Here is a 144,133-nt window from a genome sequence, read left to right as displayed (position 1 = left end):
ATGCAAAGTACTGCATATGGGTAGAAGTAACCCCAGAGAAACGTACCAACTGTGTGGTACTACACTTAAGGTGGTAGAAAATGAAAAAGACCTGGGAGTAATTGTGCAGTCAGATATGAAGTTTTCTGAGCAGTGCAGACAGGCTGCCAGGGCAGGTCATGGGGTTTTGTCAATGATATATAGGAATTTTGCTAGCAGGGAAAAGGAGGTGATTATCCCTCTGTATAAGGCAATGGTCAGGCCAGCCTTGAGTACTGCGTACAGGTCTGGAGGCCTCATTTTAGGAAGGATGTAGATTTACTTGAGCGTGTACAGAGAAGGGCAACAAGATTGGTGAGGGGAGTGAAGGGATCCTCTTACCAAGAGAGGCTTAAGTTCTGCAAATTGCAGTGGCTAGAGACTAGGCACCTGCGCTGTTATCTGATTGAGGTATATAAGGCCCTGAATGGGTTGAGCATGCTGAATTCTGATGGGATCCTTCCACTTGTTCAGATTACAAACCTAAGGGGGCATAAATTCAAATTAAGAAAAGACATGTAGATTAGATGTGCGGAAATTTGCCTTTAGCCAGCGAGTAGTTAATTGCTGGAACAAACTTCCATCTGTCATTGTGGAAGTTGATAGGTTGAATAAATTTAAGGAGGAACTGGACAGGCATTTGGAGGGAAATGGTGTGATTTTTTTTTTTTTTTTGGCTGATGCTGCATAAGCTCATACACTTGCTTTCTTGCATCAAATGCCACTGCTACTACTACTACTACTACTTGTTTTCTACAGCATGACGATATCTGGATATCGCAGTTGCTGGAAAAATTTAGTAATTTTTCTTTGACAGAAATCTTTACTTTTTGTAGTGACATTTATGGCTTAATGCAGTGGTTCTAAAACTTTTTTAGCTGGCCCTAAAATTATGCTCTCTGATTCACAGTACTCTTTTAAGCAGGACCATAACTTGGGCAGAGTGGTGTATAATTTACAAACATGCTTTAAACCATTCTTACATTTTCTCTAAGAAGAGTATTTATCAATCTGGTATTACCATCCTCTCTATCAGGAAACAGTCTATATTGTTAATAAAATTAACCTTGTGCTTTTCTCTTTCCTGCAATAAATTTATCTATGGCAATTGGATCCAACATGGAAAAGCAATAAATATACCATAAAAAGAAAAAAAAGGCATAAAATGAAATACAAACGTATATCTGTTTAAGTATTGCCATTTGGGAGATGTAATGTTTTTAATTGATATAGCATCACAAAGTTTTATATATTGCTAGTATAGGTATTAAGATATAAACATGCAAAAAGAAATGTCTCTGTTACATATCTGAAGTCATGAATAGTTGAACTGATGTCTGTTTCCATCAACAGTCAAAAATAGACTTCCTTTTCAAGTCAGCTATCCCGATTCATGATTGAGGAAAGTATACCAACAAGACACCAATAATGTAAGCAATATTCATAGATAACTTGCATGTTTTAAAGGAGGAGTCACTGATATTTGTGACAAGCCAAGGAGTGAAATGCCAATGTGTGTGTGTGGATTGAAAAATCACCAAGATTTTGGATGTAATGATTCGAAAAGACAGGACAATAGACACTTAGGCAATGATGCAAGCTTTAGGATGTTCAAAGAGAAGTGTATTAACCATTTTAGACACATTATATTATACAAAAATAAGCTGCAAATGGGTGCTCGAGCTGTTAACGACAAGTGAAATTCTCCAGGCAGGTGATCAGTTAAGACCTATTGCAGGAGTACAATAACTTTCAAGGAATTTTTTTTAAAAGCCTGATAACAGGTAATGAAGCACAAGGATCTTTGATCATGACTGTTATTTTAAATGCCAGTTATGGAATGGACATATCTATATCTAGTGAATCAGAAAACCTTAAATTGCCATGTAATCAAAAAAATTATAGCTAGAGTGTTTTGGAACAGAGGAAGGCCCAATTTTTTTTTTTTTTAGGTCAGGATATGAATTAGTAAAAATATTGCCAAACACTTGATAGGCTTAATGTGGCTATAAAACAAAACAGGATGGCTCTAACAGAACACTAAATCACATTACACTATAAAATTGTCAAGACATGCACTGCCTAAATGACTTAGATGAAAATTGCAGACCTAAAATGGACCACTTTGCCTTATCTTTCATTTCTTCTTCTGTTTGGACATATCTTCATGGAAAACACTTTCTGAATGATGAACTGAAAAATACAGCTACAGGCTGGGCTTAAAGAGCCAAGTACATCCTCTTACCTGTGCATATATGAGTTGGAAAAAATAATTTCAAAAATATATTGCTAAACAAGGTGGATACATAGAGTAATGTATACATACTTCCATATATACATACTTTGTGTTTAATGAATGATATAAATGTCAACATATCTGTTGTCTTTATGCTTTTAAGAGTATAAGAGAAACATTAACACTTGTTGTCAAAGATCAGCAAATTACAGTTTGCTGATTTCTCCTGCAAGTTGCAAAAAATTGGGTTGTGGTCAAGTGCAGTCTGGATATGCTTACTAATTGCTGCTGGACACAAGGAGGGAACTGGAGGTAAATAATGTAAATAATGGCTAAAAACAATTTATATTATTGACAAAGCTTAGTTAAGTTTTGTAATGTTTGGTAAACAAATTGCTAATCAACTACAAAAAAATACTGTTAATTTTCTCAAAACCAAAGATTTAGCAGAATTTTAAGGTCATAGTATCAGCAAATTATGCAAGGAAGCAAGCTTCATGTGACATCAGCCAAGAATTAAAATAAACACTACCAGCATCATGTGTCCCTACCCATTTGTTTAGTTCTTGCTTAAGTTTATTCTAACTACACACTACCACAACAGCAGATGGAGGTTTGTTCATAAACTCCACTACCTGCTGGCTGAAAGAAAATTTGTGCACATGCATCATGTAGCCATCTTCCACAATTTTGAATTTATTTATCTTTTTGTTACCCTCACTAATCGTGTTGCTCTTCTCTATATCCATTCTGACATATCCACATCCATCCTAAAATGAGGTTTCTAGACCTGTATGTAATACCGAAGATGTTGCCTAACTGTCATCATACACAAAGGAAAAATCATCTTATCCTTGCTGGCGAAGTTTTTGTGCATCATTAACAAAGCATCATAAGCTGACTTAGCAGTTCATCTGCACTGCTCAAAGAACTTTGTGTTTCACTGCACAATTAAATCCAGGTTTTTTTTTTATTCTCCGCTACCGTGAGTGATGTACCACCTTTTGGTACATCATATTCTGTGTTTGCTGCTACCCACATGCATTTGTGAATGTTCAACTTTCACTTAGCCCATCTGCCCAATTTTTCTACTTGTTGCAGTAGCATACTCTGATTGCTGTCATTAAACATCCTGTTAACCTCTGATTATCCACAATCTTAGACATTAAGCCTAATTTGCCTTCAATAATAACATTAATAAATATTGAAAAGAACAATGGGCCCAATGGTGAACTCTGAGTGAACTGCTCTGTCTTCTCCCACTTAACCTCCCTTTATGTGGAATGGTATCAGAGCTTTTCTGAAATATGTCTTTTTTTTTTTTTTGCATTCAGTTTCTTTGTTACTGCGCCATAGTACTCAATCATATTGGTCAGACAAGATTTCCCCTTAACAAATCCATGTGATTGTCATGTAACTGCATTCCTGTCTAGATGGGCCTGCATTATTTCTTTAACCAGTAACTATATCCTGGAATAGAAATTAAGATGTCTGTAATTACTCACTTCATCCTTACAATTCCCTTTTGTGTGTGCCCTAATGGATTGTGTGCACTTCTACCAACTGTACCTCACAGTTGGTAGAAGTGCTCTTTTCCATACACCAGGTGGAAAAGAGCTGAGTTCAAATTCCATCAACAATGTGAGAAATTTTTGTGGGCCTTTTTCACAACGTGGCTGAGTTGGTCTCTGGCAAGGGTAGCACGGTTTTTTTTCTCCTCCCAAAAACTCTGGCAAACACTTTCAAATTTAATCCTGGGTGGAGGATCCAAAGCTAGAACGGACTTTTCCATAGCATCCCAAAGATGCTCCGCAGGTTTCGCATCTCGTGAACAGGGAGGCCATTCCATGGTGGTAAAATCTGCAGAATGCTCTTCATGGTGGTAAAATCTGCAGAATGCTCTTCAAATCATGTTCTAGTCACCACGGCTCTGTGGGAAGGTGCATTATCCTACAGGAAGAGTCCATTGCCCTGTGGGTGCAAAATCACCATGAAGAGATGCAGCTAGATGTACCAGAGGTCCCAACATGTGCCAGTTGAACACACCCCCAGACCATTACCGACCATCCAACTGCCTGAACAGTTCCTTGTTGACGTGATGGTGCATAGCTTTGTGCGGTTTCTGCCACATACGCACCCACCCGTCCACTCAAAATAACTGGAAAGAGGATTCATCGGACCAAGGACCACCTCCAATCATCCAAGGTCCACTGACAATGTTCTTTCATCCATTTGAGACATATTAGAGTCTTGTATTGTGCAATGGGACTCTGATGGGTCGGCGACTCCCATGACCTATTGCAACTAACGATCGCTTGATGGTATTTGTGGAGACGTTTCTGGCACTTCCTTCGAGGTCAGCGGTGATTTATGCCACTGTTGCTCTCTGGTTGGACAATGCGAGACAGATGTCGTTGGCCACATTCATCCACACCTTTCTCCACCCATAGCACCGTCCATGATGAGAGGTTATTCTGGAAATGGCTTGTTCCTGATACACTCTTGATACTGTCAAACAGGGATATTGCAATTTCTGTACCTCTGCAATAGAGTGACCCATGCTTCGGGCACCCACTATCATCCCTCTTTCAAAGGTGGTTAACTCATGACATCCATGCTAACATTGAATTACCATGAGAGGGGTGACAGTGTCACATTGCCCAGGAATCAGGTATCCCGTGAATTCTGTCCTTTCAGTATATACCTAGGAATTCAGTATGTTTTGCCCAGTGTATTCTGTTAGACTACAGAAAGTGATGTGCAAATCTAGGAATTTTTCCGGTGATTATGAAACCAGGTTTCGGCTGTATGAGTTATTAGTACGAACATGGGTGCTGCAAGATATTTTGGAATGTGTAAAAAAAAAAAAAAAACTAGTTAGAATGTTGATTATCCGAACTACCGCTGATCCAAAAAAAAATTACAGTATCTACTTTTAGTGCACTGGTTGTTATGCTGAAATATTACTCCTGCTGCTTGATGCATTTGTTCCTGATTATTTGAATATATTATATTCAAATATGAATGATATGAATACATATTCAAGGCATGGCCATGATCCCTCTCCTGAATGGACCGATCTGGTTGTGAAGTTCTCGACCTTGATGGTAGTGTTCCATTTCGCCATGACTGCTTCTAGCAACTCTCAGGTTGACACTGTAGATCTCCAGCATCTGTTGGCCAGCTGCGAGGCACGGAGTCGAAGTCCTTGCGGTAGTCGATTTGGCCGTGTACAGGTTGCGGTGCTTCTTGTAAGCTTGCTCTATAACTGTGACATCAATGGTGGTTAACTGCTCTTTGAATGATTTACATCCTTTCTGCAGCTTGGCTACGATGTTCTAGTATCCAAGTGGTGTGATATCTTTGTTATACAGCTATTCAGGATGTACATTATTGGGAGACAGTTGATCAGCCCCTATTTTGCACTGCTTCTTGTACCTTGGAACTTCATCTTCCCCACACTGCGTGGAAAAGACCAGGGTTCAAATCATGGCCTCTTTTAATGGACTTTTTTCACTTCGTGACTGAGTTAGTCAGTCTCATGTGTAGATAGCAAGGTCTTTTTGATCCAGAAACAGATTTCTTCATCGAGCAAAGCAGACAAATCGACTGACCAGAGAACACAGAATTATCATATGGGTAGATGTAATCATTTACGGGTGACCCTAACATAATTTGGTTTTGTACCTTGGAACTTAGCCCTCAGATGTATGATTCTTGAGTAATAAATTCTGGGTGGCTTATCACCTGGGTGAATTGCTCTTTTAAGTGTTTGTGTGTGCATATTAACTTGTACCAGTAGTGGATGTTATCTGTTCTTCAGGTTGGCCTGTTGTGTGACTTCCTGATTGCCTATTATATTCCTTCCTCGTGACTTCCATTTGGTAATCTTTCATACAACACTGGTTTCCTTCCGTTCTAGTTCTGTCCAGACAGCTCGACCGTTGTCTTACTTCAGTGTTCCATATGTTGCCCAAGAACTTGATCGTCTTCTGTACGGATCATCTGTTAGCTTCTTATCTCTGAAAGAAAGTGACGGATCACCCCACTGTCTTTCAGGGTTGAGTTTCTTTCCAATTAAACCCAAAGAGCATTCAAAAAAAGTTCTTTGGGTTTCATCAAAGATTTGGTTGTTTGTTTTCCTCTGGGTGCACTTTTTGTATCAGTACTGTGTTCTTCAGAGTCTAAATTCCCTAATTTTTGGTCTTGTGTTTGCTGCTGCTGCTTTCATTAGTAAGTTACCCAGCACAGGCACAGTCAGAAGAGCCCCCAAATTGAGCTCAAAAAGAATGCGACATCAACAAGCCATACCATGCCTGATTTCCTGCTGCTGCATAAAATGATAAGACTCCAGCCAAAAAAGGACTCAAACATGAAGGCAGATGAAGGTAGTGCAATAAACTGATGAAGTTAGGACGGAAGTACTAAAATTTCTTTGCCCACAATTTAACATCAGGGAAAGAAAATTAGAGATGGTGGCATCATCGTTGAAGCAACCTCCAAGGAAGATGTAGATGAAATCCGACAGCGTGAAAGCCTGAAGCATGGACCCGAGGACCAAGATATCCAAGTTATGGGTACCCAGCATCCTCATTTACGATGTTGATGCTTGGTGGCTAGCCATTTACTAGATATCTAGTAATTAGTAACTGACTAGGTGGCTAGCCACCAAGAAAATCGCTATAAATCTCGCTGGCTTTCTGGAGCCTGAGGAAGCGGAACACCAAGGCCAAGGTGTGATACTTCACAAGTGCAGGCAAAAACTAGCCTTAACTGGATTACAGTGGTCTCCTCAACTGTAACACTCCTCCATACATAGACAAGAATATTCATAGGGTGGTCTTTGTACTGCTTCCATGACTTCTGCCCATCGCTACAACTGCCGTGGATATTGGCACACATCCTCCGGATGCTTCAAGCTACAATTAGTCTACAGACAGTGCTGTGAAGAGGGCCACATGTTCAGATTTTTCGTCCGAGATCGGTCGCCAAGTGCTTCAACTGCTTTGAAGCACACATCTTCCAGCTGCACCAGACTACAACTACTTTGCAGATACTGCTGTGAAGAGGATCACAGCAGTGATCCTCTTCTGAGATTGACCGGCCAAGAATCTCACATCAAAATGTGCTAACTCTTAAGTATATCAAACAATCTTATGATCATTCCATCAGGGACGGTGCACGTCCTCTATCAACATGTAGTAGGGTATCTCAGATCCATTGTCCATTATGGGCCATAGCTTAAAAACTAATCATTCAGGCTTCGCTTCACAGAACAACGTCCACAAATCAATAGCTGTAGCTAGCCGATTGCACCAAATGCTTGAAGCATCATCAAAGTTCTGCTCCCTCGAGAGCCATACTGCTCACGGCAGAACAGCTGGATACCTATAGCCTACAGAAAAGTTCAGACATCTGATTAGGAAGTATTTTGCACCAATTGTAGTCAGGAACCCAGACATCGTCGACACCCAAATAGATTCTCTCAGCACATTATATTTAGCTGCAATAACCTAAAAGGAGACTTGTTGAATCAGTCCTCTCTTCATATTTTCAAGTCATGACATTGCATATCAGACTGAAGAAACTCCCAAAACCATCCCTTGGTGGACACAAGAATTGTCCACCTTGAGTAGTAGGGTTTTAGGAGCATCAGCAACTAAGCCATATTGCTCCATATATACTGTTAAAAATTGTGTTGGATAGATTTTCTGTTTTGCTGGACCCCAAGTTTCCAGGAGAAAAAACCATGTTACCCTTGCCTGAGACAGACTATCTCAGCCACATTGTGAAAAAGTCAATAATTCCTCACATCATTGACGTGACTCGAACTCAGGTCTTTTCTATCTGGTGTGAGGAGCACAGCGATTCTACCAACTGTGATACCCACAAGGGCGTTTACCTTGACATCTGACCTAAGAGCTGCAAGAAAGGAATAAATGCATGCATAGTGTGTTCTGTCAGCATCTGTTTGAAAGTTACAAAACATATATATACCGTTTATCACCAGAAGCAGGAAACGTGAAAGCACCGTGTTCACACCAAAGGAGCGATCCATGGGGCATAGTCCACAAGATCACCAGACGAAAGCTCTGTACCCCAGATATAAATTCCATAACAGAACAAGACATCCTGGAAATTAGCTACTGGTGGGACAGCATGGGAAAGACAATCGGTAAAATCGTTATAGATAATTCCCAGACAATTCTCACCAATGCTTCATCATTGCAGCAAATCTGCATGTCCCCATGGGCAGAGAGGAAGGTTTCCCAACAGTAGGTCTCCGATGCCATCCAAAAGATCAAGTTGTTAAGGATCTTGGACTTGTCCAGTTCAAAGGTGAAGCAATTCAATGGCTTTCCCAACAGGAGGTCTCTGATGCCATCCAAATAAGATGGCAGGAAGGAGGTGGAGACAGAATTCCGTCCACTACCAGGGGAGGGGGGATTAAAGTGAACCAAGTTAGGGTACCCGGTTCGGAATGCTAGTTGGCCAAGAAAAGCAGTTGACATCTAATGGCACGCCTGTGGCGTTGTCAGTCTTTATCTAGGAGATTGTTTTATTGGTCACATCCGTGAGAGTCAAGTCCGGTAGTATATGAACCTTTTGTCTTTCTTAGATTGTCTGAATTTGTGGGTTGTGTCTATTCGAAGGTTCTTCGCTTGGTAGTTATCTTTGGAGAATGTACGGTAATTCACACCAATGATGATAATGCTGGTCAAGTTTAGCTGCCTTGTTCCAGTACCATTAGGGTCCCTGGGTTCGTTTAGTAGAGGGTTAACACGTTGATGCGATTAGTTGTGTTCTCCTCAAGAAAAGCTGCTGTGCATAGTTGGTGAGAGCTCGATACTCTTCCTTAGTATCCAGTAGGTGGTTTTCTCTGCCTGTTGGTATAAGTCAGCTTTGTGATAAGCTGGCAGCGGAGGTCATCGTAGAGGGGGCACTCGTGCATGAGGTGATCCCAGTCCTTATTTCCTGCACAGGAGCATGTTGGGTCCTCTTCTAGGCCAAAGGTTGTTAGTTTTGCCTTTATTGCACCATGGCCAATAAGCAAATACGTGGCATACAGGCCTGGAGAAAACCATATTGGGGATTTTGGATATACTCTTCTAATATCTGGGATGAATGTCCTGGTGATTTCCCCCTTGCTTGAATTTGTCCAGCGGTCCTGCCACACCCACTGCATGTGTGCTTGAAGTCTCCTCTTCTCTATTTTTTGGTTGTTGGTAAGATTCAGCTCGAATCCCAAACAGGTCTGAGACATGCCCTTAGAAAGATGATACATCATTCCAGTTCTCACCACCTCCAAGTCGAGGGGGATAGCCCCCATCAGGACCTGGAGGGCATGAGTACTCAGTGCAGCAGCACGAGAGATGGAAAGCAGGACCGTGCGTTGAGTATAATCCAGGATTCGTCTGTTTACTGCAGTCGTAGCCTTGCCAAACCAAACTCCGGCTGCATACGTAATCACAGGGATGAAGATAGCCTTGTATAGTTGTCATCCTCCCAAGCGCAGTGACACAAGAGCACTCTCCCACCATACCGTGTCAAAAGCCCCTTCAAAGTCAATAAACACCGCCAACACGTACTTAGCTTGGGAGTTTTCTACATAGTTCTTGAGGGTGGCAATGGCATCTTCTGTTGAAGAACCTTTTTTAAACCCGAACTGATTAATTGAACATAGATGGTTATCCTGTAACGTTTTTTTGTATTCTTGGAGAGAGCAACCTTTCAAAAAGTTTCCCAATAAGGAGATTGGTCTGTATGCCCTGGGATTAGATGTCGACTTCCCAGGCTTATGCAAAACTTTAAGTAGGGCAATCTTGCACAGTCTTGGAAAGACTCCCTCGACATAACACTTGTTCATGAGATTAAGGAGGATATTGGGAAATAGGTCATAAAATTTGACTATTCTCTGGTTTTCTATCAGATCCATCCCTGGACATTTTTTTACTGTTTAGTTTGGAAACAGCTGTTCCTAGTTCAACAAGAGTAAAAGGATTGACGTCACATGTTCCAATATATTGTTGATTGTCTCTCCTAATTTCTGCTTGTTCGGGAGAATCATCCTCTGGATTGTCTTGAGGTAAAAGCTTATTTACAATAATATCAACAGTAGAGTACCAGTGTCGGTAGTTTCTTGTCCATCCACTGTAACAGTGTTATATGTCTAAAAACTATCAGAACAACCGAGACTGGCCTGCCCCAGATGTAGCCCAGCTCCATAGAGAGTATATAAATAAGAAAAAATATATACTAAGGAAATCGCCACCAAGAAAAGGGAAACTTGGACCAGTTTTGTGCTTGAAACGGGTAACTCAAATCCATGGGGACTACTTTATAAAATTGCACGGGATAAAACCTTTAGATCAAACGTCTTTGGAATTATACAGATGGATTAGATCGAAACTACAACCTGACTGAATCAGAAAACGCAACAATAAATAAGCTCTTCTCCGATTACAACCTCCCCCAGATGATCTCCCTGCACACAAAAACATTCGTAAAGAGAATGCCGCGTATGTAACCTCAACACATGCTAAACCATTTACACATCAACAGCTTGGTGCTACCCTTAAAAAAAGTTAAATATCAAAAAATGCCATGGATTGTATCTGATTGAGTATGCCTTTGTAATTAGATACCACAAGCTAAAGCCTGAACATCTCTCACAATACAACAAATGCCAACACCAATCGAGATTTCCTCAACCTTGGAAGGTAGCGCTCCTACGCCTCATTGCCAAGCCTAACAAACCAACAACTGATCCTAGATACTTCAGGCCTATTGCCCTGTTGGAAAACCTGGGGAAAACTTTGAAGCGACTTATGGCCCTTCGTATCACCAATCTATTTCTCTAATCTGATCTCTCCAGCTCAATACGGCTTTACCCAGGGCAGATCATGTGAAGATGTTCTCACCGATTTGATCCTGCACATGGAAACATCACAATCAAAGTATGAACTAGCCCTTTTCATCAACTTCGAGGGGTCTTGACAACGAAGTTTGGTGGGAAAGTGCCTTCATGCAGCTGAATGTCCATATTACCTCTACTGGCGCTTCAGGAGTTATTTTTCTGAACACTATACTAGTAAATTCGAAGCACTTCCAAGTCCAAGACCAATCCACTGGAGTTTCCCCCCACCAGATCTTAAGGGGCCCCTGGTTTGTAATATGGTATTGCAACGCTGGCTTAACAATGCCTTTGAAAAAACCAAAATCATCGCGCTGATGATCTTACTATCGTCGTCGCTGGACACTCCAGAGCAGCACTTGAATCAACAGCACAGCAGGTCCTCAATAACCTCACTTCCTGGACAGTGTTTAAAAAACTTCAGATAAATCATACTAAATCCGAAATGATGGATTTTAAAACCAGGCTTAATTGTTTAAAACCTTTTATTGACCAAACCAAAGTCCTTGGAGTGATAATTGACCACCGGCTTTCATTCCTCCCACATCTTCAGCACCTCTGTACAAAGACCAAGGAGTTCACAGCCTCCATTGTAAGAATATCTAGGAGAGAGGGGACTATCAAGGCGTACCCTGCTAAGGCCTTGAACGGGTTGAGCACGCTGAATTCTGATGTGATCCTTCCACTTTTTCAGATTACGAACCTAAGGGGGCATAAATTCAAATTGAGAAAGGACAGATGTAGAATAGATGTGCGGAAAAATGCCTTTAGCCAGCGGATGGTTAATTGCTGGAACTTCCATCTGTCATTGTGGAAGTTGATAGGTTGAATAAATTTAAGGAGGAACTGGACAGGCATTTGGAGGGAATGGTGTGTTTTTTTTTTTGTTTTTTTTTGGCTGATGCTGCCTAAGCTCATACACTTGCTTTCTTGCATCACATGCTACTACTACTACTACTACTACCCTACTACAAGGCCGTGTTTCTCCCAATTGTCTCCTTTGCAGCCGGGGCTTGGTTTCTATCGTTAAAATGAGAGAGAAACGATGTTGGCAACCCATCGGGTCTGCCGTACAATCTCCACAGCTGCAATCCAAGTAATGGCAGGCACCCTTCCTTTAGACTTTTACATAATCTGTAGAGATCTTTGCTGCCGACTCATGAATGGCACTCCTGCCTTTATCCTTGACATAAAACTCTCCTTAAAAACGAATGTTAAAATAGAGAGATCTCAATGCTTAAATGAGCTTATTTATGTGTGGCAGACCAGATGGAACACCTCAGCCGTGGAGGTGGTGACCAGAAATTTTCTCCCAGATATGACCTTTGTGATGTCCAAAAAGAATAGTGTCTAGTTTTCCCTCAGTCTTGAATCCTTGTTCTTTATAACTAGGCATGGATCAATTAATAAAAAACTTCATCAATTTGTGCTTATAAATACTAAAACTCTCTAGACAGAGCGAAAATTGGCACCATTTAATATTTGAATGCGTCCAGTATAAAGAATACAAAGACCACCAATACAGTGCAAGATCTCTGATTTCTCCCCAGACCAGGTCCATCAACTTATCAGTACATCAACTAACCTCGCTGCCTTCCAAGCCTTCGCCACAGACATCTTTGCCCAGCGGAAGTCACTCATTGCAAACCATCAACAAACTAACTCCAATTAAACCTCTTTTTCATTGTTTCTTTCTTTTTTATATATATAAATGAACCACAAGAACATTTTTTTCCCTATTCTTCTCTTTTTTATTAATTTATTTTTTTTATTATTATTTTAAATTTTATTTATTTATTTTTAACTATTTTTTTCCTCTCCTTTTTTTGTTTTTATGTGTTTTTTTCTCCTTTTCCCTTTTTTTGGTTTTTTTCTCTTTTTTTTAATACACCATGAGACCGTTTTTATTATAAATACACTACAGGAACTTTTATTTTATTTATTTATTTATTTTCTCCTCTGGAGTGGGCCACGGAGAAAACTGGCCCACCTTTTGGCAATATCAGGTGAGTCAGAGTCTCAAATTGAGACATTATGACCGCAATTGGGACTGGCCCACCTTCTCGTGGTGTGGGTGCCTCCGTAGCCAGGTGGGCAGGAGCAGCAGTGCATAGCACACGCTTCTTGATTAGACCAGGGTTCAAGCCCGTGATCCACCAAATACGGAGGAGGCGGAAAAGTCAGGGAATGACCACCGCATATCCCCGGAGCAATATGGCCTTAGTTGCTAATGCTCCTAAAAACCAAATAACAACAACCGTGGTGTGGACAAGACGCAGAACCATCTCTCCAGGTTATTGATGCTTCTGGGTAGCCAAGTGGCCAGACAACAACAGAACACACAAGCCTACGTCACACATAACTGGCCCATATGTAGTGATACTGTTCTTCACAGAGACATGAGGAGGAATTGAACTTACATTCTAGTAGTCACCCTTTACAAAAACATGTCCACACGAGGCTGTGTAAGCATCGTGTGGACATGTCACGGTGAAAATACCACTGCACGGTAGCACAGTGGCATTATCACCGTCCTCCACACACCACATGGAAACTGTCCCGGGTTTGAATCCTGTTGATGACACAAGGAACTTTAATGGGCTTTTTTAACTCTGTGGTGGAGTAAGCCAGTCTCATGCATAGATAGCAGGGTTTTTTCCCTAGAAACGGGTGTTTTCATCCAGCAAAACAGGCAAATCGACCAGAAAACACGCAATTTACAGGCAAATTAAATACATGTATATGTAGATGCAATAATTTGCAGGTGACCCTAATACCATAATAAATTGGGTCATCCATTCGTGGTATATATGTTCTATTGAGCAGAGCCCGCTCGAGATATTGGTTGACTTTTTTTTGGTTCCAGGGGTGTCACAATCCAAAATTTGTAGCCTTGTTAAATGTTCTAAGGAACAAACTAAAAAACAAACAGACAAATGCTTCGAAAACCATTGGCATCAAAATTATATTTCCACGGAGCGCTTTATTGCCTTCCACTAGTACTGCGTCTAGGTATGAAATTTTCTGAGGATGAAATTTTTTAATGCTATATATTAGTTTTTGGAATGCTTACTATGTTATATTATCGGTTTTTGTAATATTAATTTCTAAGACACTGTTCATGTGTCGTCTATGGAGAATTTCATTCCTAAATAACCTAACTTCTGTGAGAGCAACTGACTAATAAACTGTTTGCAAATCCCTAAAAAGCTTTATTTCTTCTCTGTTTAAATGAAATGTAATAATAATAATAACAATAAAAAGGGGGCACAGTCAGCCCAATGGTTGCGATGCTGGACCTCCAATAAAATATGTATCATTACCATTAGTAGTTAAGACTGTTGTATGAACAAGTGTGCTGATTGGCTGAGGAGTATGAACGGGCATTCTGATTGGCTGTTGATTTGGTGTGCATGGCCTGTTCTGATTGGCTGTTGAGTCGAGGTGGGGAAAAAATTTTTTAGTTTGCTTCCTAGATAACACTGCATATTTTTTTATTTGTTTTTTCCCAAGTTTGAACCCATGTCATTGTTACTGGCAGTCTGGTGCTTATCCCCACAGTTACCCTTTCGGTTATAAGAATATGTGTAAATGTACCTGTTATAGTTAAAAGTGTGTTAGTGTGAGGTCGAGGCTATGAACGAGCATCGCGCTGATTGGTTGAGGAGTATGAACGAGCGTGCTGATTGGCTGGGGGGTATGAACGAGCACTCTGCTTGGTGTTTTTGATGATTAAATATATATTTTTACCCATAGGGTGGAGCCATCTATCGGTCCTTTCTGTAAGCTGAAAAGTGAGAATTTGAAATTAAGGATATTTTTATTTTATTTAATTTTTATGTGTATGTTGGATCCATCTGCCTGTCCTTTCTGCAAGTTGAAATTGTCTCCTAATGTTTAGAGAGAAACTTTTGTCTTTGAAAACCTGAAAAGTAAAGTTTTTTTTTTTTATGTGTAAATTTTCCAATGTTTTTCCTTCTTATTCTAGAATGTAAAATTTTTATTTCCAATGTTTGACAATATTTGTATCCCAATGTTTAGAGATACACTTTGAAAACCTGAAAAGTAAAGATTTATTTATTTACCGACACTGAACGATGACTCCATCTATTGGTCCAATCTGCAACTTGAATTTTACTCTATATATTTGAAATTTAATACCTTTTACATTTCTAAAAGTAACTTCCCAAAGCTTAAGGTTATTGATTAATGGAAAAAATTAAAACTTTTTTTTCTAGTATCTAAGAAAAAAAAGGACACACACACACATTATTTTACCAATAGATATATTTTTATTGATAAAATTTTTACAGAACTAGCTACAAATCACAAAATTAACGCAAACACATGCATAGGTACAATGGTTTTTATCTGAACTGATATGTCATATATTTCAGAGTGTAGGCACGATTAAGTTCATCGATCATCGAAACTACCGCATTGAACAAACCATAAATGTTGAACTCTGTGGTTATCCCCTCTTTCAAACACTTGTATGTGGTTCAACAGTTCTTACGTAATAAGCATACACATCGTTAAACGTAACATCGAAAGAAGTTAAAAACACATTATTCTTTATACGTTCTCTAACACTGTCAAGGTGCTCCATTATAAGAGTTTGCATTAACAGAAATGTGGGCTTTTCGTTTTCTAGGCATTGAAGAAAAGTATCAATGTCTAGGATTCTAGCAGATAGAACTTCAGTTTCTGAAAGATGTAAAATTAAACGCACCTCGGGCTCTAGCGATGAGTGTTTCCAATAGAAGTCGTCTGTACTGCCCTCTGTATTGATCCAGAGTCGATGCAGTTGGATTTCATCTTTAGCTTTAGCTCTAATGAAAAGCAAGATATCAGACATTTTGTCTTTGAATTCAGTCCTTGTCTTCTCGATAACCCCATGCGTGCATTAGTTGTCTCGAATGTGACATACGGTTCGAATTCGTAACAAGAAACATGCACTGTATTACTATAACCCAAACGTCTATAGAAAATAACGTTCTGTTTTCTTACATCGTCAAACTTTTCAGACTGTGACATTTTGGAAAAATTACAACTGCCCAGAGAAAGTTTCAAACTGCAACTGAAGCCCAACTGCAACTGAAGCCCAAATGTTACCGGTTCATATGCGCAGAATCTAGTCACGCGGTTACAAACGCAATCACTCGTGATGTAGCGGAAGCAACAGAATGTGCACACCGTGCAAAAAAACAAAGGTTTGTTTTAACTTCAAAAGAAAGTGACCACTTTATGATCACAATTGTGTTTGAACTCGCTAACCGCGTGTTGTATCTCTCTCCTATTGTGGAAACAACTCGTTTCCTTTCTTATCCTGACCGTCTTTGATACCAACCACAGTTTCAATTGCAGCGACTTTGCTTTAACTGTAGAGGACAAAACTCATTTCCGTTCTCACGACTAACCGTCGCTGATGTCATCAGTAGCGTCAGCCCTGCGACTTTGTTTTACAAAGGGCTCATTTGCCATTGAGAATCTGATTAATTAATTATTTTATTTAATTTTTTGTGCTTTGATGATTTAATATATATATTTTTACTGTAACTAAGTATGGTGACACCATCAGCCAGTCCTTTCTGCAAGTTATTTTAACTTCAAAGAAGGTGACAAGTTTATGATCACGTGTGTTTGAATTCGCCGACCGTGTGTTGCACCTTGCATCTCTTTCTCTCTCCTGGAGAGGAAACAACTCATTTCCATTCTCACGACTAACTGTCGCTGATGTCATCAGTAGCGGCAATCCTACGACTTTGTGTTAAAAAGGACACATTTGCCGTTGAGAATCTGCAATTAATTATTTTATTTAATTTATGTGTTTTTGATGATTAAATTTATATATTTTTACTATAACTAAGTATGGTGGTTCCATATGCCTGTCCTTTCTGCAAGGTGTTTTAACTTCCAAGAAGGTGCCAAACTTATGATCACATGTGTGTGTTTGAGATCTCAAACACATGTGTGTGTTTGAGATCACCGATCATGTGATGTACCGAAAAGCTTGTTTCCTGTATGCTGTTTCATTGACACTGATTCACTCTCCTAGAGTGGAAATTTCCTATTGGCTGCGACATGAACAACCTCTTTATTCTAAACTCTGATTGGTTGTTGTCAACTGTCGTTTCAATCCGTGAGTTTGCTTTAAAAGAGGTCAATATGGCTACATGTGATGTACCGAAAAGCTTGTTTCCTGTATGTTGTTTCATTGACACTGATTCACTCTCCTAGAGTGGAAATTTCCTATTGGCTGCGACATGAACAACCTCTTTATTCTAAACGCTGATTGGTTGTTGTCAACTGTCGTTTCAATCCGTGAGTTTGCTTTAAAAGAGGTCAATATGGCTACAATTCTCACTTGCTTTTTTCACTGCATTATCAAAACATGTCGGACCAATTTGTTGATGATTCAGAGGCCTTAGATGTTGCAACCAAACTGGAGTTGGAATATATGGAAGCACGGCGGATAGAGGCAGAGATCGAATTCTGCAGAAGTTTGGAGTATTCAAGTGTGAGTATTTTATTTTTTTCATTACTGAAAAATTTTTAATATCGGTTTTAAAATTGCTTTATAGAGTTATTGTTTGGTAATTGTATTTCTAACCGTTACTCTTTCAGAATACGGAGTTCTTTGACCCCAAGCAGCTTGACATTTTCAGACCTGCATGTGACGAAAATCAGGCTGGTTGTTCAAGCGAGGTCAAGATTATGGAAGGTTCGGGGTTCCACGACAACAATTTGACTCCAAAGAGCCAGACTATTTTGGATGTTATTGAAGATGTTGATGATGAGGATGTAAGTATGTCTGTATTATTACTTTTTTTTATATTGGCCTTGAAAACAAATCCCCCAACTCTTACGCGATTTTTTTTTTAAATTTTAGATGGAAGAAAGACATGGAGACGCCGTACATGATGATGAAAATTTCGAGCGTTTTTACAGCATTCAGAATGGGGTTGAGCGCTATTCAAAAAAATACCGGGTTTAAAACTTTCGAGGTCCGGTTTAGAGATATAGTTGTACTAGCCGATGGTGATTTGCTTTTTTCGAACTTTCAACAGATGCTGGAAGAGATAATTTCCCTCTTAAGCAACCAGGGCGTTTATTCCCATGTTAGGTTATTAGACGCCCCCCAGTCTAAAAAACCCAATAAATCTGCCATTCATGCCACTGATGGACCTGATATTTGACTGCGTGGTGTCTGCATTCATAGCAATCGATCAATCAAACAGCAAGTTTATGCTTACGGATGACTTGAGTCTGGACGTCATTCTCATTAATATCAGCAATAGGGGGAAGGGGAGCAACCGTCCTGAGAACATAAAAAAAGGGCAATGTTGAATTTGAATGACTTTTTTAAAAAAAAAAAAAAAAGACGTTATTCAAATCAATAATACCGACAGTTTGTGTCTTGCCAGAGCTATATCTGTCGTTATTTCAGCCCATCAGGACGATGTTAAAACTTACAGACAGGTGCGAGAGGATGCATGTAATATGAAAACTATCAGGGCTACTAATTTACATGGAATCGCAGGGGTTGCTTTAGGAAGTTGTGGTTTGACTGAAGTTGAACTGTTCCAGCGTGCGATCCCCGATTTCCAAATAGTGGGCCATTACCGCAGAATGCGGTTTTGAAGTTGCATATCATTTCCCCGCTGCTGATAAACAGATATTTCTTCTCAGCCACGACGGGTATTATGATCTTGTGCGAACTTTGAAAGCTCTGTTTGACAGTGATTACTATTGTCCCTTCTGCCTTAAAGTTATACCTAATCGTGAGAAGTTGAACACACAATTGCTCTTTCAAGTGATATATATGCAGAGCGATCGCCGTTCATAATGAAGGCAACCTTCTTTTATGTAATTTTTCCAATCGTTTTTTCCAAGGCGAAAAATGCATTAACTCTCACAGGGCAAACAAAACTTGCTCTGAAGTGTATCGCTGTCGAGTTTGTTTGTGCACTTTTCTTACCAACACAGTGCACAAATGCATCGATCCCAAGTTCTGTAGCCACTGAAAGACTGCACAAAACACAACATTGTTTTGTTCAAAACCTGAGGACCCGAAGCATGATGTTTCTGTTGTTTACTTTGACTCAGAAACAATCTTGCTAAACGGTGAACACATGGCTGTGCTCTGCGTTGCTTCCTTTGGCGATCAGGAACGTGTTTAGTGGGGCCAAAATTGCATGGCAGAGTTTTTGGATGAGCTCTTAGGAGTCCGAGAGATCTTGAAACGAGGCAGGGATGGCCGAAAACTTCGACACTCCGAGCCAAAATATAAGAAAGTGCAAGTAGTCGCTCACAACCTTAGCGGTTTTGATGGCTACTTCGTGCTATCTTATATTTTCGCGAAACACATAGTTCCTCCTACGATCTATGATGGGTCAAAGATTTTGGGCCTCTTTCTGTCCACGTTAAACATAGTCTTCTTGGACTCTTATTCATTTCTAGCAGTTCCGCTCCAAAAACTGCCATCAATGTCCAAGCTGCCTGAGGTTCGTAAGGAATTCTTCCCTCACGAATTCCACAAGATAGATACTTTAGATTATGTGGGAGCTTTACCCGACCAAAAATATTTTAAACCGGAATTCATGAGTGAAGAAACTCGTGCGGAATTCGTGTTATAATACCAAGAGAAGTCACGAGAGAGCTACAACCTGAAGTGTGAACTTTTGGCTTATGCCCTGTATGACGTAAGGGTGGGTATTGCAAGATTCCTGCAATAAGTTTCGTTCTCTCTTAATAGCAGTCTCGCAAGTTGATTCTTTCTGTCAAGACATCACTATCGCCGGAGCATGTAGCAGGATCTTCGCCAGAAACTTTTTAGAACCAAACACCATGGCTATCCTGCCACCTGGCAGATACATAGGGAGCAAAACACAGAGGAGTAGGAAGGCGTTGGCTTGGCTTTCGTGGTTGGAACAACAGAACAACATTAAAATTCAACATGCTCAATCACAGGGTGGGGAAGTTAGAGTAGGTCCTTTTTTATTAGATGGGGTTTATGGTGGCACTGCCTACCAGTTTTACAGATGCTACTATCACGGGTACAAGATGTGTTTTCGGCCTAACACTACAGACACAAAGAAACAAAGCGATGGGGTTCCTATATGCTGAAACCATGGACCATATTAGGTCTCAAGGATATGATGTGGTTTCTGGATGGGAATGCCAATTTGACAGCCAACAGAAAAACGGCCCAGCCATGAAAGATTTTGTTACAGCGTTCATAACCCACAAATCGATTACTCCAAGTAGTGCTCTAAGAGGCAGTAGAGTTGATTGTTTTAAACTTTACCACCAGTTGGTATATAACGATGAGATTCACTGTGGATTTCTGTTTGTTGTAGCCGTGGGCTTGCAAATACGGCACATTTCCTCGCGGTCACCCTAAAGTCATTCTTAACGACTTTGACTATAGTCACAATGCATTCTGTATCATCCATGCAAAGGTGACAGCGCCCGAAAAGCAGTTCTTACCCGTCCTTCCAATAAGCTCCAATGGCAAGCTAGTGTTCCAATATGCGGTGCTTGTGCTGAGCAGATTTTGCCCACATGTAATCACGAGGATTGGAGCTTTTCGGGGATCTGGTGCACGCCTGACTTTTACCTGGCAGTTGAGAGCGATTATAAAATTAATAACATCTATGAAGTTTAGAATTTCAAAGAGAGCCATAAGTCGTTATTTGGCGGCTACATAGACACCTTGAAAATCAAACAGGAGGCATCGGGCTGGCCCGATGGGGTTGAACCTGACATGTACATCTCAGACTTCAAAAGTAAAGAAGGTATCGCTATGGATAGGCACAAAATAAAGGCGAACCCCGCTAAACAAGCTCTTGGAAAATTATGTTTTAATTCTTTGTGGGGGTGGCTCGCAATGAGAACCAATAAGGTGAGTACAAAAGTATGTAACACTTATGAAAGCATTGTAGAGCTTTTCATGGATGATACAAAAATCATACACGAGGCCACGTTAGTGTCAGAGATAATAATGCAAGTTGCATTCGCTCTGATCGAATGAACAGAGGAACCCTACCGTCAGGGGAATGCAGTCATTGGCTCTTTTGTCGCTTCCTATGGCCGAATGAATCTCTACAAGGCTATGGCCCCTCTACGCCATCACCTAATTTATTGCAACACGGATAGTATAGTGTTCACCCAGAAACCGGGCGACTCATTGGGATAGTTCACAGATGAATTCTCTGGAGATCATATTGTCGAGTTCACTTCGACGGGTCCCAAATCTTACTCCTTCCGGACCCACTTCATGTTCAAAGGGAGTAAAATGGTGACCAAATGCAAGGGCATTTGGCACCATTTTACTCCCCTTTACAAGGGCAAGACCTTAATGCCAAAAATGCGAAGGTAGTCAACCAGGACATTATGACAGCTCCAGCAAAAGGCCAACATATTGATGTTTCTGTCGAAGTACCATTTTCTATCCAGAAGAGACAAACATACTTCTTGTCTCTTTGAGTGCTCAGTCACAAAAAGGTTTGGCTTTACTTTTGCTAAACGTGTGGTTGGAGACAACACACACACTTACACTTATGGATATTTCCAAGACACATAGTTAAAGCTAACCACCTAGACGTCAAACTGTCAACATTAAAAAATCCCCATGTTTTGATACTAAGCAGTTTTCAGTGGCTACCCTTTGTGACGTCTCCTTTTTTTCCCGGATGTTGGCGAGGGTGACCGGGCACGCACCTCCGCAGCCTCTTTTCCACGACGTCATGTTTGTGATGCCGCTCGGGGGGATTGCGGCACCCCCACCACCCGTCACATAGTGACAGGCATGCTTAGATGTTGGGGGAAATGCACACAACCCTTTTCGTGTTGTCACGATAGGTTCAAGGAAAAACAGTTTACAAAAAAAACATCTTTTTTCAGAGTGAAATTCTCGTAAGTTTTTTTTTTTAAAAAGGGAACAATGCATCTTTTTTCTGGAGACGTCACCTTCTATCTTTACCGTTGCTAGTCCTGCGTCTCGCATCTGTACAATCGCGTGAACACACACACATAAATACAAGGTCCAGACTCGCGCATGATCACTTACACAATGACGAACCACCCCTTTACAGCTATAGTCTCCGGAGCAACACAGAGTGGGAAGATAACGTTTGTATTTTCTCTGTCAGAAAATAGTGAAAATTTAATTTTGCCACCACCTCAAAGAATCGTCTATTGCTATTCAGAGACTCAAGATAAGTTTCGACGATACCCACAAATCGAGTTCATAGAGGGCTTAAACATCCCCGAATTCGATCCTAGAGTAAACAATTTACTCGTTTTAGATGATCTCATTAGCCAACCATTGTGCTCTTGTTGGGTTAACCATTAAGGTATTTAATAGTGATGGGTATAATCGAGTGATTTCCATAATCGAATGAATAGTAATTAAGAGATTTAAATAATCAAAATAATAGTAATTAACAGATTTCAATAACCAAAATATTCAAACATTAATATCTTCCGAAATTCGAATAACAGTGAAAGTTCAGTTCAATTTAACAAGAAAACAAAATCACTTGAAATAAAGGGATCACAGCACAGAAATCTGAGTGTTATTTTATTAACACAAAACTTATTCTCTCAAGGTACTCAGATCTGCACTATTAGCTTCAATTCGCACTATCTGGTTGTTTTTAAAAACCCCGCGACTCGAGACAAATCTCACATATAGCAAGTCAGGTGTTCCCTGGTAGGTCCCATGTTCTCATTGACATATATAAAGATGCCACGCATGATCCACATTCATATCTGCTGTTTGATTTTTGTCAGGATACTAACGATAGACCTAGACAGTGCACACACACACGTGCTGCCAAACGAAGGGTCTACAGTCGTTTATGTACCCAAATGGCTGGACGTCTAAAACACAACGCTAACTTTATAAAGTATCTGTCGAAAGCTCAACCAAAACAGGCCACTGCAATTTTGAAAGCCTCAAACCCCACTCAAATTAATTCACTCTGTGAGATTTGCAAAAACGTAATTAGAGGCAGCATTCCTTTGACAGAGTGTAAACCAGGTTACAAGACGGAAATTAATCCATCATCAAGGAGGCACTTTGTTCCCTCTGTTAGCAAGCATCATCGCACCACTCATCATAAGTTTGATCAAAAGATGTGTGAATCTTTCCGCAAATTCCTGCTTGTAGCTACACCACCAGAACAAAAACAACTGATATCTTCAGACGAGCAAATGTCGGCTATCTTAAAAAGGCAAGAATTGCCGCCGGAGTCTAAAGTTAAAAGTATCTTCAGATTCTACAGTCTTATTTAGGTTTGAAAACCAATGCGGCAAAACAGGCGATTTCTACGGCAGCAACCGACAGCAAAGCCACCATATCGACACCAAACTTCGCATCGTTACCCAGCATTCCCTCTGAAGTGCAACAACAACAGCCTGAGGGTAGAGCAGCGAAGTAACGTAAGTTAGCCACACAGAATTATACGGCACTGATTTCTCCTCGAAGCTTGAGGATCAAACACAAATGGATATCGTTATGGTATTTTTTTTTCAATAAAAAACTGTTTTTTATTGAAAAAAAAAACAAAGTTTTTTATTGAAACACTTTTTTTAAAAAAAAAAATTATTTTGGAGGTAAATGTTGAATTACAACTAATGTGGCTATTACATCATTTGCCCACAAATCTTTACAATAATATTTGTTTACAATCTTTTGCATAGAAATGCCTCTACATCTATGAGTTAGGAAAAAAATACAGTGTAGTCCGCACGCTATAGATTCTGGATGTTGAATTAACACTTTGTTATAAGTCCATTTCTTTCTCTTATTGCTAAGGAACTCTGCAATGTCCGGTGGTTGCGGTCTTGTGAAGCTGTCGAAATATTGACTTTCATTTTTTCCCAGGTAAATACACACCCAGTGGCTGCCTGGCATGTGTGCAAAGTCAGTATTGACAACGAGTAGGGCTGGTTTTCTCTGTATTCTTGACAGTAATTCGTCTTGTGCACAGACGCCGATCAGAAGTTTTCCCAATTTGCTGTCAGCTTCTAAAACTTTCAGGATCTGTTCAGTGTTCATAGTCTATGAGAACTGCACTGTCTTTAGTCACAGAAAGAATGTTTTTGAATTCGGCATACCAGATCACTGTTATGTTATCAGGAAGGGCTACTGCAAATTTCATTTCAAGACTAACACCACCTCGACGTGTTGAGGTGGTGTTAGCAACTGCATTTTGATCGGGGGTTAAATCGAAGACGTAAAGCACGTTGCCTTCTGTATAATTCAAGAGGGATATGTCATTTCCACAGTCCGAACTCCACTTGTTTACGGATGTAAAAAGCGACAGGTAGAATCTAGTATAATGTCCCTTCTTATAATCGGTATGGAAGGATACTGGACCCTGTCAGCCGTCAGAAGTAAATGGCACAGGTTGTAGTGGGTAAAATTAAATGGGTTGGTTTTGAAGGAGCTGTTGAAATGAAACTATCACTGGACACAATACCAACGATTAGACCAGTGGGGATTTGGCATAGATATATATTGTCTCTGGTAGAATTGGACATGCCTTTGGGAACTGAGAAGTAACGTTAACTCTGTTAATGGGGTAAACAAGTGGGTGCTTTTCAAGAACACTCATGTGGGCTAACTGTATGTTGGGATTAAGTTTAACTTTATGCACAAAAAGACAGGCTTCTCGTATGTGCACCTTTACCGTAGTGTCGAGAGATAATAGACAGAACTAGGGCAAGCTGTGAATTATTCTCAGACAGAGTGATATGTTGTTAATAATATATTTGGCCTGGTGGCACAAATCTAGTCTGAGACATCCTAGAAGTTCCACCGTCTTGGTTTTCGAAAAGTACTTCGTATGCTGATTCATACCGCTGTCGGGTTGAGAAAATATCTGTAACACATCGCAAACATTGTCTTTTACAAACAGTTCTGTACTGAGTTGGGAGCTTTTAGCTCCTCGGCCAAAGTTCAAAAGCATTTCTAAATAAGCTCTGTAGGCGTAGGTGTCACTGCTGGGATTGATGAGTTTATCCTGAACGAAAAGATCGACATGATTAAACATTGCATGGGAAAAGATTTTGACAACACCCACACCCGATTGCAGTTCTTTACCATCGCTTTGGGTTAACTGTACTTTGAGTCGCAAATAAGTTTTTCCCATCCCAGGTCCAGATATTCTTCCGACCTTCCCGGAACAGAAAACTCTATCGGCCCCGGTGTGTCCACAGATGCTAAAGACAAGAAAGTGACATAGGAAGACCGTTCGATGCACAGATTAGTAGCTGGCTGGGAGAACAAATCTAATTCTGACATCATCATCTGCATCATTGAAAGATGTCGTCATATTTTTTTCGGCATTTGCCTCCGTTCTGACTGCAGACTTTTTGCTTTATGGCTTGTCCCACTTCGGAAGCTCGATTTATAAATTATCGTTTCACAGGTTCTCCTGAAATGACATCATCGAGCATATTACGACCTGACAGCACTTGGCGACCAATGAACTTAGCTGCAGGCTTCAGAAGAGGAGAGAGAAATGTAAATGCAGGACGGAATATGCTGCCTAATCCTTGACCTCTCTAGATCGCTGTTCCGGCAAAATAGGGACTTCCCCCTGCCTGCAAGGTGTAGTATTCCACATAAGCGTTCATTGGGGGCGAAAATGTAGCTTAATTAGAGTTTTCCCCCCTCTGAATGGAAATATCTGACCGTTGTCTGTGCAAATGTGAATAGTCATGGAATGAATGCTTGAGAGAAGCACGGGGTAATATTCCAAATGCGAGAATTCGCCTGTTTCCGAACGGTACTACTCGCAAAAGAAGTGCTTTGGTATCACCCACGATCTGATCTTCGATCACGTTACTATAAACGAAGTAAGAACTGACACCTCTATTTATATCACATGGAAATCTCGATCTCGCAGTTCCTTAGAAATCACTGTGCAGACAGTCAAAACCGAGCAGCTTGCCTAGTCCAGTCTCAGGGAAACGAAGACACACCCCACTTTCTATTTCGAAAGAAACAAAGCCATGAGTACTTACACTTCCCTTAATTTCGTGGGCAATTTCGGTCATAGCTTGTAGGATTTCGGAGAAGCTACTGTAATTACCATAAGGAATTTTATACTTGCGAACATCACAAGTTGAAGGTCCTATGAACACAAGCCTCCTATCAATGCTGTTAGTCGTTATTGGGGGTAAATTTTACCTTTATGTATCCACTTTCCGGTGTGTTCACCTTTGAAAGTTCTATATTTGTCAACAACATCGCTCCTTGCTTTAGGTTTAGGGACCAGTCCTAGAATTTCGGCAGTTCGGAAAGCCATACGCAACTCACTACCGTTCTTAACGTGAATCTCACCCTGAATTCTGTCTCTACTACTTTATGTTCTAAATCAGCATTAAGACTACACATATGGTCAATCAATTTAGTATTTATTTCAATCAATTTAATTTTCGTACTCGGCATCCAGTATGTAAACCTCTGTGTTCCTGGGTGTCGGTTCTTTCTGCAAAGTTGCTAACTCAGCCCAGCCTTCGGAAATATTGTTCCAGGAATTAGGAACGTGGATTTCTGCCAACGCAACTTCCCACTTGCCATTGAGAACTATAGCATTGGGCAAGACGATAGTAAAATTAGACTGTGTATTCTGGTGGTGGAAATCCATGCACGCGTTACTTCTTAGGGTTAAGAAGAACATCTTTAGCCGGAACCCAGCTGTTTTAGGATGCTGGATATCCTAACCACTTAAGAAGCAATTGACGTTCTTCACCCACATGTCGCTCCTTAAGTACTTTTTCAATAAGATAGACATCGGCAGGCAATGTGTCATGGAGGTGAACAAGTTGTAGTTGTTGCTCAAAAAAGGTGCCTTCGACCGTTTCACCTGCCTTGTCTTTGACTCTGTACACAACTGATTGCCTTCGTTTCAATACTTGGGATACAATAAAAAATTCACGACTCAAACTACCCCAGAATTCTTTGCGGAAAAGATGAGAACCTGTGCTTAGAACGACAGGATCCCCTAGTTTAAATTTAGGAATCTGTTCTTTGGGTTTTTTATAAGTACAGTTTCATGTAGACGTATTCTTCATTATGCAATGTGACATCGGCTGGTGGCATCCCTGTGGTTCGATGCGGTGTTCGATTATAAGTAGCTAAAATGTCGGGACGAACGTGCACATGTTTCTTACTTTCAGAATAAGTTATCCATTTAAATATTTTTTCTTTCAGAGTTCGGATGCCTTTTTTTCCAACCTAGTAGTATAGAAATTAATGTTAAGAGACTTAAATAATGCTCTTACATCTTTATTTGTAAATGCTTTGCCTTGATCGCTGTTAAGACTGAATGGTGTTTCTTCCTTGAAAATTGATTTCAATGCCTTTACCATTTGCTTTTATGTTTTATTTATAAGTGTTCTCACCCAGGCGTATCTTGACAATGCATCTATACAAACGAGCAAATAACATACACCTCCATTATCTTTAGACAGATTGGAAACTTCTGATAAGTCACACTGAAACATGTTGTTGTAGCCCTGGACCTATTATCTGGTTTCTAGGAAAATTAACTCTTTGAGGTTTATGTATCAAATTAGCAGGCTGAGATGCCAAGTACTCTTTCACGACATGCCTAGGTAGTTTTGTATGTTTTTGTAATGCATTAACACCACTGAAACTTCCCACAACACAACACAAGGATCATTGTAATCTTCTAACATTTTTTTGTTCTTTTCCAGACGGAGATGCCTTACTTACAAGACGCTCAGGAATACTATGGCATTTATAATGATTTTTCTCTGTGCCCTATGTGAGCTGCTGGTGCTACTGTTAGAAAATGTGGTGGGGTGGGGTTGACAACTGATGTTTTTGTTGCTGGGGAAAACAACACAGTAACCCTCACATTTTAATTTTGTGTGTATATATCTATACAGGGTGATTCACTACCAGTGCGACAAACTTGCAAGAGGTGGAGGGGGCACAAAGACGAATCGGAATCACATAGCATTGCAGGGTCTGAAATGCCTTCGTCATGCGGTAGAGGATGTTGAACAGGAGGTTGTGTGAACAGCGATCCCGCTGGAAGTCAGCATTTTTGAACTGGTTCCTGAGGCAGTAGGATGGACGAGTATTCAAATGTTGAACTGGCCGACATGCACCTTGCGTATGGAGCTGCGGACTGTAATGGGCGCGCCGCTCTGCGCTTGTACCAGGAACGTTTCTTGCACAGGCGTGCTCCTCATCATACGATTTTTGCACGTGTGCACAGAAGGTTACGTGAAACTGGTTGTTTCACGAGAGGTACCATGAATCGAGAGTGAACGACGAGGACACCAGACAATGAGGAGAATGTCCTACATCTTGCAGAAGGCAATCCGAGTACGAGTACTCGAGCGATAGGCCAACGATTGGGTATTTCCCAATCCGCTGTATGGAGGATACTGTCAACAAACCAAAACAAATGAGTTCATACCATCTGCAACGCATGAAATCATTGGAGCCTGTGGATTATCCACTCCGGAGGACTTTTGCTACTTTGTTTCTTTAACAGAGTGCAGCAGACAGCGCATTTGCTGTGTCCGTATTGTTCACGGATGAGGCAAGTTTCACAAGAGAGGGAACCTTCAATCAACATAACGCCCATTTGTGGGCTTTGAAGAACCCTCATGGTATGCGAACACGTGCAACTCAATGCCATTTCTCTGTCAATGTTTGGACCGGCATTGTTGGAGACCACCTCATTGGACCGTACCTTCTGCCCTCGTCTGGACAGTAGGGCATACTTGATCTTTCTACAGAAAGTCTTGCCCGAACTTATTGAAGAAGCACATGTTCCTCAGTTGTTGCACCGCTCAATGTGGTTCCAGCATGATGGAGCTCCCTCACATTACACCAATGATGTCCACCAACACCTAAACGTTATATTTGGACAGCATTGGATAGGTTGGGGTGGTCCGGTTCATTGGCTTGCTAGATCGGCGGACCTGTCATGCCTGGACTTCTGCTGGGATCAAATGAAGACATTGGTGTACGAGACCCCCGTTGATTCAGTTGAAGACCTTGTTGCTCACATCTCTGTAGCTGCTGGGGAGATTTGAGACACACCAGGAATCTTCCAGAACGTTAGGGATTCCATGCGGCGGCGTTGTGAAGCCTGTGTGACTGCTTCTGGTCGAACTTCCGAACACCTTCTGTATCATGTGAAACTTTTCATTAAAATGATTTCTGTTACACTAACGAGTTTCTGTTTCTGTTCTTTTTCTTTGCTTCTTTGTTCATGCGACCTCCCGCATGATGAAGGCATTTCGGACCCTGCAATGCTATGTGATTCCGATTCGTCTTTGTGCCCCCTACACCTCTTGCAAGTTTGTCGCACTGGTAGTGAATCACCCTTTATATATATATATATTATTTTTTTTTGTCAATAAAAATATATCTATTTGTAAAATAATGTGTCTGTGTCTTTTTTTTTTCTTAGATACTTGAAAAATAAGTTTTAATTTTTCCATAAATCGATAACCTTAAACTTTGGGAAGCTACTTTTAGAAATGTAAAAGGTATTAAATTTCAAATATATAGAATAAAATTCAAGTTGCAGATTGGACCAATAGATGGAGTCATCGTTCAGTGTCAGTAAATAAATAAATCTTTACTTTTCAGGTTTTCAAAGTGTATCTCTAAACATTGGGATACAAATATTGTCAAACATTGGAATTAAAAACTTTACATTCTAGAATAAGGAAAAACGTTGGAAAATTTACACATCAAAAAGAAAATTTAAAAAAACTCTTTACTTTTCAGGTTTTCAAAGACAAAAATGTCTCTCTAAACATCGGGAGACAATTTCAACTTGCAGAAGGGACAGGCAGATGGATCCAACATAGCTATGTGTAAAAAAATATATATATTTAAACACCAAAAACACAAATTAAATAAAATTTAAAAAAATCATTAATTACTGAGTCTCACTTTTCAACTTGCAGAAAGGACCGGTAGATGGAGCTGCCATACATATGTTTAAAAATATATATATTTAATCATCAAAACACATAAAATTAAATAAAAAAAATCATTAATTTCAGATTCTCACTTTTCAGCTTGCAGAAAGGATCGATAGATGGAGCCACCATACTTAGTTATTGTAAAAAATATATATATATATACATTAACCATCAAAACAGATGGTTGCATCCTATGGGTAAAAATATATATTTAATCATCAAAAACACATAAAATTAAAAACGCCAAGCAGAGCGCTTGTTCATACCCCCCCCCCCAGCCAATCAGCACGCTCGTTCATGCTCCTCAACCAATCATCACAGTGCTTGTTCATATCCCCATCCTCACACTAACACACTTTTAACTATAACAGGTGTATTTATACATATTCTTATAAATGAAAGGGTAAACATGGGGAGAAGCACCAGACCACCAGTAACGATGACATGGGTTCAAACCTCGGGGAAAATAAAACGGATACGCAGCGCCATCTAGGGAGCGAAATAACTAAAATTTTTTTTCAACCTGGACTTAACAGCTAATCAGAACAGGCCACGTCCACCAAATCAACAGCCAATGAGAATACTCGTTCATACTCCTCAGCCAATCAGCATGCTCGTTCATACACCAGTCTTAACTACCATTCATGGACCTGGATTCAAATCCCACCGGGAAGGGAAAAAAGGAGGGCGAAAAAAACAGCCAAATTTATTTCATCAGACTTGCCTTCCCCAAAGTCGAATTGACTGAGGCATAGAGCAGCGCCATCTCGTGTTGCCCCATAACTACCACCCACAACTGGATACCGAAGCTAAAACAGGTTCACCTCTGTAGCCAGATGAAGATGAGAAGCAGAAATATTGAACATGGTGCATCGAAAGTGGTACAGGATAAAGTTTGTGTTCAGGCCTTAGCCAGAGGTGTCAGTTCGAAAAGTCGGAGACAATCTCCTGCAGAAAACAGTGGAGTGAGTGGCGCTGTCTCTTGTATGGCTACCACAACTCAAGGGTAAGATCATTCAACTGAACCAACTGGAAGTGCTTCCTGTGCAACTGCTAGTGATCACCTAGAAGGGAAGAAGAAGCCAACGTATGAAGTGCAGCTTCGAAATGAATATGTTCATCATGCGAGGACACTGAAGTAATGAAGCTAGAAACAGACATGATGGTTTTTTCGGCTGATGCTGTATATACTTTCTTTCTTCCAACATATGTCTCTACTAATGCTAATATCAATACTTGCTGTTATTGAACATATACCCTAAAAGAAGGGAGGAAGAACCTGACACCTGACATACATGGATGACATTAAACTCTATGCCGCAAGTGAGAATTAACTCCAAAAGCTACTCCAGATAACTGAAAAGTTCAGCACTGTATCAGGATTCAATTTGGCACAGAAAGATTCAAGACACACGGATTACATCAAGGACATCTAGTCGAAGAAAACTTCCAACTGAAGACCGATGAAGAGGCAAAAGTCATGACGGTGGGAGAAACATACAAATATCTTGGGAGAATGCAAGCCCATCAGTTAGAATACAAGAACAAGGCCACCTGACTTAAAAATACAATCAGAGGCTAAGAAGCCTGATATATATTATTATTATTATTATTTGTAGTAGTAGTTGAGGTAGTTATGGCAAATAATGCATGAAAGCAAGCTTATATACGAGTATATAGCATCAACCAAAAAAAAGGAATTCACCCATCCATACCGCAAGAATTTCTTTAGTTCTCCCTGGAATTTATTCGACCTATCCACTTCTACAACAACAAATAAAAGCCTGTTCCAACAATCAACTACCCGCAGGCAGAAGGAAAACATCTATCCTGCAACCATCCTTGCTCAACTTAAATATATGCCTCCTTGTGTGTAATCTCAGCAAATGGAAGAATACCATTAACATTCAGCTTGATCAATCAATTGAAGACCTTAAATACCTCAATCCGATTACCCCACAGGGTTTACACTCCAGAAGTTTCGATTTGCAGAACTAAAGTTTTTCTAATAACAGCACCCTTTTGTTCCCTTAACAAACTGGTTGCCCTTGTCAGCACCCATACCAGCAATCTACATCCTTCCTAAGCTGGGGCCTCCAGACCTGTGTACAGTACTCAAGATGTGGCCTAACCATGACCATATACAAAGGGATAATCATCTTTTTATCTCTGCTATCAAAGTTTCTGCATATCGTCAAAATTCCGTGAGCTGTCCTAAAGAAGCATGTCTGCACTGCTCAGAGAATTTCGTCTTACGACACAATTACCCCAGGTCTTTTTCATTCTCGACTGCCCTGAGCGTAGTACCACACATTTGATAAGTTACTCTGTGGTAACTGCTACCCATGTGCAGTACCTTTCATTTGCCATTGTTAAATTTCACCTGCCATTTTTCAGCCCATCGATCCAAATTAACTAGATCTTGTTGCAAGAGTTCACCCTGATGACTGTCGGTCACCACCCTGCCAACCTTTGTATCATCTGCTAACTTAGCCATTAAGTCTAATATATGCATCAATACCATTGATAAATATTGAAAACAACAATGGACTTAGCGCCGAACCCTAGGGACCTCCACTAATAACATTAATCCATTAAGAGCAGTGTCCATCGATAACCGCTCTCTGTGTCCTTCATTTTAACCATTCTTTTATCTAAAGCAGTAATCAGTCTTTAATGCTTCATTGCTCCAGTTTGTAGAACAGTATCTTTTTATGTGCAACAGTATCAAAACCTTTCCTGAAATCTCGTATATGATGTCAAAATTAATTTTTGATCCAATTCTTTGGTTACTGCATCATAGCAGCCTTTCAGATTCGTTAGACAAGGCCACTCCTTCACAAATTCATGCTGTGATTGCAGTATAATTGTGTCCTTGTCCAAATGGTCCTGCACTACTGGTTTAAGCAGCGATTCGTCATGTTCCCTGGAACAGACGTTAAACAGGTCTGCATTTACTCATGTCGTCTTTTTATCCCCCCCCCCTTTATGAACTGGGAATATATTAAATGCTAAATGGTGGGAACATGGACACAGCCATCAACACTTTAGCATTAGCATTAGTATTAGTAAAGGCAGGTGATGCAAGAAAGCAAGCTAAAAAAAATCTAATTTCACCCATCCACTCACTCCAAATGTTTGTCTAGTTCTGCCTTGAATCTATTTAAGCTATCACTTACTCAATCCCAGGACTAACCTACTCTTTCTGGGTCGTAAATTCGGCCAACACCGAGCTGTTGGAAATTATGAGATAGGAAAGAATAATGTGGACAATCGCTGACAAACCCTCCAGAACTCAGCCGTCCAGTGACTGGCCTCCAGACTGGCATCCAGAGAAAGCAGAAGGGAGGGAGGGGATTGACTGATCTCATTGTACAAGAGGAGGAGGAGGCGTTTAAGAACCTGCGGGACTACTTTCAGGAAAACAGCACACCAATCTGCCATGCCATTAATAAGATACACGAATGGCACACTACCATCAACCTCAACAAGGAGTCTACACTCACAGAGATAGAGGAAATAAAGACAGAACGATGGGCGAGGATGGCACACCACAATGACCCAACGATTCATGTTCACACTCAAGATGTATAGTGTATTTGTGTCTAACGGACCCAACGGCACCCCATCTCCACTTTGCTTTCATTGTGGGTGTCTTTGCACCAGGCGAGTCTTTTATGCCGATGAACCTTGGCTTGGAGAGGATGCCGTAGGAGTCGTCTGCTGGTATAGCCCGTACGTGCGAGTGTGCAACCCATGGTCATGCCAGATATTTTTCCGGGTTGGCATATGTGGTATTGGGTAATCAACACTTCAACAGTGCTGCGAGTGTTCTCCTATACCAGTCATCGGACCTGGCGCTCACCTCTAACATCAACCTTTCGCTGACCTTTGCAGTTTTACCGTTGGGTCGTTGTTAGACCATTTTGATGCCAGTCCTGGTACACTTTAACAACGGCAGCTCTCGAATACCCCACCAGTTCATCCGTTTTTTAAATCAAGGCAACAGCTCGTCGAGCTCCCACAATCTGTCCTTTATCAAAGTCCGATAAATTCTTCCTTTTACTCATCACGCTCGGAATTTTGCTACCTACTGAACCACTGACACCTTATCTATGCTACGTATGTCGACTAACTCTGCACTCTCGTACATTACGAAGTCAACGAGTCGCATTCTGTTTTCACAGGGGTGATCATAATTCAGTGATCACTCAGTGCATATGCAGTTGCGCATTTAGGTGGGCCTATGGCAAGTGCCACACTTGTACACCCCTTTCGTCAGCTCTGCATTTTTTTTTTTTGACATCAGTTGTCCTGAGAAACAATCCGACACATCATCCTAAGATAATAAAGTGACTGTAAATAAAGTTAGGAACAAACTGTTATCCTTACAGAGGTTTATTTTATTAGCCATATTTTGAGTATGCAGAAGTGTCAACCAATGCATTGCAAGTAATGGTGGGGATCTACCTTTGGTTCTTTACATAGTGTACAGAGGGTTATCATATACTCTGAGGAAGCAAATTCCATGAACTTTTATGGGGATCAGTGTCCAAAGTAACAGTGATATCAAGAAAGAGAAAAAGAAAGATGGATTGCTTGTGAGACAGATAAATTTACAATGAAGTTTATCCCTGATGTAAAGTATATTGCTTGTACATTTGCGGGAAAATGGTTTCTATCTCTCCATGCTCACGTATTATGTATTCTTACTGGACATGGGACACAAATCTAATTTGTGTTACTCCGGATTAGAGGTTGATAGTCAGTGTGATTGTGGCTTAGAAGAGACCTAGGCACATGTGCTGTATGAACGTCCGCATTATTTCGACGAGAGGCAGGGACTGATAGTGCATGTTTTTACAACTACAGCCAGGGATGGAACAGTGATTACTGGCTATGGCTAGTAATTTCACTGCGTGAAATTACTAGAACAAACCTGGGAACAGTTAATAAGTTCTTCACGATTTGCAATTGGCTTCACATCTATGGCAATGGCCACACCTTGAGTACTGTATACAGGTCTGGAGGCCTCAAATTTTAAGAAGGATTTAGAGCTGTTGTAACGAGTAGAGATAAGGGCAACAAGATTAGTGAATTGAACAAAGGGTTGCTCTTACGAAGAAAGGCTTAAGTTTTGCAAACTACAGTGTCTGGAGACTAGGCACCTGCGAGGTGATCTGATTTATTTATAAAGCCTTGAATTGAGCATGCTCAGTGCTGATGGGATTCTTCCTATTGCTCCGAATAATCGCCTGAGAGAGCATAAATTCATTATAGGAAAGACAGTTTTAGGATAGATGTGTGGAAGTTTGCTTCGAGTGAAGCGTTACTTATTCGAAGTAGTGCAATGTGATGGCAACTCGTCGTGAAGGTATTCACAATATGAGATGTAATTTAAACGATGCTGCTATTGCTTATCTATAATTGGCTGTGTATAAATGATGCAAGTGCACTAAAATATACAGAGAAGTTGATGGCTTAAACAGATTCAAGACAGACCTAGACAAACATTTGGCGCGAGAGGATGGCTGAAATGAGATGGTTTTGTGTGTGTGTGTGTGTTTCAACTGGTACGTAGATATCCCAACTTATAAGTTGTGTTTTTTGCAGGTTTTTTTTTTATCCGCTGGTACCGAGGTATGGACGACCTGGTTACAAGATTGCTGGTATCCACTAGTATGGCACACCCACTAGTGAATGCGGGTTTTGGGCATTACAGCACAGACTACCGGTACAGGTCCGTCTCCACGTTCCGAGCTTGGCACCAGGAATCAGCTATCCTGGTGGCAAAGTCGCCTGTCATAAACAGCACATACTACAGTACACGCACTAACACATACACAAGCACACACTAGTACTATGTCGGGACCCGTTTTACAGAGATTCTGTATTTCATCACAGAGACATTATGTGGAGATAGGCATATGCCTAAAAGTACCATAGACAGGGAACACGCACATACATTACCGTAGGACAAAGCGTGATCATCCAGATGGAATACACTCACAAACACGATCAGGTGGCCAGGACAATACATCAGAAGGTAGTGCAAAAATGACAGCTGTACAAAGAAAGTTTACTGTATTACAATTACGAGCCTCTGACCATACTAGAGACCTCTACTCACCAAGTATACCTGGGACCGTGCCCTAATAACGGACAAAACGATCCGCACAACATACAAGGCATAACCCCCCATATACAAGAAGGAAATGGCTACCTATCTGTTCAACATACGAGGAAATGATCAGGAAATACTGAGACCTAAAACAATCAAAGATATGTGGCATATGGATTAAATAATGACCATTCCGATCACCTTGTCTACCACCATTATGGTGCCAAAGAGCTTCCAGAAGAGCTTAGCAGCAATAGGCCTCCCAGTGAACACTTACATGCAACACCAGAAAGCCGCGATCCTGAACACCTGTAGGACAGTAAGAGAATTTCTCTACCAACAGTAATAATCACAATAATAAGAGTAATTGTTACTCTTATCCGATCACACCCAACCTCCCCGTGCATTGTACCAGTACCCGTCACTGGGAGTCAAAAATCCCATATTAAAAAAGGAGAAAATTTTTTTTAATAATAGTCATAATAATAATAATATTATTATTACGACTTTTTCTCGTTATTATTATAGTGTTTTTTTTTTTTATGAATATAGGTGTCTGTAGTTTCTTCTAGAGTTTTGGTGCTAAGGTTATAAACTCATGACAAAATGTTGAGCATGCGTCTTATGCGCGTTTTACTGCATTGATACTATTTTTGTACACCGTTCGGGCATGTTAACGTGGTGTTGGGCCGAGCCTAGCATATTGAGTAGAGATATCGGTTTTGTCTTCTAGGTGTATAAATTGTTAAAGATACTGCGGTTTTTTCAACTGTTTTAAAATAAGAAAAATGGGCGACTCGTGTTTGGACGAATTTTTCGCGAAGAAGGATAAAAGCAAGAAAGGAAGGAATAAGGCAAAGTATATGACCACAGAGACTATAGCAAAAAAATTGGAGGAAAGTGGTAAGAAAATTGAACCAGTATCCAAAAAAGATCAAAAGGATAAGAATAACGTTTCTGTTGCCGTTACTCAGTCATCTTTAACTAATGTAGTTTTAGTACAGGTAAGTGATTTTGTTTGCCGCATTTATGTTATTTATCCGAAGATTTTTTTCGAAGTTTTGTACCATGAATTGCATAACATTTTTTTTTTTGTTTTACGGTTAACAATATTCATTTTGCCTATGAAACGGCCATCGAGATTTGATAAAAACATTTGTGGTATTAACTGTTATCTATTATTTGTTTGTTTTTTATGGTTGTAATTTCTGAATAAGAACCATAAAAAAGTGACTTGTTTTTATGTTTAAGTCTGTGTACTGATTACTGATTTTCATCATGTATTTATATTAAATGTTCAGTCAAATAGAACGTATAATAGCCACATCGTGAACATTATCACCAAACACAATCTTGACATTTTTGAGTGATTTAAGGAAAAAAAAAAAAAAACAATTTAAACACTACAATAAATATTAATGTTTGTCGTTGTGTTTAAATTTATATTTAATTGTTAAACATAAAGTGTTGGAATAGTTTATTCCTTTCATTTTCTCTTAAACTGAAGTTCTGTTGAATAAAAATTGAAGTATTTGTAGTTCACCTGTTTCACATTTGAACTGAACGTTAGTTTCCCCTTCTTTATCAACGCGATGACAGTGCGAATATTTGTCCAGTCCTCCACGCTGTTTGAAATAAGCCTTCGTGATATATATTGAAGGACATTATTAGTGGCATATGATGCAAGAAAAAAAAATGTATACAGCGTCAACCAAAAAAAAAAAAAAATCTACGCACATCCATCCATCCATCCAATAATTTGCCTAATCCTTTCTAAAATTTATTCAGACTACAACATGAGATGGGAGTGTGTTCCAACAATGAGTTGCTCTTCGGTTGAAATCACATGAAAGATTAAATAAGCAATATAAGTTGAACCCTAAATTGATGTGTAAAAGTTAAACAGATCTCTTTCTCTCACTTGCTCAGAGTTTACCCAGCCACTGCAGATTGCAGTGGCTGGAGACTAGGCACCTGCACGGTGATCTGATTGAAGTGTATAAGGCCTTGAATGGGTTGAGCACGCTGAATTCTGATGGGATCCTTCCACTTGTTCAGATTAAGAACCTAAGGGGGCATAAATTCAAATTAATTAAAAATAGATGTAGAATAGATGTGCGGAAATTTGCCTTTAAGCCAGCGGGTGGCTAATTGCTAGAACAAACTTCCATCTGTCGTTGTGGAAGTTGATAAGTTTAAATAAATTTAAGGAGGAACTGGACAGGCATTTGGAGGGAGTGGTGTAATTTTTTTGGCTGATGCTGCATAAGCTCATACACTTGCTTTCTTGCATCACATGCCACTGCTACTACTACTACCCACACTGTTTAGCCTGAAGACCAAATTCCACAGAGAATTTAGAAAAGTAATCAGTATACAAGAGATCTCAACTCTTGTAACGATGAATGTTTTTACAAGGAGCTTCGATTTATGTACTTTTGTGCAAGTATAACAGTAAACCGAATATTTTATTTCATGTTTATTTTGCATTTCACGTATATAATTTTTCTCTTCTCGGTCAGTTGATTAGAATATGATGAATGTGAGAATTGCATTAACAGCAATTCCTTTTTTATGCGTTAACACATTTGGTATCGCCTATATTTACAGGGTTCCTTTATGTGTGCCTAGGGGCACTGGAACATGTAGGCAATGCTTTTTAGTAAATGGATTTTATCTGTGAAGAATCATCACCCTGAGTAATGGCAACATCTGTTTTTTTGTAGTGTTCTAACATCAACAGATGCATTTGAACGAGATTCAGAATCCACATCACTTGAATAGAATTCACTTTCAGTATCTGATGACATTTTATAAAGAGGTCATTTGATGTCATCAGCTTCAACGTACTGTCTGACTCTGTTCGTTTTCAGTCCTGATGTCTCAGGCTATGGATCCATTATAACAAACCTATAGGGTAAAATTTTATAGGAAAACACTTTTTACACAAATTTTATCAGTAGTCTCACACTAAGGATGATGTTTTCTTTTTCATAAACTAAAAGAATTAAAATTCATCAGGCATAATCTTCAAAAAATTTTACCTTTTCTTCTTGTGGAAAATGCTAAACTAGATAAAATAACTTCAACATAAGCAAAGAACATATGAAACTGTGAACCAAGTATACAGCTTTTATAGTGGTCTCTAGATGGTGTGACTGACTAAGCAAAATTCCAGCTATAATGCAATAGCCCATGGCTAAACTGGTGTGCTGGTATCGCTTGGTTGTTCTTTGCATGTGCCTTTCCTTTTATATTTATTTATTTTATCTGTAATCGAACAGTCTCATTTGTGTTGAGGCACAAAAATTTCAGTTCGTTCGGATACAAGTTTGTGTTCCGGCAGCCAATGTGTTAAAGAACAGTTTCAGTAGCAGCTGAGAGGGTTTTTTTTATTAAATAAATAAATAAATTTGAATATGGCTATAATGTTCTATGAATTAAGGCAGAAACAATGGGCATACATTAAACCAGTAAATTTATTTACCAATTCTTATGGTACAAAAAATGAATATTAATGAAGGCCAAAAGATTCAAGGAAGGTAGGCCTTTGTTGAATGAGCCAAAGTAAAAAAAAAAAAAAAAAATTGTTTAGAACTTTTGTCTTATATACTCTTTCCACTTGCCCCTTAAATTTCATCTGACTGCCAGCTTCAGTCACCCAGTAAGGCGGTTTATTCCAGTGGTCAGCAACATGCTAACTACTGAAATAAACTTCCTTATATCCAGTCTGTCAATTCCCCACAAAAAATATTTTATGCTCCCTTGTTTTTATGGGCCATTTCAGTGTAAAAATTATCCAGTTTGCTCCTACTTCCCACTTGCTTTATTATCAGACAAGTCACCCCCAAATTGAACTTCATTTCAAGAAGCTCAATAACATTTTTTTAAATATGGTTTTCAGACCTACACTAGTATTCTGAAGGCATTGTCATTGACTTGTATAAAGGAACTAAAGCCTTATTTTATTATTATTAGCCATATGGTGCAAGGAAGCCTAAGGCTTATGCTGCACCAACAAAAAAAAAAAAAAAAATTCCACGAATTGAGAGAGAGAGAGAGAGAGAGAGAGAGAGAAAAAAAAAGAGAGAGAGAAGCAGCAAGGAATCACCAAGAAAGAGAAAAATGATGATATCCAGCTTAGGACCCTAGGTTTGCCAAGCCCATACTCACCAGATGTGTGTTCTCTTTAAATTCAAAGTTTGGTAAATCATCAATAAAATCCTGTGTATACCTTCCTGGCTACCTACTTAGTATAGAGTTGTTGCCTCCTCTGGCTTTAAACATTCCATTTTGAGATGAATGTGAGATTATTGTATGCTCCATGCATTTTTAGATTGAATATAACTTAAACTTTGGTAGTTGTATCATGTACTACAAGTACTACTTTCTTTTTAAACCAAATTTTTTCTTTAGATATCTCTATTTTAAATAAAATACACTAGTTGTAGAATTATTATTTTTTTTATTTGAAAAATTCATTCGAGAGGAATCTTTATTGCAACTTTCACAATACAAATAAGTGAAAACTTATTTGTACTGTGTTACTAGTAGTTAAGAGACATCAAGATAGTGATAGACCCTGCTGAAACAAATACTTGACATAAACAAAGGAAGAAATATAAATAAAATAACCATAAAGCATGAAAGGGTTAATTCTTCAGAACATGGTGTAACAATGAGAAAGAGAGTAAGAAGGCAGTGATAGGCTGATGAAGACACCGTCCACTCACTGCTTTCCCCTCTTCCTCCTTGCCTGCACATTACTAGGGGATGTCATGTGACAATCACAATATGTTGGAGCAGAAATGAAGAAAAAGAAATGACAATTTTTTTTTAAACAACTAACAAAAATTAGGACCACATCAAACCACTGATTTTTCTCGCCCATGCATTGCTAGATTACATGCACATCAACAGAAATTTTTTTTTTTTTTGTTCCGGGGATTTCTGTCCCTACATCCCACTAATATAAAGTGAACCTGATATTAACAACTCATACGATTACTGTGAAAAAAATGAAATTGTCAAGAAACAACTTGGGGAAACCCCCCCCCCCCCCCGTGGTACCCTGTACACATAAAAGATATTTTATGTGTAAATGCCTTTGACAACACCTACTAAATTTCGAACAGCTAGAACCGAAATCATGAACAATGTAATTTATGCTTATGCCTGCTACTTACTCTACCGAATCAATGTTAGTGATGAATAGGGTACACTCGCCCGCTGCTTACTCTACCGAGTCAACATTTGGAAGAGGTTAGGCCAATAGCCTAATTACCCATTTGATTTTAGCCATTTGTTGAATAGCATGATTGCAAAAATACAAGTATTTGTATTGTTACAGTCATACTATCATGTTGGATCACGTTACTCATGCTTTGTCGTAAATTACACATGCAGTGCTACGAGATCTGCAAGAAATGACAGTCATCGTCATCAGTCATTTTCAATCCACTGCAGGATGAAGGCCTCTTCAGCAACTTTCCAGTTCCTTCTGTTTTTGTGCAATGGCCATCCATTTACTACCCACAAACTCATGAATTTCATCTGTCCATCTCCGGGTTTGTTGTCTTCCAGGTTTTCTTCTAGCTCCTCTTGGGTACCATTCTGTTATTTTCTTAGTCCATCTGTCATCATGTCTTCGAGCTGTGTCCTGCCCAACACCATTTTAGTTCTTTAGTTTTGATAAGAATGTCCTTTACTTGAGTTTGCTGCCTAATCCATATGCTTCTCTTCATATCTAACAGTCTGATTCCCAATATAATTTGTTCCATCCTTCGCTGTGTAGCAGCTTCTCTTGCATTCTTTTGGTGAGTGCTCAAATTTCACTTCCGGAAGTCATGGTGGGGAGTATACATTGGTTCATTATTTTATGTTTCAGACAAATTGGGATATTACTCCTCGGTATGTGACTATATTTCCTGAATGCTATCCATCTAAAATTTATTCTTCTCTTCACTTCCAGCTATTTATCATTGTCCCAGATAAGTATATGACTCCACCTTTTCAATTACTGCTACTTCAATCATTATATCCCTTTCTGTGGCATACTTGTTCACCATTACTTTTGTTTTAGCCATATTCATCTTTAGTCCAAAATCCTTACTAACTGTGCTTAACTGATTAAGATTTTCCTCTAATTCTTTGGGATCGTGGTTTATGACCACAATGTCATCTGCAAATCAAATGGTTTAGGTACTCTCCATTCACATTGACTCCTTTCTGCGACCAGTCTAATCTTCTGAAAGCTTCAAGTGCAGTAGTAAACAGCTTCAGAGATATTGTGTCTCCTCGTGAACTCCTTTCTCAATTTTAAATTTTGTACTGTCTTTGTCTAGTCTAATAAAGGAGGTAGCATTCTCATATAATTTCTTCAAAATCATAATATATGGGGTATCTATGCCTTGTCTTTCCAGTGCCCGAAACATTGCCTTATGCTGTATAAAGTCAAATGCCTTTTCATAATCCACAAATGCCAGGCATAATTGGTGTTTTATATTCATTTTCTTTCTCCATTAGCTGTGATATTACATGAGGGAAATCCATAGTTTGGAATCCTGTCCTAAATCCAGCTTGCTCTTTCAGTTGATTCTCATTGAGCATTCTTTCTAATCTGTTAGTAATGACCCTTGTGAACAACTTGTAGATGTGGGATAACAAGCTAATTGGTCTATAATTTCTGATTTATCGCCTTTCTTATGCAGCAAAACTATGATTGCATTATTCCACTCCTTAGGCGTCGGACCTTTTCTACAACGACAGTAAAGAGCTTGTAAAGGTAAACTGCAGCCATTATCAACCTACTGCATGATGGAAGCCTCCTCAACAATTCATGCTGAGGGAAATGGACCATAATCTGCCACACTGGTCCAGTGTAGGTTGGTAGATCGACCGTATTTAGCTGTCAGGGGCTTGAACCCTGGTCTACTCAAAGAGTGTGTGCTACTGCACTCCCGCTCCTGACTACTCGGCTACAGACGCCGAGCATGAAGAGCTCATACTATATCATAAACTGTATGAATGAATTGGACTTTGGATATTCACAAAATGATTGAACTATGTAAGACGATGTGTTGAGACAACGAGGATGTTGACTCTGACGAAGCATATGGTAATGACCTGCATAGCTTTGTAATGCGATTGTGAGAAGACCAATTTCAAAACTTTTACAGTCATTCAAAGAGCGAGATGAATGAGGATCTATAGCTTTCCATGCTCAACCGACTCAGCGCAATTGCAAAGAAATGCAAAAACTTGATGACCAAAGAGGACTTCTGCAACTTAATGAGAATGGCCAATGACAAGCAAAAGATTCTACTCATATTGTAATTTGGAGTCTGTTTTCTCCCAATCACAAACCAATTCAAATATTCTTGACTGGCCCAGCTGGTTGCAGAAAAACGTTTATGATTTGCCTCTTGATGGAAATATACAACTGCTTCGGTTACAGATGGGTACCGTAATGCATACATTACATGCATTTCAACTGGTAAGGCTGAAGCACATGCAAAGTAATGATCTTAGATGTGCTCAGAGCTGGTCTATGCCAGCTCTGAACACATCCAAGGTCACCTCCCATGATCCTTTGCTTTAAATGCTTTGCTTTACTTTAAATTTTGCAAGATATCCATTTCTCTGGTTACTAAAATGTTCTGCCATTGTCGGCAATGATTAACTCAAAGCCACCTAAGTGGTATACCCTGAATCATACAAAGGTTTTTCCGCAACCAGCTGGTTTATGCCAGCTCTGAGCACATCCAAGATCACGACCATGATCCTTTGCGCCATCTTTCCCAACTCCATTTTAGTTTGTTATGAAACGGAAATGATGTCCACTTGAGTATCCACGTGTTAGAAGTCGCAACTCCGCTGAACGAGAAGTTTTTTTTTTAGCCATATTTAGCCACTTATTGAATATTTTTACATCAAATTATTTTTTGTAAGTAGCTTATAGACCTAGTAAGGATCATTAGTTTATTCTGAATTGAGACAGCGAGATTTGAAAGTTAATTAATACTTAAGTGTCCATAGATTACCGTTCGTAACTTCTCCCCTTTGTCTTTGTCATACGATCATCATATATCGAACCTAGATAGCGTTAGTATAGTATAGGTTATAATATTTTCAGTGATCGGTAAAATCTATTAAACTTCTTGAACTTCGTTGGCATTTAAATTGTACTTTTAACTAAATACATATACCGACTTAGATTACAAACATAACATAATTAATTAAATGCATAACTGATACGGAAGTTATATAAAGGGAACTCGGAGATAATTAATACTTGAGACTAAAAAATACATATCCCGTTATACCTGTGTTGGGAGATAAGTTAGGGTTATAAACTGAAATTGAAATTTTATTTAAATTAAAAGAAACATGACTCAGACCAGAGCAGCAAAACAAAAGGCTCAAGCTAATGGAAGTGCTGTGGCTCAGAGGAGAACTGAGGGGGTCAGTTGCCTTCTGAATCACAGCCTTCTAAAATGCACAGCTTGCATGATGTTTGTGGAGCATTCAGGTACGGGACATGATATTGCCATGGGGGATGTCTTTGTGTGTGCGCGCGATGCAAGGAGTGTATCGAAATCGGGCAACAACTCAGCGTTCTTATGGGCCTATATGAGAGCTTGAAGGATAGGGTAGATGCCCTCGAAGGAACTAAATTGAGGGGTCCATCAAGCTCTCAGCTGCCCACATCAACGCCAGAGCTTGCACTTGGTCGTCACGCAACACAGCAGCAACCCCCAAGGCAGAATGCGCTGGTCCCAAAAGAACTAGTAGTTGTTGGTGACTCTATTGTCAGGGAAACGTGGAACATGCTTTGTAAAAAGGATAGGTGGAACAGGACCAGGGTATGTCTGCCAGGGGCAAAGATTGATAACGTTGTAGAGCAGATATCATCTTTTAAGGGCACAAAAGGTGATATAGTTGTACACGTTGGCACTAATGATATCAAGAGTAGGAGACCGGCAGAATTGCTTAACAAGTACAGGTCACTGTTGAAAAAAAAGCCATGAAATAGGGTTGAATTTGAAAGTGTCTGCAATTCTGCCCTGACACGATAGGAGGGAGTATATGATGAGAGCCTTGTCGATCAATTCGGCCCTGGAAAGATTGTGCAAGGCTCAAGGGGTAGAATTTTTTTCAGCTGGACTGTACTTCTTAATAGGAGAGATTGCTTCTACAGGGATGAGATACACTTAAATAGAAAAGGTGCAAGAATATTTGCTGATGCTATCGAGGCAGTGTTAGGTGGGTCGGAAAACTGCTAGCTTGGGGGGAGACAAAGACGAATAAATTAACAGTAGCCACTGGCAGAGGTGAAAGAGATTCTTGCACTGCTTCTATTGGAATGAGCAGAAGTCTGAAAAACAAGATGCAGGATATTTCAGAGACTGCCGGGAGTCATTGCAGTTACAAGTAAACACATGGGTTGTGTTAGGGTAGTTAAGAATAGAAATAGGTGCATGTATACTTGCGTGTACACCAATGCTAGGAGTTTAGTAAATAAATTTGATGAATTTGAGGTATTGCTCAAAACATCAAAGGCAGATATTGTTGGGATATCAGAGACGTGGTGTCACACAGATATAAGGAATGCAGAACTGGAATTTGGGGAGTACAAAGTCTACAGAAAGGATAGACTGGATAGGAAGGGAGGAGGGGTTATGCTATTAGTTAAGAAATGCATAAAATCCAAGGAAGTGAAGCCAGTGGACATCGCTGGACAGTGCAGTGTCGAGTCAGTTTGGTGTGACATAAGCATTGGGAGATCAAAATTGAGAGGAGGAGTGTGCTATAGGCCTAATGACTCTGAGTATAATAAGATACTGTACAGGGATATAGAGTGGGCCAGTAAATCAGAGAGTCTTATAATGGGAGATTTTAATTTCCCAGATATTGACTGGAATTTGGGGCCTGGTCACTCACACACTAGCAAGGCTTTTGTGGATTTATTGGATGATTGTTTTCTGCATAAGCATGTTCAGGAGGCAACTAGAGGTAAGAATACTCTTGATTCTTCATGCATTAAGAATCTGCAGATAAATGAACCACTAGGTGGCAGTGATCACAGTGTGCTGAAGTGGGATTTACTCAAAGAGGTAACTACCATTAGGGGTAAAGGGAAGGGTTATTGCTTTTGTAAAGGCGACTACGATGGACTGAGACAGTATTTAAATTCTATACAGTGGGACCAACTGATGATGTTACCAACAGCAAATGCAAAATGAGAAGCATTCAAAGAACTTATCTTGGAAGCTACTAGGCTATACATACCAACTAAGAAATATCGTTCAAGGTTTAGGCCTAAATGGATGTCAGATGAACTGATGAGGCATATGGCAGAGAAGAAACATGCATGGGATACATATAAATTAACACTTGACACAGAAGCCTATGATAGATACAAGTTGATCTGTAACCAAGTTACAAAGGAGGTTAGGCAGGCGAAGGCAGATTACGAGAAATCTTTGGCAAGGGATGCAAAGAAAAACAGCAAAGAGTTCTTAACTTATGTAAACTCTAGAAGGAAGGGGTTGAATCAGATTGGTCCACTTGATATCGATGGGTCAACTGTTGATGATCCTGCTCAGGTAGCTAACAAACTAAATGAATATTTTGCATCGACATTCACACATGAAGAGTTATTTAGCGAGAGGAAAGCCAGAGGTGTATTCAACTCAAGCATTAAGCTAGAGAATCTTGTAATAACTGAGAGTAAAGTGGAGGAGAAATTGTTGAAGATAAACACAAGAAAGGCACCTGGGGTGGATGGGATCTATCCAGTTATATTAAAGGAGGCAGCAAAGGAAGTAAGCAAACCCTTAGTCATAATTATGAGAACTTCCTTGGACTCAGGGGAGGTACCTATTGACTGGAAATGTGCAAATGTGACCCCAATTCACAAAGGAGTATCAAAGGCTGACACAAGTAATTATAGACTCGTGAGTTTAACTTCTGTTCCAGGAAAATTAATGGAGGCACTAGTTAAAGAAGTACTGCAGGATTGTTTAGACAAGATTTCAGCTATAGCTTGGACACAGCATGGTTTTGTTAAGGGGAAGTCTTGCCTGACCAATTTGATTGGATACTATGATGCAGTCACAAAGGAACTGGATGCAGGGAATAACTTTGATATTATATACTTGGATCTTTGAAAGGCTTTTGATACTGTTGCACATGGAAGACTACTGCACAAATTGGAGCAGTGTGGCATTGGAGGCAAATTGCTGCTGTGGATAAAGGGGTGGCTGAGGGGGAGAAGACAGAGTGGTAATTAATGGACACTGCTCGTTGTGGACTAATGTTATTAGTGGAGTCCCTCAGGGCTCAGTGTTGGGTCCATTATTGTTTTCTGTATTCATAAATGATATTGATGATGGTATATCAAGCTTAATGTCGAAGTTTGCAGACGATACAAAGGTAGGCAGGCAGGGTTATCAAGGACATTACTGACACCCTGCTGCTGCAACAGGATCTGGAAAGGTTCAGCAGATGGACTGAGAGGTGGCAAATGAAGTTTAACATTGACAAATGTAAAGTACAGGAAACCCTTGATTAGTGCGGTTATTGAATCCTTGAAATATACCGCACATATTAAAACCGCACTAATCAAACTTAAGAAACAATGGGAATAATTATAATGAATCCTTGAAAATTATGAAATTGTAAAAATATATTTTTTCTTACTCAATACGTACCTATAATGCACTGCATAGTTCTTAAATTATTAAGGAATAAATTTAAAAAAAGATAGTATGATTTAAATTTTATTTTTTGCAAAAAAAACTTATCTAACTTCAATTGAACAGTGGTAGCTTTCTTCCTTTTCTCCATGATTTTGCGATAACAATCAATTTGCTTATCTAACCCTGATCAATCTCTAGTATGAGTTCTTTTGCTTTTTAAAGTGTATTAACAAGTTTTTTGAATGAAATTTCTTTGGGAGTAAATTGCTTTTCTTCTGCTTCATTTTCGTCTTCTTCCTCGTATGCATGTTGATGCTCAATTTCAAGAAGATCGTCGTTACTTAAGTCTTTTGAATGCGATTCCAATAATTCTCTAACGTTTTCTGAATCTACTTCCTCAAAGCCGAGGTCTTTTCCAGTTGTAGTAATTTCATCAATAACTTTGTTGACAGGATTAATGAAACCACAAAAATCATTTGCGCATTCAGGCAAAAGATTCTGCCAGACAGCTCTCATGCAGCTGCTCGTCATTTCTTCCCACGATTTGTGTATGTTCTCAACTGCTTCTTTAATATCATAATATTAAAGAAGTTTAATATTAATAATAAAAGAATAAAAGAATATGAGTTACCAGAGCAAATTTCAATTTCAGAGTGGTATGGGGTGCTGCTGTTGAGCATTTTGGAGTCGATTCCCATTCATTTAAGTTAGAAGACCCTGGTGAGTGCGTATCACGTATTTGCCGCTTTAGGTGCCGTTGTGAGTTGCCAAGCACCGCAAGAAAAAAACAGCGCACTAATCAAATTTGATAACGTATATATTAAGGGGATAGTATCAAAAAAATTTTGCGCACTAATTAAAACCGCATTGTTCAAAACCGCATTAATCAAGGGTTTCCTGTACTACACATGGGGAAACAGCAACCCCAGAGCAACGTATCAACTCTGTGGTTCTACACTGACAGTGGTAGAGAATGAAAAGGACCTGGAGGTGGTTGTGCAGGCAGATATGAAGTTCTCTGAGCAGCGCAGACAGGCTGCAAGAGTAGCTCATGGTGTATTGTCAATGATATATAGGAATTTTTCTAGCACGGATAAGGAGGTGAATATTCCCTTGTTTAAGGCAATGGTCAGGCCACACCTAGAGTATTGTATACAGGTCTGGAGGCCTCATTTCAAGAAGGATGTAGAACTGCTGGAACGAGTACAGAGAAGGGCAATGAGATTAGTGAATGGAACAAAGGGGTGCTCTTACGAAGAAAGGCTTAAGTTTTGCAAATTACAGTGTCTGGAGACTAGGCACCAGCGAGGTGATCTGATAGAGGTGTATAAAGCCTTGAATGGTTTGAGCATGCTCAGTGCTGATGGGATTCTTCCTCTCACTCAGAATAATCACCTGAGAGGGCATAAATTCAAATTGAGGAAAGACAGATGTAGGATAGACGTGCGGAAATTTGCCTTTAGCCAGCGGGTGGTTGGTTGGTGGAACAGACTTCCATCCCTTGTCGTGGAAGTTGATAGCCTAAATAAGTTTAAGGCTCAGCTGGACAGGTATTTTGAACAAACAGAGGGGTGAAGTGGAAGAGTGGTGTTTTTTTTTTTTTGGCTGATGCTGCATAAGCTTGCTTTCTTGCATCAAATGCCTCTACTAATGCTAATGTCAAATGGCATCACTTCTGCATTGCAAGATCATGCTAGTTATCTCTGGGTCAGAAATTCTGAAAAGGAGATAACTCACTGCTTACACTCTGCATGCTAACCTGAATGTCTGTTTGTATCATAACGTCCAAGTCTGTTTCCTCATTTACCTCCTTCAGCTCTGTTTTTGTTGTTTGTTATTTGGTTTTTAGGAGCATTAGCAACCAAGGCCATATTGCTGCGGGGATATGCGGTGGTCATTCCCTGACCTTTCCGCATCCTCCGTATTTGGTGGTCACGGGTTCGAACCTCGGTCTAATCAAGAAGCGTGTGAATATACACTGATGCTCCTGCCCATCTGGCTATGGAGGTGCCTTTCTTCAGCTCTGTCCCACCTTGTTATAAATTATTCAAGTTACTCCCAAATGTAGAGCCTTACATTTGTCTGCATTAAAACAGCCTTGTGGATGATTGTCATTTCTGCAATCATCCACAAAGCTGTTTCAAATCATTCTGAAGTGCAGCTGGACTTGTATTGTTAACCACTTCCTACTTTTATGTCATCTGCAGATTTTAACGTTGTTACTTTGTGGATTCCATTGAAATGATTTCACTCTTTATTCCCTTTTGAATTCCATTCAAGAATATCAGAAACAGGAATTGCCCAAGCACTGAACCATGAGGAATACTGCTTATAGCCTTTGCCCACTCTGAATTATTGGATGTTTTTCAGTGCACTGCAGAGAGAGAGCATTGTGGTGGTAGTGGGGGAATGAGAGCTACATGACTAGTCCTGTATTCATGTAGTTCAGCAATCATGGATAATTAGCCAGTGAATCATCACACGTTTGCAGTAGAAATTTATTTTACAACAAAACAATTCATGTATAATATTAGATATACGAAATCTAGATGCTGCGGAAGAAAGCTCAGAAGGTGAAAATATTCTGCAACAGAGGAAACGTACTTGTTTGATTGTGCTTGGCAGCGATGAAGAGGAAGAAAAGGAAATGAGCATAAATTATCTGACATATATGTATCACAGTTTGTAAAACATTTGTTTAGTTATTACTATTTTTAATAAAAATTACATTTCCGATAGTTATTTAAAAAATGGTGTATTTTTGTTAACTTTTGCTAATCTCCCCTCCCTTTTGTACTGGTTCTTAGTCCTGTATAACAGTTTTGCACTGCACAAGATTTTGTAGGAACCTAACTACTGTGTTATACAAGGGTTACCTGTAATTTGCACTTATCCTGTAATAGGTAAGGTTTTCTTATTTGTCCTTCGAAATTACTCAAAAATGATAGTGGAAGTAGAAGAGAATTCTGCTAACACTGTTTATTGCATGATATAAGAATGATATAAACGCTATTTAATATTCTTTGATGTAATTCTGTTGGAGTAATATTAGAAGTGTTTTTGTTAACTCTTTGCGGTCAAGCATTATTTTCACCGTCTTCCTCATGCAGTCTGGCTTAAAAAAAAAAAAAAAAAAAAAGACCAGTTAAAGTGTGACGTTCAAAAATTGTTTATTTTTGGTTTAAATGAACTAATATATAAAACAGCATGGTAAAACAATTTTTAAAAGCTCTAATGCAGTATTTCTTGCTGGAAGAAAGTATTCACAAAACTTTCTGTCCTGATAATTGACAATTTTCTACTTTAGAGCCCTACTTCAAATTCCTTTTGATGGGCAGAGATTTGTAACATTCTGCCTGTCCATTTTTCAGACCAATATTTCTTTGTCAGTGTTTTCATTTAGAGAAACCGAAACCCAGTCACCATATGGAACAGCAGAAGCCACTTTATTTGTAAGAGTCATCCCCCCCCCCCCCAATTTCTTCATTAGAAAGGTCCAACAGTTTCTCAATTTCATTGTCAAAGAAACTTTTATGAGATCATGATGGCATATCTAAATCCTTCACTCAAATACAGAGTATAAGTTACTCTGTGACATTACCAATTAAATTTAAACATCAACAAACATCAATTTAGTTTTTAAGATTGTTATATGAACTATAAATGAATGGCAGTAAATAATTGCATTAATCCAGTGGGAAAATAAATTTCATAATTGTAAATGCCAACTTCTCTCTTTTTTTTTTTAAATAGAGCATTTTTAAAAAAAAATGCTACTTGCCATTAATAGTTAAATATAAGCATTAAACAATAATAAATGTTGAATTAGTTTTTTAGATGGTTTATGTGAAGTGTAGATGGCAGTAGAATAAATTTGAGCCATCATAGTGGGTAAACAAATTTCATAATTGGAAATGCCAATAGTCGTGGTGGCTGTATAACAGAATATAATTTTATAGTGTAGTAGATACTGCTGTCACATAACTGGGAATACTATATCATTATTATTGTCCTTACGTGTCTTTTAGTTTAGTCTGGTATTTTTTAAGCTGAAATCACCTCAGACTACAGCAGCAATGCAAAGAGCTTAAGATGGGAGATTTTAGCTCATTGTAAAACTGCCCAAAGCAGTTTTGCTATGAATTGGGATTTATAATGTGCAGTACTTGCTATGTGGTGCCTCCGTAGCCAGGTGGGAAGGAGCAGCAGTGTGTAGCACACGCTTCTTGATTAGACCGAGATTTGAGCCGTCACCACCAATATGGAGGATGCAGAAAGGTCAGGGAATGACCACCGCATATTGCTGGAGCAATATGGCCTTAGTTGCTAATGCTCCTGAAAACCAAATAACAACAAATAACTTGCTGTGTATTTCTGGACCCATCATAGATTGGATGTGATACAGCCAAAGAGACTGTATCATGTCCTGTCTGTAGAAGTGAAAAAAATGACCCCTTGCTTATGTGGACGAAACCTAGATTGATAGCAATTTAACTTTTGCTATATGTTAGTAGTGAGGATATTTCTGGTGTTCATCCATTAGGAATGTTTCCAGATGACTAATTGTTGTGTGTCTTCGGATGAAATAGGATTTTCAGCCCAAAGACTAACTCATGAACAAAGCAAATGCAGTTGCGAGGGATTAACATGACTGAACTACATTTATTTTTAAAAATGACCTTTGCAAAGAGCTGGATAAAAGCTTTCGAGAAGCTTTTATTCAGCTTTCCTGGAAATGCTGTTATAATAATTGACATTAATTCAACAAAACTCAGAATTTATTGATTAAAAACAGATAATAATGGATTGGCTTTCTACATATGATATATCTTACAGTATTATACAATACGGTCCCGAGTGCCAAGCGATTTATAGTGAGATTTTCTAGTGTTTCTCTAGAGCGAGTACTAGCTTTTTCATAAACCCTTCTCTCGCAACGTTACTGCTGACTGCTCGCATCATTACTGCCTCCCTTGCCAGCAACATCACTGCTTTACCCGCTAGCAACGGCACTGCTAACCTCGCTTGCAGCATTACTTCCTTATTTTCTGATTGCTTGTTCACTGGTTGGCACCGCTTCTGCCTCCATGTGGTGGGGCCAGAAAACTTGGAGAAGGAAGTCCCTCTCCCAGGGCTAAAAGGAGCAACAATGGATTGTGATGATTATCCACCACTAGAGCCAACAGGATCTCATCATACTGACACCCGTAAAAGGGAACACACAATATAGGTCTTTCAAAAAGAATGAGAATGGAATCTAACAAATCAGAACCACCAGCATTTCTGATAATGCATTTGTTATCAACCCAACAGGTAAGCAAACTCTCACCCTTTGTTATTCTGAGATGTCTCGAAAATGCCACAGGTACACCAAAAATGGTATAACTTCAGTCAGGAGGCCTATTAATTGAGACTACACAAGCAAAGCATTTTGAATTATTAAAAATATCCTCTATAATTGGAATCACAATCAAAGTGATGCTACATAACACACTGAACTCTTCGGAAGGAGTGATAAGTGTGGGTTTTATTGAATGTCACCGAGGAGGAGATAGTTCGGGAATTGCAAGAACAGAAAGTGACACAAGCAAGGCGAATTATGGTCCGGAAGGATGATAAACTTTTTCCAACAAGAAATATTTTGTCATTTAGTATTCCTAATTTGCCAACTTCAGTTAAGGCAGGATATCTGCACTGCCGAGTTCTTTCATATATACCGAATCCCTTAAGATGTTTCAAATGTCAAAAATTTGGTCATTCTCAAACAACATGCAGAGGTGAAATTACATGTCCTAATTGTGAGTCAAAAAATCATGCTCAAGCAGAGTGTATAGCAGTCTCCTGAATGTCCGAATTGTAAGAGGGATCACCCAGCTTATTCGAAATCATGTGACATGTGGAAAATGGAAAAAAAAGATACAAAAATGTAAGATTGAAAATAAAGTATCATACCAAGAAGCAAGACAGCAAGTCGAGGTAACTATGCCAAAACGTAGCTGTGCTTCTGCAACCCAAAATTATCAAGCTGTCGCGACCCAAACAGAAGTGTCAATCGCACTTAACACATCCGTTGCAGAATGGGCATGATCTGTACTGTCGACAAATCAGCCTACTAACAAACCAGTTTCAGTTGATGAAACAAACAGTACCCCAATCTCAATTCCATTTAAAATTACATCAAATGATAAAGTACAAAAGAAACCGCAAAGGCACCGTGCAACTGAATCGTCACAATCAAATTCAAAGAAGATGTAAATGCATAAGAAGAAACAGTCCTTGATCTTCATGCAGAAGACAACATGGAAACCAGACGTTCACCTATCGGAACCAATGATGTAGAAGAGAGTACAGATTACAGACACCCTTCCTTTCCTAGAAAGAAAAAGATCGTCAAAAGCAAACTGCTCCCTCTCACAAAAAACAGACAGAATCATCATCCCTCTCTAAAACCACATAATGCAGCACATTATACAGTGGAATTGCAGAGGTTTACGCAGTAATACTGATGATATCTACGATTCGATCTCACGATATAACCCTATAGCCATTTGCTTACAAGAGATTAACTTAAATCCACAGGTAACTTATACGATTAAAAATTATATAGCCTACAGAAAAAATAGAAATTCTTCAAGCCGTGCACGCAGAGGCGTAGCAATTCTAGTGGATTGTAAAATACCAGCTAGAAACATTCCACTTCAGACCCACTTAGAAGCTATTACAGTACATGTAACAGTGGGACAAACGATAACTAGTCTCATTATAGCTTCCACCTAATAATATCTACAGATTGAAAGAATTAGATCTCCTTTTTGTCTTCTTGGTGCCTTAAATGCACATCATCCACTATGGGGATCTGCCCACATGGATAATAGAGATCACTTGATAGAAAAGCTCATAGACCAACTGAACCTAACATTGATGAACACCTACACTCATCTCTCCAAGGGATCTATGTCAGCAATTGACTTAACTATTTGTTCCCCTCAATTATTTCTCATTATAGATTGGACAATTTTAAATGATCTACACAACAGTGATCCTTTCCCAATTATATGCAGAATTCAAACAATGCAAACGCCGTACCCTGATCATCGGGTAATATGGAAGTTCTCTAAAGCAGATTGGGAAAAGTATTCTCCCTCCTTTTTCTCTGATATCCAGTTGATACGACTAGCACCCATTGATGATGTAATGGAGCACATTACTAAGCATATACTGGCAGCAGCTTCCGAACCAATACCAGTCTTCTGCTTTCAAACACAGAAACCTAAAACAGTGGTGGAATGATGCTTGTACCATAGCAAAAAGGGAAAGAAATAAATCCTGGAATCTGTTCCGTAAGTTTCGAACCACAGACAATCTAATTCAGTTTAAAAGGCTTAAGGCAAAAGCACAACAAATTAGAAGAAAAGCCAAAAAAGAATCATGGATGCAGTTTTCCTCCTCTATCAAAAAGGATACTAGCAGTCTAATTATTTGGAAAAAAATTCGACAACTAAATGGAAAATATATACTGTTTCTGTTCCAATCTTAACCAAGAATGGAAAAGAAATATCTTCCCCACAAGAAATAGCTAACTCACTTGCAGAGACATTTCTCTGAAATGTCTGCCACTACAACTTATGATGCTTCCTTCCTACAAATTAAAGCCTCAGCAGAAAGATACAAGATAAATTTCCAAACTACTTGGTCTCTTGCCTACAATCAACCTTTTTGTCTATTTGAACTCGAAACAAAAAAATGGATCACTTAATAGCACTGCTGGAGCTGATGGAATCTTTTATGTAATGCTGAAACATCTAAACAACACAGATTTGAATTTACTAATAACTTTCTTTAACCGGGTCTTTCTTGAAGGTACGTATCCCTCTACCTTCCATCATTCCGTTATTTTAGCTTTTCCCAAACCAGGAAAAGGTCAGTCACTCCCACAAAATTACTGACCAGTCCCCCTCACCAGTTATCTGGGTAAAACTGTAGAAAGGATGATACACAGATGACTTATCTGGGTTCTTGAAACTGAAAAGCTGCTAAACAACAATCACTTTGCATCTCATGGTGAAAGCAGAGACTAACATCCGTAATGCTTATGTGAAAAATAAACATCTTGTAATGGTAAGTTTGGATATCGAAAAGGCTTTTGATACAACTTGGAGGTATGGCCTATTGCGAGAACTTTACTCCCTAGGATTACATCTACCAAAATTCATTCAAAACTTTCTTCAATGCAGAACCTTTCAAGTGTGTTACCAAACAGTGCTTTCACATATTTTTACATCATCATTCTTCTCTTTCTTGGTAATTCCCTTCTATCTATCTATCTATCTCTCTCTCTCTCTCTCTCTCTCTCTCTCTCTCTCTCTCTCTCTCTCTCTCTCTCTCTCTCTCTCTCTCTCTCTCTCTCTCTCTCTCTCAGGGTAACTTAAGATTTTTTTTTTTTTTTTTTTGGCTGGTGCAGCATAAGCCTCAGGCTGCCTTGCACCATATAGCTAATAATAATAATAATAAAAGAAGGGATCCCACAAGGATCAATACTTAGTGCTACTCTTTTTTCACTTAGGCTGAACACTAACTCAGAACATTCCCAAACTGTAGAACTATATATGTACACTGATTATCTCACTATATCTTGCAGTTCAAAAAATATTCATACCATTGAAAGACAGCTACAAATTTCCCTAAATAAGCTAGAAATATGGACACTGCAGAATGGATATCGTATGTCTGAGCAAAAAACAGTTGCAATTAATTTCTGCAAAAAATGCAAGCTGCATCCAGAACTTCGGCTAAATAATCACCTGATCCCTTCGTTTCATAAGTTTAATGATAGACACCAAACTCAACTTAGTCTCACATATAGGGTGCCTCCGTAGCCAGGTGGGAAGGAGCAGCAGTGCATAGCACACGCTTCTTGATTAGACTGGGGTTCGAGCCCGTCACCACCAAATACGGAGGATGCGGAAAGGTCAGGGAATGACCACCGCATATCCCGGAGCAATATGGCCTTGGTTGCTAATGCTCCTAAATAATAAACAACAATAATAAGTCTCACATATAGAATACCTCTGAACTGTATGTCTGAAGAAACTTAACATGCTTAGATTTATTTCTGCCATGAAATGAGGTGCTGATAGATACACTCTTTTTCATCTGTATCGTGCCCTTATCAGGTCTCGTCTAGATTATGGTGCTGTTGTCTGACTCAGCTAGGAAAAGTGCGCTGACTAGACTCAATACTATCCAACACTGTGCCCTACAAACTGCTCTAGGAGCATTTAGAACAGCCCCTGTCCAAAGCCTTTATGTAGAGGCACATGAATCTCCACTTAACCTTAGAAGGAAAATGCTGTTTCTCAATTATGCAGCCAAAATTCAGTCTTCCAGCCCATCCTCTTTGCCCAATGCTTTTCAACCCCGAATGGACCACATTCTACAACAGCAAACCGTCAGAAAATAGACCCACTGGTATTCATCTAAAAGATTTTTCTGCATACCCGGAACATTCCATTTGATAATATACATCAAGAGACCGATGTAGCTGATCCACTCTTATCTGTAAATCTCATTCACTGTGATAACTATTTTCATTAATGGGGTAAGAAATGTCTGGAAAATGAAAGTATTAAACAACTTCATAAAGGCAATTCACTTGACAATTCTCAAAGTTCCCTAATATATACAGATGATTCAAAAACACTCTGCAGTTGGTGCCGCAGCCGTCTTTTCTTCTTTTACAGTTTCCATATCACTCCTGGTTGAATGTAGCAGTTATACCACAGAACTATACGCAATAAAATTAGTCTTGGAGAATATTAACAGTTTCTACAATGCTAGCAGTGTAATATACACCGATTCCATAAGTGCAGTATCTGCATTGAACAATAGGTCTTCAATATCGCATCCCATCATAAAGCAGATCTTTTCCTGTTTAAATCATCTGCAAAGTAAAAATCACTCAGTGAAATTTTGCTGGATTCCTGGGCATTCTGGTATCATGGGTAATGAGGGAGCAGATCAGGCAGCCAAACAACCAAACAGTACAACACCAGCAAAATATCAGATGCCATATATAGATTATTTAAAGCATATTAAAGAATCTGTACTTTTCAGTGGTCCGAAACTTGGAAGTCACAATTAAGCAACAAATTGCTTCAAATCAAAGGGAAACCAGAATTATGAAATTCTAGCTACAGGCAAAACAGACAGGAAGAGGTTGTACTAGTGAGGTTACGCATAGGGCATACATACCCAACCCATATGTATCTGCTCGTGGGGGATGATCCACTGCTATACATACTGTTCATTGTCACTTACTGTCAAACATATACTCTTATATTGTACGCATTATGCTCATATCAGAAAAAGTGCTTTCCATTCATTGTCAAGATTCCAAGAACGTATATAACTTGTCCATATTATTGGAAATAATATGAATCTAAATGAGCTATTTAGCTTTCTCAAGCAAATACGAATATATGAATTCCTATTATGCAAAAATCGGACTGATTAAATACATAAAATTATAATATAATAATAGGCACATTTTGGCCCCAGTTGCCCTTGTGCCCAAAAACAATCATACCAATTATACAATACCTTATATGGTGTACAATATTTCTTACATTCTTTAAAAGAAAAATCTGGAGCAGAATGGTATTAGGGCTAAGTTGCTACAATGGATAAAAGGATGGTTAAGTGGGAGAAGACAGAGGGTGGTAATCAATGGGTGCGCTGCTCTTCTTGGACTAATGTTATTAGTGGAGTCTCACAGGGTTCGTTGTTAGGTCCACTGTTGTTTTGTATATTTATCAATGATATCGATGAATGTATATCAGGCTTAATGTTGAAGTTTGCAGATGATACAAAGGTTGGCAGGGTTGTTAATGACAGTAATGGCAGTGTGCTACTGCAACAGGATCTAGAAAATTCGGGCAGATGGGCTGAGAAGTGGAAACTGAAGTTTAACATTGACAAATGCAAAGTACTGCATATGGGTAGATGTAACCCCAGAGAAACATACCAACTGTGTGGTACTACACTTAAGGTTGTAAAAAATAAAAAAATACCTGGGAGTAATTGTGCAGTCAGATATGAAGTTTTCTGAGCAATGCAGACAGGGCTGGTCATGGGGTTTTGTCAATGATATACAGGAATTTTGCTTTCAGGAAAAAGGTGGTGATTGTCCCTCTGTGTAAGGCAATGGTCCTTGAGTACTGCATACAGGTCTGGAGGTCTCATTTTAGGAAGGATGTAGATTTGCTTGAGTGTGTATAGAGAAGGGCAACAAGTTTGGTGAGGGGAATGAAGGGATCCTCTTACCAAGAGAGGCTTAAGTTCTGCTAATTGCAGCGGCTGGAGACTAGATGCCTGCGAGGTGATCTGATTGAGGTGTATAAGGCCTTGAATGGGTTGAGCATGCTGAATTCTGATGGGATTCTTGCACTTGTTCAGATTACGAACCTAAGGGGGCATAAATTCAAATTGAAGAAAGACATGTAGAATAGATGTGCAGAAATTTGCCTTTAGCCAGCGGGTGGTTAATTGCTGGAACAAACTTCCATCTGTTGTTGTGGAAGTTGATAAGTTAAATAAATTTAAGGAGGAACTGGACAAACATTTAGAGGGAATTGTTTTGTAATTTTTTTTTTTTGGCTGTTGCTGCATATGCTCATGCACTTGCTTCCTTGCATCACATGCCACCATTACTACTACATGTTAATACGGAAGCTGTTTTCTTGAGGCAGCCATTATGAATGATAGGCTTAACCGATCTAGCTGAAAGTGGTCTCAAATTGAAGATATTCTTCCTAGGTGTGCACAAAAATGGGAAAATATAAAGATTCCTAATAGTTTTATTTTACAGAACAAGCCAGAAACTGTCCATAAAATACAATAATTTTGCAATAATTAATCATTCCTTCTTAAATATCGGATTGCAAACATAATTTAAATATTAAAAACATTGCTTTAGTGGTGAATAGAAAGAAAAAAAATGTCCTATAGACATTTTTTTAACGTAGACACCATTTCATTAGCTATGCTCACTAGGGTGAGTGAGTAGCATACTTATCTGGTGCTAAGGAGGCTGTGATCAGTAAGGTGGCTCCTCCAGGGAAAGCCTCTCCCTCTTCCTTGATATGGGTTAGCTGACTCCTGCCACTTTCCCAAACTGGGATAGATGGAGTGTGGAATTTTTGTTGCATTCACACTCCACCCTTTTTTAATAAACAAAAAATAGGCTGTTGTTGGGAGGTGACATGCAAGGGGAGAAGATAGAAAATGGACAAGAGTGTAAAGATCCTCAGGGTCTATGGCACCGGGAGTTTTCCCCAACTCTGCATTTGTGTTATTGTGGTGTTTTACAGGCTCTGTAAAGGCCAGATGTGAAAAATGGATAGTTATTAATATGGACGCCATTTTCTTGAGACAGCCATTGTGAACAATAGGCCTAACCGATCAGGCTGAAAGTGATCTCAAATTGAAGATATTTCTTCCTAGGTGTGCATTCAAAGCATACTGGCTTACCTGCTAATGACAAAACAAGGACTACATTTCTTTAGGACAGTTGAAGAGGCTTCCATCCTGCAGTGGGTTGATAATGGCTGCACTTTACCTTTTTTTTTTACCAATTACGAAATTTTTGCAACGGGTACAGCTAGTGAACTTTAAGTGTGGCAGAACAAAATGCTCCTAATAACAAGTAATATTAGTAAATTAATAAGAGGAGTATACCTCAATATAGTACGTGGAACACTTCCGTATGATACCCTCCAGAAATTAAAACGGAAAAAACGAAAAAATCGACAACTTACCGGTACATTAAAGTAAAATATAAATAATTAAATAATCAATTTAACACAATTCAAAATCAATTCAAAACAATTAAAATTCAAATTAACGCAATTAAAAGAATCTAACGAAAATATTCAAAACGATTTTTCGTTAGATTCTTTTAAATTCAAAACAATTAAATTCTTTTAAATTCAAAACAATTAAAATTCAAATTAACGCAATTAAAAGAATCTTACGAAAAATCGTTTTGAATATTTTCGTTAGATTCTTTTAATTGCGTTAATTTGAATTTTAATTGGTTTTGAATTGTGTTAAATTGATTATTTAATTATTTATATTTTACTTTAATGTACCAGTAAGTTGTCGATTTTTTCGTTTTTTCCGTTTTAATTTCTGGAGGGTATCATACGGAAGTGTTCCACGTACTATATTGAGGTATACTCCTCTTATTAATTTACTAATATTATTATCAACGTAGAACATATTGAGTATTACAGCTCTGATTCATACTATCTAAATAACAAGTAATATAAATTTGATACAATACTTGCAGAAAAGGCTTTTTATTGTTAAGACTACCTTACCTGTGTGATGGTAAATACCACCGAATACACGTGATGGTAAATAACCACTGGACAGAGCTGAAATATTATTTATTAAAATTTTAAAATTAGTGGTGACATTTCAGCGATTTGTTGCAAAGAGTGTGAAGAGATTACGTGCAAATTCAAGATTCTGGTGTGCAGATATTAGAGCTTGAACAGAATTGATGCCACCAATGCTGAAATCTGCCCTTTTTTGCTTCAGACAACTCATTGGAATCCCTAATGGCAAAAAGCACTCACAGGAGTAGGAGTTGTCAGTGACTCTGTCAGGGAAACAGGAAATATGTTGTGCAAAAAGGATGGGTGAAATAGGACCAAGATATGACTGCCAGTGGTAAAAGGTCTTATTGTTTTACATATTGGTATTAATGATATTAAGAATATAAGAATTTATTTAATGGGTAATCTTTCTAAAAATCTGCAAGTTAAAACTAATTTCGAAAGTGCCTAGAATTTCATCCAGACATGATGGAGGGAGTAAGTGATGAGAGCCTTTTCAGTCAATTCTGCCCTTTAGGTTGTGCATGGCTCTTGGGATACAGCACTTCTCAGCATGGTCTGTCCTTGTTAGCAGAAGAGACTGTTCACAGAGATGAGATGTACTTAAGAAATGATGCAATAATGTTTGCTGAAGCTATTGAGCAGTGTTGGGTGGGTTGGGAACTGGTTGTTTGATAGGAGAGGGATATACAGATTAATATTTTACTGGCAGCCACAAGCAGAGGCAGAATTGATTCTTGCACTGCTATCAGACATCATCAACCTGGAAAAGATGAGGATTACAGTGATTGTTGGGGATTCCTCATGGGACAAGCAAAAACAGTGCTAGGAGAATAGTGTAAATACATTTGAATTAGAAATATTGGTTAACCCATCAAATGCAGACAATGTAGGGATATCACAAATGAGCTGCCATTCAGACATAGGAGATGCAGATTTTGAATATAGTTAGTGCAATATGTGTAGAAAACACAAACAAGATGTGTTAGAGGGAGTTATGCTCTTGTTAAGAAGCTTAGAACCTAAGGAAGTGCACCTGGTTCATCTACATAGTGTAATCTTGAGCCAGGTTAGTGTTACATTAGGAAAACAAAATGAATAACATGAGGATTACATTATAGGACAACTGTGGTAAGTATAATGAACAGCTATATAGAGAAATAGTGGATCATAATTAATGGTTCAAAATTAATGGTCCTAATTAATGGACCAAAATTAATGGGTGACATGGAAGCCTATGATAGATATAAGCTGGTCTGTAACCAAGTCACAAAGAGGGTTAGGCAGGCGAAGGCAGATTAAGAGAAATCTTTGGCAAAGGATACAAAGAATAATAGCAAAGAGTTGTTTACCTATGTAAACTCTAGAAGGAAAGGGATGAATCAGATTGGTCCACTGCTTATATTGATGGTTCCACTGTTGATGATCCTGCTCAGGTGGCTCACAAACTAAATGAGTATTTTGCATCTACATTCACCCATGAGGAGTTATTCAGGGAGGGGAATGCCAGAGGTGAGTTAAACTCTGGCAGTGAGATAGATGATTTTGTAATAACTGAGAGGAAAGTGGAGGAGAAATTGTTGAAAATAAGCATAAGAAAGGCACCTTGGGTGGTGGGATCTATCCAGTTATATTAAAGGAGGCAGCAAAGGTAGTAAGCGAACCTTATCCATGATTATGAGAGCTGCTTTGGACTCGGGAGAGGTACCCATGAACTGGAGATGTGCAAATGTGACCCCAATTCACAAAGGAGGATCAAAGGGCAACACAAGTAATTATAGACCTGTTAGTTTAACTTCCGTTCCAGGAAAATTAATGGAGGCACTGGTTAAAGAAGCACTGCAGGATAATCTAGACAAGACTTCAGTTATACCTCGGACACAGCATGGTTTTGTTAAGGGAAAGTCTTGCCTGACCAATTTGATTGGATACTATGATGTGGTCACAAAGGAACTGGATGCAGGGAATAACTTTGATATCATATATTTGGATCTTAGAAAGGCTTTTGATATTGTTGCGCATGGAAGACTGCTGCACAAATTGGAGCAGTGTGGCATTGGAGGCAAATTGCTGCTATGGATAAAGGGATGGTTGAGTGGGAGAAGACAGAGTGGTAATCAATGGACACTCTCATCGTGGACTAATGTTATTAGTGGAGTCCCTCAGGGTTCAGTGTTGGGTCCATTGTTGTTTTCTGTATTTATAAATGATATTGATGATGGTGTATCAAGCTTAATGTCCAAATTTTCAGACAATACGAAGGTTGGCAGGGTTGTTAAGGACACTAATGACAGTACACTGCTGCAACAGAATCTAGAAAAGTTGAGCAGATGGGCTGAGAGGTGGCAAATGAAGTTTAACATTGACAAATGTAAAGTACTACATATGGGAAGCAGTAACCCCAGAGTGACGTATCAACTCTGTGGTACTATACTGACAATAGTAGAGAATGAAAAGGACTTAGGGGTAATTGTGCAGACAGATATGAAGTTTTTTGAGCAGTACAAGACAGTCTGCAAGAGTAGCTCATAGTGTCTTGTCAATGATATACAGGAATAAGGAAGTAATTATCCCCTTGTATAAGGCAGTGGTCAGGCCACACCATGAGTACTGTATACAGGTCTGGAGGCTTCATTTTAAAAAGGATGTAGAGCTGTTGGAATGAGTACAGAGAAGGCAACTAGATTAGTGAATGGAACAAAAGGTTGCTCTTACGAGGAAAGGCTAAAATTTTGCAGAGAATTAGTGTCTGGAGACTAGGCACCTGCGAGGTGATCTGATTGAGGTGTATAAAGCCTTGAATGGTTTGAGCATGGTCAATGCTGATGGGATTCCTCCTCTTGCTCAGAATAATCACCTGAGAGGGCATAAATTCAAATTGAGGAAAGACAGATATGCACGGAAGTTTGCCTTTAGCCAGTGTTTAGCTAGTTGGTGGAACAGACTTCCATCCTTTGTTGTGGAAGTTGATAGCCTAAATAAATTTAAGGCTGAGCTGGACAGGTATTTGGAACGAATGGAGGGGTGAAATGGGAGCGTTTTTTTTTTTTTTTTTTGGCTGATACTGCATAAGCTTGCTTTCTTGCCTCATATACCTCTAGTAATGCTAATAATCAGAATATCTTATTATGTAGGAATTTCGACTTTTCAGATATTGGCTGGAACTTGTGAATTGGTCACTCACACAGTAGGAAAACCTTTCTGGATTTATTGGATGACTTTACTACACCAACATATCAGAGATGTAATAAGAGAAAGAAATACTCTTAACCCTTTATCTGGTAAAGTGATATCTCCAGATAAAGGAACCGCTAGGCAGCATTGGTATTTTAGCATTAGTAAAGGCACATGATGCAAAAAAGCAAGCTTATATAGCATTAGCCAAAAAAAAAAAAAAAAAAAACCTTCACATTTCAACCATCAACTTGCTCTAAATGTTTGTCTACTTCTGCCATGAATCTATTTAAGCTATCAACTTCTACAACGACAGATCGAAGTTTATTCCAGCAATCAACCACTGATAGGTGTGCGGAAGGCAAACTTCCACACATCTATCCTACAATTGTCTATCCTCGATTTGAATTTATTTCCTCAGAAGTGCGTGACACTGGAACAGTGATGAAAAACAGGAAACGAATTCGTGGTGCAAAACATGAGTTTGAAACAAAACATTTCGAGTGGTACCAACAAATGCATGCATATAATTTTCCAATATCAGGTCTGATTTTCAAAGAAAAGGCAAATTATCGAGCTAAGCAAAATGGGATTAGCGACTTCAATGAAGCAGTGGCTGGCCCAAAAGATTTAAAGACAGGAATAACTTGGTTTCGCAAAATGTTTGCATTGAGTTTGGATTAGTCGACAAAGAAAAAAAAGGTTACAGCCTGGTTGTGTTCTGTACGGTCCATCCTTGAAAAATATTAGGCAAAGGATATTTTTAATCTTGACGCGACAGGTTTATTTTATAATTTGATGCCAAACAAAACATTTGCTGTTCCAGGAGAGTCTTGTCATGGTGGAAAATTAAGTAAACAAAGACTTGCTGTTCTGCTATGCTGAAATTCAGATGGAAGTACAAAACTATGCCCACTTGTGATTGGTAAGTTTTCCAAGCCAAGATGTTTTTAAAGCAGTTAACCAACTTCCCTGTGATTATGAGGCCAATAGGAGTGCTTGACTTACGGTCAAAATTTTTAAGTATTGGTTATCAAAATTGGACAGAAGAATGGCTTCAGAAAAAAGGAACATTTTGTTGACTCTAGACTGTTATACAGCACATTCTGCCGAGACTCTTAAGTTGACAAATATACGGCTGTTGTTTTTACCCCCCAATACCACAAGTTTAATGCAACCACTGGATCAAGGCATTATTTATAACCTCAAGAGAGCATATAGCCGCCTGATAAGGTACTTGATCCGCAGCATAGAAGGAGGGAACAATTTGCAGCCAAATTGGAATGTCTTGGATGCTATCTGTAATCTTATTATTGCATGGGAAAGTATTACATCAAGTGTAATAATCAACTGCTTCAGAAAGAGTGACTTTGGAGAGAACACTATCGAAAAACATGGTCCAGCAGATGAATGTGATAGCAACAGTGAGAAAAAAACAAGATAATGATGTTTTTGTTACCGGCAGCAGCGAAAGTGAAGAAGCACGTACACTGCCATCTAAAAAGTATGCCCAAATGCATTGAACATAATAGAGAATGTGTTGGCTTTCATAAATAACATTGATAAAGAAACAACTATTGCATTTGATAACGTCTGTGCTATAGTTAAAAATGCATATAGGACAAAAACTGTGCAAACAACATTGGATTCTTTCTTTAAATTAGATTAATTTATTAAAAAGTTAATGGTTTGTATGGCTCCTTTTATATTAAGATTGTAATTCTTTTTACTGTGATACTAAAATATTGTGTATATCAAAATATATGCTGTGCAATATTTTCATTTCCGTTAATATTGCCTTTCTCTTAGTTTATCTTGCATATAAAATAAAATCTTTAAAAAATATGTTATTCCTATTACTGTATTGTTAGACAAGGTTTTTGTTTTTATTTTATTTTATTAGTTTATTTTTGATATTATTATTATTCTTAGATACCAAAAAAATGAGATTCCACTGTACTTAGTGTCGGTAGATTTTACGTTCGTAACTTGCCGCCATTGTTATACAATACGGAATAGCATAAGGTTTAACATAAAACTAGAATTACTAGATGGCGAAAAACGTAGCACTGTATTAGAAATCTGTTAGATAGTATAGTATTATCAATTAATCAGTAAAATTTATTAATCTTATTAAAGTTTATTGTTAATTAAATTATACTTAACAGAATCATGATCCAGACTAGAGCAGCAAAGCAGCGTTCACAGAATAGCCAGTGCTGTGGCTCTCAGGAGAACCGAAGGGGCCAATTCTCCAACGCATCAACAGTATGAGAAATGTTTGCAGACCTGTCTAGAACAGGCCATGATCTAGCCAAGGAGGATGACTCTGTGTGTGCTAAGTGCAGAGACTGTGAAGAAATTAGATGCCAACTCAGCATTCTGATTGGCGTCTATAAGAGTTTGAGGTGTGGAGTAAATGCCCTCGAAGAAATTAATATAAGGGGCCTCAAGCTCTCAACGCCAGAGCTCACTCCTGTGCATCAGGCAACACAGGCAATCTCCAAGGCAGAATGTGCTAGTCCCACAGGAACTAGTTATTGTTGATGACTGTATTGTCAGGGAGACGGGGAATATATTATGCAAAAATGATAGCTGGAACAAGACCAGGGTATGTCTGCCAGGGGCAAAAGTTGATGACACATAGGGCAGATATCATCTGCCCTATGTGTCATCAACAGAATCATGATCCAGACTAGATCATGATTCTGTTGATGCGTGCCCTTACAGTAGAAGCAGTGATTCTTGCACTGCTTCTATTGTAAGGGCACGAAAGGTGATATTGTTGTACATGTTGGCAATGATGACCTTAAATGTAAGAGATCTGCAGATTTACTTAACAAGTACAGGTAAATGCTGGAAAAAAGTCGCGAGTTAGGGTTAAATTTGAAACTGTCTGCAATTCTGCCCAGACACGATAGGATGGAGTATATGATGAGAGCCTTATCAATCAATTCGGCCCTGGAGAGATTGTGCAAGGCTTACGGGGTAAAAAAATTTTCAGCGTGGTCTGTGCTTGCTAACAGGGGAGACTGCTTCTACAGGGATGGGATACACTTAAATAGAAAGAGTGCAAGAATATTTGCCGATGCTATGGAGGCAGTGTTATGTGGGTTGGAAAAACTGCTAGATTGGGGGGGGGGTTGATTCACAGAATAAAAGATTAACGGTAGCCGCAGGCAGAGGCAAAAGTGATTCTTGCACTGCTTCTATTGTAAGCAGCAGCCTAGAGAGCAAGTTGCTAGAGATTTCAAGAGCTGCTGGGAGTCATCATGGAACAGATAAATACATGGGCTGTGTTAGAGTAACTAAGATTAAGAACAAGTGCATGAATACTTGCATGTGTTGCAAGTATTCATGCACTTGTTCTAATGCCAGAAATATAGTAAATAAAATTGAATTTGAAGTGCTGATCAAGACATCAAAGGCAGATATTGTTGGGATATCAGAAACATGGTATCACAGATATAAGCATGAAGAATTTGGGGAGTACAATGTGTATAAAAAGGAGAGGAAGGGAGGAGGGGTTATGCTGTTAGTTAAGAAACAAAATCTAAGCAAGTGTGTCCAGTTGATATGGGTGGACAGTGCAATGTTGAGTCTGTTTGGTGTGACATAAACACTGGGAAAGGGAAAATGAAGGTAGGAGTATGTTATAGGCATAATGACTCTAATGAGTACAATGAACAGTTGTGCAGAGAAATAGAATGGGCCAGTAAATCAGAATGTCTTTTAATGGGTAATTTTAACTTTCCAGATATTGACTGGAACTTGTGGATTGGTCACTCACATGCTAGCAAGACTTTTGTCAATTTATAGCATAATTGTTTTCTACAGCAACATGTTCGAGGGGCAATCAGAGGGAGTAATACCCTTGATCTGATTATCAACAGTCATTATTCATGCATTAAGAATTTGCAAATAAAGGATACACTAGGTGACAGTGATCACAGTGTATTGATGTGAGATTTACTTAAAGATGTAACTACCATTAAGGTTAAAGGGAAGAGTTTGTTTTCGTAAAGGTGACTACAGTGGTCTCTGAGCCGACCTGGCTAGCCGGGTGGGTAAGGTGCCTTCCTGGCAACCCAAAGGTCGTGGGTTCGAATCCCACCTCGGGCTTGGATCAAAGTACTGCAAAAACCTTGGGAGGTGCATTATGGCCACAGAAGCCGATGCGCCAACAACTACCAAAAAAAAAAAGAAAAAAAAACAGTGGTCTCTGACAGTTTTTAAATTCTATACAGTGGTATCAACTGAGGAATCAGTTCACCTTTATTATCAACGGTGAATTCTAAATGGGAAGCCTTCAGTGACTTAATCATGGAGACTACTAGGCTTTTCTTACCAACTAAGAAATACTGTTCAAGGTTCAGACCTTAATGGAGGTCGGATGAATCAGTGAGGCTCTTGGCAGAAAAGAAAAATGCATGGGATGCATATAAATTATCAGGCGACACAGAAGCCTACAGCAGATATAAGCTAGTCTGTAATCAAGTCACAAAGGAGGTTAGGCAGGCGAAGGGAGATTATGAGAAATATTTGGCAAAGGATGCAAAGAAAAACAGCAAAGAGTTCTTTACTCTAGAAGGAAGGGGATGAATCAGATTGGTCCACTTAACCTAGATGGTTCGACTATTGATGATCCTGCTCCAAGTAGCTGATAAGCTGAATGAGTACTTTTGAACCTACATTTACACATGAGGAGTTATTCAAGGAGGTGAATGCCAAAAGTTTATCAAACTCTAATAGAGAGATAAGTGATTTTGTAATAACTGAGAGCAAAGTGGAGGAGAAATTGTTGAAGTTAAACATAAAAAAGGCATCTGGAGAAGATGGAATCTATCCAGCTATAATGTAGGCAGCAAGGGAAGTAGGCAAACCCTTGGCCATAATTATTATAACATCCTTAGAGTTAGGGGAGGTCCCCCTGGACTGGAGATGTGCAAATGTATTCCCAATTCACAAAGGGGGGTTCAAAGGGTGACAGAAATAATTATAGACCTGTTAGTTTAACTTCTGTTCCTGGGAAAATAATGGAAGTCACTGGTTAAAGAGGTGATACAGGTTCAGCTAGACAAGACAGCAGTAATAGTTCAGACACAACATGGGTTTGTTATGGGGAAGTCTTGCCTGACCAGTTTGATTGGTTGTTGTTGTTATTTGGTTTTTAGGAGCATTAGCAACTAAGGCCATATTGCTCCAGGGATATCTGGTGGTCATTCCCTGACCTTTCCGCATCCTCCGTATTTGGTGGTCACTGTCTACGCACTTTTGCTCCTGCCCATCTGGTTACGGAGACTCCCCCAGTTTGATTGGATGCTATGATGTGGTCACAAAGGAACTGGATGCAAAAAATAATTTTGATATATACTTGGATTTCAGGAAAGCTCTTGATACTGTTGCACATGGAAGACTGCAGTACAAATTGAAGCAGTATGGCATTAAGGGTGAGTTACTGCAATGGATAAAGGGATTGTTGAGTGGGAGATTGCAGAGAGTGGTAATAAATGGACACTGCTCTACATGGACTAATGTTATTAGCAGAGTCCCCCAGAGTTCGGTGCTGGGCCCATTGTTGTTTTGTGTATTTATCAATGAAATCGATTTAGGAATATCAGGCTTAATGTCCAAGTTTGTAGATGATACAAAAGTTGGTAGTGTTGTTAATGACATTAAAGACACTATGCTACTGCAACAGGATCTAGAAAAGTTAGGCAGAGGGGCTGAGAAGTGGCAACTGAAGTTTAACATTGACGAATGCAAAGTACTCCGTATGGATAGCAGTAACCCAAGAGAAATGTACCAACTGTGTGGTACTACACTCAGGGAGGAGGAGAATGAAAACGACCTGGAGGTAATTGTGCAGTCAGATATGAAGTTCAAGAAGCTCTGAGCAGAGCAGGTCAGAGAGTTTTGTCCGTGATATAGGAATTTTGCTAACAGAGACTAGGAGGTGATTATCCCCTTGTCAGGCCACACCTTGAGTACTGTATACAGGTCTGGAGGCCTCATTTTAGGAAGGATGTAGAGATGCTAGAACAAGTACAGAGAAGGGCAACAAGATTGGTGAGACAAACAAAGGGGTGTGCTTACAATGAAACTCTTAATTTCTGCAAGTTACAGCATCTGGAGACTAGGCTCCTGTGAGGTGATCTGATCAAGGTGTATAAAGCCTTGAATGGTTTGAGCAGGCTCAATGCAGATGGGATACTTCTGCTTGCTCAGATTAAGAACCTGAGGGGGCATAGATTCAAATTGTGGAAAGGCAGTTGTAGAATAGATGTGCAGTTGTTTGCCGTTAGCCAGCGGGATAGTTGATTGCTGGAACAGACTTCCATCTCTTGTTGTGGAAGTTGATAGCTTAAATAAATTTAAGGCTGAACTAGACAAACATTTGGAGTGACCGGATGGGTGAAATGGGAAGGTTTTTTTTTTTTTTTTGAGTGATGCTGTATAAGCTTGCTTTCTTGCATCATATGCCTCGACTAATGCTAATGTTTTTAATTCTTTTTGGTGCAACCAACTAATGATGTTACCAACTGGAATTTTAAATTCGAAGCATTCACTGAAGTAATCATAGAGGCTTCTGGACTTCTATTAAATAAATGATATTAGACTATGTATATATTAAGTACAATACATTAATACATGGCCATTTCTGAATAAACAGAATAGTTATCAGGTGGCATCGTTTTAAGTTATATCTCATATTGTGAATACCGTCACAACGAGTTGCCATGATATTGCACTACTTTGAAAAGTAACGCTTCACCTAAGAAGAAGACTTATGTTACTTATTCTCAGATAGGTAATCCCACCTGGACAGCACCGTTTCAGGGCTATTTGGCCCTTCATGAATAATAAATGATATTATTCAAGGTTAAGACCTAAAGTATTGGATGAAGTGATGAGACTAGGGGAAAAATAAAGTAAAAATGCATGAGATGATTATAAATTATCAAGAGAAAAGAAAAACTTTAAATAAGGATAAACTAATCTGCAAAAATAAGGATAAACTAATCTGCAACCAAGTCACCAAGGGAGTTTGGCAAACTAAAGCAGATTATGTGAGAAGGTTTTGGCTAAAAATGCAAAAAAAAAAAAAAAGTGGTAAAGAATTCTGGCAAAGAAGAATGCACTAGAGGGAGTGGGATGAACCACATTGATCTACTAGAAATGAATGGCATAACTTTGATAATCCTGTTCAGGTTGTTGATTAGTTGAATGAATATTTTGCATCTACATTGATGCATGAAGAAATTTTTTTAAGTTTTTAAATATCACAAATACCAAGTTACAGTTGGGAACTAAATAATCTTGTGATACCTCAGGGGAAAGTGGAAGAGAAATTGTTGAAGCAAAATGTAAATGTCACCTCCAACATACTGAATCTGTCCAGTTATATTTATAGATGTAAACAAGCCTTTAGCCATATTTACGAGAGCATCTTTGGATTCTGGAAAGGTCCTTCAGACTGGAAATGTGTATATGTCTCCCCTGTTCTCACAAGTGATTGGGATCCAAGGGCAAAATCAGTAATTACAGACTTGTAAGCTTAACATCTGTTCTAGGGGGAATAGTGAAGTCAATAGTTAAAGAAGTAATACAGGATCATCTTGACAGGAATGCAGTTATATATCAATCACTGCACAGGTTTATTAGGGGAAGATCTCTGTCTAATCTGATTAGTTATGAAGGAACTGGATCCAAAAAAAATTAATTTTGTCATTATATACTTAGATTTCTGAAAAGTTTTTGATACTATTCCACATGAAAGACGTGCAAATTGGAAGTGTGTCATTAGGGACTAGTAACTGCAATGGATAAAGAGATCATTGAGTGGCATTAATCGGGGTATGGTACTGCAACGAGACCTAGAGAAATTAGATAGATGGACTGAGAAGCAGGAACTTGACATTGATAAATGTAAGTTACTGCATATGAGCAGTAGTAATAAAAAAATAAACATTTCAGTTGGATGATACCAAACTCAAAACTGCAGAGAACTAAAAACCAAGGCTAATTGTACAGTCCAACATGGATTTTGTGATCACTGCAGAAAGTCGCTATGATAGCTCATTCCCTACTATCCCTGCTGAAACACCTGGATAGTGGAGAATATAAGCTGTGGGAGATAATCACACTCTGGAATTTATCTAGAATGGGTGGGAGATAATCACACTTCGACAAATCTGCTCTGATCCTAGATATCCTCACATCCCTGTTGGCATTGGAAACAGTGAGACTGTGCTCAATTAAATAATGCTTATGCAGTTTGTGCAGATTTCCTGGGGAATGTCTGACCCATAATCAAACTCCTCTTTGTACATGGTTTTGTATAAACTGAGGTCACCAATCAGGAAACCACATGCTGAACCAAGACATGAACAGGAGAGAATGTTCCACCCCTGATTCCGTAATAAAAGAAATAAGAGAACAAGGAGGAGGAGCACCTCTCACCCACAGGGAATAACAAACACATCGTCTATACGCCAGGCTCTAACTGGTTAAGTGTACCTTGCTAGGGTGTTATGAAGCAACCAGATTGGTTATGTGCAGCACCATGGCAGAAAGTTGCAGTTGATGGTTTTCAGAGGTAAATCTGCCATTCCCTACCACAGCATGTGCAAATTCCATATGTTGGATTGCCTGCTCAGATTGTGAGATGTGTTATATTGTTGATACAGATTTGTAGGATTTACGGTCACACCTTTGAGCATGGGGGTGGGAGGTTTCACCTGGCCAAACTTGCAATGCTTTTGTTGTTGAACATTATTGGTATGAGTAGCAAATTAATTTCAGTGTGAAAATTTGAAACTGTCCACATGCTTCTTGTTATCACTTCTGGTTAGAGGCACTCCAATGTAGGTGTGATAGGTCTTAGTATTAATTGCAATCAAGGAATCTTGTGCACCCTGTAAGATTATTTAACAACATGATCAGTAATAGTGCAAGGAAGCCACAGGCTTTTGCTTGACTTGCAAAAAAAAAAAAAATACAAATTATATACTTCTCTCATTGTACAGGTAACTATACAGTTGACCTTTGAATTTATTCAAACTGTCAGCCTCAACTAACCTGCAAAGACAGTTTGTTCTTTGCAGGTTAGTTGACAAAGACAGTTTTTGAACAAACTGCAAATTGCTAAAAGAAAACATCAATCTACAGTCTAATCTAAACTTCAACCCCTGTAATTTGAATTTATGGCTTTTAATTCTAGAAAATTCTTTATAACAGTGAAAATTCCATCTTCATTCATTTTACTATTCTCTCAGAGCCTTATAAACCTCATTCAGGTCACCTCTGAGGTGCCTGGTTGCCAAGCTCTGTAGCCCACATAATCAGAGTCCTTCCTCATACAGTCATCCTTTTACTGATCTCACCATTTGAGTTGCTCATCTTTGTGCCCTTTCAAGAATCTGTCTTTTTTTTTAGATGAGTTCTCTGTACTTGAACACAGTATTCTAAATGTTGTCTTACAATTGCCTTATACAGTGGGAATATGACCTACCTGTCTCTAGAGGATAACGTTCAATAATTCATTGATAGGACACCATGGCATTTTCTAGTTTCCTGTTTACAATGTTCAGAAATCATCATATCTGCCCTTGTCATAACTCCCAGATCCCTTTCCTCATCCACTGTTTTTAATTCAACCCCACCAAGTGTTTAATTTATTTGAGGGATGCTATTCCCCAAGTTTAGCTTCATTAAAACATAGCTGCCACCTCTGACCATCTTTGAAGTCTGTTCAAGTAATCCTGAAGGAGCATTGCAAGTAATCCTGAAGGAGCATTGCTTGGCATGACTCTACTAATCATTACATCAACTGCAAATTTTGACATCACACTTCCTTGATCTGAATGTTTCTCATTTTCATAAATGTAATGTCATTTATGAAAATAAACAATGGTCCAAGACTGATCCTTGAGGGACCCCACTCCTGACGTTACACCAATCTGAAAAATATCCATTAATCACAACCCTCTGCCTTCTGCCCTGCAGCCACCCAGCAATCCATTTTAGAATCTAACCAGTAATCCCAAACTGTTCAAACTTATATAGTAACCTCTGATGGGCGACAGAGTCAAATGCTAAAATCCAAATAAACTACGTTGAAATTGTCCCTACATTCAGCTCATGGGTAACTGTGTCAAAGTGGCTTACTAGGTTAGTTAAACATGGTTTTCCCTTAAAACCACATATTCTACCTTCAGAATGCCGTATCTATCCAAATATCTCTGGATTGCACTCTTAATCATTGCCTCTATGGTTTTTCCTGCCACTGAATTTCCACCGACTCCAAAGATGCCCCTCATAATTAACCTCTATGGTTCAATACACTCCCTGATGGTTTCTCTCAAAACTACTGGGTATATACCATCAATTCAAGGAGCCTTACTTGCCTTTATGCCCAGAAGTTTTTCTAATAAACAATCATCTGTAATTATGAAATCACTAATTTCATATGGATTGCCTCATTAGCACAGCCTCTTCTCAGCACAAAGGTCTTTTGTCAGTAAAGATCAATGCAAAGTACCTATTTAATTCATCCGCAACATTGGCTGGGTTATCTAAGAATTTCCCACACCGAGTGCACGAGGGTCCAATCTGATTACCCCCCCCCCATTCTTTGCTCTCTTAGCCAATGCTTTCTCATACACAGTCTTGCCTTCCCTAACCTTATTTGTGGTACTATTACAGATCAACTTGTACATGTTGTAGGCTTCAGTACTTTTCATTGCTCTGTAACTATCCCATGCTATCATTTTCTGCTCTATTTAACCAACCATATTTGCAGTCATCCATTTCAGCATCCTCGTCCTGCAATATTTTCTTAAATGATAGGTATGCATTCATGGCTTCGGTGATTTTTTTTTTTTTTTTCTTTAAAAGTATTCCATAATTCAAATGTATCTGCCCTCCCTCGGCAATCCAACCAATTCATAGATGCCATATAGTGCCTTAAACTGTCCAACTCTCCTTTTTTGTAGTTAAAACCCATGCCTTTACCTTTAATTGCTGCAACACCTTTCTTTATCTTCCAACTGACAATTGCATGATCACTTCCTGACAATAGTTCCTGTACTTTAAATCCTCTGATGTTATTTTATTCAAGTGGTGATGAGGTTAAGAATATTCTCTCTCCTAGTACTTTCTCTAACATGCTGGCACAAATAATAATCATCTAGTTTATTAAAAAATATATTTCCCCATGTTGAGTTTCTCTTCCACTTATTCCAATCAATTAGAGGTGGATTAAAGTCACCCATAATAAGACATTTGTGCTTGTTTCTGCATTCACTCTGCATGTAGAGACTCTCGTCATACTCTTCAATGTTGAGGTCTGTGGATTACTCCCACTCTCATACTTTGCTTCCAACTAACTCGCACCATATTCTATGCTTGCAGATGTAACTTCAAATTTAAGCAGGCGCCTCCGTAGCCAGGTGGGAAGGAGCAGCAGTGCATAGCACACGCTTCTTGATTAGACCAGGGTTCGAGCCCGTCACCACCAAATACGGAGGATGCGGAAAGGTCAGGGAATGACCGCCGCATATCCCGGAGCAATATGGCCTTAGTTGCTAATGCTCCTAAAAACCAAATAACAAACAAACAAACAAACTTAAGCAAAAGCTCTTTTTATGCTCAGGCATGCTTTTAATAAGAAGCATGACTTCTCCACCCCTTCTGTATTTCTTATTTTTCCTAAATACATTATACATACCATAGTGGAACTTGTCATCCCCAAATTCTGGGTGGCACCACATTTCTGTTAGCCATATTATGTCAACATTAGTTGTCCTAACCACGAGTTCAAATTCAGCCATTTAATTGATAGTTCTCCTGACATTACTGTATTATTTATTTAATAAATACTTTCTATAGGGGCTTTTCCCCCTTGAATGGAAGCTAGCGCTCTTAAAAATCTTGCATAAACCGGGAAAGCCAAAAACAAACCCTAGAGCATACAGACCAATCTCTTTATTGGCCAATCTTGGCAAATTATTTGAAAGTATGATTGCTCCAAGGATTTTAAAATTATTCACAGAACATCAACTCTCCTCTGATTGCTAGTTCTGATTCAAAAAAGGACGATCCACTGAGGATGCAATTTCAGCCTTGCTGACTTTCATTCAGGAGGCAAACAGCAAATATGTTCTTGCTGTTTTTATTGACTTTGAGGGCGCTTTCGATTCCCTATGATGGGAGAGTGCCCTTGGGTCACTGCAAATGGCACAGTGTGATGACTACCTGTTCAAAGCCCTTAGATCTTACTTTAAGGACCGACAAATTAGAGTATGTGCAAAGCATATATCATACACAACTACCATTTCCAGAGGATGTCCTCAAGGTTCAGTCTTGGGACTCTTCTGGAATGCAGTGCTAGACCAGTGGTTCACAAAGGATAGTGAAGAGGTTCATCAAAGTTGCATATGCAAATGACCTGGTAGTGGCTGTGCAGGAAGGATCAAGACAAATTCTTGAACAAAAAATTCAGTCAGTTTTGAATGATTTATTGGCATGATCAGATTTAAATAAACTAAAGATTTCTGTCACCAAGACCAAGTTCATGGTGTTTAAACATCACTTCGATTATGTAAGGCCGCCAAAGGTAACCCTATATTGGTACTCAAATTCCATATGTACAGAAAACCAAGTTTTTTGGTTAAACTTTAGATGATTGTCTCAGGTTTCATGTACGTGTCACTAAAATCAATGAAAAAATCAAAAAGTTTGTAGCTACAGTTAGAATTTCCAGCAAGGAATGGGGTTTATCCAAAAAAACCTCTGGTATTGTACTATAAGACGATATTTCTTCCCATTGTTGTTTATGGTGCTGGTATTTGGTTTGCAGCTGCTACCATGGTTACAACAGAAGCTAAGCTACTGTCCCTGCAATGTACAAAGCTGCTTACAGTTATATGCACTCCCAGGACAGTGTCGACAAATGCCTTGCAGATACCATCCCCTTGGATTTACACATTATTTCTCAGGTATTGTATATACTTAAAGAAGGGAAGGCCGTTTCAAATACGGAATATCACCTCTAACCTAAATAACAACATAAAAGAGGAAAAACCTAGAATTTGGGGTGAGCTTGTGAATTGCTGGCAACGTGGGATGTCAGTGAGTTTGGAACCATTACAAGAGGGTTCATTCCAGCTGGTAAGCATTGCAATGAACAAGAGGGTGTCTTGGTTTGCTCCCACCATGATGATGAGTTACTTAATCACTGGACATGGTTTAAGGGCCAAACTATTTGAAAGAGGATTAGAATCTGACCCCCTACTGTTCGTGTGGTGAGGTTGAATCTTGGAGACATGTCATCCTTGAATGTGGACTGTATGCTTCAGGCAGGAAGGAATTGCTAAATGCGTTACCAAACCTCACAGAAAATAATTTACCTCTCTTAGTTCAGAGCTGGGACATCTTTGCTTTGCTTCAGGAATTCTCGGCCAAAGTTTTTAAAAGAAGACAGGAGTTAAGAACTCTATTGCAGGATACCAATTAATGGAAGTGCTGCACATTTGACAACAGAATGCTTGCTGTACAGTTATCTTCATTAGATGTTTCTGGATTATAGTGAGAGTTGAACTTCTGCTCCCCTGGATATCCAAATGCATTTGTGGATGGACTCTAAGTGGAGATAATGTTAATCTAAGTGTTAATGTTTTTCTAAGTATTACTGTTAATTTAATGTCATTCTAAGTGTATGTATGTATTTACTATTTACATGTAAATAATTGTATAATGTTGCTTTTGTTTCAACAAGTGTACATTTGGAATTTTTTTTTTTTTTTTTTGCTAGCCTCCAAATCTAGGCAGCATTGCTGGCACCAGTAGGTGCCAGCAATGCTGCCTAAACTTTTTAGTTTTGTACTGCAATCTGAATTGCAGCATAACAGAACAGAGAGTCTTTGTTTACTTAATTTTCCAACATGACAAAGCTCTCCTCGAACAGCAAATGTTTGGTTTGGCAGCAAATTATAAAATAAACCTGTCTCACTGAGATTAAAAATATCCTTTGCCTCATATTTTTCAATGATGGACCGTACAGAACACAACCAATCTGTAGCCTTTTCTTTGTTGACTAGTCTAGACTCATCGCAAACATTTTGCGAAACCAAGTTATTCCTGTTTTTAAATCTTTGGAGCCAGCCACTTCTGCATTTGAAGTCACTAATCCCATATTGCTGAGCTAGATAATTTGCCTTTTCTTGCAAAATCGGACCTGATATTGGCAAATTAGATGCACACATTTGTTGGTACCACTCAAAGTTTTGTTTCAAGCTCCTCATGTTTTGCACCACGAATTCGTTTCCTGTTTTTCATCGCTGCTCCGGTGTTACGCACTTCTTCGTCTTTTTCGGTTTTTCAGTATTGTAGGTAAAGAAGATAAAGGGATGTTGTATTCCTTTGCAATGTCCGTTTTGCCTTTTAACGTCCTATCAGCCTCTTGTATAATTTTTAGTTTAATTTCCAGGCTTAATTTTGTCCATCTATGTTTTGTTGCCATAACACTGCTAGATAAGATTTAATATAAACAATTTTTAAATTAATTTAAAGACATTAGTTCTGAAAAAGATTTCAGCTCAGATAAAATGGCACAAAAAATAGATTGCTGTATACGATAGTAAAAGACTTTGAACTAGGGTAACAATTGCAACTGACCTTATTCCCATGGAGAGCGAGTTAGTGATATAAACAACTTAGAAAAACTTTTTATTCTTTTGTTAATTTAACAACTCATCCTTCAGAAAGATGTTTTTCAGAGTGCACTTGATGTTGTAGCTACCATAAACTGCTTTTGTTTACACAAAACTAATTTCTAACAAGTCAGTGCCATCCTTGGAAGTAGGGAGCCAGGTGGTGGGGGGCAATAATTGGATCGCTCTGCCAAGATTTGTATTAAACATACAAAATGACAATATTTATTTCTCATGGGGTGAAAAAACTTTGTAATACATATTAACCGAATTTTGTAATAAACGAATATATTTACATAGAAAAGCCTATCCTTTTGCAGTGGGATGGTGTGTGCTTCATATAAACGAGTACTTTGTATTAACGAGACTTTACTGTAGCACGCACACACAGAGAATGGATAATCCAGGCGTTGGGGGCGAAATTGCCTGACACAACACTTTTTTTCAGGCCTGTTTTGCACAGGTTCTTAGCTATCACAGGAGATAGGCTTATGTCTAGGAGCCACCTTTCATACCAGAACACATATAAACGTATTTATTGCTGCTAAGTACAGCACATGTACTAGAAACAATAATTCTCATCATGGCGACATGGCCGGGAGTTCATGCACATGCATGCACATGACATTACTGTAGACATAGTTAAGACTAAGTTTACTATAGTTTACTATCCGGACACACTCCTTTAAGTTATTTAAGTTTGTATCCAAAGCTTTATCTTACCCCCTCATTTGAAACACTGCTATCCTCAGAATATCTTACCAATATCGGCTGTTAGCATTAGCATTAGTAGAGGCATTTGATGCAAGAAAGCAAGCTTATGCAGCATCAGCCAAAAAAAAAAAAAAAAAAAACCACTTCCACTTCACCCCTCTGTTCGTTCAAAATACCTGTCCAGCTGAGCCTTAAACTTATTTAGGCTATCAACCTCCACCACAAGGGATGGAAGTCTGTTCCACCAACCAACCACCCGCTGGCTAAAGGCAAATTTCCGCCCGTCTATCCTACATCTGTCTTTCCTCAATTTGAATTTATGCCCTCTCAGGTGATTTTTCTGAGCTAGAGGAAGAATCCCATCAGCATTGAGCATGCTTAAACCATTCAAGGCTTTATACACCTCTATCAGATCACCTCGCTGGTGCCTAGTCTCCAGACACTGTAATTTGCAAAACTTAAGCCTTTCTTCGTAAGAGCACCCCTTTGTTCCATTCACTAATCTTGTTGCCCTTCTCTGTACTCGTTCCAGCAGCTCTACATAATTCTTGAAATGAGGCCTCCTGACCTGTATACAGTACTCTAGGTGTGGCCTGACCATTGCCTTATACAATGGAATAATCACCTCCTTATCCCTGCTGGAAAAATTCCTGTATATCATTGACAATACTCCATGAGCTACTCTTGCAGCCCATCTGCACTGCTCAGAAAACTTCTTATCTGCCTGCACAACCACCCCCAGGTCCCTTTCATTCTCTACCACTGTCAGTGTAGTACCACAGAGTTGATACGTTGCTCTGGGGTTGCTGTTTCCCATGTGTAGTACTTTACATTTGTCAATGTTAAACTTCATTTGCCAGATCTCAGCCCATCTGACCTAATGGACCGAACCTAATGGTAACTCTCTAGGCGGCTTCCAGATCAGCTAGTGTATAATCTTGCTACCTCTACTCTGCCAGATAGTGACTGGAGGGAGTCCGAGTAGTATGTATGTGGGGAGCATTGCTGAGGCCACGTTATGTCAAGGATCTGGGTATATTCTTACCACGTTTACGCCATATCCAAAAATTTCATTACTTCATACAGCATGTCCCACCCACTTTTTCTTACTATTGAATACACCATGAATTGTCAAACTAATAGAGCAAGCTTATCTGCGAAAAGATCTAAACCTCCCAAGGACTTCCTAATTCATTTCACAAATATACGTGGTCTTAATTCTAATCTCAACGATGTCCATTTCCACTTGCAGTCTGCCAAACCCCATGTACTTTTTCTGACAGAATCTCAGTTATCGGTTGATTCAACTACTGCTCATCTCAGATGCCCAAATTATTCGCTGTATGATTCCTTTCGCCTCAAAGGTGGTACTTGTGCATATGTCCGTTCTGATATTCCCTGTCAGAGACTTGGCAATTTGGAATCTCCTCTCTTTGATCTTCTCTGGCTTAAAATCTCTCTACCTCATTGTGTCAAATTCATCTGTTGTCTCTACCGTTCTCCCAGCTCCACTAATCACTTGGAGCTCTTTGACTTCCTCTCTTTGCAACTTGACTTTCTCCAGTCCAACTTTCCTAACAGTGAGGTAATTTACCTTGGTGATTTTAATGTTCCCAACTCCAACTGGCTTTGGTTTTCTAGTCACACCGACCCAGCTCGTCGAGATGATGAGGCTTTTGCAATTACTACTGACCTTGCACAGATTGTTCATTTACCTACAAGAATACCGGACAATCCTAATCATACAGCCAATAACACTTGATCTTTTTCTCACAAACAACCCTTCTAAGTACACGGTCGAAGTAAGAGGTCCTTTAGGCACTTCAGCTCACGACTTGGTGATTGTCTCTTCTCCAACGGAACCTTTATCTCATGGCTATTCCCAACCTCGTGTTGATTGGCATTACAAGAATGCAAAATGGGATGACCTGCGAGACTTCTTTTCTTCTTTTGCTTGGTGGGATTACTGTTTCAAAACTTCTGATGTCAATGTTTGCTCAGATCGTGTCAGTGAAATTATTCTTGCAGGAATGGAATCCTTTATCCCACACTCCACTTTAAAATCTCGTCCCTTATCTAAACCTTGGTTTTCCAATAAATGTGCTAAGGCTGTTCAAGAGAAGAATGTTGCATATCGTAATTGGCTTGTTTCTAATTCTCCAATTTCGTTTTCTGCCTACACCAAAGCTCGCAACAATTGTAAAGCAGTTATTAATCAGTCCAAACTAGAGTTTGAACAGGCTAAGAGTAGGAAACTTGCTTCTTGCCATAATGGTAGCCGAGCATTCTGGTCTCTTGCCAAAGCTATTGGCCGCAACTTTTGCCCATCTCTGCTCCCACCTCTGTCCAAACCAGATGGTTCTGTTGTCACTTCAGCCAAGGATAAAGCTGACCTTCTAGCATCCCATTTTTCTTCCAGCTCATGTATTTATGATCTTGGTAAAATACCTCCCTCCATTCCCAACACGCTCCATTCAATGACTCCTGTGGTCTTCCGTCAAAAGGATATCAGAAGGATTTTGATGAATCTTGATGCTAAGAAAACCCCAGGTCCTGATGGTATTTCTCCACTGGTTCTCAGAACCTGTGCTCCTGAACTTACTCCTATTCTTTGCCGCCTTTTTTCCCTTTCTTATTCCAAAGGTGTTTTTCCTTCTGCTTGGAAATTTGATCATATCCAGCCAGCCAGTTCCCAAAAAGGGTGACAAATCCCTCCCATCCAATTATCGTCCCATTGCAATTACTTCTACTCTCTCTAAAGTAATGGAGAAATCAATTAACCGCCAACTCTTAAACTACCTAGAAACCTTCCATCTGATCAACGATCGCCAGTATGTATTCCGTCAGTTCGATCCACTGGTGATATTCTGGCTTATGTTACCCATTTATGGATTAATTCAATGGAAAGGTTCGGTGAAACACAAGTAGTTGCTCTTGACATCTCAATGGCTTTTGCTAGTGTTTGGCATAAAGGTCTTCTAAACAAGCTTCCCTCTTATGGTTTGCCAACTGTTTTTAGTAATTGGTTATCCAGTTTTCTCTCTGATCGCTCACTGAGGGTGATTGTAGATGGCTCTCTGTCTTCTAACTTCTCCACTAATGCCAGTGTCCCCCAGGGTTCAGTTCTTTCCTCCACTCTATTCCTTTTGTATATCAATGACCTTCCATTGACTGGAAATCCTATCCATAGTTTTCCCGATGATAGCATATTGCATTCAACTTTCAATTTTGAGAAAACTTGTCCTGCTCAATCAGCTTCAACTTCTCGAATATCTGCTACCAATTCCTTAAATGCCGATCTTCAGGCAATTCTCCAGTGGGGCAAAGACAACTTAGTTGATTTCAACCCTTCTAAAACTCAGTCTTGTCTTATATCTCGCAAAAAGGATTCTTCTGCTCCTACGCTTATCTTTAGTGACACTCCGATTTCTAGGCAAAATGATATATCTCTTTTGGGGATTACCCTGACTTCTAATCTCTCTTGGCACAAGCACATTACAAATATTGCTTCCTTTGCATCTAAAAAACTTGGTTTTCTCTTTCGCTCTCGGCGTTACTTTTCTTCCAAACAGCTGCTCACTCTGTATAAATCGCAAATCCGCCCTGCTGTGGAATATTGTTCCCACATCTGGGGTGGTGCCCCCAAAACCTCTCTCAGGCTTCTTGATTCCATTCAGAAGAGGGCAGTTAGGTTAATTAATGATTCATCTCTAACAGAGTCTCTCCACTCGCTTTCTGATAGACGTACTGTTTCTGCTGCATGCCTCTTCTACAGATATTTCCCTGGGCACTGTTCTTCTGAACTGGCTTCTATAATTCCTGCCCTCTCTTTCAAAACAGTCCAAACACGTGCCGCCACCAGCCAACATAAATGTACTGTCCAACTTCAAACCCACAGAACCAACTTTTCATCTTCCTCATTTATTCATTCAACTGCCGTTTTCTGGAACAACCTTCCTTCATATGTATTTCCTGAAAATTACAATCTACAGAAGTTCAAGTCCAATGTCAACAAATATCTTCTTTCATCTTCTCAACCTCCAACCCAAGCACGGTACTAAGTACTATAGGTTCTGGTACCTGTCGTGTTTGGGGTTCACATAAAAAAAAAAAAAAAAGTTGAATAAACGAAGAAGATGAAAAGTTGGTTCTGTGAGTTTGTAGTTGGACAGTAAATGGATGTTGGCTGGTGGCGGCACGTGTTCGGACTGTTTTGAAAGGGAGAGCGGGAATTATAGAAGCCATTTCAGAAGAACAGTGCCCATGGAAATATCTGTAGAAGAGGCATGCAGCAGAAACAGTACGTCTATGAGACAGCGAGTGAAGAGACTCTGTTAGAGTTGAATCATTAATTAATCTAACTGCCCTCTTCTGAATGGAATCAAGAAACCTGAGAGAGGTTTTGGGGGCAACACCCCAGATGTGGGAACAATATTCCATGGCAGGGCAGATTTGCGATTTATACAGAGTGAGCAGCTGTTTGGAAGAAAAGTAACGCTGAGAGCGAAAGAGAAAACAAAGTTTTTTTTAGATGCAGAGGAAGCAATATTTGTAATGTGCTTGTGCCAAGAGAGATTAGAAGTCAGGGTAATCCCCAAAAGAGATATATCATTTTGCCTAGAAATCGGAGTGTCACTAAAGATAAGCGTAGGAGCAGAAGAATCCTTTTTGCGAGATATAAGACAAGACTGAGTTTTAGAAGGGTTGAAATCAACTAAGTTGTCTTTGCCCCACTGGAGAATTACCTGAAGATCGGCATTTAAGGAATTGGTAGCAGATTTTCGAGAAGTTGAAGCTGATTGAGCAGGACAAGGTTTCTCAAAATGGAAAGTGGAATGCAATGTGCTATCATCGGCAAAACTATGGATAGGATTTACAGTCAATTAATATACAAGAGGAAAAGAGTGGGGGAAAGAACTGAACCTTGGGGGACACCGGCATTATTGAAGAAGTTTCAAGACAGAGAGCCATCTACCATCATCCTCAGTGAGCGATCAGAGAAAAAACTGGATAACCAATTACTAAAAACAGTTGGAAAACCATAAGATGGAAGCTTGTTTAGAAGACCTTTATGCCAAACACGATCAAAGCCTTTGAGATGTCAAGAGCAACTACTTGTGTTTCACCGAACCTTTCCATTGAATTAGTCCATAAATGGGTAATATAAGCCAGAATATCGCCAGTGGATCGACACTGACGGAATCCATACTGGCGATCGTTGATCAGACAGAAGGTTTCTAGGTAGTTTAGGAGTTGGCGGTTAATAGATTTCTCCATTACTTTAGAAAGAGTAGAAGTAATTGCAATGGGACGATAATTTGATGGGAGAGATTTGTCACCCTTTTTAGGAACTGGCTGGATATGAGCAAATTTCCAAGCAGAAGGAAAAACACTTTTGGAATAAGAAGTGAAAAAAGGTGGCAAAGAATAGGAGTAAGTTCAGGAGCCACAGGTTTTGAGAACAAGTGGAGAAATACGATCGGGACCTGGATATTTCTTAGCATCAAGATTCATCAAAATCTTTCTGACATCCTTTTGACGGAAGACCACAAGAGGCATTGACTGGAACGTGTTAGGAATGGTGGGAGGTATTTTACCAAGGTCATTAATACATGAGTTGGAAGAAAAATGGGATGCTAGCAGGTCAGCTTTATCCTTGGCTGAAGTGACAACAGAACCATCTGGTTTGGACAGAGGTGGGAGCAGAGATGGGCAAACTTTTCGGCCAATTGCTTTGGCAAGAGACCAGAATGCTTGGCTACCATTAGGGCAAGAAGCAAGTTTTCTACTCTTAGCCTGTTCAAACTCTAGTTTGGACTGATTAATAACTGCTTTACAATTGTTGCAAGCTTTGGTGTAGGCAGAAAACGAAATTGGAGAATTAGAAACAAGCCAATTACGATATGCAACATTCTTTTCTTGAACAGCCATAGCACATTTATCGGAAAACCAAGATAAAGGACGAGATTTTAAAGTGGAGTGTGGGATAAAGGATTCCGTTCCTGCAAGAATAATTTCACTGACACGATCTGAGCAAACGTTGAAATCAGAAGTTTTGAAACTGATCCCACCAAGCAAAAGAAGAAAAGAAGTCTCGCAGGTCATCCCATTTTGCATTCTTGTAATGCCAATCAACACGAGTTTGGGAATAGCCATGAGATAAAGGTTCCGTTGGAGAAGAGACAATCACCAAGTCGTGAGCTGAAGTGCCTAAAGGACCTCTCACTTCGACCTTGTACTTAGAAGGGTTGTTTGTGAGAAAAAGATCAAGTGTTATTGGCTGTATGATTAGGATTGTCCGGTATTCTTGTAGGTAAATAAACAATCTGTGCAAGGTCAGTAGTAATTGCAAAAGCCTCATCATCTCGACGAGCTGGGTCGGTGTGACTAGAAAACGGAAGCCAGCTGGAGTAGCGAACATTAATCACCAAGGTAAATTACCTCACTGTTAGGAAAGTTAGACTGGAGAAAGTCAAGTTGCAAAGAGAGGAAGTCAAAAAGCTCCAAGTGATTAGTGGAGTTGGGAGAACGGTAGAGACAACAGATGAATTTTACACAATGAGGTTGAGAGATTTTAAGCCAGAGAAGATCAAAGAGAGCAGATTCCAAATTGCCAAGTCTCTGACAGGGAATATCGGAATGGACGTATGCACAAGTACCACCTTCGAGGCAAAAGGAATCATACAACAAATAAGTTGGACATCTGAGATGAGCAGTAGTTGAATCAACCAATAACTGACATTCTGTCAGAAAAAGTACATGGGGTTTGGCAGACTGCAAGTGGAAATGGACATCGTTGAGATTAGAATTGAGACCACGTATATTTGTGACATGAATTAGGAAGTGCTTGGGAGGTTTAAATCTTTTCGCAGATAAGCTTGTTCTATTATTTTGACAATTCATGGTGTATTCAATAGTAAGAAAAAGTGGGTGTGGACATGCTGAAATTTTTGGAAATGGTGTACACATGGTAAGAATATACCCAGATCCTTGACATAACGTGGCCTTGACAATGCTCCCCGTATACACACTACTCGGACTCCCTCCAGTCACTATCTGGCAGAGTAGAGGTATCGAGATTATACACTAGCTGATCCGGTAGCCTCCTAGAGAATTACCAATAGGTTCGGTCCAGTGTAGTGACTAGCGGCCGGCCTGCGAACACTGTTTTGGAGCCGTACCCTCGAAATGTAAGGAATATTGGATCTCGCCACAATGTTCATCATAACCTCAAAAGTCATCAATCACAGCATGATGGAAGAGATAGGGATGGGTTCCACCACTTCAAGCCTCCAATAAGCAAAGTGGTGGTTGGTGGATGCTGGGTAACTGTAGTTTCTGGTTGCTTGAGAGTTAGTATTAAAAAAATAATCGACTATTATACTAAGCCCAATACTTAGAAAATTAAGACAAACGTAGACAAATTTTACTAAAGAAACAGTTTTTTTTTTATAGAAACCCCTTTTTGAATACAGTAACTTACAAAAAAAACACTCAAAACTGTTGCAGTAGGTAGAGAGTTTACTGGGTAGACATCGCATGAGGATAGTCAGGATCTGCTGATGTAGCTGGGACAGGATCAGGAGGGTCTGTAGATGGTTTTGGATCTGCATCAGTAGATGTTGTGCTACCAACTTGCTTTTGAGGTGTTATGTCATTCAGACAAAGTCAAGTTATGCATGATGTGGAGCTGCATAAGATGCTGAGAAGTGAAGAAGGGTTGCTGTTCTGAAAAAACTATTAAAGTTTCAAATGCTGCAGTAGCTCTCTGCCAGGATACTTTTTCCACCTGACACACATTGTCATTGCTTTCTTCCTCCTCTGCAACTTTCATTTTTCCATGATTCACAACAGCTTCTATAATATCTTCTGTATTCAGTATATGAGTTAATGGTATATCTTCATCCACAACAAGCCAGTCGTCGACTTCATCTCGAGGCAAATTCATTTCGTCAACTAACTCGCAGATTTCATCATAAATAGTGCTGTTGACAGCTGCACTGTTGCCTGGAAACTCCTCAAATTCGATGGACTTCTCAAATATTACAGCTGGCCACAACTTTCTCCAACATTTCCCTGTGAGAAACATTTCTGTGGACTCTGTGAGAAATGAAACATTTCTCACAGAGTCCCAAGCACAACTGATAGTGTAGATAGCATCTTTGAGGTTATATTTCTTCTGAAAATCCAGAATTGTCCCGTCAAAATTAGTCATTTTCTGGATGAAGTTGCACCTGTAAAACATTTGTTTTGCATCACTCCCTGATCCATTGTTTGGATCAGACTTGTGATGTTAGCTGGAAGATAACACATGAAAATTTTGCCATTAACTAGCTCTTCATCAGGAGGATGTGCGCGACAGTTATCCAAGAGCAACAAAACCTTACTATTCTCTGGTAATCCTTTCTTTAACACTAGGGACAAATGAATAATGAAACCACTTGGTAAAGATTTCTGTGTCCATCCAACTGTTACTCTGTGAATGATAATGTATGGGAAGGTTACTTATGCCTTTAAAGCACCTTGGTTTAGCAAATTTGCCGACCACACACAGCTTTACCTTATGATTTCCTGATGCATTTGCACAAATGAGCACAGACACGCTCCTTATTTTGCTTAAACCCATGAGCTACTTTCTCATTACCACCAGACAAAGTAGAATTAGGCAGACACTTCCACATTAGTCCTGTCTCATCTGCATTATAAATTTTTTCCCCCACTATTTCACTAAACACCTCATGAAATGAAGCTGCAGCCTGAAAATCAGCCAATTTCTGCTCCCCTGACAAATCCAGCTTAGGGATGCCATGATGAACCTTGAATCGAGTAAGCCAGCCACTTGAAAATGAACACTTATCTTCAATTTTCATTTTCTCGTGAAATTCTTTCACTTTTTCTTGCAACATGGGTCCAGAAATGCAACCACCCTTGGATCTTTTCAGCGAAAACCACTCGTATGGGGCCTGGTCAAGCACTTCCATTGTCGGTGTATGAAGAGTATGATGCTTCTCTACACTCTTGTCACTGCAACTTGGCATAAAACTCCTTTATTTTCTGAGACTGAGTCTTAATGTCATAGATCGTTGAGGAGCCAACATTAAATTCTTCAATGAGCACTGCACAACTTTCACTTTTCTCAAGCCTATTGCATATTTCCTCTTCTGCTTTGAGGGTAAGCATTACACATTTACGCTTAATTGCTACTGTTTCAGCATACTAGGGGTTGAAAGAGAACACAGAATTTGAATAACGGTAAATCAACCTGTATATTTACACAGTGAATTTTTGGGAGTGAGAGACAAACATGTGAATCAAAATTCAACTTTTGTGGTTTGGCCTGCAGACTGTTAGATGATGAAGAAGAGAATTTCATCCTGGCTATAGGGGAATTGGTCGTCTTGAATTTGTGAAGAGTACAGTGAATGTCGGGGTGTACACACCTCAGCATTCACTTCCCACAATTAGAGATCACTATGGGGATGTTGCTAATTGCATTTTTCAGGATGATTGCTCCATGTCATAGAGCCAAAACCATAAGTAGCATTTCATACAATTAGCAAAAGTTTTAAATTTAGGAAACATCTCACTCTTATTTAAATGAATGTAATTTATTTTGCTGTCTTTACTGCCCACAGATGCAAAAATGGTTGAAGGGTAAATCAATTCACACGAGAACATGACCCAGGAACAGTCTAGACTTCGATACAGTTAAAAATTATTGGAACAAAATGGGTGTTTCAGTAATGCAAAAGAAACTAAAACCACTTAGAGAGCTTCAAGAGATATTAATACATATTTGGTACCATGAGAATTTTGCATGAATACATTCAGAACCTTATCCAGCCGATGCCAGCAGTCATCAAAACAAGGGATGGGCCAACAGAATATTAGTATGTTTTTTGGTTATATAGCTGCCTGTCATCCTAGTATGATCAAAGTAATGAAAAAAAAAAAAAAAAATCACTGCTTTCTTAGAATTTTTGTTATTATATGAACCATAACTAATTTGTTATTTTGGAGAAAAGTACTTATTTCATATATTTACCCAATAAGGCATAAGTAAATTTTTCTGCAATTGATAATTTGATATGTGTATTGTTATTACTTATGTTTTTTCAGCTATTTCTAAAAGATTAGCTGCCAGTATAAGGACAAACAACCTAAAAATGAGGCAATGCAATTTTATTTTTTTGAGACCACTGTGCATTTTATATACTTTTCCTTTCTTTTTATTTTATATTTTTATGGATTTTTTTTTATTTTTACTAATAAAACTGGATTTATTTTTCTGCTTTGTTGAGTGTGACACAAATTTTATTATTATACTGATGCTTACCACCGTTTTGCTGATGGAGGGGGAGTCGTGTGATCACCACACAACTAACAGGCTAATTGCCATTTGTTTGGACATTCTCTGCAAAATATTTATTTAAATGAAAGTTTATTACTTTTGGTTATACATTTTGTATTGTGGTCTATGAGTAAAGAAACATGTTTGACTATAAATAACAACACTATTTTAAATATATTTAATTAATGCTAGCACAATAGAAAGCCATACATAAACTTAAGAAGTAAATAAATTTTTCAACGTCTGTTCAATATGGCCATCATTTTTGTTCGCAGAATTGTAGTCTTTTTGGCCACAGAGCAACACGTGGCAAAGCACATTCCTCAGAAATGTTCACAACTTTTCAAACTACTGACTGCTAAAGCTCCAGCAGAGAGTTGTGCTTCTTACAGTATCCTTTAAGAGGCCCACAAAAAGTAATCATAGGGTGTTAAATCCATGGAGTATGGTGGCCATTCATTGGAACCCTACCATCCAGCCCATTTTCATCAAAGAATTTGTGAACAGTTTTCTCATAATGAGTTAGTGCTTCATCCTGCATAAAAAGGAAATGCAGGATGAAGTACTAACTCATTATCCAAATTCCATCCCCTGGACCAATGGTTCTTAAACCTTTTGGTCTCAGGGTCCCTTTACACTCTTAAAGATAACTGAGGATCCCAAAGAGCTTTTGTTTATGTGGGTTATAGCTATTGATATTTACCACATTAGAAATTAAAACTGAGAAATTTTTTAAATATTTATTTATTAATTCATTTAAAAAATAACATTAATAAACCCATTATATGTTAACATAAATAACATTTTTTATGAAAAAATAACTATATTTTCCAAAACAAAAAAATTTTTTGTGAGAAGATTGGCATCATTTACATTTTTTGCAAGTCTCTTTAATGTCTGGCTTAATAGAAGACAGCTGGATTCTCATATCTGCTTCTGCATTCAGTCTGTTGCTTTGTGTTTTGGTTGAAGTACAACAGATAGTTCCTGACTTTATGAATTAATTCGTTCCTAGCGCATGCTCGTAAAGTGGGAATTTATTTTCCATAGACATAATGTTAAAAACAGGGGTTACATTCTCAATAATGAAATTAAGTAGCTAAATAGGTTGTTTGAACAATGACTGATTTATCCTAAGAAATGAAAACATAGCCTGCCTGTAAAATCAAGCAAATTTTAATTTAAAGAAATTATTTACGACTTACAAATGTTAAAGAATGTTTATTCTTCATCATAATCGACTAAATGCACATTGTTCATCACTCATTGTTGGGTCGGCACTCGTTGGTTTGTTGCACAAGGAGCCATCTTCAGAAATGCTTTAAGAGGCATTTGTTTTCAAGATCTCTTTTCTTTATAAATGTCACGATAGCATGCATAAGCATTTTTTAAAATTTTTTTAATCACAAGATACGCGCAAGTGAGATAGCAACATGATTCGCATGGAGTAACAAACTTGCGAAGCTTAAAAAAGAATGAAGAGAGAATATTCTGAAAATTTGTTTTTTATATAATTGAAGATTGCAGTGAAGGGGAACACATTTGACCATAATAACATAAAAACCTGCACAATTCCAACCATCGGTATTTTCTCAAATGCAATAACATCGAGTGTACTACCCGTTTATAATAGATTTCATTAACAGAAAAGCCCAATAAACTGGAAAGTGTAAATTGTTTTTGTGGTTGTGGCCTCCAGAATGTGCTTTAGAAAAATGTTTATCACAAAACTGCTCAAAATTTGTTCTTATAACAGAACATATGATAACGATGAAAGTGTAGTGCATTTTAATGATTTGAATTGATAACTAATACAATTTACGCTATAAAAATTACCATTTGGAGAGAGAAATAGCATAGTTATACAGTGAAAATTTCAACTTCCGAGGTCTTGAAACGATAACTAAAAAACAATGTGTTATTGGGTTCGCATTACGGTATTTTTACCATATGATGGTGCCTCTGGAATGGATTAATATCGTAAAGTGGGGTACGCTGTATTGTATAGCTACGAGCGTGTTTTGAAATGCAGTATTTATGAATGTTTAACATTCATTTTTTGCAATTAATGTTCATATTTTCGATTTTCTTGATACTTGTTAATCAAGAAGAAAAAACTTGTAAAGCGGGAACTGCCTGTATACGAAGAAAATCTGGCCTCACACATATGCAGTTGGAAAAGGGAGGAGTATGCTAAACATGCTGGGTAACATTGACTCGGTGTCGAAGTTAACCATCATTTTATGTTCCTATGTTTAAAGAAGTGTTGGGGCCTATTACTAGGTTGGCAGAATTTTGACAAAAACGCTGAACTTATTTTTATATATAGTGCAATTCTCTGAACATTATTATTATTATTGCCTATGGGAATTTGTCTCCAAATTTCAGATCATACATTAAATGGAGGAGCTGTTTGAAAAGAAAATTTTAGGTGAAATATTCAAATATTCATTATATAACAGTTTGGAACTGGTTATATGCACTGATCTGAATTTCTTTAACATTGGCATGAACAGTTTAAGCTTAATTGATGAGACAGTTCCCTCAGTGATTTTTTTTTTTTTTTTTTTTCCCATGGAATTTTGAAAAACTGTGAAAATGAAATATTTATACATGGATGCTTTCAAATATTAATTTGTTTTTATTTTGAAATGATTACCAAACATAAGAGTAAAATTATCAAAAATCAAATTAGAATTTAAAAAAAAAAAAGAGTTCTGGAAGGATATAGAATAAACCAACAGTTTGATATTGGAATAAATTTTCTTTTGTGCCTTATCTCGCTCTTTCCTTAGTAGCATAGAATTAGTGATTTGCAAAATAACATGCCTTAAATTTTTGATTTAAAAATATACAATAGTAATATATAATTAAAATTAATACTTGTTAGGAAGATGAAGAATGGAAAGATATTGAAGAAGAGAAAGAAAGGGATTATTCAGGTTTGAAGATACAGGCATTATCAATCAGGTAATACAAGAACATTATTTACTTTACTCTATACCACTGATCCTCCAATGCACTGACCAGGATTGAATGTTCAAATGTGTGCTAAGGCTGCACCTTGGAAATGAATACACTTGGTTACTAACCTTTAGTATGAGAATTATTATGCTTTTATTTATGAATATAAATCAGTAATTTCTTAAGAAATTACTGAAATTTTGAAAAACTCATTTAGTTTGGTATTAGAAATAAAATACCTTCCTTTGGTGAATATTAAAGTGAAATTCACTTTACTTTTTATACAAAGCAAATTGCATTTATAATAGCATGAAATAAACAAAAAAAAATTAAAAATCATTTATCCATCCATCATTGAACAAAGCATCCTTTTTTAATGTGCTTTTAAGAAGCTGAGGGCTGTATTTTAGTTCCTTTTTGAAGACTGTTGTGCTGCCCACATCATTTTAGGACATCCCGAAACAGATTTTTAAAAATGCTTTATAGTTAGAAACTATACTATAAAATTAAATTTGTTCGGCTCTGTCATACAGAGTATAAATGGAAATTTATTTTGTTAATTTCACTGCAATAGACAGTTAACAATCCCTTTTTAAAAAAATCTATAAATATAGATAATTATCGTATGGTAACCTATTTTGTCTTCTTAGATTTGAACTTCAGGACCCTTTTATTTAGACCAGGGGTTCCCAACTGGTGGATTGCAAACCCCTGGGGGTTCATGAAAGTGTTCCAGGGGGTTTGCACTAAAAATTCTGTAATGGCATCTGCTTAAATTTATATAGGTATATTTTTGTAAACTTTCAAAGTTTACAAAAGTTATCAAACCAGACTACAAAATAGTTTAATATTAATTTATGTGGTTTGGTTCAAAGTTTATATTTAGTCGTGTTTTGGGTCACACACCCTTACATAGTGAGCATTTGTGACAAAATTAAATTTCTTTTCATTCTCAAAGACCATTGTTATCTATAGGTACTTAATAATTTTATATTTTTATTAATATAAAATTATTATATTGCAATATTGCTTATAAAAGTGTAGTACTGGAAATATTTTATAATAAATTCAGGACTATTATAAGATTTCAGAGAATATAGGCTTTATTAGTGGTTCGCGATAAAAATATGTTAAAAGCGGATTGTGAGTCAAAGGTTGGGAACTGCTGATTTAGACTATTTCTTAAACATTCTGTCTAGCTTCAGGAATATTGACTTGACTTTTGACATTTTTGCCAACTTCATGTCATCCTCAACATTCAGTCTGTTTCTTGCCTTTGTTTTGATATGAAGAATGTGTTGAAAATCCACTCTCACAGATGTATGTAGAGGTAAATGGAAGTAAAACTCGAAAGGCAAGCATGGTGACATTTGGATGTGATTGATACATAGCACACCAGAACTGAGTCAGCAATTTTTCATAAAACAAATTACATGCTGAGGAATCATTCTGCAGATCCAAGAATTCATCCTGTACTTCATCAGGAATGCCGACTACATTCAGGGAGGGGTGCCTCCGTAGCCAGGTGGGAAGGAGCAGCAGTGCGTAGCACACGCTTCATGATTAGACCGGGGTTCGAGCCCGTCACCACCAAATACGGAGGATGCGGAAAGGTCAGGGAATGACCATCGCATATTCCGGAGCAATATGGCCTTAGTTGCTAATGCTCCTAAAAACCAAATGACAACAACGACATTCAGGGAATCAGAGAATGAATTTTGTACCAGTGCAGCAGCTTCTTCTGTAAGCTCAGGGAAGTACCACTGAAATTCCTTTTCAAGGGATTCAACGTGCCCAGTAATCTCCTCCTTCAGATTCCTCTACCACACTGCAGTTTTTCAAACATGGCAATGTTTCCAAGATATACTTTCTGACGCCAGTTTTGCAGCTTAGATACAAATGCCTGAAGATTGTCTTGAAATTGGATAATGTGTGTTTCCTTTCCCTGAAGTTTCAGGTTCAGCTTATTTAGCTGGTTTAAAATGTCTGTAAGTAAGCAACTCTTTTCTTCCAAGTTTCATCATTAAAGTAACTTGATTTCATCTTTCAACTCAAAGACACGATTGATATTTCCTTTCGACAACCAGTGTACAGCAGTGTAGAAAAGTAGAACCTCGTGATCAGAATTCATGTCTTTACAGAGTTCTTTAAACAGACTGGGTGTTGATTGCTCCAGATTTGATGTAATTTACAATTTTGATCAGAGAATTAAGTAACTTGCAGAGGAGAAGAATCTTACTTGCAAGAGCATATCGGTGAATCATGCATTGAATGCCCTTTGCTTGGGGAGCAAGTTCTTTCACTTTTGTCTGAAAGCTCGACTTTGACCCTAGCATAGCTGGTGCTCCATCTGTACAAACTCCACAGACGTTTTTCCACTGTAGTCCTCCAGTTTCAAAAAAAGTATTTATCTTCTCCACAATATCTTCACCTTGTAGTTTCAAGTGCACTACAAAACAGGAACTCTTCTTTGATATCATCTGAATGAATATATTTCACGAAGACAAGCAACTGAGAACATGAATTTACATCCGTTGATTCACCAACTTGAAAAGAAAACAATGAAGAAACTTCGATTTCATTCAAAACCTGCTGTTTTACATCTATGGACATATCTGAAATGCGCCTCTGAATAGTGTTATTGGACAGAAATATTTGTCACATCTTTTTCTTGCTGGCTTCCCCAAGAATTAACTTCACCATCTTCAACATACAGGGTTTGATGACCGTTTCTCCAATCGTGTAAGTTTTTTTTTTTTTTTTTGTTCGACAATTGCCAATGCGACTTCATATGATGCTCGCACTGCTGCTGTGCTCTCTTGCTGAAAACTTCCTGTAGGATCAAGTCTCTGACGTCTGAGACCAATTTCATAGCATTGAAAGAACTCCAAATCCTTTTTAGTATATTCCGAATGTTTTGTCTCGTAAGTGACATTTCAGAGATTCAGCACTGAGAACAACATTGCACAAAATGCATTGTGGCTTCTCTATGCCATTGCTGATCAAGGTGGTAAAGACAAATTTTAGTCTTCTGAATATTTACATTCAGATTTAGCACAGACAAATGACGACCTACTGACACTCTTTAGATTTTAGAAAGTGCAAGCAGTAGCTAACCCGTGCTCGATAGTGAGTGGCTGGTTTCTATCATAGCACCTACTAAAGGTGGTTGACTATTGGCGAACTAAGTTCCCACCAGTTTGCATTAGACGGCCCATTGCAGACATTATTGAATTACATTGTTGCAAACATGGCGGCATTAGCAAAACACACAGGGTGATCTTCAACTGCGTTAAGAGAGCAACTTGTCTTTATTCAATGGTCCGTATTCGACGGTCTGTTATTCACACATCGAGACACTGATTAAAAATGAATTTTGCATCATAGTGAATATTAAGTGTTGAAAACACTTTGTGACCCCCATGGGGGTCGTGACCCACAGGTTGGGAACCTGGGATCTAGATGCCTTTTGTCTGCTAAATAAAATCAGAACTCCTACTTATAAAGATGCCGGTCAAAATTACCGATAGCGATAGTTACGTATATTCGCTAAACATTTTAAATTTTTAGAAACTACAAAATGAACCTACATGATTAGGGTGCTTAAAATATTTGCGTGAAATAATTTTCAATATTAATTTGAACAATTTATTTCTTATTATGATTATTTATTTTTTTTATTTTTTTTTTTTAAGTGTTCCAAAAACTGTCACTTTTTTTTTTTTTGGTCTACTTTCCAAAAAATGGCTAGCTAATGTCATGTGAGTGTCTGTATCCCTTATCAAAATGAAATTTGTTTAGTTTGATCAGAACCAAATTTATAATACATAGGGTTATTTTTTTTCCCACCACTCTGAAACCAAATGGTCACCATTTCATTTAAGTGTTGCTGTTTATTATTAATTTGATTACAAAATTAAAATTATTTTGTTTGTAGAAGTGCATGGCCTGATTGCATGTTGTGCTAGTTGAAAAACCTGAAATAACTAACGCTGAAAATCTCTTTAAGCCTGAAATTGGCTAACTTTGCCTTTTTTGAAGATTTCTTGCTGTCAAACCAGACTACTACCTATTCAGGCTCTTAAATATGCATGCACACTCACACACACACACACATGAGGGGCAAGCATACACTACAATGACACAAAATCTTGCATATATGATTACGAGGAGCTGAAACAGACTGCTGCCAAAATGGCATTTTCAGTCTTCTCTGGTGCAGGTTGAAATGCATGGGTTTATCTAGTGATTTTATGAATGAGTGAAGTGTCAGGTATTTCTGAGACCGTTTCTATTATTACAAGTTACAACAGTTTCATTTATGTATGTACTTTTTTTTTTTTTTTTTCTTCTTTGTTTGCTGATGCTGTACAAGCTTTGCTTCCTTTCGTTTTGCTAATGTAATATTAATATTAATTTTTTTCTCAATAAAGACTGCTTCTAGCATCTTAATTTCATTGCTGCTTTTTTGTTACTTTGAATTGTTGAGTGATATGACTGTGCTGTGGTAGTCAACTTGCGTAAGTTGGCTGTGCACTATAGTAATGCCATGGACTAGGGAAGGGGATCCTTAATATACAGTTACTGCATTTCATGTAAACATGCTTAACTGACCACTGCAATATATGATATACATTTATTTGGAAGAAAAATCTGGGAACGTTACTTGGATACTGCTGGAAAATAGCTGTAGACTGTTCATGCTAAAGTCAGATTTTTTTAGTCTTCCAATTTTCAGGTTTTTAAACATTCAATGCAAGCCATGCAAGAAGTTTATTCTGGTAGGCTAGTAGGTGCTGCCTGGGGGGAACCCACATTTGTGGTGGAAGGTTTGCTACTGAACCATATTTAGCTGAGTCAGGTGACTTTCATTTAATGGGCCTGTGTGTTTGCTGGTTTATCATTGTAGCAGTTGATATTCTGTTTAAAAAAAAGTGTATGTTGGCTGCTACTGGCCATCTGGATGAGTTGCTGGGGGTCAGGTACTGGTCGGGACCCCACTCCAGTTTGAAGGAGGCATAGTTCTGGTATTTGGCTGGGAGTTGTTTGACATCAGGTTGACACATTTCTTGATACTTCTGCAATATTAAAGTATTGTTAATCTGTTTCAAAAAACCCCACCCCTGTTTAGAAATAAACAAAAGAGAGAGAGATGATTGTAAAATCATCTCTCTCTCTCTCTCTCTCTCTCTCTCTCTCTCTCTCTCTCTCTCTCTCTCTCTCTCTCATCAAAAATTTTACAGAACACCAACAAACTGATAGAATCGAGTATGTGATGATCATCGAAATAAATTGCCTTAATGCCTCTAGGTGTTTGAGGCAGTGAGTTTAGTGGAATTGAATGGTCACTTGTTGGCACCGAGGGAAATGTGTGTGTGTATGTGTTGTGTTTTTATATAAAATCCTTATTTAGATACGATACAAGAAATCAGGTTTTTGTTTTTGTTTTCTTGCATCTTATAGGGTTATAATATTATTTCATTTACAGTGATCAGGCTTTTGTTTTCTTACATCTTATAGGGTTATAATATTATTTCATTTACAGTGAAAAAGAAAAGGAAGATGAACAGTTCCGAGAACAACAGAATGATGAAAATGGAGAAACAATAAAAAACTTAGATGAAAATATGGGACCTTGGAAAATGACTGGTGCAACAGCATCTGGAGCAACAGCAACTGTGCCTTTTCCAAGTAAATTGAAGTTCGAATTCATAATTTACTAAGAGTAAAATTGATAAAACATCACAAATTTTTTATTTTTTTTTTTAGTGCATAAAGTAGCAAGAAATTTACCTGATTCTGTTATTGAAATAAGGAAGGAACAGAATTTACTTACCACTGTAATTAGTAGTAGCAAAAAGAACAGAAAAAAAACTCTTTTTGAAAGAAAGGTAGTCACCACATATTGGAAAAAAAGTTTAACTTTAATTTTTAACATTTCATGATCTATGCAACAATAAGTGGTGATGTGTTAGTATAATTCACTTTTGTCTGATTTTTATCTCTCTCTGTTTTTTTTTTTTTTTTTATGTAATGGCTCCTGTCTTGCCTTAAAAAAGCTCCATGCTGCAGAGTTTGATTTTAACTTCTCCCATTTGTGATTTAATCTCAAAATATGAAAGATTTTTAACTGTTGAATAAATTGGCATTCATGACTAAATTGAACAATAAATAAATGGATTGGAACCTTTATTGCACTGCCACTTCAAGAATTAAATTAAAAATTCTCCCCATCAGAATAAAAGTTCAGAATTGCACCTCCTTGAATAAAGATTTCAACTAGGTTGATGTTACAAATCAACCAAGGAGATAGGTAAAAATAATTCATTCTACAACTTGGTGCAGTTTTGTAAATACTTCCATTGGAAGGGAATAAGACATGAATTCACATGTATTTAACAAACCCGCAAGATCGATATCCCACATCAGCAGAATCTGCCCGAGACCTGCAGAGAGAGAGAGAGAGAGAGAGAGAAAAAAAAAAAAAAAAAGAAAAGCACCATACATACCTGCAATAGTTCAATCATATCAGTATTATCTTCCTAGTATTTAAGAATATAACAACTCGTGCGAATCTGTTAAACACAACACAAAATAACAACGAAAATTGTCCTACTCTCAGAGAACCAGTCATCAATCTGGTGGGGGGGGGACAAAAAATCCTCCCAGACAGACACCCGATCAGTCTGAGGGGAGGGAAGAAAAATGAATAGATAAAAAATAATAATAATAAATAAATAAAATATATATACATATATACACAGGGTGTCTCATAAATATTGGTACAAACATTTAGGGGAAGTAGGTAACATCTAAAGGAATGCGAATCGCATAGGAACCCATAACCGGAAACGTCACCATAAAGTCGGTACACGGCGCTGTTCATCAGTTAGCAAGAGGAAAAATTTCTGGTTTACTCATTCAAGCAGTAGTCGCCGCACGAAGAGCATGCATCAATATACAAACTGTGAGCTGGCAGACATGCACCTAGTGTATGGATTAGCAGAGGGCCCACACGGTGTGTGCCCCCATGCGGCACAACATCGCTTTGCAATAAATGTGTTGGCAGGTATGGTTGGTGACTGCTTAGTCGGCCCATACCTGTTACCATCCCACACGAACTCCGCTAAATATCGGATCTTTCTTGAACAAGTTCTGCCAGGGTTACTTGACGATGTTCCAGCAAATGTGAGACACAACATTTGGTTTCAACATGACGGGGCGCCTGCCCATTATGGAAGGTGTGTTCGTGACCATTTGAACAGGCGTTTTGAGCGTTGATGGATTGGCCGTGGTGGACCCATTGCCTGGCCTCCACGCTCACCTGATTTATTGAGCCTTGATTTCTTTCTGTGGGGGGCCCTCACATCTATCATGTATGAATCGCCTGTGGAGACGGAAATGGATCTCGTGGCGAGACTTGTCTGCGCTGCTGCTACTGTCAAAGAAACTCCAGGTGTGTCCGCCAATCCATGCTGTGTCGGTGTCACGCATGCATCACGTCTCATGGTGGAACCTTCGAGCATCTGTTATAATATCATGAAATGCATCGATCTTGTACTCCATTGTTAATATTATGTCAAATAAATGTTTGCCACTAATTACTGTCTTGTGTCATTTCTGCTTCTTGTGCTTCTGCTACTACTTTCCCGTGACTTTTCCGGTTATGGGTTCCTATGCGATTCACGTTCCTTTAGATGTTACCTACCTCCCCTAAACGGTTGTACCAATATTTTTGAGACACCCTGTGTATATATATACAGAGTATCATGAAACTCCAATTTTAAACAACATGAATTAATACAGACAATCGTTTCCATTTATGGAATACTCTCCTACAATAATCCTGAACAAAGCAAAATTGTCAAAACTAGACAATTTTGCTTTGTTTCGGAGGTACTGCGTTTCAGTACCCCTGCTTAATTCAAACAAATTAGATCTAAAAATACATCTGTATTCCTCATAAATCGTGCAGTCATACAAGACATGCTCTCAAGTTTCTGGAGATCGACAAGTACACGGGATTTGTTTCCAAACCTAAGTTACACAATTTTGATTTTAATGAACCATGCCCTGTAAGAAAGTACGAGGTTCCATCGTTGGATAAAACCCATTTATTACTCTTCCCCCGCATTAAAACCTAATCTGGAATGAACAACCTGGTGACAGCTCCAGTATCACTTGTATTCCGTCAGTCTTGCCATATTTCTTGTAATTTTACCAATATATTTTTTTTTGCTCGGTTTTTCTACCAACCAAAATATTATTTGTTATACCCATAAATATAATCTGTTTACCTCTTCTTAAAAAAATAACTAAATGCCCTATATACGATAAACAAATATAAAGGTACAGCACCAGCAATGACTTGCAACGCATTTGTGGATACTGTTTTGCATACTCTTAAAATAGTTAGCAGCATGGATCTTTCACAATTGCACAATTTTTAACATTGGTGGCCACTGCAATGTTGTCAGTTTGTTGTGATATATGCATTAGGAAAACAAAAACAAGAGGAGTATGTTATAGGCCAGTTTGATTGTGATGAGTATAACAGCTGTATAGACAAATAGAGTGGGCCAGTAAATTAGATTGTCTTATGCGAGTGTTGGTCATTCACACATTTTCAGAAATAGCCTGGATTTATTCAATTTTACTGTTTTCTACACCAGCATGTTAGAGAGGCAGTGAAAGAAACCGGTATTCGTTATCTGATTGCACTACTCTGCATTTTGAAAAAAATTCACTGATGTTTTCTCAAAAAGTGTTTCTCTGAATCACTTTATAATACTGATTTCAAAAATCACAAAATAAATTTTGATTTTTTTAAAAATTTTATTAATTCGTGCACTGAAATTATAACAAAATGTTGCTTTTACCAAACTTTTATATTTAAATACATGTTGAAAGCTATTAAAAAGACAGTGTGGTAAAAAGCCTACTAAACACTCATCTCTCATTTTAAAAACTGATCTAATATGGGTCAAATTTTTGTTTCTTTGATTTTTCTTGTTGATCCTCCTACTTTATAGCCCCTCTTCAGCATCTAGCAGTAATCAGCCATGTTGACTTTCCACCTCCCATGGTACATCATCTCTACATCTTTAATGTCCTGGTAAACCTCTCTCCCTGTTCTTCACTAACACTTCACGAACATTGAGGGGGCATAAATTCAAATTAAGGAAAGACAGTTACAGAATAGATGTGCGGAAACTTGCCTTTAGGCAGCACGTAGTTGATTGCTGGAACGAACTTCCATCTGTCGTTGTGAAAGATGATAGCTTAAATAAATTCAAGGAGGAACTGGACAAACGTTTAGAGGGAATGGATGTGTGAATGGTGTTTTTTTTTTTTTTTTGCTGATGCTACATAAGCTTGGTTTCTTGCATCACATGCATCGATTACTACTTCCTAGATTTTCTGGGAAGTAGTCTGTGGGAGTATAAAAAATGACACCCACGTTGCACCCCAGCTTCTTGAAGTTTGCCAACATATTTTCAGCTATAATCTTGTAGTCTGGAACCTTGTTGTTCCCCAAGAAGTCCTCAACAACAGACCTGAAGCTAATCCATGCCTGTTTTTCTCTTTTATTCTTAATTTCCTCAAAATCTTGGTCCTTCACCTCAACAAAAATACCTTGTTTTAGCTTCTCTTGGGTGATCATTGGGAACTCAGTACAAAGATAGTTGAAGCAGGGACCTCCCTGAGGTAAAGCTTTCACAGACTGTTTCATCAAACCCAGTTTGATGTGCAAGGGTGAAAGGAGGAGAGTTTAGGAGTCTACCAGTGATTTATGAACTACATTTTTTGATCGAAGCAACAAACTGCCCCTCTTTGTCCAGGCCTTGACATCCCAGTGCTTACTCGTTGCCCGACTGTCCCACTCACAGAAAAAGCAAATTGCTTCCAAGAATCATGCCTGTCACTTTAAAGTAACCACAGACCAACCGACCATGTTCTTTATACTTAATATTTGTCAACAACTCCTTCAGGTTCTCGTATATGTCATTAAGAGTGAACTACTGGAATTTACTCATATTTGTTTCCATTGTGGAGCAGTACACTTTTGAGACTCTTCTTTGATGAGTCGATAAAGTCTCCACTGTGTAAGACTAAAAATTCCTAAGTAGTTTATTAAGTCATTTATATTACTGCTAAAAACCATGGGATTGTTCTCAGAAAGGTAGGGGACTAGTTCTCACTCTCTGTCTGTACCATGAGTCTTAAGTCTAGAATCACGAAGTTCTGCAGATTCCATTGGTAATTTAAATCCATTACCAGATAATTGAGTCCAGTCATATAGACTTCAACAGCTTTACTTTCAGCACTCTCTGCTGTTACATTCTCCAATATAAGTGGAGTGTATGGAATTGGCTGGTTATCTCCATGTGGGACTGGTCTAATGGCAGATAGAATTTTAGGATACACAATGCCCTCCTTACTCTTTACATTGTGTCCATCTACATTAACTAAGCAAAAGTAAGTCACCACAGTGGTTCGTAGGCACCTTCCATCCAAATCATGGGAATTGTAAATGGGAATTCTTTTTATCATTTTTCCGTGATCTCACTTCTTCAACACAGGTTTGGCAACCTTTATGTGGAGCCCAATGTTTATCTTGGTCACCTACCTTCACTCTAAATTAAGCACAATGCCCATTTTTTACACATTCTGTAATATATCGTCTTTGTTTGAGGACTACATAACTTCCACAAATTTAACAAAATAAGTTTGGATTGTTTAAACACTTGCACGAAGACAGTCTGTTCATTTTTCAGCATCAGTTTGACACAATAACCTCAAAAATAAAATGAGCTTATGCTGATAAACACTGCTGCACAGAGTTCTCAAGCTCAAGAAACAAATAACTAAAGGCAGTATTGCCAACATGTAATGATTTAGTTTACAAATTCCCACCATTTACTTCTAACTTAATGCATTCAATAATACAACTCATGACATCAATTTAAATGATTTTCGAAAAAATGGTACGTGATATAAAAAAACTAATAACATTTCTGAAATTAGCATGAAAAAACTGAGTTAAAAACTGCTGTTAATTTAAAAATATCGAAAACCATACAGAGTGGTATTATCGGCAGTAGGAATCTCTTGGTAAAGGAACCATGTGTCATTGATCACAGTGCATTGGTGTGGGATCTGCTAATATGCATAACTATGCTCAAGGATAAAGAGAATGGATTTTGCTTTCTGAAAGGTGACTACAGTGGTCTTAAGCAGTTTAAATTCTATTCAGTAGGACTAACTGATGTTACCAAAGCAAATTATAAATGGGGAAGTGAAGGTAACTCATAGATGCTACTAAGCTTTCTATACCACCTAAGAGATATTGTTCAAGGCTAGATCTAAATGGATGTCAGATGAACTGGTAGCCTAGTGAAGACAAGAAAAATACATGGAATGCATATAAATCATCAGGGGATAACAGAACCCAGTAAAAAGAGACTAGTCTGCAATCAAGTCATGAAGTGGGTTAGGCAAGCTAAAGCAGATTTTGAGTGTCTCTGACAAAGAATGCAGAAAAGTAGCAAAGGTTTCTCTAGTTATCTTAACACTAGAATGAAAGTGATGCCAACTAGATATGAATGGTATAACTGTTGATGATCCTGTTCAGGTTGCTGACAAACTGAACAGATATTTTGCATCTGCATTCACACGTGAGAAATTTTTAGGGGTAGGGATGCTGAAGTATATAAAATTCTAAATTATTTTGTTATAACTGAGGGGAAAGAACTGTTGAAGCTAAAAGTAAATGTCACCTGAGGTGGTGGGATCTACTCAGTTAATAGGTAAACAAACTTTTAGCCATACTTGGATTCTGTCTCCAATTCACAAAGGGGAATCAAAAAGTAAAGTGATTATAGACCTATAAGCTTGACTTCTGTTCCAGTGTAAATAATACAGTTACTAGTGAAAGAGGTAATGCCCAATCGTCTAGACAGAATACAGTTATATGGCAATCACAGCATGGATTCTTAACAGATGGACTTTTCTAACAAATTTGACTGGGTATTGTGACACAGTAACAAAGAACTGAATACAAAAAATAATTTTTTACATCTGTAGGGGCAAGTTACTGCTATAGATAAAAGGATGGTTGAGTGGGAGATGATGACAGAGTGATTATAAATGGGCACTGCCCTTCTTGGAATAGTGTTATTAGTGGAGTCCACCAGGTTCTGGTGCTGAGCCCGTTGTTGTTTTTAATATATATTAACTATGTTGATGAAGGTTGGCAGAGTGCTTAATGACCATAATCGGGGTATTCTACTGCTTCGAGATCTATAAAAATTAAAAAAAATGGGCTGAGAAGTGGCAGTTGAAGTTTAACATTGACAAATGGATGGTACTGCATATTGATAGCACTAATCCCAGAATTACATACCAATTCATGGCAACTTGTGATGTCACACTGAAAGTAGTGGAGAATTAGGAGTAATCATGGAGGCAGAAGCTGCTAGGACAGCCTCTGTTTACACAGAGGCTGCCGTAGAAGCTTTTGTCAGTGATGTATAGGAATTTTGCCAGCAGGAAGAGATTATTCTTCTGTATAATGCAATTAAGCCACATCTTGAGACTGTACTGTTCTGGAAGCCTCATTTTTGGAAGGATGTAGATCTGTTGGATTGGGAAGAGCAGTGAGATTAGTGAAGGGGCAAATTATTAGAAGGGATGAATGGGTGATGTGAGAGGTGTGTGTGTGTGTGTGTGGTTTTTTTTTTTTTTTTTTTTTCGCTGATGCAATATAAACTTGTTTCCTTACATCACACATCAATATTAAATATGGCTGCATTGGTGTGACAGGAAGACAAGGGATGATGGTGCAGAAGGATTGAAGGCAAGCTATTTTCAGTGATGACCTCAGATTTGTGCTTTTTCAGCACTGATCATAGAGTGCACGTGTGGAGGAAACTATACAAAATACTGGAACTATGCTACTATGTACAAGCAATATAAGTTGCTGGAGGTGTAATATGTATGGTATATTTTTGTGGAAATCCCCACTCCTACTATAGGGTAATCTCAGAGCATAGCTGAACATCATTGCAGATCAGCTACACCCAGCAATACTGCACATTTATTCCTACAAACGGACATTTTGAGATTACAGTGCAACTCCATCACTTAAAGTGTGTGAGAGTCATTTGATGAACAGGAGGAAGACTGCATTATTGTCAGTCATGTTTCAGCACATTGTTCACTTTTTGTCACAGAAGCAGCAATCCAACTTCCTGTTAGCTCATATTCCTAATAAAATGATCAGGCAGTCTAACTTTATTAAGAAAATTAACTTCAGGTGAGCAGTTAGAAGGAATCAATGCTTTTTGTGCAGTGGAAAAAGGAGGATGGATTGTCTTCGAAAATGTTAAAATTATGATCTGAAGGCATCGTTTGAAATGTATTCAATTAAATTTCAAAAAGTAGGTTGCAAGACAAGCTCAAAGAACAACTTGAAAAAAAGAAAAAAAAATTTTTTTTTTTTTTTTTTTTTGCAATTTGTGGAAAATCCTTACAAAATACAAAAAAAATGGATGATAATTTGAAATCACTTAGCATACTTAGGGAAGATTATATTATAAACCACATTCTGTAAAGCTTTCAGTGTAATTTTAAGATGTTTGTAGTTAATATAAATGCTGCTGCATTTCTCTCAATGTAAATTTAATAGTTAATTAAATAATATTCATTGATTGAACAGCAACTCCAGAACCTGAAAGGAAAGAAGAAAATAAACCAGCTGCTTACAGGCCTCCTCAGATGCGTAATCCTTCTTTAGCATCAAGTGGAAGTACTCGCAGAAACCAAAAAACAGCCCCTGAGTTATCCAGTGAACTTCATTTTCCTTCACTTTCTGCTGCAGCCACTGATGTTCCTTCAAGGGGTATTAAAAGGTATAATGTTCAGAATTTCTGTGTTTAAAAAAATTTTTTTTTAGTCTCTCTCTCTCTTCCTCCCTCCCTCTCTCCCCCTAAAATGTTTGGGATTGGAGGAGGGGTGGAATTCAGTGGAGATATTTATAGCAACAAATGCCTGTGTGGCTTTTTTATGATATTATTGTTATATCTGAGGATATGTGAAACTGTAATCAGAAGTCATCAAAGTAACTGTCTTACTTCTGAATAAAGTAGAATCATCATGTAGACAGAAGAGAATTGGGTTAAAAAGCAGTAGAAAATGCCAATAACATTAATGTTACAATCTGAAAGAAAGTCTTTCATTTTGATGTTTTCAACACAAAGAAAAAAAATACTTGTCTCATGGATCAGTTCCTATAAAAAATTTTCTGTAATAAATAGTATATTTTGCAATTCAGTGCCAGTTGTTGACATAATGAATAGACCTACTTGAACAAGTTCTTCAGGTCCACTTATATGCTGCCACATTAATGGCAATTGTCACACAAATCATCTTCCTCGCCCCAAAAATCAGTGTTATACAAAGGATTCAAAGATTGATGGGGTGATATGTGCAGCTCCAGCTCGAATGGATTTGTCATTTGTCACCTGTTCAAATAAAAAAAAAAGGTCCAGGACAGAACTTTTCTTTTGATGTCCCAAGACCAATATGTAATCAATCTCGGGGTAACTCGTATTGGTGCTCCTTATGCACAATGTTGCACTGTGCCATTAGGCATAAGATTGATGATAGCACTGTGTTAAAAGTACAATAAATTTAATTTTCCCAATGACATATTACCCTGTTCAGATTCTATTTACTGATATATAAACATAAAAAAGTAATTCTTTATTGTTAGTTTTCTTTCAGATTCATAGCTAATGATGTGGGAAGAAGATTCAGTTTTAAAGTTCAAGGGACCAAAAACATCCATATCAATTCAAGCAGTATTAATTAAGGGAGAAATTTTTAATCACTCTTATTAACACTCATTTAAAATATTAAAAATCCTAGTGATTGTAACAAACATCTGATGATGTAGAAGTGGCTAGTTTGAGTAAATTTAAGGAAGGGTTAGATAGATGATGGATTTTTTTTTTTTTTTTGCCGATGCTGTATATAAGTTTGCTTTCTAGCATCATTTGCCACTTCTAGTAATAATAAAATAGATAACGGCTGTGATACAGAATTCAGTGTATCAGGTGTCTCTCACTGCCTAAAGCTGCGGGAAAAAGCAGTGGTGTGTTTTATAACAACGGCCCAAATAACCTCTGAGGAAAAAAATAGTATGAGACTTCAAACAAGCCTGAGAAACTTGATCCAGGCCCTTACATGAATGGGGGAAGTGTGTGGTGTTGCACATGATGCAATTATTGTGGAGGGTTAGATTATTCTCTCTCCCTCTGTCATCACTGTGGCAGATTGAAATTTTAAGAAATTGGAGTTTAATGCCAGCATTGATGATTCTGATCTACCCACCACAGCTTACACTGAAAGGACAGAAATCGTGGGATTCCTGGGCAATGCGATGCCATCGTCCCTCTCACTAGTGGACTAACCCACTGCTTGGCAGGTATATAGGCACACTGAATTCATGTAGACAGTAATTCGATGTCAGTATGGATAAATGTCATGAGTTAACAGACTTTGAAATAAGGATGATAGTGGGTACCTGATGCATGGGTCACTCTATCACAGAGGTGGTACAGAAATTGCACTATCCCCGCTCAACAGTATAGGAGTGTATTGGGAATGCACCATTCCCGGAATAACATCTCATCGTGAACAATGCTGTGGCCGGAGAAAAGTGGTGGATGGATGCGGCTGTCGACATCTTTCTCGCATTGTTTCAGTTAACTGGAGAGCGAGGTGGCACAAATCACCACCAACTTCAATGAGGGAGGTGCCAGAAACATCTCCACCAATACCAACAGGCAATCATTAGCCACAATAGGTTATGGGAGCCATTGACCCACTAGAGTCCCATTGCTAGCACCAAGACACAGGACTCTATGCCTCAACTGGACAAAAGAACATCAGCACTGGACCTTGGATGGTTGGAGATGGGTCTCCTGGTCTGACAAGTTCTGCTTCCAGTTATTTAAAGCAGATGGGGAGGGTTTCGTAGTGGCAGAAACCACACAAAGCTATGCACCCATCGTGTCAACAAGGAACTGTTCAGGCAGTTGGACGATTGGTAATAATCTGAGGCATGTTCATGTGGCGCACATTGGAACCTCTGGTACATCTAGATGCATCTCTGAACAGTCCAGGTTATGTGTCCATCTGCATCCCTTCATGGTCTCCGTGCACCCACAGGGCAATGGACTCCTCCAGCAGGATAATGCACCTCCCCAAGGGCCATGGTGACTAGGACATGGTTTGAAGAGCATTCTGCAGATTTTACCACCATGTAATGGCATCCCCGTTCCCTGATATGAACCCCGTGGAGCATCTTTGGGATGCTGTGGAAAGGTCGATTTGAGTTTTGGATCCTCCACGCAGGAATGTGACTGATTTTGGACATCGGTGCAGCAAGCATGGATGGAAATACCTGTGGAATGCATTTGTGAACTAGTAGACTCAATGCCTCATGCCCTTATCCAGGCAAAAGGTGGGCCTACCCGTTACTAGGTAGGTATCCCGTGATTTCTGTCCATTCGATGTACAGTAAACCCCCGCTATTCGCGGGGGTTACGTTCCTGAGAAATGCCGCAAATACCGAAAACGCGAATACTGAGTTATGGCTCTCATAGTAATAAAGGAGTTCCGTTCCAAAGTACGAAATATATAAGAAAAACTAGTCTAAAATTTTGTCTATGTATGTATTATATGTACCTTCATAATATGACTATGTACATAGACAGTACGTAGTGAAATGCAAGCATATGGCATCGAAATGAAAATAAGAAACAATTTAATATATTAAATGTAATATTTATTAGAAATTTCAAACAAATCTTTCAAACCAGCGCCTTTGCTAGCTAAAAAACTTATCCCGCCAGTGCTATCACCAGTTTCGCTAAAGTTTTACCTTTTCACGAATGATGGGTGAACTTAACGGAATTTTATTTTGAGTTCGGTCTTCTATCCACAGATTTAAAGCTTTTTTAAATTTAACATCACGAGTTACAGAGCAAATTTTTAAAGCAATTAGCGCATTTTCACGGACACTACGGCAGATTTTTTCTTTCGATTTCTTGATTGATCGTACCGTTGACTCATTGATTTTATAATGTTTTGCCACTGAGGAGACATTTTCACCATTAGAAATTTTATCTAATAACTCAATTTTATTCGCTAATGTCATCACCTTTGATCTTTTCACATTTCCCTTGTTATTCGTAGCCATATTTTTGTACGGGTTAAAAAGAACTTGTCCACAATAAAGTCACTTTCTTCCATTAACACACTTGAAAAAGTCTGTTTTACACTGCAAAATGGTAGATTTATCACTTTTATAAGCATATCAATTTATAAATTAATAAATTTATTCAGTTTATAAGCATATAAATTAAAAGCAAACGAGGAAACGTTCCATGACAAGAGCATAACACATACTAAACAAGGATTAGTGAGAAACATCCACGCTCGAGATTTTGTCACCCCTCTCCCCCCACCCACTGAGCGCTGTTTTGACCGGGAAAGATGATTTTAGCCACGCCAATGTTTTTTTATGGCGGAAAATGTTAACCGCTTTAAAATTCACATTTTTTTAGGTTTCATTTTATATTAAATCAACGACCGCGAATAGCGGGGGTTTACTGTACTCTGTTCTGGTGTCCTGAATATGGAGAAGAAGCCAATTGTGGATCCCCTCGCTTCACAACCACACAGGTTGTCCATAATTTCAGCAGTTGCTGAGCACTGTCTGCTACTGAATTTGCTCTCTTACTTAAATTGCCCCAGTTTTCCCCTTCACCATTGAATGATAGCTAATCATTATTATAATGAGCCAGCAGCTTGCAACCCTCTCCAGGGGTTGAATATGAAAAACTAAAAAACTGATGGATGACCACTGTATCCACACCAGCAAAGCTGATGGGAGGGTGGCGGGGATCATCATTCTGGATACAGATACCTTCAAAGCAAATACGAAAGATCTCATTCCATATCTGAAAAGCTGAACTGCAACCCCACTATGATCCTTGAGCACCATGTCAAGAAGGTAATTTATTTCCTCCTAAACGCAGTCAAAATAGACTATTTCTTCATGGGTCTCATCCACCCTAATAATTTTGAAGATTTTCAATCTTAGGCAAATTCAGTTCACAGTCCTGATTTCCCATTTGAACCCCATTGTTTGGCTCCATTATAAGTGGAAATTGACACCTGTGGTAGTCCTTAGCTTAAAATGTCTGGCATTCCTCTCAAAAATCAGTCCTCACTCTCTAAAGGACTCAGAGTTTTGCTAGACAGATACAAACAAGTTGAAGCTCTCACAGATGCCTTGATCCAGAACTACACTTTGGCCACCAATCATGGAGGTCTTCTGATCCCACAGGAATATTGCTTCCTTTTTCAAAATAAGGTAGTTTAAATCTCATAACTGGGCAGGTCACTCCCAACCACTGAACAAGTTTAACTACCTACAGCTGTTGAGAGACATGAGGATGGTTGACTCTACTTCTGTGGAAAGTTAAATACAGTTCATTGTTTGATTTTTTTTTTTTTAATAGTTTCATATATAGTTGCTGCCTGGCTGCTCTATTAAGAGCAGTCATAGAGGCTTGGGTGATATTATGTACAAATATGTAAATTGGAGTTACATGGTGTGCGATATGAACAAGAAAGCACTGTGAAACCATGTGACCCACATTTAACAGGCACAACAACAGAGAGAATGGCTGCACTTGTTAATCATTCAATGACTAGTCCCAAAAATATGTCACCAGATAGAACTGTGGCTGAAAATGCAAAGTAGTGTAGCAAAGCATTTGATGTCTGAAACTGGTTAAGTGCTTCAGTATTCCTATGTATATAATATAAGAAAATCACAAGGCATCAGTAATGCACCTGCACATCATATGAAGAACCATGATAAAAAGAGTAGGGCCTTTTGAGAAAGCCACTGGTCTCAGACACAAACTAAAATACAGTTGTGTTGGTGTCAGGAATGCAGAGGGTGGGCGCAGGAGGACTGGAAGTGAGTCACATAGTCTGTGAGTCCTTGGCAGTATTTGAATTGCCCTCTAGTGGTATGATCTTCTGATCCCACAGGAATATTGATAGACCATATTTGAATATCATTGCTGATTGGGCACACCCAGCAAAGTTTCTCTTTTTGATGCCAAATATATGAAAGAATGGTTTGAGGAATACTTTTTTGACCAACCCAGTCTGTGGAATATATTGGAAAGATGCATTCTTTGGCACAATTCCTCTGCCCACATCACTTCAGGACACTTTGTTACTTGAATGGTCCAACATTCCTCTTGTCACTTTTCACCACCTTGCTAACTTTGTGCCACATATTGCAACATTTGATTATAAACAACAGTGGTCCAACTTGCTATTGGCTTGTTGTCCTCATAAAATGGCCAGGTGATGTATGTATACAGAGTGTGATCAAAATGTTCAGGGACTGAACTAATATTTGAGAAATTAAGCTTGCTGACTGTTTAGGTGGAATTCTTTCATGGTAGTCTCTTTGATACTTGGAATGGGTATATACCCATTCCGGTGCTTCTGCAACTTCTGAAAGCATCCCTGATAGACTTCTTTTGGAATTGTTACTAGTTCCTGTGTTGCATTCTGAATAATTTCCTCAGTTGTTGCAAAACTGTGATCTTTCAATGGGGCTTTAAGCTGGGGGGATCAGAAAGTTAATCTGCTGAGTCTGGGAATCATAGTCATGGATTGTTTTTGCTGGAAATTCTTGAATGGGAAGTGACGTGTGCAGGGACATTGTCATGGTGCAACTGCCGATTCCCTGAAGTCCACTTTTCTGGCCATTTTATCCGAACAGAACCATACATACAATTGTGATAGAACTGTTTTGTAGTATTCCTCTTTCACTATTTGACCGTGTGGGACGAATTCCTAATGAACAGTGGCCAGTGAATCAAAAAATACAATAAGCATGATCTTTGCATTTGATCAAAGTTGCCTTGCTTCTTTGGAGAAGACTGGGTCTTCCATCTAGAGGGCTGGGTTATAGTCATACGCTCATGATTGTCACCAGTAATGATGGAAGAAACTAAGGGTTAATTTTACACATTAACGAAGTTCCTGACATGTGAGTTCTCACTACCCTCTGTGATCATGGTTAGGATGTAAGGCACAAATTTGGCTGAAACATGCCACATTTCTAAACCTGTGTTGAAGTTGACATGTCCCATAAGAAATATCAATTTCAAACCTTGAAGTTGACATGTCCCATAAGAAATATCAATTTCATACCTTAAAACGCCTCATCAGTTGACTGTATTATCTGATATACATGCACCTGCCGACTTGACCTTGTAACAGTTTTTCTCCATCTTTTTCATAGATAAAAATAAAACTGTAGCTTTGCTGTTAAATTTGAAATTTTTCAAGAATTCTTCAAATTCCTATTTATTTTTATTAATGAAATGGCTATCAGATGTACCATGTAATCTGCATTTCAGAAGTTGATGTAGGAAACTGTGTGTGAGAGAGAGAGAGAGAGAGAGAGAATAACAGTGAATTGCAGCAAGATGATAATGAAATAAAACATAATTTCAAAAGATATACACAAGATTTTCTATGTATTTTAAAATCTGCAAAAAGTAAAAATTTGCTTTTGTATCATATGCAGGCATGATTTTCAGTTTCAAGTGATAGGAAATTTGATGTAATTAGGCATTTGAAAACAAGCATAAGGCCAGTGCATGCCATGTAGAAAGGGATGCAAAAATAAACATAGAGGTAGTAATATCCCTGAAAAATTTACCATTTTCTGTTGCTACAAATGACAGTAACCAAAGTGATTCCAAGCTATATATATAAAGAGAGAGAGAGAAAACATCAAATTGAATGCAACATGCCCTCAGTGCCAGCATTAAAAGATGGTTCTACAGGGTACAACATTGAAAATTTTTAACAACCTGAAAGCATGTGCGATTCCTTTAAAAACTCACACATTTAGTGTTGATAATATCCCTGCTGTGGTGGGCTGAAAACTGGATTAGCAATAACAGTAAAAGAGGAAATTGAGCACTTGGTGGAAACAAAGCTGTCCTCATCTGATTAATTTGAAAAGGATGAGGCACACAGCTCCTTCCTGTTCCCTTCCTGTGAGATTGGATGAATATTTTTAGTGGACATTTACTGTTATCTAGAAAGGCGTAATAAATGGAAGGATAGATGTAAACAGCTTCGATCAATACATGCCACTGAAGTAAAGATTTTGAAGCATGTGTTTACTCATTGGCTGTTTCTGGATAAATGTTTAGCTAGTTAGAATGATGTCAACCTCTGACAAGTCTACCATATGTGCACTTTCATTACAAAATTGAAAAAGACAATCAATCAACCAGTAATGACTGGCACGGAGTCATGCAGTTTATGAACCAAATGATTCAACATTTCTGAAGAGGGCAATGTCTAAATAGTTTTTCTTATAGTCTAAAAACCCCCAGAGTGAAAAATCCTAGGTAGGCTAACATTTTAAATTACAAATCCAAAGTCTGGATTTTAAAAACTTACTTTTTCTGAAATCTTCTGCTTAGTTACCCAACCTCTAGCATTTCATAAGTCAAAAGTTGGTAGATGTGCAAACAGCATGTGATCTTTGATGGAAATGCACTATATAAATCATAATACAGGTTAACCTCCCAAATCTGGTAATCCATTTTCTGCCCGTTTTTAGGAAAATGGTTAATCCAGCAAACCAAGGATCAGAAGTTTAATTTTTGAATTGTTTATTCACTGAAGCAGCATGTCATAACTGGTTCTGCAGGATGGAGATTTCATCTGAAAGCCATAAACATTTTATCATGCTCAACCACACAGGAAAATTTCTTAAATGGTTATGGGATTGTGTATTGGTGAATAAGATTGCCAATATTGATTATTTGCAATAGATTCAGAGTTTCTGGATTTTTATGATTTGTTAATCAAATATTAGCCTGGTTACGCATATTGTGTTCATAATTCAAAAAAGTGACTGAAACTATTCAAAAATTTCCTTTTAGTCACACTACCATGTTCATTTAACAGTGACAACGAAGAAGAAATATAATATAAGCATTGTCTGACAGTAAAATTCAATGTAGTAAAAAAGTTGATAGAAGTCAGACAAAAAAAGGAATTTTCTGCTCCTGAAGATTGATATTTTTTTAAAAAGCAATTTTTTGATGAGTTGCTGTTAAATGATATAAGAAATCAATTTTAGCCAAACTAAAATTACTTTTTTTTTTTTTTTTTTTAATACAAGGTACTAATTTAAAGATGAAATAGTTGTTAAATTTATCAAAATTTAACTGTAGGTTTCAATTGAAGAAATTTGGGATATTTCATTATAAAATAACTAATATGTGGCGCCTCCGTAACCAGGTGGGAAGGAGCAGCAACGCGTAGCACATGCTTCTTGATTAGACCGGGGTTCGAGCCCGTCACCACCAAATATGGAGGATGCGGAAAGGTCAGGGAATGACCATCGCATATCCCGGAGCAATATGGCCTTAGTTGCTAATGCTCCTAAAAACCAAAAACAACAATAATATGTGCTGTCTTGTAAACTTGATGTAGGTCGTTTGGTTTATCGAATTGCATATGGTGGAATAGTGCTAATTCCATTTTCACAGAATTGGTAAATGGATGATTGATACCACGTATTAGTCTTGAATACAACGTGTTACCAAATGTATTGGGACAGTAATGAGTAAGCAACATTTTATGTAAATGTTGTAGATGGCAGAGCAGTGCAGGAGCAAAGCAGTTTAAATGAACCTGCATAAGGTAGTAGTGGTATTTCCACTCAACATGCCACACAGAAATACAGCAGACTCTTGATTTACTGGGATGGGATTAACCGGGACACTTAAACTCCAAATAAAAATTTAAGAAAAATCAATCAGAAATCATAAAATTCAAGTAATAACTAGAATAGATAATAAACAGATGTTTTGCAAGTTGTAAATAAGCGACAATAAGTGGCGTTATGAGTCATCATTGGGAGATTAGTGTGCCTGTTATCTTGCAACCAATGCTGTCTTCACACCGCCGCTCAGAAAAAAAAATAGACCAATTGTTTAGCTTGTTTTAGTGCATTGCATCGATTGTTGCATTCCGTAACACCGCAAAAGGACAAATTTTGTTTCGTTATTTATGACAAGGATGTTGGGGGGGGGGGGGTAATTGTGAAAATGACGGGCAAAAGCAAGAGTTGTGCTTTCAATTAAACAAAAAGTTGAAATTATTCAAAAGTTTCAAAACAGTGCATCTGTTAAATCATTAATGAACCATTATAATGTTGGTGACCAAACCATACGCGACATTGTAAAAAATAAAGGGAACATCATATTGGACATGTGGGTAGTGTGTGGTAAGTTTTTTTATCTATCGCCATACTTTTTTTACATAGATTGCCGAACATATTTCTATACAGTAAGTCCCTAACGTTACATTATTTATATATTTTTTTATATGACTGAAGATTTCAGTGAAGGGGGACACACATTTCACCATAATAACGTAAAAACCCACAGAATTCCAGCTATCGATATTAGGCATATCAGGGATATAGTAGCAGTATTTTATTAGTAATTCCCGAGTTACGTAAAACTCTACTTACATAAGAAGTCCTGGAACGTATCTCTTATGTATGTCAGAGACACTGTATTTTTGGATTAACCGGGAAATCGATTATCTGGGAATTTTTTTTTTTTTACCATCTATCCTGGAAAGTCAAGAGTCTACTGTATGCTCAATTTTAACATGTGATGGGACACCATAGAGCAGGATCTAATGTAAGAAAGATTTTGGAGCTTTTCAAAGTTGAACATCAACTTGAGGGACCATTTTTTTTTTTTTTTTTTTTTTTTTTTGTGAGGGATGGGGGAGTGCCTTAACAACAAGTAGTGTTGTCTAGATAAACCTTTTCAAGAGAATTGATGTTTGGAATTAATGTATTGCATCAATAGTATTTTACGAATGAGATACCATCCATAAACTTTAGTTAGTTACAAAATGTTAACACACAATGACTGGTACATTGATATCTGCCTCAGGGATTCTGGACCTGAGGCAGAAATCTCTGGATAACTGTTTTAATCGGGTTAAAAAACTTGAATGTGGTGTCAATCCAGATAACATTTTTTGTGAATGACTATACCTTCCCAGCTCTAAGCATGCAGTGGCAGTCTAGTTTGGGTTTACTGTTTACTTTCCCTGGAATTGGAGAAATGGTTTTTGTAGATATCTTATAGAGTAAGTGATTGTTGACATCCTTGCTAATTTTTATCATACCAATAGTTTTTATGACACAGAATCTCGTTTTTTTTTCAACAGCAAAGTGCACCCTATCATGAAATGTATTGCTGCACTGCATTTGGGAGGAATAATGTGAGATTGACTAATCCACTCAGGACCTTGATTTAAGATCAACAGAACCACTTGCAGGGCTCATTCACAGAAAGCATCTTCATTTAGCCAATTAAAAATAGTTCTAATGGAGTAAGTAATTATGGATAAGTATTTTTGCCATGAATTGGTGGAAAGAGTTCCACAAAGACCATCCTCTATAACAGTCAGAGGTAGTGTTACACTGTATTAAAATGTGATCTGTAAACAGTCATAGTCATATTTTTTCTCTTGTGTCCCAATACCTATGGCAACATTGTTTATTTGGGCTCATCATTAATTGAAGGCCATGTGGAAATTCAATTGTACACATTTTAGGTCTTTCAGTAATAGCTAATAAAAACCAGGTCTTTTGTGTTATTTAGAGCTCTTCAACCTCTTTAGTTCCAAAATTCATATTTTTTAAATAGTTGCAGAAATACTATTAAAATTTATATAATAATTGATTTTGGTGTTTACTGGACTACGCTGCTGTCCAACTGGTTAAAACTTAAAATTAACTGGGTGTAAAATTTTTTAATTTTGAATTCCATTTCTCGATGAACATTCTTTTTTTGAAATTTCCAAGTGAATGTTATATTTTTAAGAATTTACACCTGTTTTGTTAAATTACAGGTCTTCAAAAAACACACAATTTAAAAGGCAGTCATCTAATAGGTTTTTTTCTCCCCCCCCCTCTTAGCAACTTCCAGAATGGCCCCTTCAAATCAATTATCATGCCTTCATCTCTTGAGTTGATGATTATTCACTGAATCCTTTAAAAATATATTAACTGGTTCAGCTCTAGATTTTTTCATCACTCAATTGAAGTGTAGTTTCTGCTGTGTTTTAAGTAGACAGGTGTTCACCTCAGGACCTTTTGTAGAATTTGTTTTGTAACTTGATCTTGTTCACTCTGGTTGCTCCATACATTTTGTCATCCTGCTCTTTATACTACTGTTAAATTTTATTGATATTTTTATTTTATTTCAGCGACCCAAGTTCAGAAAGGAGTTTCCAGTCCGTAAAACACGGAATAAAGACCAAAAGTGAAACACATCAAGGAGTTCATCTTGACTTAGAGAATAAGTATGCTGCTTTACCCCAAGAAAACTGAACTAAACCTAACTATGTGAATTAGGTAATTTGTTAATGGATAACAGACTCTCCTGATTTCTGCTTCAGGGAACATAGGATGGAAACATGTTATGGAATAAAGCCAGAAGTTAAAAATGGACTACATATGGATTGCTAACTACAGTGACCTGGGTGTGGGGGGGGGAGGCAAGTTGCTATTTTAAGAATGCATTGTAGTACGTACAACACATTTTTACTCTCCACTGCAGCATCTTTCTCCATGACTGTGGATGTGGGTGTTTTCTAGATCAAATGGCCTTTCCTAAGCACCAGTGAGAAGATTTATAGATTAAGGAAACCACAACTCACAGATGCACATGGGGAGCCATTTGTATTGTGTGTTTGGACACTATACCTTTTATACATTATTTAAATATGTATTTTCTTTGTCAAGAATCTATTTATTATATGCAAAAGTGCTTAAACGTAATTGAAAGGCATTGAAAAGTCACTTAAATTTGAGTGTGAAAAAATGTTTTGGAAAATTTGTGGATATGAGCAATGGAATTACCTTTTTTTTTTTTTCACTTCTTTCCAGAGCAAACTAAATTTCTTATAAAATCGTAATCTAACTATTAAGAATTACGGCTTTAAATAATTTGTATAGTAATTGGAAATCAGCTTTGTTTTAAACAAAAGGAACATTCTGTTTAATCTTGTATTTTATTTTATAGTTGTTAAACTAATGAAGAGTGTATTTATAAGGGCTAATAGACAATGCCGTCCACTATATTGAGGCATTTAGAAATGTGAAATTTTGCGTGTGTGTGTGTGTATGTATGTATGTATGTATGTATGTCTGTCTGTCTGTCTGTCTACTGGCTTTCATACAAGTAAGCATGTTGCTAACAGAGAATTGCCAAGTGTTGTGGAAAATTTGGGTTTATTTGTTCTGGAAAGTGCACGCCTGACATTAGAGGTTATGATTGTGGAACATAGTATTATACGGATACTTCATGCAAAGATTTTCAGTTCTGCCTTTAATTTGATGTTTAAATTTCTTATCCTTGAATGCTAATTCTGTTAAAACTAGATTGATGAATGAAACTCTTGATGTAATTAACATTTTGTTCTTTAATTAGGTTTTTTCAATTCCAGAAAAGGTTTAATTTTTTTTTCAATGGAAGATTATGTAGACAAAACATTGTTTGCCTGGTGGGATAACATGATGAAAAAAAATTAAGTGAAGAGATTCCAAGTGTTTAGGTTTATCAGAAGTGTTGGCTGTTTTGTTTAGTAGTATGGTAATAAGATGAGTTGTATGGCACATTTCATAAACCAAGAACTTTGATCCTGGCGAAACTTGAAAAATGTAATACTTAGGTGAAAAAAAAGTTGATGGGCAACTATTAAGAAAATACTACTCTGCATAGTGTAAAAATTATATATGAATACTACAATGCAATATGTATTGGTTATAAATCAAAAACTGTAAAAGTTTTTAAAAATAATCACTGTCATGGTCATGTGGTGTGTATGCTTGTGTGTGTGCAAGAAACTAAACATTTTGAATTTTTTATAGCTGAGTAAACATAATACATTTCATTTTCAGTTTTATGTGAATGCTTAAATTTTTATTAAATTAACCTTACATTGACTTAGTTTTATTTATATTATTCAGTATTTTTTGAAAGGTGTGTTATATTCATTTACCAGAAATTTGGATATGGAGTCTGAATGTGTGTGTGTGTGTGTGTGTGTGTGTGTGTGTGTGTGTGTGTGTGTGTGTGTGTGTGTGTAATAGAAAATCTGAAGTTTTTTAACTGTGACTGTTTATAGTATATAATTATCACATTTTAATATATTAAAAATCAAAATGAGAGTGCATTTGTGCATACAGGGTGTAAATGCATTAATCTTGAATAATGTGTTGTGACAATAGTTGGCATTGTTCATGCTTTGGCATGTATGTTTACTGTAGCATTCAATCAAATGCTATTAGTATAAAAAGTGTGAAAGACTTAACATTATGCCTAGCGATGGGTTGTTGGAGAAAGTAGGTTCAGGGCTTTAATCAACAAAACTTCTGGTTTATAATTATCACTTATATTTTCTCAAAATACACAAATGCTATGAATAGGTAGTTTCGGTTGTTGAAAACAGTAACTACTAATAAGTGATGTCCATGTATGCTTGTGATAAATAAACATATAAACATTAAAGCATATGAATAATATATTATTGTTTAATCAGTCATTATCTGCCACATTTTAGTGTCTTGTTTAATGCTTACATAAACAGTTGAGGAAATAATAGTAAAAGTTGCATTGTCTTGTTGATAAATGAAAAAGTACTTGGATTATTTTACCCATTTAAGCTATTATTTCAGTCAACAGATTTTAAATTGCAGTGAATATTATAAATGGTCTTAGCACCGTAAATAAACGAAATTCCTATCTCAAGTTTTCTGCATTTAAGTAAGTACTTAAATTTCACTACTCTGAAATAAATGGCATTTCCAGAAAGGTTAGTCTGCCATTTAGTTAAAAGATGAGATAGTACTATGGCAACCTGTTTTCAGATTCACTTTTTTAAATAAAAAAAAAAAAAAAAATCTGTTCTGTATGAGTTGTCATGCCATATGAAGAGGGTACACTATAATATTTGATATATCAAAGCTATGTAACTAAGTTAAAGATGTAGAAAAGCACTACTTCAACAAAATAAGGGCAGATGCTTTTCCCATAACATATAAACTCGGCCATAGCTTTTATATTAAATGTCACTTGTACCCTTCTACATGTGGCACTGTATGACAGCTCATGTAAACTAGTTTTTTTTATTGCTTGTACAGTTGTCTTGGATCTACTGATTGAGACTTGGCTATCATTGATTCCATTTATTTGGAAATTATGCGATACCTAAGCAACCAGCCATGTTCCATTTGCCTTTAAAATCTGCTAGCTACAAAAATACATGTGGATACAATACCACAAGTCCTTTTCATTTAAGTTATTTTTTATTATTTCTTTTAAATAAGAATAGTAATACAATTACTCTTAGCATTCACAGCGATATTTAAGATCTGGTGCCTCTATATCATAGCTGCTTACCCTATCTTTTTACAGAAATTCAGTTTTTTATTTTTGCAAAAAATAATGCTTTTTGTGTGTGTGTGTGTGTGTGTGTGTATATATATATATATATATATTTTTTTTTTTTTTTCTTACAAATTTTCCCTTATTTTCATTAAGGAATCCGGTAGTCTACATTGCAAAATATAAATGCATGATAATAGCATTGTTCTCTGTTACGTGTGCAGTCATTTCTTGGTATTTGTGCAAAGCTAATTAAAAATGTCTTTCAGTAAGAGGCCAAAGAAATATGATACTTTCCAATATATATGTGCACAACTTTTTACATTGTAAAACCAAAAAATAGTAATATATTTGCCTTAGGTATAATATGTAGATGTGATTTTTCATTTTCAAGTGACTAGAAATGTAATGTAATCAGATATTTGCAAACAAATAAGCATAAGAACAGTGTGCAGTGCATAAGAAAGAAATGGGAAAATAGATGTAGAGTGTCATTGTGACTGCCAGATGTTTATTGTTCTTTTGTTATATAACATAATATTCCTCTGGCTTGCACTGCTCATGTAGGCATCCTGTTCAGAAATATGGTTCCCAATAGTGAAATAGCAAAAAATACAGTTGTGGAAAAGCAAAAATAGCAGGTGTTGTTAATGAAATTGGATGGATGTGGAAATGAAAGGTAATGATGTCTCTGCTTTCAGTTGCTACAGATTGCAGTAATCAAAGTGATTCCAACTATATACCATTATGGTGAACTTTTCTTAAAAAAAAAAAAGAAAGAAAAGAAAAGAAAAATTGTCAAATTGAAAACCGCTTGTTCTCAGTGCCAGCATCAGAAGGTGACTGGAGGAGGGTACAACTTTGTACACCTGAACAATCTGAAAAGCATGTAAGATTATTTCAAGAAATAATCTTACATGCTGTGTGTGTTGATTAATGCACCTGTTATATTAGGCCTAAAAATGAGAATTGCAAGGATGTTAAAAGAGGAGATTGAGTACCTGGTCATGTGCTGCCATTTGTCATATTATTACTTTAAGTACTGAAATGGGGGGCTGCATGTGTTCCTGTGAAAGTCAGTGAATACTTGGTGGAAATTTACTACTATATACAAAGAAGTGCTAACACCGTTTAACCTTCTTTAGAAGGTTAAACGGTGTTAGGAAAGAAAGTTAAAACGGTTTCCACTGAAGTAAAAAAATAAGATTTTGAAGCATCTGTATATGTTGACTGTCTTTGATTAAGTTCAGATTACGAACCTGAAGGGACAAATTCAAATTGAGGAAAGACAGTTGTAGAATAGATGTGCGGAAATTTGCCTTTAGCCAGTGGGTGGTTAATTGCTGGAACAAACTTCCATCTGTCGTCAAAGTTGATAGCTTAAATAAATTCAAGGAGGAACTGGACAAACTTTTAGAGGGAATGGTTATGTGAACATTTTTTTTTTTTTTTTTTGGCTAATGCTTTCTTGCATCATATGCCTCTATTACTCCTACTACTATTTAACTATACTAGTAGAACAGTGGTAGGTAACCTTTGACAAGTCTGTTTAAAGAAGTGAGAAAAGCAATATGAGCACTTTTCAGAGTTGCAAAACAAAAGTATAAATGATTGCTACTGACTCATGTTCAAATTCAGTTTATGATTCAAAAGTTTTAAAAGAAGACATTAATAAATTCAAGAAAAAACTTCTGAATTGCAACTTTTGATAAAAACAGGCATCAGCTGTAATTCTATGCATATTATCAGCCAAAAAGTCTTTGTTTGCAAACATTTGAAAATTTGAACATATCTCTACATCTCGAATTCATATACTGAGGTTACACCTTGATACAGAATGTTGAAGATAAAGAAATAAAGTTGCAATTTTATTTTACCAACAGTTTTCAATTATTCCATTATCATATTTAATTGAATTATAATTAAACATAGCAAACTAAACCAGATGGATTATTCTGAATTAGTCATGAGGCATTCTACTGCCAAGCTTATGGAGAATCTAAAACTGCACTGCTTGACAAAATTAACAGAACACCTAGAAAATGTGTAACTCGTGCAGCTTGCAATGAAGTGGGGAAAAATTTGGTGAGGTAGTGTATCATAGAATAATGATAAAATGAGACAGCAAGAAACTTGGGATGGGTATAAGGGGCATTAATAGGGTATAAGAATTACCAAAAGGTCAAATTGCAGAAGTCCTGTACAAGATGCTGGAAAATATGGTCACCTGACCATGGCATGTGATCCTCCAACGGCTAAACAGGTGTGAGAGTGGTGAACCATGCTCGATAGTTTGTATCTAAGATTCCGTGGCAACATCCCATTCTTCCACCAGCTGCAGACTTTAGCTCACCAAGTGACCGAAGAGATGACTGCTGGTGTGTAATGGGATGTCCAAGGGCATCCCACACGTTTGATCAGATTAAATTTGGTAATCAAGCCGGTCATGTCAGTCAGATAACTTCAATTTCAAGATAATCCACGACTTGAGCTCTATGTGCAGTGGCGTCATGCATTAAAAGAAAATCTGAGGCAACTGCACCCCTATTTCTTGGTACCTCTGTGCAGTTACATTTCCCCTATCAAACATGAAGAGGTGTGGCCATTGACAATTATTCCGTCCCACACGAGAACACTGTTTGCACCATAAGTGTCCATTTTTCTGATGCAGGGATGGTACCATATTCCTAGTCTCCAGATGAAATGTCTAGAAAATCTAGGCTAAAACCGTACTCAGAGAACATCTACCCCATTTGTCACGGCTCCAAGTCACATTCATGGCACCAGTTTCAATAAGCTCTGTGGTGCCTTGAGGTTAATGGGATACAAGGCACTGGTTTCCTTGTGTGCAGTGTACTTGAATTGAGCCTCATCACAATTGGAAAGGTTTTCACCTGTGGCTGCAAATGTCAAGAGAGTTGATGACAGTTCACTGTAGGGTTCTATCGCTGTTACAGCCAGATAGCAGCCCTTTTTTCATTGATGTAGCCCTCGGGCAACCTTGCCAGCTCCTCTGTAATGGTTCCTGTCTCAAATTGCTTCCATAGTGTGGAGACAATGCTGTGTGGCATTAAGCTGTGACTGGCTTCAAGTTGTCCAAATAACCCCAGGGAGTTATTTGGACAACTTGAAGTATGGGCTTGGCACACCCAGGGTCCTGAGCTGGATATCATCATTCTTCTCTTTCTTAGTGATTTCCTTGTACTTCTCTCTCTCTCTGAGAGAGAGAGAGAGAAGTACAAGGAATATTCACAGCACATTATGCAAATTATTCGTGCCTACAAAAACATGGATTACAACCATATCAGTTCCCATTTTTTGGCTTGCTGTGGGACAGCCACATCTCCACGTCTCCAGCTTCTCTCTCTCTCTCTCAGAGAGAGAGAAGTACAAGGTAACTCAAAAATTTTTTTTTCGCTGGTGCAGCATAAGCGTCAGGCTTCCTTGCACCATATGGCTAATAATAGTCTAGCGTTTGAAAACTGTTTAAACAATGACTTTCTATTCTGAGTACTGGAGATGTGGCTGTCCCACAGCAAGCCAAAAAATGGGAACTGATATGGTTGTAATCCATGTTTTTGTAGGCACGAATAATTTGCATAATGTGCTGTGAGGTGGTAGATCCATTTCTATTGGATACTCGGAATTTGTAGGCCAAGATGCCTATTATATCAGATATTCGCTTTTGGCAACAACACAATACAGCAGAACGGTTATCTGTAATAATTTGAAAGGTTGATCTTTTTTATTATTATTATTACGGTAGTACAGTGAGTGCCGGTTATAGTGATCACGTTTGCAAATTGAATTTTGATTTTAATAAGAGAAAGATCGAGTTTACTACCCCTTTAAAACATTTTACAAGCTGAAAACTGCAAATTGTTTTATGGTTGTTACCCCTAGAATTCTATGCGACCTTTAGAAAAATATCAGAGACTACTGGGTCTTCTCGGAAACCATGAGTGAATTTCAGATTAGATTAGATCCAGATTCGGTAAGAATAATATCGGCCCGAAACGGATTTATTTTTCTTAATTTCTCAATCGTTTGCACGCGGATAAATGTGAACAAAAAAAAAAAGCATAGTTTTAACATTGCAACAAAAAAAAAAACAAATTATTAATAGAATTAGAAAGGTGAAAATTTAGAAATTCTCCAAAGAATTTAATGTGTGGACTTCAATTTACGACAAGAAACAAGATTTTTTAACAAGAAAAATTCCAAGGGTACAACAGAATTTGTCAATTAGGGACAGTGGAGGATATAGCAGGAAAAAGACTCGAAACTAAAAATGTCACTTTAGAGAGCACTATTTATTTATTTTATTTATTTTTTTGTTTGTTTTTTCTTCAGTGAACCGGTGTTTGGCCCAATGTGTGAAAAGGGATTGGATTTTAATCGAAAATCAAGAGATAATGAAGATTTAGCATTAGTAGAGGCATTTGATGCAAGAAAGCAAGCTTATGCAGCATCAGCCAAAAAAAAAAACCCACTTCCACTTCTCCCCTCTGTTCGTTCAAAATACCTGTCCAGCTGAGCCTTAAACTTATTTAGGCTATCAACCTCCACCACAACTGATGGAAGTCTGTTCCACCAACCAACCACCCGCTGGCTAAAGGCAAATTTCCGCACGTCTATCCTACATCTGTCTTTCCTCAATTTGAATTTATGCCCTCTCAGGTGATTTTTCTGAGCTAGAGGAAGAATCCCATCAGCATTGAGCATGCTTAAACCATTCAAGGCTTTATACACCTCTATCAGATCACCTCGCTGGTGCCTAGTCTCCAGACAATTTGCAAAACGTAAGCCATTCTTCGTAAGAGCACCCCTTTGTTCCATTCACTAATCTTGTTGCCCTTCTCTGTACTCGTTCCAGCAGCTCTACATAATTCTTGAAATGAGGCCTCCAGACCTGTATACAGTACTCTAGGTGTGGCCTGACCATTGCCTTATACAATGGAATAATCACCTCCTTATCCCTGCTGGAAAAATTCCTGTATATCATTGACAGTACTCCATGAGCTACTCTTGCAGCCCGTCTGCACTGCTCAGAGAACTTCATATCTGCCTGCACAATCACCCCCAAGTCCCTTTCATTCTCTACCACTGTCAGTGTAGTACCACAGAGTTGATACGTTGCTCTGGGGTTGCTGTTTCCCATGTGTAGTACTTTACATTTGTCAATGTTAAACTTCATTTGCCACCTCTCAGCCCATCTGCTCAACCTTTCCAGATCCTGTTGCAGCAGCATAGTGTCAGTAGTGTCCTTGACAACCCTGCCAACCTTTGTATCGTCTGCAAACTTGGACATTAAGCTTGATATACCATCATCAATATCATTTATAAATGCAGAAAAAAAATAATGGACCCAATACTGAACCCTGAGGGACTCCACTAATAACATTAGTCCACGATGAGCAGTGTCCATTGATTACCACTCTCTGTCTTCTCCCCCTCAACCACCCCTTTATCCATAGCAGCAATTTGCCTCCAATGTCACACTGCTCCAATTTGTGTAGCAATCTTCCATGTGCAACAGTATCAAAAGCCTTTCTAAGATCCAAGTATATAATATCAAAGTTATTCCCTGCATCATAGTATCCAATCAAGTTGGTCAGGCAAGACTTCCCCTTAACAAAACCATGCTGTGTCTGAGCTATAACTGAAGCCTTGTCTAAATGATCCTGCAGTGCTTCTTTAACCAGTGCCTCCATTAATTTTCCTGGAACAGAAGTTAAGCTCACAGGTCTATAATTACTTGTGTCAGCCTTTGAGCCTCCTTTGTGAATTGGGGTCACATTTGCACATTTCCAGTCTATGGGTACCTCCCCTGAGTCCAAGGAAGCTCTCATAATTATGGCTAAGGGTTTGCTTACTTCCTTTGCTGCCTCCTTTAATATAACTGGATAGATCCCATCCACCCCGGGTGCCTTTCTTGTGTTTATCTTCAACAGTTTCTCCTCCACTTTACTCCCAGTTATTTCAAGATTCTGTAGCTTACTGCTAGAGTTGAATACACCTCTGGCATTCCCCTCGCTGAATAACTCCTCATGTGTGAATGTCGATGCAAAATATTCATTTAGTTTGTTAGCTACCTGAGCAGGATCATCAACACTTGACCCATCAACATCAAGTGGACCAATCTGATTCATCCCCTTCCTTCTAGAGTTTACATAAGTAAAGAACTCTTTGCTGTTTTTCTTTGCATCCCTTGCCAAGGATTTCTCGTAATCTGCCTTCGCCTGCCTAACCTCCTTTGTAACTTGGTTGCATATCAACTTGTATCTATCATAGGCTTCTGTGTCGTGTTAATTTGTATGTATCCCATGCATTTTTCTTCTCTGCCATATGCCTCATTAGTTCATCTGACATCCATTTTGGCCTAAACCTTGAACAATATTTCTTAGTTGGTATGTAAAGCCTAGTAGCTTCCAAGATAAGTTCTTTGAATGGTTCCCATTTTGAATTTGCTGTTGGTAACATCATCAGTTGGTCCCACTGTATAGAATTTAAACACTGTCTCAGTCCATCGTAGTCGCCTTTACGGAAGCAATAACCCTTCCCTTTACCCCTAATGGTAGTTACCTCTTTGAGTAAATCCTACTTCAGCACACTGTGATCACTGTCACCTAGTGGTTCATTTATCTGCAGATTCTTAATGCATGAAGAATCACTGCTGATAATCAAATCAAGAGTATTACTCCCTCTAGTTGCCTCCCGAACATGCTGATGTAGAAAACAATCATCCAATAAATTCACAAAAGCCCTGCTAGTGCGTGAGTAACCAGCCCCCAAATTCCAGTCAATATCTATGAAATTAAAATCTCCCATTATTAGACTCTGATTTACTGGCCCACTCTATTTCCCTGTACAGTTCCTTATTATACTCATCAGAGTCATTAGGCCTATAGCACACTCCTACTCTCAATTTTGATCTCCCAATGCTTATGTCACACCAAACTGACTCAACACTGCACTGTCCAGCGATGTCGACTGGCTTCACTTCCTTGGTTTTTATGTGTTTCTTAACTAATAGCATAACCCCTCCCCCCTTCCTATCCTTTCTGTAGACGTTGTACTCCCCAAATTGCAGTTCTGCATCCCTTATATCTGTGTGACACCACGTCTCTGATATCCCAACAATATCTGCCTTTGATGTTTTGAGCAATACCTCAAATTCATCAAATTTATTTACTAAACTCCTAGCATTGGTGTACACACAAGTATACCTGCACCTGTTTCTATTCTTAGCTACCCTAACACAACCCATGTGTTTACTTGTACCGCAATGGCTCCCAGCAGTCTCTGAAATACCATGCATCTTGTTTTTCAGGCTTCTGCTCATTCTAATAGAAGCAGTGCAAGAATCTCTTTCACCTCTGCCAGTGGCTACTGTCAATCTATTGGTCTTTGTCTCCCCCCAAGCTAGCAGTTTTCCGACCCACCTAACACTGCCTCGATAGCATCAGCAAATATTCTTGCACCCTTTCTATTTAAGTGTATCCCATCCCTGTAGAAGCAATATCTCCTGTTAAGAAGTACAGTCCAGGCTGAAAAAAATTCTACCCCTTGAGCCTTGCACAATCTTTCCAGGGCCGAATTGATCGACAAGGCTCTCATCATATACTCCCTCCTATCGTGTATGGGCAGAATTGCAGACACTTTCAAATTCAACCCTAATTCTCGGCTTTTGTTCAGCAGTGACCTGTACTTGTTAAGTAATTCTGCCGATCTCCTACTCTTAATATTATTAGTGCCAACGTGTACAACTATATCACCTTTTGTGCCCTTAAAAGATGATATTCGCTCTACAACGTCATAATAAGGCTTTTAAACAGATGCGGTATACGTGAAGTAGATAATCAAGGTGAGAAACTTTCTGAAGACGAATCTGCAGCAGTGTCCTTTAAAAGTAAGATCGTTTCAGTTGAGCAAAACCTTACCGGAAATTTTGGCTAACTGGGAGAGGTCTGACATCAATTATTCTTGATAACTAACGTTCTGTAAAATATTCATGAGAAACATTTTGTTCTGTTAATTTTGTGAGCAGTATAGAAGAGAAGATGCTATTTTGCTTAGTGAGGAAGTACACCGTTGAGCCAAAACATGACCAGCGAGTTGTTATGCAAATCGAAGCATTTGCAGGTGAATTATGGCACGGGTTGGGACAAAAAAACACCCGATACTGAGCTCTGTTAATAAGTGTTGCTCTTGTACTTCAGGTGGGAAAGGAAGCAGACTTAAGCGAGCTTGACAAAGGCCAAATTGTAATGGCCAGACGACTGGGTCAGAGCATATCCGAAATGGCACGGCTGGTGGGATGCTCACGGTCAGGCGTGGTTAGTACCTACAGAAAGTCCAAGGAGGGGAAACCCACGAACCACTCGCCAGGTATTCGACGACCACAGTTCACCGATGCTCGAGGTGCGCGAATGCTCTCCCAGATGATACTTGGCAACAGAAGGGCGACTGACGAAACTCACTGGTGACGAGAATAATATGTCACAACGCACAGTACATCGGACCCTGCTGAAAATGCATAGCCGCAGGCAACTCTAAATACCCATGCTCACCACAGTTCACCGGAGACAGCGCCTACAATGGGCATGTTAGCATTGAAACTGGAACTTGAGTGATTGGAAGAAGGTCATCTGGTCTGATGAATCAAGTTTCCTGTTGCACCAAGTGGACGGCTGGGTACGTTTGCATCGTTTACCTGGAGAAGTGATGGTGCCTGGATCCACCTTGGGACGAAAACAAGTTGGTGGCGGTGGTATCATGCTTTGGCCGATGTGCTGGTATACCCTGGTTCCAGTCCATGTTTCCGGGCACTCTGCCACCTATCTAAACATCATTGCTGATTAGGTATGCCCTTTCATGGCAACGACCTTCCCCTCAGGCTGTGCAGTCTTTCAGCAGGATAATGCGCATGCCACATCGCCCAGATTGTTCAAGCATAGAACGTGAGGAAGATTTCCAGGTATTGCCCCGGCCGCCAAATACCCCAGACATCAATCCCATTGAGCATCTGTGGTTTGTGTTGGAACAGCAACTCCGATCTGCGGCGTCTCAACCACAGACCTTGCAGGAGTTGCCAAAAGACACATCTAGAAATCTTGTAGCGTACATGCCTCACCGGGTATGAGCTGTTTTGGCTGCACTTGGAGGACCAACATCATATTGGGGAGGTCATGTTTTATGGCTGCATGTCTCTTGTGCACTGGTTCCTATTGAAAAATGTACTTTTAAATGCTGAAGTAACAATGTAATCAGCGGGCAGGGCATTATTTTTAAACTCGAAATTTTTTGTGCACGTTTCTAATACTCCTTGGTGTTAAAGATAAAAAAAAACTGATGAAGAAATACATGTTTTGCTGTCATATTCAAATCTGTCAGTTTTACTGTGAGAGCATACTAGATACTATTTCGAAAGAAGGTAGATTTAGTACAGCGATTCTTGGTCGGAGAACTGACAGTGCACAAGAAGCTTTAAATATAAAAAATTATCCCAAGTCGATAGGATTTTTAACAATTCCTCATAGCAGTGCTGAATGCGAAAGAATATTCAACCAAGATAGTATAAAAAAAAAATCTCAGTTCAGATCTCTGTCTGGTGATGGCTTTAGAAATGCTATTGGTAGCTAAATCTACACAGCAGGGCCACTGTTATGAACAAAACTTTGACATTTCAGAAGAGGGTAAATTCTGCGACAGTATCTTTCTTGTAAGAAACCAGAGCAGTTGATGTCTAATAAAATAACTAGAAATGTTTGGTGATGCAATGAGTAAAAGCATACTGTACTGATAAACAATCTTATCGCTGTATTTTAATATAAAATGTTTTTCCAGTGAAATTTAATTTCTAGAGCAGTGTGAACGTTTAAAAACCTGCTTTTCCCATTAAAATTTTCAGCTTTCCTCATGCCTAGAAATACCCGATCTCCAGCTTTTTTGAAAGTTTGGCTTGAACAAGACTACCCGCTGTTTCTATTATGTATAATAAATTATCATTAAGAAATAAAATTTATTAATGATAATTCATTTTTTTCCATTACAAATGAAAATACTATCTCTAATCTGGGTTTTCGTTCATGGAGAGTGAAATCTTACGTGGCGCTATAAGATCTATGCCTGCTAACGTTATCATATTTCAAACAATAGAATTTGCTTTTTTATATCTGTGTTAGAAGACATGCCAATCTTGATGACTATTTCCATATTATTGCAATTTCTAAATCTCAATATAGAATTTCTAAATCTGGTTATATGGTTATCAATAACGTTCTTCCATCATTAAATGCCCGTTCTGATTTTCTCGCTTTGTAGGGCCTGATCTAACGGATTGGGTTTTATTATTATGGCAATCCCGAGCACGAGAGGTATGGGTACTAGAACCCATAATACGCAGTACCGTGCATGGTTTGAAAGTTGAAGATGAAAGAACATACTTGTTGACATACATTGAATGATCACTGAATTATGACCACCTACCTAATACTTCGTAGTTCCCCCTTTTGCCCTCAGTACTGCAGCTATCCGACGTGGCATTGATTCAACAAGATGTCGGGAGGTAGGGCCAACCAAGCTGTCTGTAATGCGGTCAGGTATGAAGGTGATTAGCGTATCCAGACGCCTGATATGCCTTTCCATAGTGTCCCACAACTGCTCTCTGGGATTGATATCGGAGGAGTGTGGAGGCCAATCGATATGCTGGAAGTCAGAACTGTGTTCCTCAAACCAATCCTGCACAAGTGCCCCCGATGGGTCATGCATTGTCTTCTTGGAAGACACCATCGCCATTCGGGAAAAAGTGCAATACAGTCAGCAAGCAGTTGATGATAGCGGACACCACTGACACGTTGTTCCACATGCACCAGGGGTCAAGTTCCCACCAGTGAAACATGCCCCAACACCATGCCTCCACTTTGATTCCATGCGTGATGGATAAAGAGCCTCATGTTGTTGATGCCAAATCCGTACACGACCATCTACGATGTGCAGTAAATAACGTAACTCATCCGACCAGCACACCTTCCAGCCTTCTAATGTTCACTTGCATGCTCTTGGCACCAGGCGAGTCTTTTACACCAATGAACCGAGGTCAGGAGAGGATGTCATATGGGTCGTCTGCTGGTACTGCACGTGTGCGACGCATGGTCATGCCATATATTGTCCTGGGTTGGCCCGTGTTGTATTGGGTGGTCAACTCTTCAACTGTGCTGCGCCTGTAAGAGTTGTCGGACCTGGTGCTCACCTCTAACATCAACCTTCTGCTGACCTTTGCAATTTTGCCGTCGGGTTGTTGTTTGACCATTTTGATGCCAGTCCTGATACACTTTAACTATGACCGCCGTTACGTGTGGTCATGTTATTTCGCGCTCCAGATTTTTATTTCTAAAATGTGTATTTTTTCCAGTCTACAGCTAAAGTTTTCTGCACACAGCATGTTATCAACATGTGCAACATTGAGCATAGTTTTGTGCAATTCATGGAGTATTAACCAGATTTCATTTTTTTTCTCTATTTCTTTTGTGAGACCGCATGGTCACCATGAGGCTTACAACAGGGACATAGGGAAGTGCACCGATATAACGTGGCTGCTGTACTGAAGTCTAGACCTTGACTGGGGTGCTTCCGAACTGTGGGTAACGTTGGACCAAGTCAAAGTCCTAGTTTTCGCCAATTTAAGCGCAAAACTGCCAAGTAATAACGATGTTTGTGTTTCTCCCCCCCCCCATCATAAACATTCCATGCTGTTATACAAAGTTTTCCCCAATGTACATTCAGCATATTAGATGTCATCATCGTTTCTTGCCACCCCTAGAAATGTCACAGGGAATAAGTCCCTCTCCTCTAGGTGAATTTTAACTGTTGGCTGTTTTCCCCCCGAATCTGAACACATTGGGGCTCAACCCAAATCTTTGCTGACAGACTGCCCATATTTCACTTAGAAATACGTGACAGCTGTCAATCTCCACCAACCTACAGGCTCTACAAGAGGAAACTCACGAAACCAGTCTCGAAAATTCGGATATTACTCAACCTGGAGGGAAAGCCTCAAAACACCCAGGACATTACGTATGTGAACCCCAACGATAACTCTATCATCACAGAAAACCAGGAAGAAGTGGCGCACACCCCCACTGGAGCTTTTGTTTGTTTGTTATTTGGTTTTTAGGAGCCTTAGCAACTAAGCCCATATTGCTTCAGGATATGCGGTGGTCATTCCCTGACTTTTCCGCATTCTCCGTATTTGGTGGTGACGGGCTCGAACCCCGGTCTAATTAAGAAGCGTATGCACTGCTGCTCCTTCCCACCTGGCTACGGAGGCGCCCACACTGGAGCTCCACAGACTGGCAAGAGGAAATATAGAAAGCCAACAGTGCTCAAGTTGGAGCGGGAAATGTGCTCGTAAACCGAACTGAAAGAATCAAATAAAATCCAAGATAACCAGCCAAGCGAGAGAGATGCCAACGATGAAAAACAACTGGACTCCTCCCTTCCGAGGGGGCACCGTTCCCGAGAAGGCGATGTTCCTCAAGGCCGCCCTTGAACCCTGTTCAAGGAACAGACCTTAGGGTAACTACAGCTCTCAGAGGGCAAATTGTCAACCAACCTCTGGAACAAGCTAGACACCCACTAAAACTAACTCCATACTCCTCAAGGAAACGCTGGTTATACGCATACCTCCCCCACATAAAAATAAGCAACACAAACATCCGATTCAGCAAAGAACTCAAAAATCTGAGTCTCATACTCAACACACAACTCTCGTTCAAACCACACCTCAACCACCTGAGAAGGAATATATTCTTCTGCACCACCCTGGTAAAAAGAACCGCCCGGTGCGACTGGGGATTAAATCAACACACAAAGAAGCTGTACTACAAGGCAGCACTTCTGCCAATAGCAGAAGTACTGCATTGTAGTACAGCCGAGGAACCCCGGCTTTTTATACTATGCAGCAGGTGCATGGTATATAAAGCTGTCTGCGTGAGTAGCACAGTGGTATCGTCACCGTCCTCACCACACCGGGTAGAAAAGGCCCTGGTTCGAATCCCAGCGATGACGCGAGGAACTTTAATGGGCTTTTTTCACTCTGTGGCTAAGTTAGTCGGTCTCAGGTGTAGATAGCAATGTTTCCCCCCCACAAACGGGGGTTTTCGTCCAGCAAAACAGGCAAATCGACCATAGAACACACGCAATTAATAGACATACCACTCACAGTACGGCAGATGAATTTAATTATTCGGGTGGCCTAAAATAATAGTTTCAGTTTTTTTTTTTTTTTTGGTATAAAAAAGCTGCCAACCTAAGGATTCTGGATTCCACCCACAGAACTATGCTATTGTCTGCTACGCATGCCTGCAGCGCAGTGAGCTCACACACACTATAGATTATCAACTTGATCTTGAGGTGGTCAAAAGAGGCATGCTCGATGAGCTCACCAGGGGTACAGCTTCCACACACCAGGATTTCAGTGCAAATCCCGCAAACAACCACACTGCATAAGAAAGGTTCCAGGCTCACCTGAGATGCTTCCACAATGGGACAAATTGCCAAAAAATTCCTCCCCAAAGTTGACAGATTTCAGCCAAAAATTCTGACCTGGTATTCGCCAGGCTTATTCACCACCTGCCTATCAACAGAACATGGTGCCATCGAAAGACTATTGTACAAATTGGAGCAGAATGGTATTAAAGGTAAGTTGCTACAATGGATAAAAGGATGGTTAAGTGGTACAAGACAGAGGGTGGTAATCAATGGGCGCTGCTTTTCGTGGACTAATATTATTAGTGGAGTCCCACAGGGTTCGGTGTTGGGTCCACTGTTGTTTTGTATATTTATCAATGATATTGATGAAGGTATATCGGGCTTAGTGTCAACGTTTGCAGATGATACAAAGGTTTGCAGTGTGCTACTGCACCAGGATCTAGATAATTTGGGCAGATGGGCTAAGAAGTGGCAACTGAAGTTCAACCTTAACAAATGCAAAGTACTGCATATGGGTAGAAGTAACACGAGAGAAAAGTACCAACTGCGTGGTACTACACTTAAGGTGGTAGAAAATGAAAAAGAACTGGGAGTAATTGTGCAGTCAGATATGAAGTTTTCTGAGCAATGCAGACAGGCTGCCGGGGAAGGTCATGGGGTTTTGTCAATAATATATAGGAATTTTGATAGCAGGGAAAAAGGAGGTGATTGTCCCTCTGTATAAGGCAATGTAAGGCCACGCCTTGAGTACTGTGTACATGTCTGGAGGCCTCATTTTAGGAAGGATGTCGATTTGCTTGAGCGTGTACAGAGAAGGGCAACACGGTTGGTGAAGAGAATGAAGGGATCCTCTTACCAAGAGAGGCTTAAGTTCTGCAAATTGCAGTGGCTGGGGACTAGGCACCTGCGCGGTGGTCTGATTGAGGTGTATACGGCCTTGAATGGGTTGAGCACACTGAATTCTAATGGGATCCTTCCACTTGTTCAGATTACGAACTTAAGGGGGCATAAATTTAAATTAAGAAAAGACAGATGTGCGCAAATTTGCCTTTAGCCAGCAGGTGGTTAATTGCGGGAACAAACTTCCATATGTCGTTGTGGAAGTTGATAGGTTGAATAAATTTAAGGAGGGAATGGTGTGATTTTTGTTTTTGGCTCATGCTGCATAAGCTCATACACTTACTTTCTTGCTTCACATGCCACTACTACTAATTCCTTGACCAACAGTAACGTCAGACATAACAACAACAACAACCTTGTGTCAGCAATACCCGTCACGAGGTGGAACCCCCAATCAGGGAGAAATAATATAAGATCAGCAATAATAATAATAATAACGAACCTAAAACAGGAGTTCAAAGATGTGGAACATGCAATAAGTTACGATCATGTCAACCACAGGTATGGTGCCAAAGGCCCTACATAATAGCCTAGCAGCAATAGTTCTCCCAGTGAACATCTACAAAGAACTCCAGAAAGCCGCAATCTTGAGACACCAGTAGGATAGTCAGAGAGTGTCCTCGACCAACAGTAACACCAGACATAACAACAACAACCACCCTGTGTACTTGTCAGCAATACCCATCACGAGGTGGAACCCCAAAACAGAGAGAAATAATAGTAATGACTGGTAAAGAGATCGAAGCTATGACAGAAGGAGAGACCTACAAATACCTTGGGATGAAGCCGGCTCAGCCGTTAGAGCACAAAGAAATCAAGAAGGGCCTGACCGAAAAATATCATCAGAGGCTCAGAAGCCTGATGAAAGAAATTGAACGGAGGGAACACAGTTAAAGCCATAAACACCTATGCAGCTACAGTACTAACATACACCTTTGGGGTCATAAATTGCACTAACACCGAGCTAGAAGATATCATGCGAAGGACAATGATGACCAAGAGCTGCCAACACCACCCGAAGTCAGCAGTGGAGAGACTAACAGAAAACAGCGATAGTTAACCTGAAGGATAACTTCGAGAACAACACAGCACCACTCCACCAGGTCATAAGGAAGATAGAGAAGGAAGATGCCCCACTCAAACTGAGCAAGGAACCCCCTCCCGCCAAGACGGCACAAGAAACGAAGTTAAAAAGATGGGCAAAGAAACACTCCATGGCAGACACTACAATGACCTCCACAAGATCACATTGCTTCCAATGCATGGCTCACAAGAGGGACGCTCTTCCCCGAGACAAAAGGATTCATGCTGGCCATTCAAGACCAGGTAATCAACACCAGAAACTATAGAAAATACATCACAAAGGAGCCCGCAATATCAGGTGACAAATGTTGACGATACTATTGGAGGCCTGAAGTGGTGAAACCCATGTTTAGTCTCTAGAGCAAAGTTTCTGGCATCCCCCTCCCCCCATACTTCTCCTTCAACCCTAACCCAAGCACGGTACTAAGTACTATAGGTTCTAATATCTCTCGTGTTTGGGGTTCACATAAAAAAAAAATATATATATATACCACCTGGCCTTAGAAACGATCCAGCGCATCACTGTGGGGTGTAAGGTGAGTACACTCAGTCAAGGTGAGTACTCAGACTGAGTACACTCATAGACATGACCAGGTAGCCAGGATAATACATCAGAAGCTAGCGAGAAAATACCATTGACCACAGAAAGTGTACCATACTTCAAGTACTAACCCCAGGCAGTACTAGAGAGCTGAACCCACAAGCTGTACCGGGACCGCGCCATAATAATGGATAAGACCATCCCGCACAACAGACCGGATATAACCCTTGTGGACAAGATGGAGAAGACTACCTACCTGATTGGCATAGTGGTGCCCAACACCAGCAATGTCCAGAAAACCCACGAGGAAAAAAATAGGAAGTACACGAACCTGCGACATGAGGTCAAGGAGGTGTGGCCTATGCAAGAAGTATCGGCCATCCCGATCATCGTGTCAACCACCGGTTTGGTGCCAAAGACATAGCAGCCTAGCAGCAATAGGTCTTCCTGAGAACACCTACAAGGAACTCCAGAAAGTCGCAATTCTGAAAACCTGAACTGAATTCTGATATCAACAGTAACACCAGACATTACAACATCCCTGTGTACTTGGTAGCAGCACCCATCACGGAGTGGAATTCCCCAAATAATAATAATAATAGTAATGTATAGTTTGTAGAAATAATATATTATTATTTCATATAATCTTTATTGTTAAGGATATAGATTGCAATTTATCAGAGCTGGTAATTTACTAGAAATTTACTGTGGATCAGAAACACGTTTAGAGTTAGCGCCACACATTGTTAATGACGATACACGCGAAAATGAAGGCATGCTTCTCTTGAGTACTTATTATGGAGAAGACTCTAGTGGCTTATGGAGTTGGTGCTCTCATGAGAAAAACAGGGAAAAGCTTCCTTTTCAAATTTAAGTTGCTAAGTTGAGTAGTTTGATCATTGGATTCCAAAATAAAAGGACCTTGCTCTAGTCAAAGATAAAGAAAATCAATGAAGTAATGCAATGTGGTAACTTATGTACTGTATTGTGGGAAAAGTTTATTTATTAAAAGAATTTAATGGAATGTTGTAAATTATGTATTGTGGGAAAAGTTTATTATGAATTTGTGAAACCTAAAAGTTCATGAGCTGGAAATGGAACAGTTTCTAATTGGTCAAAGGGAAGAACAAACGGAAGGGTACATCTAGTGATTAAGAAATACCTAGAAAGATAATTTACAGGTATTTATGGAGTACTTTTTTCAAGAATTAACTCTGGGTAAATAATTGATTGAAGTTAATAAAACTTATATTTTAAGTATTCGACCACAAAGAAAAAAAGTAACTGCACCGCAAAGAAAAAAATTCAAAAAACGAAGTAAAAGTTTAAGAAACCGCTTAAGCAATTTGCGATTTTTTTTTTTTTTTTGGGAAATGTAATTTAATTAAAAAATTCTTTGGGTGTAATTAAAAAAAAAAAAAAAAAAGGTTCGGAAGTTTTAGAATATTGTTAATACAGTTTACTTCTTAGAGACTTAGAATATAGTTTTTTCCACAATGACCAGTTTAATCAAAAGTATTTAGCTATTAAACAAGAGATCTGTGTATTTTGAGCTTTTTATGAATGGAAAAAATCTTGTGTAATTTGTTTAAAGCTAAAAAAAAAATTTTTTTTTTTTTTAATTGACAAGTCATATTGTTCATTTAAATTATGAGATGATTATTAATACAGTTAATGTAGAACCGAAGCGCCAGCTGTCTGGACCTGCGTTTTAAAATAGGGGAAACCCAAACATTAGCATTAGCATTAGCATTAGTAGAGGCATATGATGCAAGAAAGCAAGCTTATTCAGCATCAGCCAAAAAAAAAAAAAAAAACCCTCTCCCATTTCACCCCTCCGTTCGTTCGAAATACCTGTCCAGTTGAGCTTTAAATTTGTTTAGGCTATCAACTTCAACAACAAGTGATGGAAGTCGGTTCCACCAACCAACCACCCGCTGGCCAAAGGCAAATTTCCGCACATCTATCCGACATCCGTCCTTCCTCAATTTGAATTTATGCCCTCTGAGGTGATTATTCTGAGAAAGATGAAGAATCCCATTGGCATTGAGCATGCTCAAACCATTCAAAGCCTTATACACCTCTATCAGATCACCTCGCCGGTGCCTAGTCTCCAGACTCTGTAATTTGCAAAACTTAAGCCTTTCTTCGTAAGAGCAACCCTTTGTTCCATTTACTAATCTTGTTGCCCTTCTCTGTACCCGTTCCAGCAGCTCTACATCCTTCTTGAAATGAGGCCTCCAGACCTGTATACAGTACTCAAGATGTGGCCTAACCATTGCCTTATACAAGGGAATAATCACCTCCTTATCCCTGCTAGAAAAATTCCTGTATATCATTGACAAGACACCATGAGCTACTCTTGCAGCTCGTCTGCACTGCTCAGAGAACTTCATATCTGCCTGCACAATTACCCCCAGGTCCTTTTCATTCTCCACCACTGTCAGTGTAGTACCGCAGAGTTGATACATTGCTCTGGGGTTACTGTTACCCATATGTAGTACTTTACATTTGTCAATGTTAAACTTCATTTGCCACCTCTCAGCCCATCTGTTCAACCTTTCCAGATCCTGTTGCAGCAGCATAGCGTCAGTAGTGTCCTTAACGACCCTGCCAACCTTTGTATCATCTGCAAACTTAGACATTAAACTTGATATCCCATCATCAATATCATTCATAAACACCGAAAACAACAATGGACCCAACACTGAACCTTGAGGAACTCCACTAATAACATTAGTCCACGTTGAGCAGTGTCCATTGATTACCACTCTCTGTCTTCTGCCACTCAACCATCCCCTTATCCATAGCAGCAATTTGCCTCCAATGCCACACTGCTCCAATTTGTGCAGCAGTCTTCCATGTGCAACAGTATCAAAAGCCTTTCTAAGATCCAAATATATAATATCAAAGTTATTCCCTGCATCCAGTTCTTTTGTGACTACATCATAGTATCCAATCAAATTGGTCAGGCAAGACCTGCCCTTAACAAAACCATGCTGCATCTGAGCTATAACTGAATTCTTGTCTAGATGATCCTGCAGTGCTTCTTTAACCAGTGCCTCCATTAATTTACCTGGAACAGAAGTTAAACTAACAGGTCTATAATTACTTGTGTCAGCCTTTGATCCTCCTTTGTGAATTGGGGTTACATTTGCTCATCTCCAGTCTAGGGGTACATCCCCTGAGTCCAAAGAAGCTCTCATAATTATGGCTAGGGGTTTGCATACTTCCTTTGCTGCCTCCTTTAATATAACTGGATAGATCCCATCCACCCCAGGTGCCTTTTTTATGTTTATCCTCAACAATCTCTCCTCCACTTTCCTCTCAGTTATTACAAAATCATCCAGCTCACTGCCAATGTTTACTTTACCTACATCATTCTCCTTCCTGAATAACTCCTCATGCGTGAATGTAGATGCAAAATACTCGTTTAGATTGTTAGCCACCTGAGCAGGATCCTCAACTGTTGAACCATCAATATCCAGTGGACCAATCTGATTCATCCCTTTCCTTCTCGAGTTCAAGTATGTAAAGAACTCCTTTCTGTTTTTCTTTGCATCCTTTGCCAAGGATTTTTCGTAGTCTGCCTTTGCCTGCCTAATCTCCTTTGTGACTTGGTTACAGATCAACTTGTATCTATCATTGGCTTTTGTGTCACGTGTTAATTTATATGTATCCCATGCATTTTTCTTCTCTGCCACATGTCTCATTAGTCCATCTGACAACCATTTAGGCCTAAACCTTGAACAATATTTCTTAGTTGGTATGTAAAGCCTGGTAGCCACCAAGACTAGTTCCTTCAATGCTTCCCATTTTGAGTTTGCTGTTGGTAATATCATCAGTTGGTCCCACTGTATAGAATTTAAATACTGTCTCAGACCATCATAGTCGCCTTTACGAAAACAAAAACCCTTCCCTTTACCTCTGATGGTAGTTACCTCCTTGAGTAAATCCCGCTTCAACACACTGTGATCACTGCCACCTAGTGGTTCATTTATCTGCAGGTTCTTAATGCATGAAGAATCACTACTGATAATCAGATCAAGAGTATTGCTCCCTCTTGTTGCCTCACGAACATGCTGATGTAGAAAACAATCATCCAATAAATCCACAAAAGCCTTGCTAGTGTGCGAGTGACCAACCCACAAATTCCAGTCAATATCTGGGAAATTAAAATCCCCCATTATAAGACTCTCTGATTTACTGGCCCACTCTATTTCCCTGTACAATATATTATTATACTCATCAGAGTCATTAGGCCTATAGCACACTCCTACTCTCAATTTTGATTTCCCTATGTTTATGTCACACCAAACTGACTCGACACTGCCCTGTCCATCGATGTCAACTGGCTTCACTTCCTTTGACTTTATGTGTTTCTTAATTAATAGCATAACCCCTCCTCCCCTCCTGTCCTGTCTATCCTTTCTATATACATTGTATTCCCCAAATTCCAGTTCCGCATTACTTATATCTGTGTGACACCATGTCTCTGATATCCCAACAATATCTGCCTTTGATGTTTTGAGCAATACCTCAAATTCATCAAATTTATTTACCAAACTCCTAGCATTGGTGTACACGCAGGTATACATGCACCTGTTTCTATTCTTAGCTACCCTAACACAACCCATGTGTTTACTTGTAACGCAATGACTACCAGCAGTCTCTGAAATATCCTGCATCTTGTTTTTCAGACTTCTGCTTATTTGAATAGAAGCAGTGCAGGAATCACTTCCACCTCTGCCAGTGGCTACTGTTAATCTATTAGTCCTTGTATCCCCCCCAACTAGCAGTTTTCCGACCCTCCTAACACTGCCTCGACAGCAACAGCAAAAATTCTTGCACCCTTTCTATTTAAGTGTATCCCATCCCTGTAGAAGCAATCTCTCTTGATAACAAGTACAGTCCAGGCTGAAAAAAAATTCTACCCCTTGAGCCTTGCACAATCCCTCCAGGGCCGAATTGATCGACAAGGCTCTCATCATATACTCCCTGATATCGTGTCTGGGCAGAATTGCAGACACTTTCAAGTTCAATCCTAATTCACGGCTTTTTTTCAACAGTGACCTGTACTTGCTAAGTAATTCCACCGGTCTCCTACTCTTAATATCATTAGTGCCAACGTGTACAACTATATCACCTTTTGTGCCCTTAAAAGATGATATCCGCTCTACAACGTCATCAACCTTTGCCCCTGGCAGACATACCCTGGTCCTATTCCACCTATCCTTTTTACAAAGCATGAGACCCGTTTCCCTGACAATAGAGTCACCAACAACTACTAGTTCCTGTGGGACCAGCGCATTCTGCCTAGGGGGCTGCCCCTGTGTTGCCTGATGACCAAGTGCAAGCTCTGGCGTTGATGTGGGCAGCTGAGAGCTTGATGGGCCCCTCAATTTATTTCCTTCGAGGGCATCCACCCTGTCCTTCAAGGTCTCATAAAGGCCCATAACAACGCTGAGTTGTCGCCTGATTTCCTTGCACTCCTTACATCGTGCACACACAAAGACATCCCCCTTGGCAGTATCATGTCCCGTACCCGACTGCTCCGCAAACATCAAGCAAACAGTGCATTTTAATAGACTGTGATTCAGAGGGCAACTGCCCCCCTCAGTTCTCCCCTGAACCACAGCACTCCCATTAGCTTGAGCCTTTTGCTTTGCTGCTCTGGTCAGAGTCATGATTCCAATTTAATTCAATAAAATTTAAAACAAAAATTAAATCCTTAAGTTATATCCCAAAACAGTTATGTTATATATATATATATATATATATATTTTTTTTTTTTTTTTTCGGTATCTAGTGTTCCCTTTATACAACTTCCGTATCACGTGTACCACTATAGTTATGTATTAATTATTTGTTACGATTAAGTCGTTATATATATTTATAGAGTTAAAAATACAATTTAATTGACAATAAAGTTTATCAAGATTACTAGATTTACTGATTAATTGACAATATTATATTATGCAGTATACCACACTAAGCTTATGCTATCGTGTAAAAATGGCGGGAAATCACGAACGGTATTTCTACGGACTCGTAAGTATTGATTAGCTTCGAAATCTCGCTATCTCAATTTAGAATAAACTAAGGATCCTGACTAGGTCTATAATCTACTTATAGAAGATAATTTGATATAACAATTGGTTAATAAATCGACTAAATTTGGTTAAA

General features: G+C 38.6%; 1 protein-coding gene across 1 annotated transcript; it reads left to right on the top strand.

Moving 5' to 3' along the window:
- The first annotated feature begins 36,952 nt into the window (after positions 1 to 36,952).
- On the top strand, positions 36,953 to 121,067 carry LOC150081932 (protein CDV3 homolog). Its single transcript, XM_090378991.1, has 5 exons — positions 36,953 to 37,295; positions 93,237 to 93,316; positions 98,856 to 99,001; positions 107,031 to 107,223; positions 118,748 to 121,067. The coding sequence occupies exons 1-5, from the start codon at positions 37,080 to 37,082 to the stop codon at positions 118,869 to 118,871; spliced, it is 759 nt and encodes a 252-aa protein (XP_090235117.1). The 5' UTR covers positions 36,953 to 37,079; the 3' UTR covers positions 118,872 to 121,067.
- Positions 121,068 to 144,133: the final 23,066 nt, after the last annotated feature.

This window comes from Mastigoproctus giganteus, chromosome 8 (assembly GCF_048544385.1).
Source record: "Mastigoproctus giganteus isolate SK-2022 chromosome 8, ASM4854438v1, whole genome shotgun sequence".
In the NCBI taxonomy this organism is placed as follows: Eukaryota; Metazoa; Arthropoda; class Arachnida; order Uropygi; family Thelyphonidae; genus Mastigoproctus; species Mastigoproctus giganteus.
Note: the sequence above shows the minus strand (reverse complement) of the source record. Positions and strands in the feature narration are given on the sequence as shown.

Bases quoted from the DNA above. Each gene is read 5' to 3' on its own strand.
- LOC150081932 (XM_090378991.1), top strand. From the start codon at position 37,080: ATGGGCGACTCGTGTTTGGACGAATTTTTCGCGAAGAAGGATAAAAGC. The intron at 37,296-93,236 runs GTAAGTGATTTT...AATACTTGTTAG, and splicing joins CTAATGTAGTTTTAGTACAG to GAAGATGAAGAATGGAAAGA. The intron at 93,317-98,855 runs GTAATACAAGAA...TTTCATTTACAG, and splicing joins ATACAGGCATTATCAATCAG to TGAAAAAGAAAAGGAAGATG.